Below are 142,587 nucleotides of genomic sequence, written 5' to 3'. Positions count from 1 at the left end.
CTTTAAATAGCAGCTTGTTTGTTAAACCTGGGATGCTTTGACAGATCTGTCGCAGAAGATGCAAGGACCACGCGGGCACGAGCTGTCACCCCTTTGCAGCTCCTGCCCATGCCAGGGCTGGCGGTCCCTAGGAGCCCTTGCCTTCAGCCCTGTTTTTGCCACCACACTGAGATACAACTACTCTGCAACATGCCTGGTCACCTGTGGACTCATCAGCTGCAGACAAACCTGGATTTCATACACGGGAAAGAAGTCCTCTTCATCAAGGCTGTCATGTTTGCAGAGCAGAGAGGTCACAAGTTAGGTGGGAAGCCGGGGTGGCTCTGCCAGGCAGGCCGCGCCATCGATGGCAGAAGGAAACAGGGATGAGCAAAGGTGCTGCAGATACCCATGGGGTATCGGGCACATGGGAGCCAAGCAAAATGAACACTGCTCTTTCAGCTACACCTGGGCAAGGCGCAGGCAAAGGACAGGGAAGTCAGCACGTCCAGGTCTTCAGGGACAAGGGGCTGCTCCCTAAAGAGCAGGGCAGGGTTTTGCCCCCACCAACTCCATCCTACAGGGCTCAACCCCCCGCCTCGATCAGAAGGTTACACCACAGCACAAGACACCTTCCTGATAAAGAGCTAACTCACCACCCAAGTCCGCTTTCTTTCTCCAGATTTCATTGCACAGTGCCTACTACCATCCCCTCTCCCACTTCAGAAGTGAGAATGTTAAAATAATACAGAAATACAGAGAAGTAACAAAGAATGGAAATGGCACACCTGCTCAGAGGTAGCTTGGAGGTGACGCGTGCCAGCTGCACCCACAGCTCTCTAACCTACCTCACACTAACTTCTCAACTTCTTAATCAATTATATTTCACCTCCCCCTCCACCTCCCCCATGGAAATAAAAGGTGATTCATACAAGGTGATTCATACATCAAAATAATCACCCGGGACCTCCAAAAGCCCAGGAATTCTGTCACTTTGGCTTAGGGCACTTGATAAGGAATTTTCCCAGTTTGGCATCTAGATTTGACTGTCCCCACCTCCCATTTATACTGGTCCCACAGCACAGAGGGGGCAGAGCAGGGACAGAACCTGCCCACACACTATTTTTAGGACTTCAATTAATTGACCACAAAACAAATAGAATTTTAAAACTAGAGGCATCTGAAAAATCCAGCTACACAGGGGAAGCACCTGTGGCAACAGGGATATTGCCCCTGCCCTCTCCAGTGGGTGGAGAGGTTGATTTTCCACTGAGCAAGGAAGTGCCTTTATCACATTTGGTGTAACCAGCATCACATCGGAAAGACCGACTGATGGTTAAAGACCACTACCTGGGCTCGCCTACAGAAAGAGGTCAACATGATTATAGCACCAAAAGAGACCTGCAGCAATGGATTTTCCCTTACAGGAGGGAAAGAGTGAAGCTGTGAGCTGAAAGCTCAACTCCTGCATCCCCAACAGCAAAGTATCCACATCCACACGTGGTGCAAGACCATCATCCACAGGACCTCTGACACCATTGACACAGTATGTCAATGCCACTGCCTGAACACTCGCCAGCCCTCCCTGCTCACTGCCATCAGGGTGCACAACTACCCTCCGCCAGTGCCATGTTTGCAAACACCTCCACCATTTGTGCATCTCTCACAAAATAAGAAGGTATTTGTAAGGCCATGAAGAAGCTTTCCTCCTTCCAAACTTCCCAGATCCAAAGACAGAAAGTGCAGAAAGCAAAATTACAAGGTTGGACCTCTTGCAGGCCTGTTGGCCGTATCACACCCTCCAGCCCAAGCACTGAGCACAGGCACCGTCGCTGCACAAAGAGGAGGAGGATGAAACGCTTGTTATTCACCCCAGCACCGTGTCCTGTCACTTACAGGTGGGCAGCTGGGTACAAAACCCAAAGCCATACCCTGAAAAGTATCTTCCAGCGCAGGCAGAGGTGATACAGTCATAAATCTGTCATCCCAGGCAATGCCAACAGACACAATTTCACAGTAGGGCTCTAGCTGGCTTCACCATTGGGGCTCTCCTATAAGACTACAACAGCTCAGAGTGAGAAACACAGGTTCACTGAAGCAAAGAGCTGGAAGCAACTGTTAAACCTTTAAAGCAAGAAAGAAACAAATAAAAGCCTGCAGTTTCCAGGGCATTATCACATGTCTGCTCTCCCAGAGAGAAGCTACAAACGCACACAAAACCAGAGACACATAGCAGGGCTTGGCAAACGCTCGTAACACACCACCCAGGCAGGCACCACTGCCCACCACCAACATGCTCCATTTCCCAACAAGTCCAAAAGCACACACACAAGGACAAGTTACAGTGCCCAAAAGGCCTTCTCGGAAACAGGGACACGACCTTGGAGAGATTCCTCACAAGACAAGACGAGATCCTTGCCTTTCACCCACACACCAGGCAAGTGTATACTGTTTATTGCAAAAGATGCTGGAAACTAGCAGAGATGCAAACTCAAGCTGACCAGGTTTCCCAAGTATCACCCTTGCCTCTGTCATGCCAAGGGATCAGGAAGATCACACCAATTTTTCTACCTGGCAGAGCAGCAACCCCAAAGGCTGCTCCAGATCTTCACCAATAAATGTTTTTACTTCTCTGCAGAGAAGTAAGCTCTGGCTCCCCAGAGCTTACATGTTTTCCCCGTGCTGTGCTGAGGCTAATGGGGATTGACTTTCAGACTTCTTTTTTTTCCTCCCTTCAGATTTTGAAGCAAAAGCAAAGCACTTTGATCCACTTTGAAATGGTGCAATTAAACAAATTTATGAACAATTTTCAGTTCTTTTCTATAGGAAGCATTAAGCAAACCCATGCTTTTCAGTATTTTGAATAGGGAAAAAATTCATATATTCATGTAGCCCTCAATCTATCCTCCCAAGGAGGGAAGATGAAGAGATTTACACTGACATGTAAATCCCTGTGACAGACTTCTGTAAAACCACTAAGAGGCACACCCAGAAGGCAAAGAAGTTTTTCACACCTTCTGTAAGTAGAAAGTGTGAAAAGGAAAGAGATGACAGCCGCCTCCCTCTCCCTAAATCTCAGTCATAACTCCTGCCCTATCCTGGCATTTGTGCACCCACTTCCGATGTCAATCTAGGTAATGCTGGTGCCACACACAGTGCTTTGAGGACCCCGGTTATACCAGAGATGGCAACACTCTAGAGACCAACAGCCACATCAAGGGTAGTCAGTTCATGGATGTCAACACCGATGTCTCTGCACACCACAGCGCTACATGGACCTCACAAAGCAGCCAGAGAAATTGCCAGATACAAGCGCCATACCTTCCTCCAAGTCGTTCCTCAGAGAAGCCTCCAGCAGAGCGACGCTGGCTTCAAAAGACACTTTCTTTCTGTTAACAGCATTTCTCTTCTTTTCATGCTTCCTCTTCTTATGCTGCATCTCCTTCTCATACTGTGCCCATTTCTTCAGCTGCTGAGCCCTCCGCTTCTGGGCTGCCCGCAGCCTCTCCAGCGTGGGCACCTTATCCAGCAGCTGCAGCTCCGTCAGGAGGTCCACGTGGGCATCCATCGCTTCTGCCGAGAGAGAGGGGGTGAAGGATGTCCCAGCGGGAAACGACGTCCCACCGCAGGTCCTCTGGGTCGCAGCTGCCTGCTGCTATACCAGCATCTTGAGGCCGAGCTGGGAAGGGCCCATCGCAGTGTCTGATGAGAAGATGGTGGAAAGCTGAAAGGAGGAGGAAAGTGTGAGGGATCAATCTCATCATCCCGTACAGACAAGCAACGAAGACCAGCCCATTGGAAAACGTGACCGGCAACACCTACCATCTCAAAAGGCAGCTCACTTCATTGCACTTTAATTGCTTGCTTGTTCTCACTGGCCTTTGTGATTCTGCCCTTCACTCACTCCAAACACCCAAGCAAAACCCTCTTGATTAAGCAGTAAGTTTAGTGTGCAATTCATTCATGTCCATAGTTCAAGGTAGCCCTCTCAGGAGCAGAAGTCTTGATAAGCAAAGACTTTATATAATTGATATCATGAGCACAGTATTTGATATAATTCCTCAGACAACTCAGGAGCAGTTCAAGTACTGAGACACATCCTTCCCTTCAGCTGGCCCCTTGCGGTGTAACCATCATCCCTCGTTGCAGGTGCCCCCGGACGGTGCCAGGACTGCGCTGCACCGACGCACACCAGCACCCACCTCCCTGAAGCATTTCAGTCTGAGCAGCAGAACACAGGGCAGAGGAGACCGAGACCGCAGTGGCAGAGCCCAGGGCAGCCACAGACACCAGACAAGGTCGTCCCAGCATAAATAACCCAGAAGCCAGAGACTAGAAATGCTGTGGGGGTACCCGTCCAGCACCCCGAGACCTGGTAGGTTTTCTCAGAGGAGCTCTACCCACCAGAAGCACCATCTGCGCTCTTCTACTTCATCCATCAGCCCCTTCTCACCCCAGCCCTAGCCAAGGGCAGACAGAGAGGACATGGCTCCCAGGGAGGTATTATAAACACTCAATTGCCTCAGCTACTTAAAAACACGGGGGGTTGTGTTGCTTTCTCTCTTTCTTCAGGTTTTCTTCTTCACTACACATCATCTCATTCTGGTTTTGCTGTATGGGCTCCACAAGCACAGTAACGAGAGCAGTTAAATCACAGCCCCAGTCTCTTGGTGTGACCACAACACCAGAGACCTCTGAGCAACACTACCCACACACAGAGCTGTCAGCCGGGGGACCCACGGGCAGCCGCCCAACCATCCACCACACAGGAGGAAACGAGTCCCAGATTTAAGGAGCAGTGCAACAGGGAAAGGTGTATTTGAAATAAAGCCAATGTTACCGGCAAATTGAATGAGTCCTTTGCAAGCAGACTTGTGCAAACGACATAGAATGATAAGGTGAGCGTGCCAAATCAAGGTAAGCTGCAAATCACCACATATGAGACAAGAGCTGTTATGGTTCAGCCAGCTTGGAAAGGGGAGGGGAAAAGAAGAGAAAGAGGGGAAATAAAAAAAAAAAAAAAAAAAGAAGAGATGATTGAGAAAGGAGACTGGAGAGCTTACATATTCACAGCATCTGAGAAAGCCTCAACAGGGCAGCTGAAACCCTTCCTTGCTCAACTCTCCTGCTTCAAAAGACAGGAAACATTCTCTTAAGCAATGGATGCAAAGCATCTATGGGAAAAATAGCAGCAGAATAGAGGTAGCTAGGCAGCTAGACCCAGGTGAGAAACGTGGTGAGGATACCAAACCTCATCCCATCCAGCCAAGCCAGAAAAAGCCACTGTTCATCCCTCTTCAGAGGGCAAAGCAGCCCAACTGAGGAGGGACTACTCTGAGGAGCTGCAGGGAAATGTCCATGCAATGCAGCACATCCACCACATCCCAGTGAATTTCGTAAGGCTGAGACATCCATTCCTTCCAAACACTGCTACAGACCTTCCACAGGGCTTTGACCTTACCTATAAATATCTCTGCAGACTGACAGCGAGGCACACCATTTCCTCCGCAAGATAATTGATTTGAGAACTGGAAGCAAACAAACTCAGCCAGAGCACACAGGCAGGTCCCGGGCAGTCGCTTTATCCAGTAAATGGCCACCAGAAGGCCAAGAACAGCTTCAGCAGCACCTGAAAACCTTATTTTGAGGGTTTCAGGATCGACCTGAACAAAAAGTCCCTGTTCCATCCCGTAAGAACTTAAGATTGCAAAAAAATGTCCCTGTGTGGAACTAAAGCAAACGCAAACCCTTGCAAAGTTTTTCGTAAGAGAGATACTACCTAGAAATTCAAACGTTTGCCTGAGATGGAAAATATCAAGTCACAACTGTAGCGTGCCACTGGAAAGCGAGGGAAGCACGCCACGGCTCCTCCACGGCACGAGATCCCCACGCAGCCATCCCTGACCTGTGCCCGCAGCCCCCACGAGCCAGGACTCACCACAGCCCCTAGAAATGCTGTTGACAAGACTGGAATAAATGCAGCCCACTCGTCAAAAAGCTTCTGTTTTGGGGCAGACACATTTTCCAAGCACAGGCACTTGGCTGGAAAGCTCTTCGCCACCTCTCGGTGAACTCGGCACCGCTCCTGCCCCTTGCAGGCATTCAGGGGAAGGTATCTTTTTTGGCGATCTCCGCTCCACTAACACAGGCTGCAGATCTGAAGCCCCATTTACAATACCTCGAAGGAGGGGAGATAAGGGCAGGAAATGCCTCTCGACATACCACACACGGCACTCCCACCCTGCTCTCTTCCAGGCCACTTCTGCCATTGTTTGCTGAAAGATGAACAAATATTTTCCAAAACACACCTGAAGTAGAAATGAGGACCTAATTTTGCACGTTTATTAAAGCAAATAAACCTCATTTCAGCATTTCCCTGCTTACCACAAAAAAATCAGGAAGCTTTCTTGGTGGTATTAAGACTGTACCTTGGAAAAATCATCAGGACATTGATTTATAAAGAGAGGAGGAGCGTGGCTTGCTCTGCTTGCCCACATTTCAGCTTTCCTGCATGCACCTCGTCTTCCAGCAGCTCCTATGCTCCCACAGTAGAACAAAAGGGAGATGCGAGTGGCCTACAGAGAGGAACGACTTGGAGAGGGGAGATCCACAAACACCAAAGAGACATCTTCTGGAAATACCAGTCACCAGCACCTCCTCAAACCAACCAGAAAATGAACCTCTGAAGGAGCAGAGAGGTGCCCCTGAGAGGTCATCCTGAAAGGGACACAGCTCAACTTCTCCCAGACTTAGGTACAATTCCCTTAGCACCCTCCGAGGACCCCAGAGGCTCAGAAAGACTCTGGCTCCATCACTCTGGCTGCCTGCTTTCCAACAACCTACTTTCTTCCCTGCACCAAGAAAATGGCACGTTGACTTCTCTGCACAAACTGGTCAGTCTAACTATAGCACAGTTCCAGGCCGCAGCATTTGTTTACCTGCAAAGCGACACAGAAGCTGGCTGTGTGGGTGACTGTGGCTTGCAAGGCATCGCATTTTGGTTTCTGTTTTATTTAAAGAAGAAGAAAAAAAAAAAAAAAAAAGCACTGTTCCTCGTGTTCGACCGAGCTGAGTTTCCATGAGCTCAGCAGATCTGCCTGCCGCTGTGCTGAGCACATCCTGCCAGCCACACACGGCCCCCGGCCCCACAGGGACAACAGACAACTATTTCAAGGGCCAAAAGGAAGACGAGACGCTCGCTATTGTACTGTGCTTGTGCCATCGCCATCCTCTCAGTGCTGCGGCAGAGAAAGACCCACTGAACCGTGGCACAGATCAGTCCCTACAAAGGGCTTGCAAGTGTTTGGAAAGAAAAAAAAAAAAATGCCAAAGTTTGCCAAAGTTTGCATTTCCTGTACATTTTGTCTCACCTTAGTACAAGATTCGTCTCACTAAGCTCGAAAGGACTTTCAGGGCACTGGTTACTCAGCTGCAATACAAGAAGAGATGATGATTCTGTGAATGAGAATTTAGCGAGTCAGTGGTTGCAACAAGCTGCCTACCCAGGCACCAACCCTGCCTGGAGGGGCCCTTCCCCTTCTTCCCATTTCACATTTAGAGGCTGGCACTTGCATCTTGAAAAGCAGTGTGCTTATTTTGCTGTTCTAGCACACACTCAGAGCTACCCTCCTTGATCTCTCTACAAAGGATTCAATTTGCAGACACTCTGCCATAATATTGCTGAGGTTGGAGCTGGATCCATTAAAACAGCCACATTGCTGAGTGATGCTGGAGAGCCTCCTCATCTCCCCACCAGACGATGAAGCTGGAGCGAAGACTGCAAATCCTCCATCACATCTCTGCGAGGCACTGCTTAAAGCACAGCGTGATGCTGAAGCAGAACACAAACACAAGAGTCCTTCACTTAAGTGTCATCAATTGACTTCGGTTTTATTGCACTTAAAAAAAATAAACATAAACCATAGAAGAGCAACCCTTGAATGGGACACCTTGAAATGAAATAGTTCAGCAACCAGAGAATTATTCTAAGTTATGCAACTTTCAAGCAAAGGTAAAATTCAAGACCCAGGTATGTGAGCAGCCACTTCTGACATCAAGGAGACCATTCTCATTCACTGGATTGCTTGTTTGCAGGCCCCTGCAGGATTGGGCCCTGCCGATTAGGTGAAGCATCTGTGTTTGCAGCATAAAGTCAAGTCAGTGACACAAAGAGCGACAGAAGTAACCCTCTCCACCTCACCCCAACCTCATCTTCTCTCAGCCTGGAATTGGAAACCAAGCATGAAAGCCTAGAGCAGGGATCTGAGCCACAGAGGCAGCTTGCAGAGGAGGTGGCTGATTTTTTTATTTCATTAAGAGTCAACTCCTGCACCATGGTAAAGTGAGGAATTGCCAAATTTCCTCTTTCTGCTTCCTACGAGGGCCGAGGCCAATCTGTGCTATTCATGCCCCACGAAATGCTAGATGACCAGCCCATCGCAGCCCTTTTGCTGAACCCATCCTCTGGCAACAAGCACCAGTGAAGAATTCACAGGACTTATCTTTCAGATATCACCTTCAGGATTGTCACTGCTTGGTGACACAAAGCGGCCGAAGGCACATGCTCTGCATTGCTGTTTCTGCTGTTGGCCAGGATCTCCCCAAGGTTCAGAGGGAAGCAACAAAACGGCTCTTCATCGCTTGCTCCCCGATGAGGGGAAGAGCTCACTGGCAGCTTAGCAGCGGTAACATCGTCCAGAGACAGACAGAAAGCCACCGAGAGAAGGAGGTGACAGACTGAGGGACAGGCAGGAGCAGCAGAGAAAGGCAGGCACAGGAGTTCAACTGTCCCCAAGGGAGAACAAGGCAGGGGACACAGGGGGCTGCCCAAAGCGTGGATATGCCATGGGGCTGACCACACACAAAGAGCCCAGGTCCATTCCCTCCCTCCCCGCAGCCCAGACCGGGGGTGAGAAGGGCAGCAGCGTCCCCCTCCCGCCCTCCCCAGAGGAACTCTCTCCAAGTCATTTCCTAAGCTGTGTCACCGCCGAGCACGTAACCCCGCCGGCTCTGCCAAGGCGCTCCCCACCCCACCACCAGCACGCAGGCTGCTCCCAGCAGCAACCTGCAATACCCCCGGGGCGGGGGGAAACCAAACCTCTCTTCTGGATTGCTGATGGGAACAGCAAGCCCTCTTCTGGATCAAGAGCTTTTGAGGGTTTTAAGGTTTTGTGGGTTTGGTTTTTTTTTTTTTTTAATTAGTACAGGGTGCCTCAAGACAAGAGGGCTGTGCCAGGATGACCATAGCCTCCAACCAGCGTTTCTTTCCTTATTGTAACTGTTTCTCTCACCTCCTGCCTTTTAAAAAAGCATTTAATTAGAGCATCATCAACAAGAACGCTGCATCAAGCCCAACCACCCAAATCGTTATAGTTCTATAACAGGGGACTCAGCCACTGGGTCTTCCACACGAAGACTGGACAGAGGGTCAGATACCAACAGCAACCATGCAGCAAACTGGGAATGGGAGTTCAAACCACAAGACGCATGCCTGCCCCTCCAAGGAATCACGGCCCTAAAACACTTGTTTTTGCCTGCAACGCTACAGAACAGTCATGTTTCCTACAAAGCCCAGGGGAGGAGAGAACCCGCGGTAGGAGGCTGCAGTGGTAAGCAATTCAAAACGCAGCGTTTCCCGTATCCTGAAGGGTTTCCTTTTTTTTCCTGAAACTGAAGTTTTTATTTCTCTAATATCACACCCTGCCAGACAGGTTGTACCATTTCCCCTGTCTGGATCTCTGTGCAGTGCCCGCGATGCAAGTGGGCACTGACCACCATCTCCTCCGGGACGTCAAGGCTGGGAGCACAGCTGAAGTCAGAAACCTGCTGCTGGTAACACATGCACTCTGAACACAGCCCAAGGCAGCACATTAAACAACAGCTTGACGTACCTGTAAGCCAGCACTTTCAAAATAATATGCAACAAACCCTTCTCCAGAGGTCAAGAGCATCCACTGATGAACACAGAACAAGGTCACTTGCTTGACTTCAGGCAGCAAACTCACTGCAAGAGCTACACCACACCTCAGGATTATTATTTCTAGTCCTGTGCTCCAGCCGTGGGGTACTGGTGAAACCCTGCTCATCCCTCGGTGCTACTCCAACAGCCCTGGCTATTGCTTCTGGTAGCAAATAATTCTTGCATGCACCATGTGATGCTCCCTGCACTGTGCTGCGAGCCTCACAACACCCGCAGGTCAACCACACAGAGGAGTGAAAATTATGAGAATTGTTGCTGCATGATTTAATTTCACTGGTATCTTCGAAGCAAACAGCTCCCTTCCCCACTCAGGGCTTCTGCAGCATTTTAAGCAGCAAATGCTCAGCGCTACCAAATGAATGGTTCCTCCTGAAGGAATGAAGGGGAAAGTAGCAGGAAACATCACTTAAAAAAAGAAAAAAAAAAAAAAAGGTATTTCAGTCAAGACCCCTTAGGGGACACAACTTCCTACAGTCTGCCTTGAAGTGCTGGTGAGGAAGAGCAGGTATAGAAGTCCTCTGGGTGAGAGAGCTCATCAAAAATTGGGAGTTTCAGGAGAGATTCTTGGCTTTCCCACAGGTTTCTTGTATGCAAAGTAAGTAACTTAATCTGTGCCCCAATTACCTTCTTAAAGTGAAGATACCATTTTACCCACCTGCAGCAAAGGGAGTTTCATTGCTACTTGATGGTAAGTTTGGTGGTGAAGGTACCTCAAGCAAAGTTATTTTTCGAGCTTAATGAAAAGCTCAAAATTTAAAGCTAAATTCTTCCCCAGAGAATTAAAAACATTTTGGTTTGGTCATTTATCTTTAGTTCCAGATAATCTCTCCCTCTTCAATGAGATCCATCCTAGCAGTAGGAATGAAATACAATCAAGAAGAAAAAAGCAAAACATCAAGTCAAAGATCTCTTTGGAACCAATGCTGGTAATAGAAAATTTTAAGTGCCTCGTTCTTTTCTCCTCACAGCTCTTCCACTCCCTAACAATATTGGCAGTTGTTTGAGAAAAGCCCCTCAGTATTTTCGCTGTATATTTCCTGTAAACACTCAACATGGCACAATATACATTCTTTTTCCTATCAATATTTCAACATGGGCTTCCTTAAAAAAAGGACTTTCTGTGCCAAGCAGTCCTCCCCCACCTCAGCATGCTTGGAAACACGCTGCTTCTTCTAGTGGCACCTCAGTGACAAGCAAAACAAATCTGGTGGTGGTCCCCAGGCATATATAGGCTGACCATTAAGCTCCCATCAGTGGTTGGAGAGCTGGGTCTTTGGGTTCACTGGACACAGCCAGAGCAGGCTTTGCTTTAGTAGGACACAAGCCCAAGCACAGCTTACCACACACGACATCGGAGCAAGCCAGAGCATTAAAGCCAGACCTACTCAGTGCTTCCCTCCACGTGGTTCTTGTGCAAAGCTGCTCCTTAAGCCAAATTCCCAGTGCAAGGCAGCAGGACTTGGAGGAGGTTTAGAAAACCTTAATCTAGAAGCTCCGCAGAGCAAATGATCTTTTCAATGTCTGCTGCACACAGCTCTCTGAAGGCTCCCACTTTTCTGCATTAAACTGTCCCTGCCTGGGGAGATTTTCAAATCCTAAACTTTTATGTGGATAGTTTTTATGTTCACTAGAACTCTGGGGTTTTTCCTCCCCTCTCCATTTTCACTGCCTAGCATCCAAGGGCAGCGCGGGCTCCTCCAGCCCCCGGTTTGAGGCGTAGCTCTGGTCTGGGTGCTGGGCGCCCCTCCAAGGGTGCCTTGGAGCTGCAGAAACCGCTCAGCCCCCTTTTGCTTTCCGAGGTGAAACCTCAGGTTTGCCTCCTGCTTTCAGGTCGATTGGTGAATCAGTAAAAACAGATGCCCTGGGCTCTTGGCCATCAGCTTGCCATTCAGAGAAGGGAGAGGGATATTTCAGTTAGTTTGAACTTGAAAAATCTAACTGTGATTTTGAATGGAGTTAAAAATCAGAAACTAAGTTCGGGGCTCAATTTCAAACCACACACCAAAATAAGTCATCCCCTTTTAACCTAGTGCAATAGAGAAAACTATTCAACAGCCCGTAAATCTGCAGAGAGCATGCACTAATTGTACTGATTCATTTTTTTCCTCAGATGAGGACTGTATACATCAAACCATGAGCAAAGGTCCCCCCTCTGCTCCCCGCTGACCTGTACCCGAGACAGTCACAGGCTCAAGGCAGCACACGGGACTCCAGAGAAGATGATGCTTGAACACAAGGAAATGTTATTCCTTCAAGAATTCGTTAGACACCACTCCCCTCTCCCCTTTGCTCTCCCAAAGAAAAGTATCAGCTAACAAAATTTATCTCTAGCATCAGAGGAGCAGCAGGATCCCTGCCCTTAGGCAACGAAAGAAATAAAGATCAGAACGGGATTTCTGTGCAAACATGAACAGAATCCCAACTTCCCTCAGCACGAGAGCAGCCCCATCCTCTGAGCCAGGCAGTTAAATATTGAAGGAAAGGCATGCAGCAGCTCTGATTATGTGGAACAAAAATTAATTGAGGGCATAAGTCTCCGATTCAGCTCTCCATTTATTTTTTCCACAGCAAATTATATGTGAGTGTGGGTTGCAATGCAGACACCTGCAGGGAAAGCAGACCGATCCATCTGTGACACTGATATTACCTCCTTTTATTTGTTTTTCTGGTTAAAGCTTCCGTTTTTTATCAGTCCTCCAACAGACAGATGCGTGGAGTCTTCCAAAACCACAACCCCCCCCCTTCCTGACATTTTAAACTACATTTTAGAGATCTGTAATTTGAAAAATGACAACAAATTTTTCCTCAAAACAGGCTTTAAAATAAGACATGGGAAAAACACGAAGCTAATTTCTAACACAATCTCGAAAACATCATTGCAGGAGCCCACACCCTTCCCTTCAGATACAAATTAAAGCCCTATTAGCCTGCACCCCAGTCTTTTTAACAGAAAACCTTCCATTGTTTAAAGCCACTTACACACATTTTGGCCTATGGGAAAAAAAATAAAAATAATCCCGGGAACAGCCCTATTCTGGCACAGCAACAAGCTAGATAAGTGCCTGGATTTTCCATATACAGCTCTTAAGCAGCTCAAGCCGTGCCAACATGGGATGTCACAGCGGCACAGCTTTTGCAGGTTCTCAGCTGTTGACAGGGATGTGCCTTTCCAAGGGGGTGTCCGCTGTCACCGTCACCCAGAGGCACGGAGGTGCATCACAAGAGGTGACAGTGGGAGCGGGTGTCCTACCTGCCCCCCCACAGCTACACAGCCCCTGTGACTCTGCCCTTCTGCAGCAGGCGGCTGGGGGACACAGCATCCCCCCAAGGAGTTACCATCTGATGGGACAGCATTATTTTAGTTGTTTTTTTTTTTTCTGGTTTCTTTGCTGCCAGAAGAAAGCCTTGCCTTGCTCTTCTCTTTCCAAGGCAAAGGTGTGATTCTGCCAGTTTTACGGCACCATGGTGACAACACCAGCAGCCAACAATCACACGGGCAGAAGGGACAACGCGTGTTGGATTCACACCGTGAGATGACGCTGGTATGCAAGAGAATTGTCCCTGCACATCCATACTGGAGTTTGCCACACCAACATTGACACCAAGGGATAATAACTACTTCCAAGCTGGACACCCTAGACGTAACACACAGTGCTCCAAGGTGAGGTCCAGCAGGATGCCTCAGCCCCTGCAGAAGGTAGGAGAGGTCCCAGACTACCAGGCAACAGGAGCAAATACGATGTAGCCCATCAGCACCAGGCATTTGCCCCCGGCCGTGGGACAGATGTTACCAGCTGGGCACAACCACCACCCAACTGAGATCACCCAGGTGCCAGAGCCAAACATGCCAAACAGCCCGCCGCAGCACGGCGAGAGGTTTGGAGAGACTGGCAAGCAGCACTGCTGTCAGGGTGACGTGGTGCTTTGTGGTGGGCTTGGATATGACTGACGGCATTTGAAAGTGTTTGCTACACACCTGACAGGAGGAATATTGATTTTGTGGGAGATTTAAGAAAGGATGCTCTTCCCAGCAATCTGATCTATCCTTTTTAAATAGCAGTTGTATTTAATTATTGCTAACAAAATGCTCTCAACTCTAATGCCTACAGACACTATTGAGCATATCTATAACCATTCCAATAATCCTCTAAAGATCTTAACCAAATAAGACAAAAAGCTGCCCTCTGACCCATCCTGCATCCGTCAGGGAGCCTGTGCAGCTACTCAGGCATGGCATTGTCCACCTGCCTCTGCTGTGCAGGGACCAGCAGGGTGCCCACAGGCTCTGTGGGGAGAGTAAAGAGGCGAGACATCAGGAAAAATTAATTATCCATGCTACAGTGCGGGATGTTTTGCTCCATGTGGCTCAAACATCTGGATTTGTTGTCTAAGGCACGGCCCTTATACCTTGGCAAACTCTGCAATGACTTACTTATTTCAAAGCTAAATCACTTGGGAACATGCCACCCCTCCAAAAAATTCATCCTCCTGCCCACCTAGCCTTTGCAGGTCAAGGTCATCCATCAGCATGCAAGAAGGGGGCCCTGAGGCTGCCTGACCTGACACTAACAGACCTCCAGCACAGCAGGTCAGGCTTCCCTGCAGCGTGCCGACAAGCAGCATCGTATAGCTGCTGTAGGATACCAGCGTCAGCCCGCTCACAACAGCGGCAAAGACCAGCACTGCCAGATACTGTTTCCACAGGGCAAACCAAGGCTGTTTTCCCTTGAAGCCTGCAGGAATATTATAAGTGCATCTTCTAGAAAGTTGAACCGCAATACTTCAAGAGGACAAGGCTCCTTGAAATGCATATCAGCAGAAACCCCGCATGGGAAGCGGGTTGCTGCTGGCGAGCCTTGGCTGAGGAAGAGCATCTCTGCCAACAGCCCCACCACTGCCTCTCCCTTCCACCTCTGCCCAAGCACAGCTCCAGAAGTAACTCACCTTATCTTAGATGCAAACCATCAGACTGAAACAAAATGTTTTGCTAGCAAAATGCTAACAAAATGTTAGCACAGCTTTCTGCAGTGCCAACAACACCAGTTTCAGTCTTAAATCAGACACTCAGAGCAGCTTGCTGCTGCCTTGCTTGCAAGGCAGATTTTATGTTTCTAAAGTACCTTATTTTTAGGCGCAGTTATCAAGCCGCACGTCACCATACATGCCCTACTTTCTATGTTTTCTGCATCTACTCTTGCCCACAGTCAGAGATGGTACATGGGCTTGACTTGCTCCTCTGACAACACAGTTGCTCTGATACTCAGTTTCATCAAATATTTACCACTTCTTAGTTTGGAAATACAATTTTGGATACTTTAGGTTAACTGGACTACGAACACAGTACCAGAATTGCTGGTACTGCTCTCCACCTCATCAGTCTAGTTCTTACTTTGCTTCTGCCATTTCTGGGATGACAGGTACTAAGGCTCTGCTGCCACAGGCCAACGAAAACCTCGTCCACCCATGAGCACAAGGATTTAGCCATCCTTCTCTGTTGCCTCAGTGTGCAGCCGTGCCTGGATGTGCAAACAGCCAGACCTGCCCAGGGGAGAGACTCTTCCCAAAGATGTTGGGATCTAGGGGCCAGAAGCTCAGCTGGGAAGAATGGGTGCTCTTCAGGGAGACTTTCTGGAGGGCTTCCTGGCACAGGTACCCACCCTGCCATTCAGTATGTACCTCAGCTGAATATTTGTTCTGAGAAACAGTTTTATTTGCGTGACAGAAGAATCGCTGTTCTGGTAGTGAAAGTCAAATTCGGGTAGCAAGGGCATCTTAAAGCCAGAAATCTGATCTGATCCAGCAGATGGTGGAGATGGCCCTTCCACATCCTGCTGACAGATCTACAGCACAACTCCCACCAGCTGCTTCGGTGAGGTAAGCAGGTCAACAAGCAAAGCCCACCCAGTACAAAGCCCCTCTTAATTTCACATACCAGATGAACTCTTGCTCAAGACCACAGTAATAAAAAGCCAAGCCCTACACAAATCCCCAGATCTCAGCTTAGTGCCAGAAAGCAGAGAAAACAATGGTGGGTATGTATTACTAGAAACTTCACAGCCAGCATAGGGCTCACACCTTCCTTGGTCTTTCTCCTTGGATGGATATTTGACCTTTGAGCTGCTGAGCAGGTAATCAAGCAGAATTTGTGCCTGTGAAAAGCTGCCAACATCCAATATTGCCACATGGAGTCACTGCAGAGCAATGCCTCATACGTGGGGTTTTCCCATATGCATCATTAGAGATGCCATGACTATGCCATAACATCACATGGAGCAGTTGGGACAAAATTAAGGCAACTGGCACCAGTGAGAAAAAAAAACGAGCACTTCTCCAGCCTTCCCTCCTAGGCTGTCGCCTCTCCTCTCTTCCAGAAACACCCAACCTGAAACTGCTGCCTGCTCCAGCTCAAGGGCAAAACATCAAGATCACAGCGTGCGGAGCAGCCCCTCACCTACAGAGAAGAGGCCAGAGCTAATGAGCAAACTCACAAGGGAGGTCTCTTGGCAACACAGGGTGAGAGAAAAGGAGGGGAAAATTGCTGCCAGCTTGTTTGTGTGCACTTAGGGTGGCATTTCCAACCCTGTAATTGTTGCGTAATCAATTTAGCAATGGAGTTCAAGAGCTATGATTCATTCAGGCCAAAAAAACATGAGTCAGCCCCCAAAGAATCATGAGATGTTAAAATTATATACATTTAACTTGAGCTTGACAAATCCGAAGGAGCAGTGTAACAGCAGAGTGTCTCAGCACAACTGAAAACATCATGCAAATATCTCCACTCCTCCTCCCAGCCAACGCAAGACGAGAGCAGCACGAGAGCAGCGCCTAGGTCAGCTGTTGCAAATAATTTACGCCTGCCACCTATGCCCAGCTCAGGTTATCAGCCCCAGCTCAGAAAAAGGCACCTGATGCTGCCTCTTACCTAGTGCTCACACTGAGTCACTGAGAAAGGTGATAAGGTCCCATCCAGCCTAAGAAAAGATCTTTGCGCAATCTTGCCGCGAACCTCTGGGGAGATGGAGATGAGCGCTCGGGATGCTCCTTTCACTGTGTGTGACCAGCACAAAAGCCTGACAGAGGACAGGGGAGGGGAGCAGAGGTGGTTGTGGGGAGCCGGTGGTTGGGGTGCTACAGCAACCACAGAGGTGGGGGTGGGAAAGGAGTGCAGATCTCTGCAGAGGACAGAGCAAGAAAGAGGGCAGATTTATTACAGAAAAGGACGCTTGAGTTAAGAAGTGTGCGCAGATCACTGGGAAGTGATGCAGAGTAGACCCTGGGAAAAAGAAGGTGTTTTCCTTGCTCTGTTGGGTGATCTTGCTTAAGTGACGCCCTGTATTCTGTGCTTACAGAGCTTGCATTTATGGAAAGTTATCTTGAAGTGAGATAGGGTACAAATTCAAAGCAGAACAACTATTCTGGGTTAACTCCCCAGGTGGCTTCTTGTTCTAGAGTGGCAGTACCTTTTTCTAGTTTAATTCACTTCAAAAATAGATTAGGCCAATGGTTCTGATCTGCAAGGCCATGGTAGCTGGCCTGCTGCTTTTAGAGCATGCTTAATTAGAGCCTGGATATGGGGACATGGGGAGGGCAGGGCTCCAGGATGGAAATACGGTAGTCCAAATTTGGCAGTATTGTATTAACCTAAACCAAGAAAAAAACAACTGCCTGGCAGGAGGGTCTGCGCAGAGGGGCTTGGGCAGGACCTGCTGCCCGGCAGCGATCCCTGCAGCAGGCACATGGGGACAGCCCATGCAACGCGCCCTGCCAGCCACAAACCAAACAGCACTAGATGAAACCCACAACCTGCACTTTGCACACAACCAAAAGCCTTCTTATAAAGCCATTTTTGTTTGAAGTTCATTTGAATTTACCATTTATCAAGCTGCCATTTAGCCTCATTAATCACAGCCTATCAAGCTCTTTCAAATGCAAACATAGAAAAGTACCCAGCAACTGCACTCCTCCGTTTATCCTTCTCCTGCTGGAATTACAGAAGGCTACGAAGCAGGAATGCCAACCCACCTGTCTCCTGCTTTTCAACCACTTCCCATGGGATGAAATCAGCTGACTCTTCTGGAAAAAAAAAAAAAAAAAAAAAAAAAAAAAAAAAACCACAAAACGCACTGATCTCTTTCCCCGCCAGCCAGCAACACTCAAGGATAGCAAACGTGTTGTGCAGGAGAAGGTGCATCCCTGTGAAAGTCGAGGAGACACCCGGCTCCTGGCAGCACCGGTACCGGCATCAGAGGCGGATGCTGCCTCTGGAAGCAGGGATGGCCCAGCCACCCGGCTTTGCATTTCCTACCCGCACCTCTGGAGCCAGACATCTTGCAGCTCACCTAATCCATGTCAAATGATATACCATTTGTTTGCTTTGTATAGGTATTAAGGCTTAGCCTTCCTCAAACTATTCTTTTATTTTTTTCTTGGTACCTACGTGGCTGTTAACCCCAGTATTGACACACTTCTGTGAGACCTGCAAGCAAAAGGTCCATTAGGAAGAACTGCATTACTCAAAGTAACATTTGCCCAGGCTAGCAGAGGTGTCCAGGGGTGCCACCGCATTCAGACTCACTCCAGTATCACCAGTTCTCACTGACGAACACTTTCCCACTTTGCCAGGAGACTCAGGGTGCAGCATTCATTCCTCTCACCTCCCAAAGTTTGACAGCTTTTTCCGCTGCCCTTCCCCTGTGCCCTTTGCAAGTGCAGTGCTACCCCCCAAAGCGGGAACCATCCTGATTTCAGAGCGGACGGTGCAGCCAGTGATTCACATCCACAATTACCAGTCCCCTGTGCTGCGGCCAGCAGCAAGGCAAGCTGCACTCCGTGCTGAGCCCGCTGCCCAGCGGGACCTGGCGTAGGAGCAGGCTTTGGCTTACTCAGAGCTGGAATCTGTCTGCCCCTGGGTACCGTGATTCTCCTGTACCTCCACCCCAGACAGCAAAACACCAGGCTCTGTTGTCCTTTCAGGAGTGACACCCTCAAAAAAACATTTTTTTTTTTTTTAAATAAAGTACCTCTATATATAAACAAAACCCATGCTGGACAGCAAAGTGACAGTCTACCAACGAACATGCCCGAAACAAGACTTTCACAAGAGGCACTGCTAGTGTTGACCAGCAGCAGCACAAGCAGAATGGCGCTGTGGAGATGAATGAGCAAGGGAGCACATGGAAAGGAGATGAGGAGAGACAAGTAGATTAATAGAAGACGACAGATTTCTAGTAAGATTGCAATAAGCCTCTTTAAACTTCCCTAAAGGATGAGCCAGCTGGCAAGGCCATCCTAGGAGGTGGTGTAACTCGACTAACAGCCTTGCAAAAAGCCAACAGCTGACCCCTTTCACACATCCCTGCTCACTCCTGCAGCTCTTTAAGCCAGGAGGGCTGAATGTGTGGAGCCAGAATGCTTCTACACCGGCACTCGCCTGCAATTACAGCCCTCCTTGCAGAGAGGCTGCCAGCCCTGAATTAGCTTCAACAAGCAAACAAGCAGCGAGGTCGTGCTGACCGTTAGCGCCGGCTGAGCACGTTGTCCCGCTCTCCCCGGCCCCAACTAGTCACACAGCACATTTCGCTGCCCATGCAGGGACTAAGCCTGACCTGCGACAGGCCACGAAGCTCCCAGGCACGTCTGGGGAGAGGCACATCGCTCCTGAAAAGGGCTTTGCCAAAGCAGAGACGGGGACAGCAAGGTGATGAGTGGGGTCACTGCATCATGCTTTCGCCTCCTTCCTAAATCCAGCTCTGCTGAGATCCCCGGCAGAGCCAAATCCTCCAAAAACATTACACCCCAGTGAGCAGTTTCACCCTCTGAGAAGGAAGAGGAGAGGGCTATCCACAGGGGAAGGCAAGCTTGAAATATTAAGTTTTTTATACTTTAAGGGACAATACCTTCAAAACCTGATGGAGGTGGAATGGACACCACGCACAGGTACAGCTAACAAAGAACTGACTATGTACCCTTTCCAGTGCCTCAACAAAACCCCACAAGTATTTGAAACTGGGAGTATCACCTGGGCCAGCAGAGGGTTTCAGAATGAACAGCAGCTGCCAGTTTGTTTGGTATCAGGCAAGTTTTTCTTCTTAGGCCAAATAGCTGGTGGTATAGTTTGCCCACTAAGGTCACTGAATCATCATTTAGCAGTTTCAAAGGAAGAGAAGAGGAACTGCAGGCCAATATCCCCCCACCGGCTCAATGAGTGATTCAAAATACAATTAATGATAGTGGTTCATAAATATCTGGCAGAGGATTTGAGAGGGTAATTTATTGCCCAAAAAGAGACTGACCTCTTTCACACCAAAGAAACAAAGCCTGTGAAGATGCAAGACCTGATTTTGCTGTCTTAATTCACAACCATTAAATACCCAAGAGCTGCCAAACTTGAGTAAGACATCAATAAAAGCAAAAAGGAGAAGCAGACCCAAAAACAGGTTAAGGAAGGTCACAGTTAAAACCCACTTTTTCACCAGCAGGCAATAGACTTTTTTAAGGATGGGGATAAGAAAGGAGTAACATCCCCAGAAGACTTTTAGCACAAACCCTGCATTTTCATGAGTTTATATAAGATAAAAATGAGACATCCCCTCATCCACAAAAGCTTCATTATTTGTCAACCTCAGGCTCCATAACCAGTAAATACTGGTTGATGTTTTTCTTCTTACTGGATGAAATGTGCCTAGAGGCAACAGGCATTTTATAAATTATTAAACCAAGGGAAAATAAGGTTCCAACAAAGTGGCTGCAGAAGCGATGCAGAAGCACCAAGGAGCCGGTACAATTGGTACCAGCACACTCACACAGAGTCATTTTTCCTAGAACGAGGGACTCAACAACAAGACATTGTTAGAAACGGGCAGCCTGGACACGTGGTCTTGATGGCAAAAAGAAGACGCGGTATCTCAGCATTTCATCGCATCCACCACAGATATCTGAAGTTCAACACTTTAAATCTTATTTTTCTTATGAAATAGTCACTTATGTTTTCCAGTCGGAAGGAAAATGAGCTTCTTTTTTTTAAAAAAAAACCTCATGAGAGATCTTAGCACATGAAGCAAAACCCATAATGTAATAAGAGTATTTTCAATATCATCCACAGCTTTTGGGCCAACCCACAGTGTAAAGATTAAACAAGGAAGGGAAAAACATACATGAAAAAGTATTCTTCATATTCAGGATTTAATACATTACGTCTTTCACAACAAACACAATCCCCCACCAAATTAAATTCAGTTCCAGGCAGAAAAGCCCCTCCTGCTTTCTGCTGTAACAGCACTTGGCCCTTCCATCTGTGAAAAAGCACCTAACAGTAACGGCAGGGCTGAGGGCGCCCGGGTCAAGGAAGGCTGGGTCAAGGTGAAAGCGAGGGCAGCCCGGGCAGCCGCTTCTCCCGAGCCTCCCTGAGCATTTGTTGGGCAACACAGCGAGGCTCAAACCAAGAGATTTGGACTTTTTTTTTTTTTTCTCCCCAGGTTTATGAGCCCTCTGCTTTCCCCGACAATTTGTGAGAAGCCACTTTCTCTGCTACTCCATTGTAGCAGCATCCTCCTCCTTGAGCAGTTATCACAGCGTAGAAAAGATCTTTCAATGAGAAGTAAGCAAAGATATAAACATGAACTTTTCAGCTTGTCAACCGAGTCAACTGAGAGCCTCTCTACCACCACTGACACCTCAGACCTTGGAACTGGAGAAGGGGCTGAAGTTCAGGCTGAAGTTTGCCTGGTCTGCCAGTGTCTGAAGGAGACTCTCTCCGAGAAAGACCTTCATCTCACACAGAAACCTGCACTTGCAATCCTGATGCCATTTCGGGAATTACGGTTGCTTATATTTATGCTACCTCCACTGTATTTTTTCCACACCTGAATCATGCCAAAAGGGAGAGGATTTCCAAATGCAATAAGCAAAACCCATCCACAAACAACCGCAAGAAATGCACAGCTTCAGTGTCCTGGGCTTTGCAGGACGACCCACGGCACAAACGCGTATTTAAACGCAAACGCCGGGCATTCAATGGAGTAAAAACTGCTTTCAGGGGGGAACTGCGTCCTCATCGTTAGATGCGTCCGAAATAAGGGCAGACAAATTTACAGAGGGATTACCCGGGAAGGCAGCGGACTACGCTATTTAAGTGCCTCTCGCCAGCCCGGTCTAGGGTTGCACAGGGCGGGAATTACCGAAACTCCGCGGCGTGATTGCAGCCGCTGCGGGGAACCCCGCTCCGCACCCGCGGAGCGCTCCGCGGCCCTGGCTGCGCCCCCGGGGGGGGGGGGGGGGGGGGGTCGAGGAGAGAGGGGGGACCCCGGCCCCGGCCCCGCGCCCGCAGCATCCCGCCCGCTGCCTCCCCCGCCCCAGCCCCGCACTCACCCGCGGCAGCTCCGCGCAGCTCCGCGGGCCCGGCCGCCCCGAAGGCAGGCAGGCAGGCAGGCAGGCAGGCAGGCAGGCAGGCAGGCAGGCAGCGGCGCCGCGCAGCCCCGGCCCCCGCCCGCCTCCGGCTCCGGCTGCGGCCGCAGCTCCGCCCCGAGGTGGGGCCGCGGAGGGGGCGCGGCCGCGGAGGGGGTGGAGGGGGCGCGGAGCCGGCGCGCCGCAGCGCGCCCCGGCAGGTGGAAGGCGCGGAGCGGCGGAGCATCCCCGGGGGTACCGCGAGAGCGGCCTGTGCGGGGAGCGCCGGTGGGAAACGAGGGCTCGTCCGCGTTTGGGCGGGTGGGGCTGTGTGTGTAATTAAAATAAATATTAAAAATAATAATAATAATTAATAATAAAAAAAATGTCTTCAAGTTTTGGTGGAAGGTTGCCGCCGCGCCTCGGCCTCCCCGAGGCTGCCGGGGTGGCTCTGTGTAAGGTTCGCCCTGACTTCTGGCTGGGTGCAAGAGGTGGGGTGCTGCTGCCCGCGCTGAAGTTGGGAGGCCCGGGGAGGAAATCCGGGTTAGAAACCGTTTTGCCCTTTTTTTCAGCGTAAAGAGCCGAGCCCGGCAGCAGGTTCCTGTTTGCCAGAGCGCAATGCTAGGGACGGGGTCCCACAGCAGTTTTTAGGAGAAACTCCAAGCCCACCCCCTCCGTGCAATGTATCATTCGCATCAGGCTTTTAAAGCACAGTGACTGATGCCGAAAACAAATATCATTCCTGAAGTATGCCTCATGCCCATTTTATAGACAGACAAAGAGAGGCAGATAAGAGGCTTTGCCAGGAGCCGAAGCCAGTCACCGGGGCAGGGAGCGAAGCCAAGAAGCCTCCTGGGCCAGGGAGCGGCACCCGGGAGCCCGCCCGCACCCTGCATGGGCTGGGAGCGCAGCAGAGGATTCCTCATGCCGCTGTCAGATACTGTGTCTGGGATCGGTCGCCTTTTCTGGGATGAAACTGGTTTCAGAAGGTTTGGAGGATTAATCAGCATTGGCCCTATTTCTCCTTGGGAAAGGGCCTCCGCCCAGACCTACCAGATCCGTGGGGAAACAGCTCTGACCGTCGAGCTGTGGGGTTTCCTTAAATCGTTCCAGCTCAACAAATGCCTTTGGATTTGAAATGTGACTCGTTCCTTTGAACAGGACAAAGTGTGGCTGAGTGTTCATGGGTGATAAACCCAGACCTTGGCAATTGTACATGAGTGTGGAAGCATCCAGAGTGTTTAAGTCTGATTAAGGTGGGAGTATCCTCTGATGAGTGTCTGGGAGCTCTGTCCAGATTTCATGCACTACTGCTGTAACATGCAGAACCATGTTTTAAGAGTCACCAAGAGACACTTGGAGACATGCCTCAACTATACAAACTTGTCTTATTGCTGCATTTGTACATGCAAAAATCTGGAAAACAAAGCCGATGAGAAGAAAGTACATCCATGTCCTCCTCCTTGCTGGATCCACAGAGGTGGACGTGCAGGATGGGAGGAATGGGAAAATTTGCAGCCAAGTTAAAGGTTAGTCATGGATGTGGGACTAGGCTTAGATCCTCACCAGGCAGAGACCTCGGCAGCCCTGGCTGCGCAGGGTGGAGGAGGATTTCCAAAGCGGGAGTCTGGCAGCTGGAGCCTCAGCCCAGGGCGCTGGAGAGCCGAGCAACTTTGGACCAGTCTCTGAAGTCCATAATTCAATTGTCTGTTTATTTGAAATGTGTTGTAAGCACAGCTGCTTTCTGAGGCACGTATGGTAATGATGGGGGGAGTCACATAAATAAACTGGCTCCACGCCAGACCAGTGAGTCAGCGTAAAGAGCTGAAACGCATCTTAACAGTTAGAGGATCAAAAAAAAAAAAAAAAAAAAAAACACCAAACCTCCTTTTCTGTTCAAATTTGGGTATGAGCATTGCGATTGGGAAGATAAGGACAGCTACCACGTCAGCAGGGTCTTGCAGTGCCCAGAGCCCAGGAATGGAGAAGGTGGAGATCTTCAGGGCAGTGGGAGGGATAAGAGCACCAGAGAGAGCCTGCAGGCACCCTTGTCATCCTCATTTTTTTCTGGCAAATCAAAGCTCTTGCTTTGGTTGCCAATACAAAGATTTGGAGCTAGAACAGAAATACAATTTGTTTGTTTTCTAATATAGTCAAAATTCACTGCATCAAGTTTTGGCTGTTGTTTTTTTTTTTTGGGGGGGGGGGTGCTACATATTAAAAAGATTACAAAGATCTAAGTTCAGAAAAAATATATTTCAAAAGTAAAGTTTCATAAAAAGCACTACTAAAACATCCAGCATTTTCAAAGACTCAGTTCCTAGTGTCTTCTTCCTCATCCAGCATTCAATCCAATCTCGTAGGTAGTTTTGATCCTCAAATTCCTTTCTTTAGCAAGCTCACTATTTGATGGAAAGATTTCACCCATGTCTAAGAACGGGATTTTTCTCTTGTGCTTTTATAATATATAAGTTACTCAGTGGTCAGACTAGATGCTGGCAACCAAGAAAGTCTTCTGGATTAAAAAAATGGGTAGAAAGGTGCAGTGATTGAAGGGCCCTGAGCAGACCTCGTTAACTCAGACACTCAGGAGCTGCTGGTCTTGGGCTGTGCTGGGAGTTTAAAAATATAGAAGTGAGGGAACAGTAAAGATCACATCCTCATTCTGCAGGCATACAGAGTGCCTGTGCTTGTGATTGCCGCTTCAGCGTGCGCTCGCGTGGTGACAGCTTGCCCAAATAGAAACTGCCTGAGCATAGGCAGGCTGCAGCGGGAGCCGAGTGCCGTGGAAGGAGCCGTGCCAGCGGCCCCATGCACGAGCGGAAGGTGCTGCCCCATTTTTCCCCTCTCCAATTTACACTTCCATCTCTACAGTTTTAATTCCCTGGCAAAGTTTTCTTTTCCTGCTCTTTCAAGGGCTCCTGCAGTATTTCAGTCAGCTAAGAGTTGCTGTCACTAAGGAGCAAGGCTGATGGCAAGCAAGTAGGCAATGTCTATACTTAAACTTACTATGAATGAGCACGAGCCTCTGCAAAGTAGAGGAGCAACCTACACTTTGGTGTCCCAGCACCACTGGGCAATGCTCATGGGCAACATCTGGCAGCACAGTAAGAGCTGGGAGAAGAAACAAGCCATGAGACAAGAAGTGAAGGCAGAAGTTGGTCACGGTAGGTTAACATGGGCTGCTTCAAGCACCGAGGCTTGCCCAGGCGAAGCCAGCTGGGCAGGGGAGGCACAGAGAGCACTGGGAGGGTGAAGGAGATGAGGGTGGGAGGGATGGAGACAGGGAAACAGAAAGAAATGCACAATCTTGCAGTCTTAATGGTGAGGACAAGAGGTTTTGAACAGATAGTGGGAGGAACTCGGTGCAGTGTGAGGGGAATCGTGGGGTGGTGGCAGGGAGGAGTGATTCAGCTGGGGGATGTGTGCTGTCTAGAAGGAAGCAACGAAGGACAAGAAAAATAAACAGTTCTCAAACCAGGGAGTTGCCAGTGATGAAACACTATCTTAGAGAAAGATAAGTGAGCAAAAACAATGACATTGATTATTGCCTCTAGCAAACAAACAACAAATTCAAGGGCTTGGGAAGTATTGAAATGGGCAAGAGAAGAGAGGACACAGGAGGACACCGAGGGAGACCTGAAAGTAGCAGCAGAAATGTGGAACTAAAAGAGACAGAGGGATAGATCTGGGATATTCATGCTGACTTCAGTAGAAGGCCATGAAAGGAAATCAAGGATTAGATGAAGAATAAACTGGGAGGCAAAATGAGAAGGTGCACGGATCTGGCTCCAATGTGGTACAGCAGAAAAAAAAAGTCCTGTAGCAAGAGAACTCAAAAGTAACTCATCTTTCATTCTTGAGCATCAAATCAGTAAAAAAGCAACTCTGCAAAGGCTGACAGGAGAGGCCCTGACCTTCAGGACCATTACTCCATCCACGCTAGGAAAGCCTATGCCAGTTGGGCATGATGAGCCAGTAAACTGGCACGATAACTTCCCAACAGTCCAACAAGTTATCCAAGTGTATCCTCACCACTACAGAAAAGTTAAGACTTGGGATGGTACCAATGGCAGTTTGTACCTTGTAAATATACCAAAAGAAGGAAAAGGGTTCATTGATCAACCTTCATTATTTGTACAACTCACCCTTATCAAAGGCTGCCACTTATTCCTCCTCTTTTCTGCAGGCACACAGGCCAACTCTCTATAAGCAAAATGTCCAGTACTGGCTCCAGCAGCAGCACTGACACAAAGCAATGCTGCAGTGTTAACATCCAGGACTTTCCCAGAAGAAGAGCCATTTGCAAACACAAAAGCCAGGAGCAGGTTTGGAGAGTAAACCTCTCCAAATGCATAAAGAGCCAGGACCAGATTGACCTACGAAGATTTCATGCCTTGACAGGAAAGAAATATTACAGACTGGTGGGCAAAGATCCACGGCTTGTAAATTTACGAGTTAAAATCCCTGTGGTTAGGAGCTGGCTGCCTGCCCAGTGCCAAGTGTGAAACTGTATTCCCGTTATTAACAGCGTGTTCCTCCTCATCCTCTGCCTTCGGCTGACGGAATGGGCACCTCTTGCCCCACCTCATCACCAATACCTGTACCAAGAGCTTTTGTTAGAGGCACTGACAGCGCCCTTGCATCAGGTGAGCATGCCCATTGGAGTGCTTGGCAGGAAATCCATGGGGGCTTGCTTTTGGGGGGGTGAGGGAAGGGGAGGATTGCTTTAGTGGTGGTTTCCTCCTCCCAAATCGGCACAGATGCTGCAGAGACAAGCCAGAATTACGTTGCAGCAGAGCAGAGCCCACCAGAGCAGCAGCAGACCTTCAGTAACAATGGCTTTAATCTCACAATTAATCCCTACATCTTTTCTAATGCTTAAAATGCCCTGCTGTAGTCTCCCTCCTGCTGCAGCAGAGCAGAGAAAGATGTGGGGTCTGTGCCATCCCCAGCAGTTTCTGGGGGAAGACCACCTGGACAGCACAGCATTTCTTTCTGCCTGTGGTTTGGGGGCTGAAAACCTTTTATGTTACCACAGCTCTGCATCTTGTTTCTTTGCTCCAGTCCTCGGATGTCAGTTAGTGCCTGTTAGTGCCAACTTTCTTCACAGCAGGTTGGGAGGATTAATTAGAAATACTGTCTCAAGGTGCAAACTTTGCATCTGGCTGGAAATTTGGAAGGTCAGAAATAAGGTGGTTTAACTCAGTATCTCTGTGTCTGTGAGAAGCTTTGAGGGGAAGATGTTTTAAGGGCTAGATAAAACTTACAGTCAAGACGTAAAAGCATGGCACACTTCTGGCACTGCACAAGTTCCCTGGACTAACATATTAGCAATAGATGCTGTCTTAAGGAGTTTAAAAGTGACAGCAAATCATGAGGAGGGGAACCTCAAAAAACACCCTCCAAAAGGACTTTGAACCAGAAGAAAGACCCTCTGGCTACCTGAAAACAGGGATTTCTGAACAGCCTTAGGGTCAGTGTTGAAAGCTTTTAAGAAGGAAAGATCACACTAGGCAAAGCAGGATGCTCCTTAAACATCTCGGTCCTGTAACTTTACTGAAGGATGACTTAGCTTTTAGACAAAACAATGCTATTTCATATGCAGCCATGTCCACTCCCTTCCCTTGACTGAAATAAGCTATCACTCCTGATAGTGTCCTTGAATGTCTCAGTTTCTGGCCTTGAAGAAATCATCCAGCCTGTAATTCACTTGTGAAACAGGCGTGATCCTTCACCTGTATTTCACAAAGCTGATAGAAATTTGGAAATAATTGCCGTGCTCTCGTTCTGCAGCCTGGGGTCTACACCTACAGAAACCAGAGACTTGCCCAGAAACCCAGAGCAGAGACATGCTAACAAAATGGGGTCCACACTATCCTAAGAAACACCTGCAGCACTAAACATTTCTCTAACCTGTGGTTTCTTTCATCTGTTAAAAGTAGTATATGCATGGAGAGAGTCCAGACCCGAAGATATCACAGAAATATAACAACATTATTAAGTCTGGTGGTAAATACAGAGAGCAACACTGATTTTGAAAGCACACTTCAATTTCGCAAAGGATTGTGGTGGTTAAAGGGAAGGTCTGAGCACTACCAGACATTTCTACCAACTGTCACATATTGGTCGCGTTAAAGGGCCTTCCACCCTCTGTTAGACACCCATAGATTGGCAATTAATTCAAATATCTCCTGTGCACTGCAGTTGAAAATCATCAGTGCTTTGTCATCATCTGTGAACTTTCTCCCCAGTTTAAGCAAATATTGTACAATAATCTGATTTACACAAAGTGCACAGAACATTTAGCCATAAAATCCTCTGTGGCATTCAGGTATTTGACAAGCTGAAATGTTTAAGGGTGTGCCTGGAATTTCTGTTTAGATATACAACTGTTTAACGCATTTTTGAATCCAAGCTCAGAGAAAACCTTGGCCTCAGAGCCATTTGGAACAGAGAAACTGCAAACAGGTTTCCTGAATCATAACCCCAAGCTCTTGGTTTGGGCAGGCACTTGCACCACAGAAGCCTTGAGATGAACCGGCCACGCTACATCTTGAAGCCTGCCCAGAGCCCCAGTCCTGCTGCCTGAGAAGCTTCATCTTCTGCTTTCCAGATGAGTTTATTCATGGGGAGTTTCTCTCCATCCGTTCCCATGGCTCTGGTGCTTTTACTCAAGTCCTGCTCCCCTCCTGAGAGCGACCACACACTGTTGGTTTCCTGGACCAGCACCCCAAAGAGCAGTCCATGATCAGCCAGCATCACCCCCTTGACTCCGAGCAGGTCCTTCCATCAGCATACCAGGAGCTGCACCTGGCTGGTCTGACTTCAGAGGTGCTCTGAGTTCACCAGGTCTTGACCATCTGTGAAGCAAAAGAGCACGAGGAGACTTTTAATGCTGGAGCCGCTGCTCAGAGCCCTGGGCAGCACCCGCGCCTGCCCTGGCGGAAACCGAGATCCTGCGAGTTCATGCATCTTTAATGATGCTGCTCTGCAGAGTACACATTTGATAGCTGAAGGCATAAAAGCCTCACCAGGAGCAGGAGTGTTAGAAGCCTTTGTCCATCTTTCAGGGCCAGATCTAGTTTCTACAGTTGATGAAAGTCCCCCCGTTAGTTTTAGCAGGACCGTATTCGGGGCCGGAGCACCTACATGCAAGGAGAGCTACAGCTCGGACATACAGCTGTGAGAGTCAGGGACCGGGTTATAGGGATTTAAACACAGACATTCCACATTTAGGACTTTCCCTCCATAAGAAGGGTGGCTTTACTGGTCAGTGCCCCGGTAGCGATGTTACTGCACAGACGCAAGAGGCTGTTGCAGCAGCGCTCAGATAACCAGGGTTATATCCTCAGCAGTGTCAGAGTCCAGCCCACCGCACATGTCCGATGTTTCCAAATGAGGGTACAACGCCTTTGCTCTTTAAATCCATAAGTGGACATTTAATAATCAGCAGTTAAGAGCAATGAGAAACTAAGCAACACCAACAGGCGCATCAGGAGGCGCCAGAAGCTCAGCCCTTTAACAATGTTACTTGACATTAGAAACACAGACTCAAGGTTAAGGTATCTAGCCTTAACTGTATTTTCAGTATTACACAACTCACACAGCACTAAAAGTAACACCGGGATTTCTTTTTTCCCTGAGGCTATTGAGACTTGGTTTAATGATATATCAAGACAACCTAACAGAGCAGGAGAACATATGCAGAACAAACCCCGTGCATAAACAGTTATGGAAATGCACTAGTCACTCCAGCACAAACCTGGGTTTTATTTTGCAACATCCCAGAATTTTCCTACTTTTACCGAGCTTTTAGCAAAACAGATGAATGTTTTATCCTTTCGTATTGCATTCAGCAGTCAGCCTAGGCATGGCTCTGCATCTATCGCAGGTCAAGATTTTTCTAATTGCTTTCATGTGTATTCCAGTTAACTAGCTTTGTTAATTTTACAGAATAAATGAAAGACCGTCTTTCCATTGAGATCCTAATGAGTAAACAAAAATCAAGATTACAGCTGCAACAAGAAAAGTGCTGATGACAATGTACACTGTGCTACAGTATTTACAATGAGAAAAATTGTTTCTAATCAATATTAATTGGAAATTTCCTGCTTCAAGAGGTCAAGTGTTTGTTAAGTGTCTGGTTCCCAGCTGTACTAGCTAGTCTGATGACAGACATTACCCTCTTACAGAGTTTGTCTTCTAATATGTTTTGACACAAGGGTGAAATTACAGGAAAAAAAAAGCATGCTAAGAAAAAAGGGAACAAAGAGCAAGATGATGGTTGTTTCATGGATGAGTTTTGTTCACATACTCCTCCATTTCCTAAGAAATAAACCCCCTATTTGCTAGTACCAATTAGGAGATTTGCTGTCCGATCAGGCAGACGCAGAGGGCTTCATTTCCAGTGTTTACTGACATCCCGCGTCCCCTTTTCCCTGCAGGGCATTACTGCTGCTTGTTTAACAATAACAGAATTTAACCATGCAGTTATTCAGCTGCTATAAAGGTGACTGTATGGATGAAAACTCAAACCCGAGCCTTTACCACTTGCATTACATAAATATCGGCAACATAAACGCCTATTTCAGTCTGAAAGCATTAGAGGTGTTGACTCATTAGCAAGGACATAAACAGAGCTACCATACTGCTGGTGTCCCCAGGAAAACAGAAGTGTAGAAGAGAAGATGGCATTATAGAAATATAAAATGACATTGGATAAAGTTATTATAAAGCACGAGACACTTCTAAATTTTGATAACTGCTTAGCATTTAATTTCTCTCTCTTTTTTTTTTTTTTTTTTTTAATTCCACCCACAGGCAATAGAATAAAGCCCTGATTTTTGAAATAAGTCCTCTCTTGAATGCTCTGTGCAGAATCCCAGCAGAGTTAACGGTGTAATGACTCAGTGCTGGTTACCAGCAGATCTTTAACTGGGGACTTGTGGCACTAAACACACCCCGAAGGGAAGGAGTCGGCTCGCAGCAGCACCTGGTTGCCCCCAGCACTCTGCAAGCCTAACTAAACTACTCTACACTAAAAGCATTCATTTTCTAAGGGTTTTGGAGAAGTTATTCTGGAGAGGAAGGAAAGAAGGGGGAATTTGTGATGCTTAATCTGAGTCGTCTTAATTTCTTAAGTAGTTACAATATTTTCATACTCACAAGAGAAATAAAACTCTGCAGATTCTTTACTTAAAGTTTAGGAAGAATGTGGGACTGATGTCTCCCTGGCTGGCTTGCAGCAGGTTGGAGTGTGGACAAAGTGTCCCGCAGTTTGATAAGATGCTTTGGCATCCATGTTAAATTATTCCCAAGGGGCACTTGCAGTGGTTAAAGTGGGAGACTCCTGGTCTGCCTTGTGCCAGCAGACCTCTACGTGCCGGTTTGCCAGCTTGGGATGAAGGCGCTCATAAAATGGCCACTGAAGCCTTCAGGTGTGATGGATTAAACCACCCAGCACTTCCTCAGCAGCCCCTAGTCAGCATTTTAGGACAGTAAATAACATATAAAATGCTATAGCTAAGCTTCTTTGGTAAGGTCTTAAATTTTCTTGGTGATGGTGTGTTAGAGGCACATGGAGGGGGAGGTATCAGTGAAGTCATCAGAGATACAGATTTATATCCAGTAAGTCTCACAGCTGTGGTAAGTATTCTCAGTAAAAATTATTTTCTTGGCTGTGCCTTAAATCACACCCCAAGAAATAATTGTGGTACCACACTACAGCAGTCTGATGTCAAAATATTGATATCTTGTATCAAGGAGATATTCCTACCTCTGGCCATAAAGCAGTAAAAAAAAATAATAAATCTAATCTGAAATAAAGTAGGAAGAAGTAAGACTTCCAAAAGCAATGAATATTGTTTTAAGTCAATAGTAGCCTTGTCTCATTATCAGACTGATCACTTACAGATCCCCTAGTAATGCCCAGTCCTGAAATATTAACTCTGCTAAGGCAAGGGGCAAAATCTTGCCCTTTGCTGTATGTGGTAGGTTTTATGTCCTCAGTCAGGTGTGTGTGTATACACATATGTAAACAAACATACATACACCCACAGAGCATAACAGAATTTTCAGGTTTGACTTTTTTTTTTTTTTTTTTTTTTTAAAGCAAGTCAGTTTGCAGCTCTGGTGAAGGCACAGCTATCGGGGCTCACTTTGGAAGCCAGGCTTTGGCAAACCTCCTGGCTTGGTGGCATCGTGCCCCAGCACGTGGGCAAAGCCCTGGGAGCTGCCTCACGGAGCCCAGCCCGAAGCTGGGGAGATGTTGCTGTGCTCCCAAGCAAGGAGGTGTAGGGAAGGATATAGAAAAATCCTCTCCTGCTTCTTTTAACTAATTCAAGCAGGCAGCTCTTGTTTCATTACTGAAGACAAGAACTAGAGTTAATGGGTTGCTATAAATTCCTTATTACTGGAAAGCTGATGCTGATGCTGTCGCTGTCTCTGCTCGATGTAGGCACGCAGCACTATTGGAAGAGAAAAGCTAGGGTGGTTTCCTTTGGCTTTCACACACCTACCGCAAGTAGCGCCATGGCCTGGGGGAGACCCAATTTAGAGATAACCAGGAGCTCTTGAAACAACACTGCAGAGACAGGAGACCTGCCCCTGCCTCAGGGGCCTGCAGGAACTCAGCGGGGAATCCTCAGAAATCCCAGATGAAGACACACTGGAGGTGTACCTGGTTGGCCTCAGGCTTGCCCTGGGTCACAGCCTTATTTGTCCTCTGACCATCTCAGATGGGTGCTACAGGAAACTTCTGCTTGCTGTGAATTTTAAAATAGCAAGAAAGACTCCTATTCAAGGCTCTAAGGGCTCTAGCACTGAACACAACAAAATGAAGCCTCAGCAGCCCTATATCTTCAAGAGCTCAGCCAACACCCTTCCACCTCCTCTCCACTGAGGGAATCATCTGTTTCCCCTCCTTAAAGTCCAACCAACTGATGCCTTCCACGATGTGCCAGGAAGGCCAGCAAACCAGATTTGTGAGTGTCATCGAAAACACCCGTGATCAGACACATCAGCGTAGAACAACCCAGCATCTGGAACACAGGGCATCACTAGCAGAAAAATAACTTGAATAGCTCATTTGTGTCCTCTGCAGTGTCCCCCCTTCACACGCATTCATGCGTGATGACAGTCCCTTCCCTTCAGCAGCGGTGGCTGGCACGGCCCCTGCCAGGCTGCGGCTCAGCCAGTCCCCAGCAAAACTGGCAGGACCATAAAGGAAAGTGCTCAGGTCGCTGGCGCACCTGACTAAACTTGTCCAACCTGAATACTCTGCTTCAGCCCGAGCCTTCACATACCCACACCATCACTGTCAGGTCCCTGACCTCCTTGCACCGCTTGCACCAAGCCCGTGAGAAACAGGCACTGGTTTCATCAGTGCATTTAGCAGCACTGCTGAAGCTGTTGCAATAGAGATATTAATTCTCTGTGGGGCCACCAGGCTGTTGTCCGCACTGTGACAGACATGTCAAAGCAAGGGAAAGCAAAGCTACAGCAGGTCTCTGGCTTTTTTCCTTCCATTACCCTTAACCACCTCCAGTGCTCAGCCTGGCCATGCACAGCTATGGTAATAGTGTGGGAGGGATTCTGGGGGTGAAGATCAACAATCTCAGGAGCAGAAGCAGTAGAGCATCACACAGGAGACTCCATGCTACATATTATTTTCAGCCAGTTGAGAACCAGGGAAACAGTCACTTGTTCTCATGCTGGTGATCCCCAGTGAGATGCTTCCCTCCCTTCTCTTGGGACCTCTTCTCTGAGGAGGTACAGTAGGAAACACTGTTTGAGAGTCATCATTAAGCCTTCTCTTAATTCAAGAGTCATGAGAACATTGGTTTAGACTTGTTTGCAGCTTTCTTTCCTATTGTTTTCTGTCTGGAAACATGTATCTTCTATCTAGAATGAACCTCCTCCAAATAAAGCAGAGGGAGTCTGCAACCATTGCAGCATTTCTGCAAGCAGCTCTGCTCAGCAGGAGACAGGCCAGAGACACCTGCCCAAAAGCACCTTTCAAATCCCACCTGCAGCACCTATCCATCCCATAAAGCTTAAACCAAGCAGGGATTTGAGCCAGGGCTCTAATAGGAGTTAGAGCATTCCTTGTGAGCAACTGGGGTGCAGCGCCACCGGGGTTACCCCAGCACAGAAGGAAAAGCAACAAGTGACAAAGAAGTACCTGTTTTGGATGAGGCAGATTGTTTCCTATGTCTTCAACAACAGCCATCATCAAGTACAAATCAACAGACCCAGAATTTCTGAAATTACATAGCTGAGAATAAAATCCCTGTGAGATGAAGCTGTGATTCTCAGCTGGACACCCCACACGCTCATTTTCCCCCACGCTAAAACCCCCTCCCCTAAGCTCACTGCCTGCCTTCCTGCCCACACCCCACTCACTAACTGATCCCACCACCAGGGACTCAAACCCACCAGATGAACCAAACACCCAACACAGCCAGAGCTGGGCAGAATCACTTTTATTCTGCAAGGATTAGAAATGCTCCAACCAAATGTGCCATGTAATTACTGCAGTAACGTTATAAAGCAAAGTGGAGGTGGTGGATAGTTCATACTGCTTTATTTAGTGGCAGGTGATTAGTTAAGTTGCAGGGTTTTTTTTTTCCTTCATCTTTCCCTTTGTGAAAAATTCAATTTGCCTTAAGGCAGAATTGAGAGCTGATACAGACCTAATCCCTCAGCAGCCCAGACCTGACCTGCTGCAAATTTCCATCTCTATCAAGAGCACAAAACCACATTCCTCTCCCTGACAATACAATAGCCCCTGGATCCACTTACCTTCAGGCCCTGCTTAAAACCTGGGCTGCAAAACACATTATATAATTGTGAATCAAAAGTCAAATCCGTGTGAGCCAGCAGGTGAAACTGCTATAATGCATTTTGCCTGTTTGGCAAGCAATCGTTAAATATTTTCTATAGTTCTTTCTTTAAAGGCTTACAGTTTTTCCTTCTCCTCCCTTCCCTGCTAGGGTCTTAAATCCTTTCTTCTCAGCAAACATTAATTTTCTTTAGTCCTGCTAGTGCTAAAATCGACATCTCTGTTCGTCACTCTTCCTCCCTTCCCAGTACACTTAATTGACCATTATTGCTAATAATGTCAGCAGAGTTCTGGGAGGGATACTTCATACCAAAGTACTTGTGGGGAATCAGCTCGGAAAGCAACTGCAGGCAGAAATAAGCACTTATTTCTTCTTTCAGCCCTGCAGAAACAGATAGCTTGAAGTACACTCTCCTCCCTCTACGTTCAGAAGTTTAAGCAAAAAATTTGAAGGTCGTATTCTAGTGCACAAGTTTTTTCAACACCCTCTTGATGACGCCCTGCTCAGCTGTACTGTCCTGGGGGTGAAACATGAGCATAATAGTGACCTTTTCCTCCAGAGAGGTGGACAAGTGGGTGTCAGTGTGCATCCACGTAGAGGGAAAAAAGCAGAAATCTATTACATTACACCAAAAATTGGTGATGATGGTGAAGAGCTCAGAAGTGAACTAGTGATGTGCAGACAAGGCTATGGCGTATCATATCTGGCTGCAGATGAAACATGTTCCAGCTGCGTAATTCTGCTCCTGCTGAAGACGTTAGTGCTGAATTTCCACTGGGAGAAGATAAATACTCCCGGGCTGAAGGACCTGATGGCAGAAAATGTGCTGTATGGGAGATAAAGGGATGGGGCATCATCGCCGGGATTGAGAACCCCGTGGGATTTAGCAGGGCATTGCAGGGACGGGCAGTGGTGCAGCTGCATGGGTCGCTCCACCCGCAGGCAGGGCGGCCGGCGTGCAGGAGCTCCCTGGTTTGTGCAAGTGCAAATTATAAAGATGCACCAGTGCACCTTTCCAGAGCATCCCTGATTTAGGTGGTGACGTTTCTGTGCTTGAGGCTGATGTGCAAGTACTTGGAGGTGGGTGCAAATGCCCCCGAGAGCTCCAGCTCCCCCGGTTCAGAAGCCTTCGCCAAGATGGTGCATGTGAACCAGCTATGAGCTGCTCTGGAAAGAACATCCCGAGGGGCTGGGCAGGACAGCAAGGTCATTTCTGCTTCTCTACAAATTTTCTGCTTCCCAAAATGGTTAGTAAATGTAGCTTAGGCAAAAATGGGGGAGAGTAGTGAAAAATGGAGCATTTCTTCTGGAGAACTCAAACAACCAAAGGCTTTTCATTCTGTTCTCCATGAAATGGTGCTGGGAGGAGGAAAAGGGATGACCTGGGAAAATCACACTGCTCCCCTTGCACCTCGTCTGCAGCTGGGGGAGGGGGATGCTGCAGGCACAAAACAAGGCTCCTTGGGATTCTCTCTCCACATCTCAAGAAAGGCGTTTTGCATTTTATAACCTGCTTCAATCCTAACAGCTAAGACTTCTTTATCCAAAAGATAAATTATTTAAAAAATATTTCCATTTAGTCATTTGAGGAAACTCTATTTTCTCTGGAGAAATTATTCTATCTTTATGTTCAGTAAGGAAGAAATTAAAGATGATCGCATTAATTATGGTTCCTCATTTAACATAAAACTATAATCAAATGACTTATATGTCTAAACAGTTGTGGCAGCGGTATTAAGAAATTATGACATTAAAGGCTTGCACTTAAGTTCAAAATGTTTAAATTATACCTCTCAGAAGAAACTGATGCCACATTTAAAGAGCTACAACCTTTTATTTTCAAGTAGAGACATGAAGGAGCATAACACTTTCAAAATATACATTTTTGCTTTAATTTCAAGAAAGTCCTTAGGATTCCTGGATGCCTATGAAACAAAACTAGAACTTTTTTTTTCTCCTGGATTTAAACCATGGTGCCTTCTTTAAAAAGGAAGGGGCAGCCTGGTTGAGCATCTTCTGACAAAGCCCATGAAGCAAAAATGTGCTGAGGACATGAAGTCTGCAAAGCCGGAGCAATGGAAATTGTCACTTCTGGCAGTACTTGACTCGCTGGGTTTCTACCAGCCTGGTAAGGACTTCTGGTGTCTGTGGCTCCAAAGAAGACAGCCTCAGACTTGAGGACTGATTTCCTTAGCCAGAAAACCCTGAAGCATTTCTGTCTGCATTTCAGGAAAAGACTTCCTTCAATTCAGGAGCTGGAGCTGCTCAAACACCCTTCTAGAAGGAAGAGAAATAGGAAATGGTCAGTGTAGCTGCTCAGAACAAGTCATGGGGGGGGTTCCTTCTATGGGAAATACCAAATTGCTATTTTGGGTTCAAAATCCAAACAACGGGGTTTTGGGGGGGGTATTTTTTTGTTTGTTTTCTTAATATCTGCTTTTTGCAGAATAGGGATGCTCACACGTGAACCAGCTCCACTTCCACATGGCTCTGTGTAACTCCATCCCTCTGCTGCCAGCCCATGCAGCAGGGCATTGGAGAGTACTTGAAAGTTAAAGTTCTCCTTGAAATGATGACCGTCTACTTAAACTTTCCCCATAGGGCCTGGAGCTTGAGATAAAACCCCCTCTTGATGAGCCCCACTTCCCAGATTGTAAGGGTGTACTTTGATACCTGATAAAATCAATTGTTCATGACTGCTGGCTCCCGTGATTGAAATGACAACTGATTGTGAAAATTGCTACCTGTAGCTTGCTAAATTTGCCATTAGTCTCATTTCCAATCTCTCTGTAAGGCATAGAGCACAACCAGTGCTTATATGTATTTCAGATCTCAGCATGTAAAATAGCAGAGTAGGTTGAAGGTGATATAATATTTTAAAGTGCATTCTGAGTTGGGTAAACACGCTCAAGGAGTTTATGGCTCCTGGGAACTGTCATCTTTGCTGCCTGGGGAATCTGTTGTGTTATGAAAAACTGTATTCAGTGGGAGTTTTAAAATGCATTCAAGAGACTGGATTCATGGGTAGTATAAATATGAATTATCCCCTCCATTTTTGCATCATTACAGAAGTTGTTTTCATTCAATACCCAGACAAATGAATCTGAGCAGTGAGGGGCAGAAACAAAGCCTCCTGTGAACAAGAACTATCGCAAAAGGTAGGGATGTGTAAGTTTTACAGCACATTGGGAAGTACAGCCCTTGGGAGCTGGGGAAATCATCCCTTCCAGGCTCAGTTCAGCCCTGATGAGAGGGATCAGTGGAATGGCCGGTGCACCCCCAGGACGCTGCAGACAGGAGGCCTGAACAAAGCTCCCCCAGATCACCCGTGCTGGGCATCTCCCAGCTCTTCCAGGCATGAATCTGCAGCCTGAACCCAGCACAAAAGCTCTGCAACCTCCTAGTTTTTCCCTTCCTAGAAAAACACATCAAATTCCCATAAATGCCAGATTCCTCCCTGCATCTTCTCCACTTGCTAGCAGTGCAGGACCATCAGTGTCTTCTGCCTGAACAAGAGCTATCAGCCACATCTGCTGCCAGCATGGGACGATGCTGTGACCAAGGAGGGCAGATGCTGGACACAAGCCATCAACTTGGGGACAGTCCATAATAGTATGTGGCTCGTTTGTCTTCCCCAGGTGATGGAAAGGTCCATCGCTGCATGGTGCCACCACGGCAGGGCACCAGCCCTCCTTCCCGGGCTCAACTCTTCCTGTTCCCAGGCTGGAGGACACTCCTGGAGCTGAATATCAAAGGCCTGCTGCAAACAATGTCAGCCAAAGAGCATAAACAAAACCTAAACAGAGGTCACAGCAATTCCCACAACAAGAAGCTACCAGCAGTTAACAAAGGATAAAAGCGGAATTAAAAAAAAAAAAAAAAAAAAAAAGCCCTGGCCCCCAGTTCCTTCCATCTGCACCACCCCTGAGCAGGAGGGTGTCCATCACTGGTGAAATCAAAGCTTTCCTCTCCATTGTTTCCTCGGCAGCAAGAACAGCCCATGGCCCTCTGCCACCGTGGAGCTGGATGAAAGCAACCCGGGCCCCCCCCCTCCCAACGGGGCCCAGGGCTCTTGCTGCTGTTGCATCTGCCCCGTGGAGCTGCAGTAAAGCCCCTCTCCCGGAGCAGGAGGCAGAGACGCAGCGTCCTGCCCCAGCCCTTCGCCGCTGGAGCGTGGCTTGGGGCTACCACAGCAGCTTCGCTGCAGGCTCAGGAGCACCCACAACACAGCAAAGTGCCTCTGGAGCGGATGTCCACAGTCCAGTGTGGCGTTGCTACTCCAAACCCCATATCCTTGCAGAGCTCTGTAATTTGGATACCTTAACCTGTCCTTTCAACGCATGTAAGAGGGCAGAGCCCTGCAAGAGTGATGGATCCTGCGTAAAGACAGCCTCCAGAAGCACTGTGTTCACATGCCTCCCTGGCTACGTAGTATTAACCAGCTGTAATTATTTATAATCATCTTCTTGCTTTACAGACATACCACTACTGCTCTTATCCTTATATCCTGACATCTCCTGGAGGTCACTACCAGGACCAGGCTTGAGGAACCTTTGATCCAATGCAGCTTTATGTTTCTTAAGGTAAATTAATGACTGAGCCTGAGAGAAAACTATTTTGACTGAACAACCTTTATGTTGTGTCTATATGAAGAGTTTGTCCACATTGCAGTGACTGGTAAATCTTCAAGTGCCAACAGCCCAGGAGTTCCACTAGTGTCCCTGCCTTCATTTGCAAGGATGCAAGTCTCCTCTGCTTCATCCACAACACCAGGAGCTTGCTCGAACACGGTCTCTATCAATGGCAATACTTACAACAAGGCCAAAACAAAAAGTAGCTATTGAACAAGGAACTAAAAACTCTGTTCACCATTACCAGCAAAAGCAAGGTTTGCCATCCAGGGACAATCTTTCAGGGAGATTTGTACCCTAAATGGGTCTTTTCATGAGAAATCCACTTAGTATTCCTCTAAAATTCCAGGAGGGTGAAATCCCCCACTCCTTCATCTCATTAAGGATGAAGGAATGCCAGGTATGTGGCAGGAATCTGGGGTGAGAGGAGGAGTGGGGTATATTTTAACCGAGCTGTAGTGTGTGGGGAAAAAAAAAGTGATGTAAGGATCAGGATTTGAAATGTATTTCCCAGCGCTGATAAGCAATGCCAGCCAGAAGCATCATGCTAATGCACATGCTTAGCCCAAGGGACATAAACCTGAGTTTAAAGATAACAAAAAAAACCAAAGCTGCCACATTCAGAAATCAGAGGTGCTTTTCCTAATAATAGAGAAGCTATGCAAGGTGTTATGCAAGAAGCTTTCTAATAGCTCAAACCCATCATTAGCAGGTGGCATCCACCTTGTGACAACCCTCCTTGTGCGCATGGTGGAATCCCAGGGGCATGTCATCATGGATGCAGCTCAGAACACAGTTTGGGACCTTCTTAAGGCATTTTGCCTCTGGAGCACTGACAGTGTATTATAGTTCGTGGCTTCTAGATCCAGTGGCATTATCTAAGCGCAGCAGATGAACTGCTGGAAGGCAGCTGGTGCTCCAGGTGAGAGGGGTAAGGGGGGAGGTCACCCCCGAATAACAGGGGCCCATGTGCCCCAGGGGACTTCTGGTCATTCTAGCAGCGACTGAAGTTATTTCTCAAATTGTGTGGAGGAGCCCTGTGAAAGTCCTGGGAAGTCCCTGCCAGCCCTCAGAGCAGTGCAGGAAGATGACACCAACGGGACTATTTCTTATCTGGACACAGTTGGGCTGCTGTTCAAATGCAGAAACAAGAGTCCATGAGGCATGCTAGTTTTTCTTATTTATCACTATACTCCTTTGAAGGAGCAAGAACACCCTGAAGAACAAAATCTCCACATCAAAATCTTTAGTGAAAACATAAGACTACCCAAAACCTGTTTGCACAGATTCAAATGCATCTCCAAGCAAGCTCCAGACAAGGCAGCGAGCCCCCAGCCTCATATGCTCGTACAGGATAGTTTTCCCACTGGGCATACCGAGCCATGTAGGAGCATGGAGGATGCCCCAGGAAGAGGTGCAGAAATGGGATGATAGTTCAGAGAGGAGGAAAATCAGCCTCAGCTGCAGCCAACAGCCTCCCACCCCTCCTGAGCATCATCCCTGTGTGCCACCACAGCAGCTATGAGGCTTTTGGAGCTGCAGGTTGCCATCACCCCTGAAAACTTCCCCCACGCAGACATCCACCATGCACCCTTGCCTTTCATCTCAAAAGGGAGGCACTCGGTACACCACGGTCTTCCTGCTATCCGATTCTCTATCATCTGCCATTTTCCAAAGTAGTTCAAACATGAGCTTAGATGCTTTCCAGAGGCATCTCTCCTCTGGAATTAATTTGATACAGGCTTGAATAAAGTCACACTTTTTCCTGGCATGCTGTAAAGCTCATTTGTCCAGCCAGACCTGCCAAGAGCAGCACACCGTCCCTGGGGACGGGCTTCCTCTAGATGTAACAGCCTGTCTATGGCTACTGAAGTGCAAGAACCTGGATGCCTTCACTGGCAACATAAAAGATGTTTTCCCTATCAGCACAGCACATCTATTTCCCAACAGACAAAGGGAGAAGCTGCTTCCCACTTCACCTCAGTCCGGAAATAAATAAAAAGCTAAAAGAATACGGTCCTGACTAAACCCAGGAATTTTAAAGGCATAAAAGCTTCTGAGTCAGAACATAAATCCAGCTTACATCAGATTCTCACTGACAGTGGTCAATAGCAATTGCTTAAGAGCATACCTTCATGGGGTGATTCTTACCACAGCACATACTTCTTCCAGCTTCAGGCAATGAGTAGTTTGAAGACCTTCTACGTGGCCCATTGTGCATTAAGCACAGATGGACCTATTCTTCACAATTTTATTTGACCTCTCCTCCTTCCCCACAAAGCCCTTTCCAGCCTTCCCACTGCCCTTACTGTCTCCTACAGTAATTCTACAGCGAAGCCCTCTGAGAGCACCCTTCTTGGGTTAGCTTTGCTGTTACAGATGCTGAGGCACAGAACTGAGGTCAGAGCCAACAGCCACAGCTAGTCCCGAGTAAACACACACAAAGGCGTGCAGGTCTCCTGACTCCCAGCGCAGCACTCTCATCACTGCTGCATTAGGAAATGGAAGCCAAGCCCAGTGCTCAAACAGAGGAAGAAAAGGTCCCTAAGGATGTAAAATCCACAGTACAATTAAAAAAAAAAGAAACTTGAAACTATGGTAGTTTGCTGCCCTAAGAGGTGGGGCTGGGCTCCTGTGAGGAACAAGGTGTTTGTCAACTAAATATAGGAAACTGAGCACTTGAGAAGCAGGAGTGAAAGGAGCCTGAAGAACTCTTGGCAAACCATGCTGGGGGTTTGAGCCATTTAAAACTGAGAAGTTCTGTTGAAGCTGATGCTCAGGGACCGGCTTGCTATCTGCACAAAGCAGTGGGAGTGAGCAATGGGAATCAGCACAGCTGCTCCGTGCTTGACGTATCCAACTGGGGTGGAAATCCCACCATATGACTTTGGGGATAATGTTAAATCCATTACAGCATTCTCCCCTCCCCTGCTCATCCCACACAAGCTTCAAAACTTCTGGTTTATGACTGGCTGCTAGAGGATCATTGCAGGCTGTCTCTGGAGGGATAATCCTAAATTTTAAGTGACAGTTCATGGGCATCTTTCTTCTGAAATGCTGTCTTACACAGCACATTAAGTATTTCGGAGATTAATAACTGGAGCAAAGAGTTCTAAGCTTGGTGTCCTAGCGGAGATTTAGCAAAGAACGCTCAGTGTTTGAAGTTGCTATGGCACAGGAAACATAAGAAGCCTTGAAGACCAAAAGCAAGGCTCGTGTGCAGCTCAAACGGAAATCTGGGACATTAAACACGTGATCTATGTTTAGTCTCCCGGGCTTCGCACTGACGTGGTGTTTCCACTCGGAGCAGGTCTTAGGGACCCTGCGAAAGGTGGAACCCAGTTTGAGCTCTCTTTTAGATTAAGTAGACCAAGCTCACCACACCCGTTAAATTGCAACTTGTACTTTTGTATTCTTTGACCTGAATTAGGTAGTAACTGAATTGTATAATAAGGTTACAGGTTGCTTTGAACTTAATACACAGAGGACCAAATGGGAACCACTTGACCATCTCTGAACTGGCAACTGCACTTGGCCAGCTCGCAGGAGACCCGCCAGGATAAACACCCTACAGGATTTGGAGGCTGCTGGCACAGCAGCTCACTCAACAGCAGCCCTATGTTCACTTGGCAAAGGTCCTCACAGGTTCGTTTCCTGTCCACAGAATGTTTGTTTTTTGTTTTTTGTTTTTTTCCCTTCAGTAAACAGTTTTCTAATTGTAACAATTCCTCCTTACACAACCAGAAGTTCCATTAAAAAGGAGCCAAGCAGGTGCCGATAGGCCTGCTCCCCTCTCAGGTACAAGAAGCTAATGCACAGAAGAAATTGTGCAAGCCCCTTCTGGGTTTGGTGAGCCCTGTGCCAATCATTTGGAAAACAACCAAAATCTTTACGTGGGTATAAGAACACCTTGTCCCAAGCATCACAATGGTGGAGCTCCACAAGGACTCTTGACCAACACTACTGTCAAAAATGCCATTACATCCTCCTGCCCTCAGCACCACACACACCTTCCATTTTGCTCCTGCCAGCACCAATGCTCACATAGCACCACAGTAAATCCTATCAGAGAACTGAATTTAAATGGTAAAATAATCTCATTTTGCAACATTCACGTGTTTCATGTTGCTACCCAAGCAACTGAATGCCCACCAGTGTATTCAGAACAGCCTGTGACTGTGATCATGTTGTCCAAGTTCATTAGTTACTCCAGCTATTGTAGGGATAAAGTAACAAATTAATGGCTAACATTGAGATTATAAAATTATGCTTCTCTGAAGCTATTTAAGCAGCTGATCTGGCATCTCTATACAGAATTAGACAGCTCTGCTTTGAATTAATGCAAGTGAAGTGGTTGGCACAATTTGGACAAACATTTAAAAGTAATATAATCATCCACTACAGATACCCTTTCAGGCCTTCATTCTGGAGCAGTTTTATGCACAACACCCTCTTACCTGTTTAGCAACCAACACCAAGCATCAGAACAAATTTTTGCATCTAGAGTACCCGGTCTGCAGTGCTATCTAAAGATGAGTCAGAAAGGGGTCAGATAGCAATGGGACATCATATACTGTACTCCAGGTCACTGATAGGAACTGAGATCAGAAGAGACACTTGGTTGGGGTGTGACTTTGCCATGTTTCAGCACAGCATGTTTTTCCACATTCTTTACCACCTATAGGATTGCCTTAATGGTCCTGCAAATTAGCAGGCCTCCAGGCAGCTAGGGGTAGGATCAATAGTTCAACCTGACCTTACCTGAAGGCAGCAAGCTCCCTTCTCCTCCTCCTCCCCTGCCCAAGAGCCTGTTAGGACCCCGCCAAAGGTCCACCAAGACCTGTAACCCACCTGAGAGCCACCAGCGCTGGGCGCCGCAGGAACCATGTGAGAGCAGGTCTGAAACAACACTTCCCTCATACTCTTGCCGAGGATTACACGACTGCAGGAGCTCTTCTGCACAGGGGAGACTTCCATGTTCGATAGCAGATTTTTCTTCTTTTAAATTGTACATCTGGGCAATATTTTGAATCCAGAAATGTTGCTATCCTGTGGCAACAAACTCCTCACTTCAGCACCAAACAATCACCTCATGTCCTTCATTATGAATCTGCTAGATGACAACTTACCTTGATGCTCTGTGGCCCTTGGGGACAGTAAGCCACCTCTTCACCTTCTTTATACCTGTTATGGTCTGGATGTTTTCCCCATAGTCTTACCTTTTCCAGCCTAATAGTTTACAGCTTTTGCCAAAGTGATGGAGTCTGCTTAGGTTTCAGTTCAGCATTCAGTATTGATTATTATTTTGGGAAAGCAATAGCAGGTTGTTCAGCGCGACAACTGAATTCCCAGTGAGATTTAAGCTGGAGTATGTTGTGCAGCAGGACAGGGGCCTGGCTGCAAATCTGCATTTTTCAGCAAGACACAACCAATCTAATACATCCTTATTGCTGCACTCGCTAAAGACATCAAATCACTGAAACACATAAGTTAGTGGGAAAGCAAAAAGTTTGCTTTATTGCTAAAACAACTTTAGATAAAAAAGTCCTACCAGTCAAGAGCTGCCTTGATCAGCCACACTCTTGAAAAACCACTTAAGGACTGCACAAGATTTGGCAGTCCTTCTGGATTGTGTGTTATGGGAGGTTCTGTCTTTACAGCTCTACAGCACTTTATGTGACCAGGTCTCCTGCTTCGACCAAGAAATCAAGATACCTGACATAAATGAAGTCAAAAATTATCTGAAATCCTACCGCTTGCTCACTCTGTGACACTTTAGCTGGAAACATGTAGCAGGAAGGAAATCAAATGAGACAGGAGTGCAGGAGGCCTGGGAAGGAAAGGCAGAGAGCAGCCCCGCCGGCCTGACTGACATGTCCGGACAGACGCCGGCTGCGACGAGCAAGGGAGACGCCTGCTGGCCTGACTCGCCTGATACATGCCTTGGTCCAGCTTCTGGATCGTGCAAGAAGTATAAAACCAGTACTTTTTAACTAAATGAAAAAAAAAGTTGTAAAACATATACCCTCAAAAAACCCCTGAGTCTTATTATGAAAGTTTATAAGACGGTATTTTTCTCTGGAATGCACTTCTGTTGTGCTGCTCCTTGCTGGTGCACACCCCTGTGCCGTGCAGGAGCAGCACTAAGTGCTGTGAGCGCTACAGCACGGCAGCGGCCGCCCCAGCGCGGCTCGTCCTCCTGGATGAGACGCTTTGTGCCCTCCAAGCAGCCAGCAAGGCTAGGCTCCATCCACCAGCAACTCTTCTTTCCTCTGCACTGTTCCCCCCAGCCAAAGGTCTGTGACAAAGGCACGGTGCTATGCCTGCTCACAAGGATTGCCTGTGCTGGATGTCAGCACTCTGCTAGGGGCTAATGCCTCTGTTGTCCGTGGCGCCTGCTTTGGAAGGCGAATGGGGACATAGACATTTGAAGCGCAGTGTTCCTTGAGGTATTCTCCCCCTTTTTCTTCATAGTCTTTTCTGGTTATCCAGCCTTCCTCACGGGTCATGTATTCCACTGCCCAATCCCTAGCCCCGTACCAGGCATCTAAAACAGGACTGGAAGCAAGGTGAACCTGGATGGAAGGAAAATAGAACAATGTCAATTCAACACAGGAGAGAAAAGCCTGTTTTACCCTTATTACAGTGGTACATGACACAAAGCACTGAATTTCAGAAGTCTGAGCTGATTATTCAGTGCCTCTGGGGAAAATTAATGTTAGGACTGGGCTTGAAATGTGTTTTCACCTTAAGATCAGTTCTTCACCAGCCTGCTTTGTTTCTACAGGTTGAGAAAACACATGGGTGTGTCACATTCATAACCAAGAGCCCTCAGAGCTGGAAGCCAGTGCTGGGAGAGGTCGTGGTAAGGCAAAACAAGTATCAAGTGCTCCAGTGAAACTTCCTCCCTGCTTGAAGTAGCAGGGAGGAATACTGCAGGTTAAGAAATGGCAGTATGCAGTAAAGGATTTCACATACTCTTTCCACTGGTGTAGATTCATACTTCCATTTAAACTACTCCTATGACTGTAGCATGAACTGCTTTCCTGGTTCAGCTCTGGGCTTGCCAGACTAGACACAATGTAAATCCCATGTGCAGTATCTGTGAAGTAACAGAGTTCTGACACATTTTAATGGAAAGAAGGAAGCAGTGACATTAAAAGCAGATGAAAACACACTCATTTTCTTCCCATACACTCAAGTTACACACTCAAAAGTTAGCAAACAATACCCTTCCTGAAACTACCAAGTATATGGCTGTAACTAAGTTCCTGTTCGTCACGCCCAGTTCAGAGCTACATACAATAACTGTACAAAACAAATTATTATATTTGCACTGATTCTTCTTCTCTATCCAGTTTATAACCTGATTTTCTATTCAAGAAGATGGTAGATTTGAGGAGACAAGGTGGTTTCAAAACAGCAAGGGAGACTCTTGCAAGTCTCATTACAAAATGGATGGCAAACTCTGGGACCTGCCCAGCTTGTACTGTGCTTGCTACTTAAAAAGTTGCAAAGATCAGAGGTTCGCAAGATACTGAATCTCTTTTGCTGCTGTCCCAGACACTCATTACATGTAACAAAGTGAACAGTAACTTAGTTTTGAAGCAAAGACAGTTTTTCCACCAAATTACTAACAGAGGTCATTTGTTCCAGATAGTAACCATCCCAATCTTAAGAAATCAATCTGCAAATTTCCAGCCAAATATGCTGGTGAGTGCACAGTCTTTTAGCTGAAGCAAGTTTTCCTCTTCTAAGTCATCTACCCTACTCTAATGTCTTCAGAAAGAGCAACTGTATCTTTGCTTAACTTTCATCTTCTCAAGTCAAAAAAAGCTATTTGCATTGTCTTGTCATAAAACACCCTCCATTCCCACGCCTTAAGTACACCCACTCTGGACCTTTCCCAACCCAAATTACTTTTGATCACAGACAAACAGACTGTTCATGCAAACATCATGTCAATACATGTACCTGAAAAGATGACTGGAACGGCCTCATTTCGAGGAGTTCCTTCTGGACTCTGGCTTTCAATCCAGGGTACATTGTATTTCCACCAGTAAGAAAAACATTCTGGACAAGGATATCTTGTTGTTCCTTTGGATACCTACAAGGAACAAAAACCAACTTCAGTCTTCCTCAAGGACTTCTCTCCTATGAACTGAACAACTATGAGGAATACTGATACCTTGTCTTCAGGATTCACTTTGAGAAACTTCCTTCACTTTCCTAGCATGAAAACCTGAGTTCATTTTTCTGAAAATTCAGGGGGTGGCAGACAAAAATCCTTAAGGCACTCTGTGCGCTGTACCCCGTAAATCAACAGCTCAGTAGAGCTGGAATTCCTACATTTCAGAAAATACAATCTCATAAGTTCATACAGTTCAGGAGGGACATTTTGTTAATACTAAGTTGTCTGGAAGTAGATGTCCAGCAAGTGTGCCTATATCACAACTTAAAAATGTCATCCCTGATTTTGGTCCTGCAAAAACAGAGACTGCCAGCTCATTGTTTCATGGGACAGATATTTACAATGGTTTGTTGTTTCTCCCTATAACAAGTTGGACCATGGGTCTCCAAAGTGGGGTGTGTGCAAGACAATCCATTGGGGTGCAGGAAGAAGCTATTTTTTGTACCATTAATAAACAAATACATTAGAATAGTGTTTATTTCACCTTTCATCCTTTAAAAATGTATATTTTTCTGCACATTTTAAAATGTACACAATATAGGAGTTCAGTAGTATCAGTATGTAATTTATAAATATACTGGAGGCATGTGCTCAAAAATTTTTTACTGAGGTAATTGATCAAAAAACTTTAGAGACCACTGATTTAAGACAGGGAGAGTTACATATGGTTTTCAGAACAGGAAGACATGTCTAACCTGCTATGCTCAACCCCACCAAAAAAAACCTACTCAAACATATTTTCTCAAATTATTAAGTAACCAGTATTGCAAAAGCTGATATCAAAACAAGACTAGCTTGTTTGAAGTAAGTGCCAAGCAGCTTTGTAAACTCACCTCTCGAGGACATATTGCATGGTTTCTGCTATACCAGCCTGGTCTTCTCCTATCAGGGAGGGCTGGAAGACAATCTCTGGAGCCCTGATTCTTTCGGTGCCAAGGAAAAGCTGGTGGTACTCTGCCAGGTTAAACACGGGCTTTAAAAAGATGAGATTGAAAAGCAGTGGGAAATTATGTTGAACAGTAACGTCCTACAATACGCAAAGTTTCCAAACAATTCTGTACAAAAAATAGGTCGCAATGCTCTCAGAGAGAAAGGGCCATGCTGTAAAAGCTTCCAAAAGGCCAAGGAAGCTGGACTCTTCCTATACGTTATTCTGTGTGGTACTGCTCAGTCCTAAGGCTCAAACTCACAAGTTGAAAACTGTGTCCACTGGGATGTGATATCGGGCTACGGATCAAACAGGAAAAAACACTCAAGGAAGACTTTTTTTTCCCCTAATAACATGGCACTGCTACAGCAGGTACTGCCTGCAGTGAGCCAAGTGGGTATAATCATGTTCTAAACCACCAGCTAAGATAGCAAAGACTTCTCCCAATGTCCTGTTCAGACAGTTTGAGCACCTCTTCCAAGAATGGGCGAACAATGTTTGCATGTGGAGAAATGTTAGCAGACTAGCTGGACAACCGGAAGGCAGCAACCTCTGGCACAAGGTGTAGATACAGAAATCAAACCTGCACTGCAGCAACAGGCTTCTCAACTTCAGGCTGTTCCTCAGCAAATAAAGGTTCAAACTCATTAATACTTTCCACATCCTCCAGTGACTGTTCACTGCCCAATGGATCCAAATCGGGAGTCTGGAAACACAGAAGGTATATTATGGTGGGTTACTTCAGGTGTGCTAGGCACATATATGACTTCAATTCTGGTGACACATTTGGAAAATTCAACACCCATTTCCTCAAATCTCAACTTTTTAACAAGCTTGAAACCAAATATGCTGTTCTCCAGCACTGAAAATAAAAATTAAAATGGTGAACAACCCAGAAAACAGAAGACAGCCATTCACTCGAAGCATAAAAATCAAACACGTTCAATAAATTTATCATGATGCCAGCTCAGAAATTAAAGGTCCTCGTCAACAGTCTAACTGCCAGGATCCTAGCGAGCCATGTCCTAAGCATAATAACATACTAAAACTTACTAAAATAGCTTTTTATATTGCTTAAAACTTGGTTCACTCCCAGCACCTTTAACTGCTCTATAATCACCAATAAATTCCCTGCCTTGCTTGTGTGGGAGTGGAAAACAAATATTTGCTAGCTATAAAGCCACTACAATTTTTGACAGTTTCAGCCCCCTAGCATTTGCACATGGGATATCCCAAAAGCCCTTCTATTTTACACAGATGTGAAGGTGTTCCCAAAGTTCCTTCCTCATGAAAAGCATCACTCAAAATCCTAGAGTCCTTCACTGTTGTGAAGTAGGAGCAGCTTTTTAATGATCTCCTTTATTTTTATGTTACAATGCTACCTTTTCAATTTTGGTGCTAAAGACTTGGTTTTGTTATTTTAAACTTGAAACATTTGTTGTAACATCTAGCAAGCAATACCAGGATGAGATAAACCTAGATGATTTAAACATTCTTAAGTATCTAGCTTATGCCCCCTTAAAACCCAAACAATTACTCAAACTGAAATTGAAGCAGTGTTCATTGTTACAGCAAACAAATCATAGTCACCTGAAGTTATCAACAACACTTCCACTTTGTTAAATCCATTTCTTTTTATGTCTTTAAAAAAAAACAAACAAAAAAACCCACCAAAACAAAACAGCAACAGAAAGAAACACAGAGCTCGGTTGAAGACTTGGCCCAGACACTATCACAACATAATTAGCTTTGGACTTCTTTACAGGGCCACAGAGGGATGGCCTATGTTCACAATGGATTTGGTAATAATTATAGGTGATCCCACAACACCTAGACCAAACAAAATGTTTGCAGACTCATTCCAAGGTCTGAGACTACACCTAGTAAAGAGGAGTGTGGGATCCAAGATGGACATGTTGGAACTTGGGCACAACCACTGAGCAAAATTACAAGAAGCTGACAGTCTTTCACCTATCTTTTTTCTAGAACAATTTATTTTGACAGAGGGTGGAAAGATTCTTTACAATGGTAAGCCCATCATCTACTTCAGTTTTGCTCAAACGTAGTCATTCTGATTCTTACACAAACTTTACTGATAAGGACAGGTAAAATATAACATCCAAAAGGTACTGGCTCACCTGATAGTTTTGGCTACATCCCAAGTTTCATCCTTGACATAAGAACCCCTATACCTGGCACCACTCTCCTCTATGCTTCAATTTTCTGTTTTTCCCTCTACATTGTCCTGAGCAAAGACTGATATAACTAAATAAGCTCAATCTTATGTGACTTGCAAGGCAATTACAAGTAAATGCACAAACAGCCTTAGACCATCTCTTAGAAGCAGCTGCTACATGCTGGGCCTGTATTAGTCTGGCAAAGCAGACAAATATGCTTCTCATCTTCATGACAACCCCAAGTGTAGCAATTACTCTTTCCTTGTTAAGTAAACAAAATAGAACATGCTGCTTAAATGCACCAAAAAAAGATAGCCAGAGTGAAGGCAAAGGGTTAGTTGTTTATTATCATAAAGTTCTCTGCACCTGAAAGGGAAAAACAGAAAGGAAAACAAATACTGTTTTTAACAAAAAGCTTGATAGGCTCTTCTAAATCTTTAATAGAAGGCTACTGACATTTAAGGATGGTAGAATTATAACCACTTGAGGTTTAAGTGCTTAAAACTCCATGTCATTTAATTGTCAGACACCAAGAAAAAAAAAGAAAAAAAGAGAAATCTTTAACATACCATGCTCACTTATTTCACCAAAACTGATGCAAAAGTAGAGTTAGAGGTTGGTTTAAAGTATTAGCAAAATCACTATGTTAGCAGCTGCATTTACAACCTCTAAGCAAATCGAACTTAGTTAAGGCCAGTGGCTGGCATACACTGCCACAAGTACAAAGGGAAGCAGTGGTATCTGCAGTGGTACCTTCTCTGATCCACTAGTGCTACTTTTTTCTCCAACTTCTTAAATATGTGCAAGAAATTTTTAAGGAAACTTACTGATTTCATACAAGTGTACTTCAACTACAGTCAGGAAGCCTAGACATTACGCTTAGAACGATATGGAATCAGACTATAAACTATGTCCCAGAGCACAGTGCTGGACAGCACGAGAAGGGTTAATGATTTCAGGCATACTCTGTAAAACCAAAACTGTCACTTTCTGTAGCTGCACAGGCAAGTTGTAAAAGAGAGAAGCAGCTGCCAAATTAACAATGAGTTGCAATGCGTTAAATCAAAAACTTAGTTCATCAGTAGAAGTCTGAAGGGGCACATTCTCAAGCACAGAAATTTAATTCTCTCAGAGATAAGAAAAGGATTAACTTGTTGAAAACATCCTACCTCTGGCTTGCTGTCCACAACATCAACTTCAATACTGACTTCTGCTTGTAGAATTTTCTGCTTCGTTTGTTCAACAGACAGACTCAATTTGTTGATGTAAGACTGAAGTTCTTCTGCAGAGTCCATGTTCAGCTCCACCAAAGCTTTGTGGAATTGATCCATATGACCATCTTCTAAAAGTTCCTAGACAGACCAAAGTCAGCTGTGATGAACAATAGCAGGTAATCAACTGCCTGTCAACTGGGCATGTACAGACACTTTGCCTTCATTGCTAGAGATTATGATGGGCATGCTTCAACAGCATTAAAAATATTACACAAAAGTACTGATCAGAATCTGAAAGCATCCTTTGCATCAATAATCTCTCCCTTTTATCTTGCAAGTAACCTTAACAATCTCCTCTCAGAAAGCACACAGGATCGTTGTAGCTTCTTTACAGTGATCCATGACCTTCTGATAAAGCTCTGAGGGCAGGCCATCCTCCTCCCAAAAGATCACACAGAAAACTTTGCCTTGATTACCTGTACGTATAGTAGCCTGTCCAGCCTCTCCTGGTCAAGTTGCAGCTTCTCTTCTCGACGACGTGCATTGAGTTCTTGAAGTCGACGTAATTGCTGCTGCCGCCTCTCCTGCTTTTCCTCAGATGTCAGCGTGCTTCCCAGTAGTTTGTTAGAGAAAGGCAGCTGCATCTTGTGCATGTTGTTCTCGTAGTATTCTGGGGACCGCCACTTCTGCAGCTCTGAATGTTTTGAAAGCAAAATAACTGTTTTGCCAGGCTAAAACCGGTGATTCTTATATTGTACACACTCCCTGCTAAGTTCAGACTTAAAAGAAAGAAGGCAACAAGGGTCTAGCCTAAGATTCTGTCACCCCTTGGCAGCAGTTCCCATACTTAGCTACCCCCTCAGAGCACCAGCTTCCAGTCACATACTCAGTGCACATGGATCCTAATGCTCTGATCTCCCGCATGCAGGAAACACAAAGTACTAAGGAGTGGGAAGTGCACACTAATGCCTCTCTTCTCTTTCCAAGGTAAGGGAGAGTTCTCACACAGTTACAAGGTCTCCTGCTGGCTCTTTCATAAGCAATAAATTTAAGAAAATGCTTTTCTTCAGCCACTATGTAAGATGACGTTTGCCACGGAAATTTAAAAACTTCTTTAATTCACAAAAAGTTACAAGAAGTGTCCTCTGCAATTTTGGAAACCTTAAAGCAGATAAGAAACGTGGCTAATGCAGAAATCATCCTAACCAATTTAATGTTTTGTTGGAAGTATAAAGTAATCAATAAAATAAACTAATTTTAAATTCTTTTCCTCTGAAATAATCCCAATCTTTATTCACAGAGAAATCTGAACTAATGCAGAATTTTTTTTTTGTAATTTGACTTTGTTTCTATCTTAATGTTGAAATTTGGAACTGTTGTCAAGCATTTCCCATGAGGTAGACTACCAAAGACAGCTATAAAGAACACAAAAAAGTAGTAGGGTATTTCTGCCAGAATCCCAGACAACTTGAGAACAAGGGATGCCTAGGACAAAATTAAGTCTGGATGAGGATGAACACTATCTAGTGGTAAATTACAGTTGGTTTTACCTTCTATATAGTCCTCTGCAATGTAGCTATGCTCATGCAGTATTTCCTCCATGCGACTGAGAGTGATGGCAGCAAAATGTCCTGGGTATTTCAGCTGAAGGAGGCGCTGCAGATATACAGCTGCTTGACACCCTCCAAGATTAATACGTTTGCAGTTTTTAGCATCCAAACTAAAGATGCAAAGAGACACAACTGAGATTGGAGAGATCCACAAGTTCAGTGTAAAGCAGACCTCCTACTGTCCCCAGTATTATTTAATTTCTGATATGGTCAAGTAGACAGATGAATATTCACAGATTAGTATTTCATGATTCAGTTAGATTCAGAAAATCTAACACACCTTTTCTCAAACAACAAGCATAATCACTGCTTTGTTTACTGCAGATACTTCCTGAAAGGCTCTGTTGTGCTTTAAAAACCCCATACATTGAGTAATTTTTACTACAGCAAGAAAATGTTCTATTTTAAGAAGGGAAGTGATGGTTTGTGGAGCTAAAAGTAGTTCCTTTAACCTTTGTAACATTTCACAGTTGGTCAGGTGTAACCCTCAAAAATGGTAAGCATCTACTAGACAAAAGGCCATTTCCTACAGAAATTAAAAAAAAAAAAAAAAAAGAAAAAAAAAGAAAAAAAAAAGGAGTAGAGCAACATAGCAGCATAATCAGAATGACAGAAGCCTCAGGAACTGCAGGAATCTCAGAGAACACTTTCTTTTGTCCCAAGGCTGCTTTAAAACCTATGTTTTTTAATGCTTGATCTTACTTGGGGCAGATATTCCCTTCTACTTTTGAAAGTACAGATCTATGCATGAATAGTAACTAAAAATACAAGATGTACAAGGACAGCACTGCTTCTTCAATTCAAAATTCAACAGAACTTAGCAAAATCTGCAGACCTAGTTTTAACTCTGTATAAATTAAGACCCAATAAGAGCTGATACTGCAGGAGCTGGAATACTGAATGCTAGAGGAATGGGCATTTGCATCACTAAAAAGTCAATGACTGACAAAGAGAGGTTGCACCACACTTAACAAGAACTCACCTGCCTTCTAAGACTGGCAAAATGTGTGTACACTGATAACCTGAAGATATTACCAAGCCACTGCAGGGCCAGTTCTGCCTCCTGTTGTGGTAAAAACTGTACAAGCTATCGACACCATAGGACACTTTTGGCACTTGATAACATTCGAAGAGAAGCTCTGACATCATTTGTCTCGAATACAGAGGATTGCACACAGCTTCTGTCAAAACAATTGGATGATCAACACAACCCTGTAAGAGACAAGAGAAAAGAAAAATAATAAAATTAGAAAGGGAAAATCCAGGGATACTGATCCTTGCTTCTTCTTTTGAACATCAGCAAGAACTCCTCCAAAACAGAACTGAGAAGGCACTTCATGTGCAGGCTATTAGTCACATAAGCTAAATTATATCTAGCGCTTATGGGGGTAAAAAATAAGTCTTGTTTACAGCAGGGCTTCCAATGTTAGTTCAACCAAAGAATTAAACTCCTAAGAATGGAGGAGAATGGATTTTTAAAAGCATATACAAAATATTAAAAGTCCAAATAATCAAAATCTATGCAATGAAGACGTGAAACGAGAGTGAAAACTGCTAGAAGTTTAGTTAGGCATTAGGTAAAGCTTTCAAACTGGTGGTGTCACACAGGCAAAAGGCTTCATGGCCTGAGAAGCAACTCTCAACTCAGCTGAATGTTTAATGTCCTGCTCAAAAACTGATCCTGAACGCTGGCACTTGGCAACAGCCTGCTAAAATGCCGCAGTCCAAACCTCTAGCCCTGCAGCTTCATCCTCCTACTTTCGCTTCACCACACAACCATTTAGAAATTAAGAGAATAACGGGGTTCAAATGACACCCCTGGGGAGCCCCTGGCCCTGCCCGGGTCGACACAGCAAGTTGCTCAGGGCCTGTCCACCACGCCGAGGGGGACAACACGATGTCCTGGAACAACGCAAGGCGACGCTGCGGCCGCCCCATTCCCGCTTCGCACCCAGGCACAGCCCCCCTTGCCCCCCCCACCCCTGCGGGGCCGGGCCTGGTTTCCCCGGCGGCTTCAGGGCCTCACGCCGTCCCCGCCCGGCAGTACCTGCGAGGCGACGCCGAGGCGCTGGAAGACGTGGTCGAGGAGCAGCTCCTGTAGCTCCAGCTGGACGGGCACGTTGCGGTCGAAGGGCGAGCGGAGCAGCCAGCGCAGCGGCTCGGGGCTCCCCAGGTCGTTGCCCACCTGCGTCTCGGCGCCGGCCCCGCCGCGGGCGCCGCGGCTGCGCGCCGCCAGCGAGCGGAACCGCAGCAGGGGCTCGGCGGGGACGGCGGGGTCGGGGGAGGCCCAGCCCGCCCGCGTCTGGAAGGAGCCGTTGTCGATCACCAGCGGCACCGGCTGCGGCGTCCGCACGGCCGCGCTCGGCTCCAGCACCGGGTCGGGGGCCCAGCGAGCGTCGCGGAAGGCGAACACCCGCCCCGCCGCCGCCGCCATTTTGCGCCCGCCCCGGCTCCCTCCGGGCGGGAACGCGGGCACCGAGTCGCTGTTCCGGGCCGAGCCGCGGCGGCCCGCCCGCCCCCTTCCCTGCAGGTGCCCCCTCACGCAGGTGTTACCGGGAGGCGGTAGTTAGTTCACTCTCTCAGACGCAATTTCGCAGTTTTAGAAAGCAGGCATTCTTTGTTACGGCACCGGACACACAGGGGATATAGCTCCTCCTAATGTGTGTGTGAGGACAAAATCAACGAGTATGTATACTACCTTAAACATACATATTCGTTACGTTTTTACTATACTGTTTTTATCATACTCATAACTTTTCCGGGAATTCATTAGCATACATTAATGTCTCTTGCGCATGTCTGTTGGAGTCTTCAGGTGGTTGTCAGGGGTCTTTAGATGAAGGCTCATAGTCTTCACTTTGCCCACCAGTTGACCCTTCTGCGCAAACTCAGCCCTGGGGTTACATAGATCTTGTCCTTCAAGGCTGGCCTGGTCTGGTTTTGTTGCTAATTTGCAGTTTCCTTATCTTTACGTTTCTTTGCACCTACTAATACGAGGCCGAACTGTCTCAAGTAAGATTATTTATGAGTTCCTTATCCTGCAGTTATTCTAACTATTCCTCAAAAGATTAGTATTTGTTCTGCAGCACAATGGTTAAATGGTTAAAACAGCTTAAATTGATCTTAATAATTCTATTCCACAAATATCTCTTTTCTAATCATCTTAGTTCACAGGTACCACAGGGACACCCGTGCCCTCTGCCTCTCAGACTTAAACTTGGGATCTTGAAGCCTCCCCAGTGTCAGTGACCCCCGTGGAAGTAAAAACCCACGGCCCCGGCCTGTGTCGGACCGTCCCGGCAGGTCACAGACACGGCGTGTGCTTCCCCGCAGCCTTGTCAGTGTTCGGGGTGCACATCTCCCTGCCGAAAAAGAGGGGTGCGAGCCATGGCTGTGACGTCCTCGCCTATTCCACGGGCACCCATCGGATCCGTGCCCTGCACTGTGGAGATGGGCACGCAGGTGGGAGCCGTCCTGCCACGGCTGCTCCCCAAACCTAGCCGCCAGCCCAGCTCGGCGGAGAGCCAGGGTGGGCCCCGAGAGGTCTCAGCGACTGAGAAACACTTTACCATTAAAACTGAAGAGGTCACAGCTTCTGGATTCTGCTTGGTCACTCCTGTCACTGCATTTGTAGACAAACCACCAACAGTCTGATTTTCAGAAATGCCACCAACCTGCAACCCCTGCTGTGTGAAATGGGGCTGCAAACATTTAGCATCCTTGAAGCTCAGGTCATTAATGGCTTTTCTTACTTGCTTACCCAATGCACAAAGTAGGGATAATAGCTTTCTTTTATCACACAGGGGTGTTATTAACGTGAATTAATAAGAAATTGCAAAGTTCATTTAGATCTTGGGATTAAAAGGATCATTTCAAGGGGCTGTTACTACATAAACACATGCACATAAGCAAGAATGTTCATGCAATTGTTCATAATGTGCACTTACATAGCTGCTCTCTTCTAAGGTTTACTGAGAGGTATATGAACACTTAATTTAACCAAACAACCCCCTGTGAGGGAAGCAGTAGATAATGTTTTTGTTTTATTGAAGGAGAAACACACAGTGTGATGAATATCAAGTTACCGAAGTCACATATCCATTCCTACTTTGATCACTACTGAACTCCTTTACTATTAAGAAATACATTTAGACACACATCCTATTGAACATGCTATCTTGCCTTTCTTGGAGGGGAGGTAGAAAGGCAATTAAAATACAAAGGTTTATTTTACTAATGGATTAACTAACAGATGGAAACATAGACAGTAGGCTAACAGTAGAGTCCCTGTTAATATGGAACATACTTGTGCTCCATGTCAAATCGGAGAGCCTGGTAGAAGTAATTTTTAGCTAATCATCCTCTATACATCTCTGCAGGGTTGATTCTGTTTTACAGATTTCTCAAAAGCAACTTTGGCTACCTAGCTTCAAAGTGGCTGAAGTGCTAGGTTATCTCCCCTATAGAAGACATATACATACCTTTAACTACTATTTTAACATAAGCTTTGAAAGCTTCCTGACTTGTATTTATGCTTTAAATAACAGCTAAAGGAAAGACAATCAAATCAGATGTTTTCTCAGTTGTTCTTATCCCGTATTTAATCCTTATTACTCCCTCCCTACAAGCACTGGGCTGTCCCTTTTGCTAACCATTCTGAGCATATCAGCTGTCTTGTGATTAACAGTGATGCAACAAGAGTTATTAAAAGGTAGTTAGCAAAGCAGAGCAGGCAAGCTGTTCTAAACTTAGTGTAACCTGAAGCAAGCAATGAAGTATCCTCTGGTTCCTTTGGTGAATGATCTGACCTTTCCTCTTCTTTTCTTCTGGTTTTGTTTGCCATTTGTAATGCTGTTGATCATACTGATTATCTGGCTACAGCTTCTACTTAATGAAGGTAAGTTATGCAGTTGATGAGATAAAATGCTCCTGCATAAAGGCTTTATCTTTAAAGCACTCTGCTAGCTATTTTAGGCTAATGCCACTTGTCACAGAAGGAAACTAAAGGAGATTTTAGTACTGTTGGTAGCATATGGAAAACTAAACCTAAATTATTATGCTTTTCTGTTAAATATGCTTATAAGATGTCAAGCTGCTGCCTGCTGTTCTTCTTTACCCCCTTCCTTTTTCTCAGAGGTAATTTATTTAGGAAAGGCAAAGGACAGGTAATTTTTGTAAATTTTTATTTAAAAATCCCTCAGAAAGCAAACCTAACCCTCTAATTCTGTACACCTTCAAACTCCAGTATTATAGTTCTTTTACACTTTCTTTTGAGGGGTGGTGGTGGTGTTACAGGGTGAGCTGCTAAGGAATTCTTTTATCAATGCTGAGGCTGACAGAAAATTTTTGAAGGAACAGGACGTGCATTTTCGTTTATTTGTGTATTTTGCTCCTCTTTCAAATCCATCTCTGATTGCTATTTCTAACATGTCAGTACCTGACAACAGGCTTTGGTTTAGGCTAATAATAGGCTTGTTGATCTACTCCTGAGGATAAAGCCTTGCTAGTTTGCTGTAATGCTGGAGCATAAGCAATCCCGGCTGAAGAATCAATCGTAAGTTCAAAAGCAGTAATTCTGCCTTTGCAGAACAGCTGTAGGAAAGAAAATAAGAACAAAATTTTACTGCAGCAAGCTTTTACTTCTGTTTGGTGCCCTCAGTTCTCACCTAATATTGTGGTTGCCAGTCCTATAATCGATCCCATAGGAATAACAACGAGACAATACCCACAGAGGGCAAAGGAGCAGGAGATACTTACCACAGCACACGCTTGCATTTCCCCCTCCTTTCCCGTCCTGCACATGTGTGCACACTGAATTTTTAACTTTCAGCTCCCATTGTGCATTCTTGGCACACAGCTAAGCTCATAACAGCCTCTGCATGCTTCAGTAGTACAGTATCTTCCCTCCGCACACTCAAGTGCGCTCTTGTGGGTAACAGCACAGTAATTACGAAGAGCAGGTTGTAACAATTACACAAGCCACCCTGAGAAGCATAGGCACAGCTTACTGCTGCAGTCTGAAAACCAGAATAAAAAAGGTATTTTGCATAGGTAAAAGGTAGCTGTGCCACATACCCTGAGTGTCAGCTTTTTGCCTGAAGAGATTACCTATGGAATCTCTTGATGCTTTGAATGAGATTTTCAGGTTATGCTTATTTCATTTACCTTCACAATTTCCAGCCCTATAATGACTGTTATCAGCACCAGGCCTTTAACAATATCTACAAATGCTCTAAATTTCCTTTTAATGAGTAAGACTAGACACATTACTAAATTTTTACATACTAGTGTGTTTATAGGATTAGGACATCAAAGTGTTTCTCAAACTCTTAAGAGGAAAAAAAAATTTTAACTAGCTCTTTTAAACAACTTCCTAACTAATTTAGTCACATCCCCATATTTTAGGCTAGTTTACAGTAGGCACAGGTAAAAAATAGTGTGTGTTTCAGCTCCTCCTTTAATATAGTCGTTGATTAAGAGCTAATTGGTTAAAATCAAACACTTGTGCAGGCCTCTTATTGCCTACTTGGGTTTGGAAATCCTTTATTTCAGCTAAAAAAGATTCAGAAGAACCTTATCTAGCTCCTAGATGGAACATGCAAGGCTTGTAGCTAGGGAGAAGTAATCATGTATGGGTATTTTACATGTTCTTTTAAAACTTCTTTCTAGCACAGATGACCAGTGCAGAAGAAATAACAAAACAACCTTCTGATGACCCTGATTCTGACTCTAAATTTGAGGATGAACCAACAGAGGAAGAAAAACAGTCCAGGACAAAAATACAAGAGGAGATGGAATCCAATGGATCTATGGGAAAACTAAGGCCCAAGCCAGTTTATCTGCGTCCAAATCCAAAAAGTCAAAACCAAAGTCTTTTTGCTGTAATCTCAGACAGCTGGTTGCGGAGCCAGAAGATAAAATACTCCCATGCTGAGCAGAGTGATTTCTTTAACATCACGATGGTGAGTAGTGTGACCAGATTACCTCTTTGCATATCTACTGCTTTTGTGCCTAAGACCTGGGTTTTTTTTAGTCATCTCTGCCTGACTCTCTGCCTCTTGGGTAAGAGAAAGCTGCAAGATTGGTTTCTGCTTGGTTAATGACTAACAAAAGATATTTTTCTGTGTTTCTTATTTGGAGTGACTCCTGTTGTAGACAAGGTAAAGGTAACACAAAATTGTACAGAATAGCTATCACGTATGTGTACTGTATAAATGTGTGTGTGTGTATATATATAAAGGTAGGTATACATGTTTTAGAAGTCCTTGATAATTGCATGTGAAACAATAGAAATTTCTAACTATTCCTCCAAGATAAGAAGTTTATCTCAAATGTATATAGAAACTCTCCTGGTAGGTATGGTTGATATTTTTCAAAAAGCTGCTTCAGATTTCCTATAGTGGAGTATGCGACTAAAAATTAAACGTATTTCACTTGCTTGATAAGAGCTGAAGCCAGAAGTCGCTTTGCAAGCACGGCAGTCCCAATCCTTTTAGGCTTTATACAAATCCCAAAAGATATATTCCAAAGCAGGGGAAGAGCTTAGTATCTTGTGTGTCTTCTCTTTCCCTGTGCCTTGACTGTATGTTCCTTTGCAGACGGGGCTCAGAAGGGAAAGCTGGTCTGTGCTTCCACTGGCACTATTCACAGTCCTGTCTGTTCACTCATTTACATTGCTGGGAGTTTTGAACTGCAGCAGCTGAGGTACTCACATTTGCCTCCACTAGTTTTGCTGTAGCCAGTAACCTTTGTTAGGCTAGAATGGCTAACTACTAGTATCATCTGAAATTGCTGTAGTTGTTTGACTAGCACACCCTGAAGCTGAGCTTTAACGTGGAAATAGTAATACCTCAAATCAAAGCATTTTTGACATTGTTAACACCACCAGGTCAGTGTAGTAATTTTTTTTTTTTTTTTAATTGTTGTTGTTCAAAGGCTAGAGAAACAGTGCTAAGAATCAGCTTGGACTTGTCTAAGGTACCATTTGGCTCTCCTAGAGCTCTTATACAAGTATTGATTTGAACACAGCAGTTTGAAGAACTGGGGTTTAAACCTGTCTCTTCTAGGACTTAATACTCATACTGAAAGGCTTGCTAGTTGTGTTAGATGGATGAGAGAGGAGAACAAGCACTCATAGTCTCAAATCATTTATAACCTACTGAAAATTGAAACTCTTTTGAAAACACGATTGCCATGACAATTCTGTTCTTCCTTTTCTTCATCAGCTGTTGTGCACCATTCTTTCTTCTCTCACCTGGAACTTTGCCTGCCAGTTGCTCCAGATCTCTAATGTCCTGAGGATTCAACTGCTGCTATCCTGTCTGATTATCTACATGCCTCAGCTGTTTGTCTTGCTGAGTGAAAAAGTTGTGAAAATCCTGGGCTCCCTGAAGCTTGAAGAGCAGAGGTCTGTTGGCTTCAGTCTTGGGGAGGAAACTGGAAAAGAGTGGTGAAGCTCAGAGAACCACCTCACGGTGAAATAAAGCAGGTAGCCCCACAACCATCAGCAGCAATACTGCTCAGCATTGGTGAGAGCTACTGCAGCATGGCAGAGACGTTAATTCTCTGAAAAGGAAACTTACTCAAGCCTAAGTCAATGTGCAGTCGGGTCACAGCAGCTACTTTCAGAGTGAACTGTATCGACTGGCTAGGTATTATTTAGATGACAGCAGCCAGCCTCTTGTCTGGCACTTGGGTACCACCTACTCTGCTCCCCTCCCACTTTACAGAGGGATGAGTTTCTTTTTTATAAGGATCAAGCACCACACTGGCACCAGTGATACTCTCTGTTCACCACTACTGCTCTGATTTCAAACAAATAAGATCAAGGCAATAGCTCTCAGTAATGCTTCTTACTGGAGCTTAAATGCAGTATAGCCTGGTGATTATTTTGCCCATACTGCAACTAGCACCCTTCTGATCTCCCACTTGTCAGTTGTCAGTGTAGGAAACAATCCCACCTCCCATTAACAAGCAATAATTAACCCCTCAGCAGATCTTGAGTATACATTTCCTTAATTTGTGTTCAGGATGCGCTTTTTCAGCACAGCTGCCAGGCTGATACAAGGTTAGATTATGGTCCAAAGTGGCCAGCTGGTGAGACTGGGATGAGACATAATTTTGTGGCCTAAGGGTTTATCCGATTGTCAGGCTATGAGCAGAACAGCTGTTTGCTCCTAGTGTTGATGCACACATTCAACAAACTCCTTTTTAAGAGGACCTGAATTAGGAAGTCCCATCCCAAAGAGCACATTGCTGCTTGTGGAAAAGGTTTGTCTCTGCTCCTCGTGGGAAGTAGCTGTGTCTTGTACGTGCATGCTGCGGAACATTTGCCACCAGCCTTCACTAATTATGAACCATGCCTTGTTTATGTTGTTTTTCCTCCTCAACCCCTGAACTCCACATGTCTAAATATTTGTCCAGAGCAGTATGCTCTTAAATAAAACTTGTTTGTCCACGCCTTTATTTTTGCAGGTTCTTTACTTAGAAAAAATATATTTGCCGTTCCTCAGCTGTTTGCAGAGCGAAAACTCCATCTCCCCTTTCCCCCCCCGCCCCGAGGGTGACGCGGGGCTGGGGCGCTTCTCCCGGGGGGCCCCTTTGGGCCTGTTCCCCGCCTGCCAGCGGGGGTGAGGTGCTGAGGGACCGCGCACGGCGGCTGCTGTTGGCGGGGGGGGGGCAGCGGTCCCGCGTGGGGCCCGCCCGGCCCCGCCTCTCCCGGAGCCCGCGCAGGGGCCGGGCCGAGCCCCGGGGCTGCCCCCGCCTGCGCGGCGCGGAGGGCCGCGGGCACTGCGCCTCGGCTCGGCGCGGAGCCAGGCCCGCGGGCTGGCGGGCGGCCGTCGGGAGAGGCCCCGCCTGCCCTCCGCGGCTCGGGCGGTGCTGAGGGCCGCGCAGGTAGGCTGGTGCTCGGGGGGTTGGGCGGGGAGGAGGGCGGCTCGGCCGTGGGCTTGCTGTCGCTTCAGCTGCCCTAACGGGGTTCAGCGCTAAACTGCTGCTTTCCCGGCAGATTCTGGCTTCTCCACCGGGGAGCGGGGTTATTGTTTCAGCTGCAGCCCCCTCGCTCACATCTCAAAGCTGCCTTCCCTGAGCCACCGAGAAGAATGTTTTCTGGTAGTCGTAAGGTTTTTCTCTTTTCCACCTCCTCTATGTGCACTTAAAAACACGTTGGCGAGAAGGACTTAATCTTGCAGCTGAGTTGCCGAGGATGCCTCCCGTCTCTGTGGGATTTCACTTGTTTAGGCTACTTGAATATGTTGGGCTCTCTGTTAATCTCAGTTCACTAAGAAACCATATTATCTTGAGGCAGTTGCCAAAATGCTATAATTCAAGTTAAAAATGTTTTACTGGGATCGTCACTGCAAAGAAGTAGATGAACTGAGGTGGGTAGGTGAACTGTCTAAAGGTCTACTAGATTATTGCTGCTTCTTGTGGTGCCTCGTGATGTTTTAAAGCCTGGTAATACTAAAGTATATGCTTTGAGTGGTTTTTAGTCTATGTAAATATGCTCGGAATAGATTTAGCTTGGCTGGGCTGGCTGTTGCTTGCAATGTCACTGGAATAGCAGGGGGGTTGGTGCCAGCATGCAAAACCTGCTTGAGAAACCTACTCTGAGGATTACTAGGTCCTGCGGAGTTCCCCAGTGCCACAGCTATGCTGATGGCAGTAGTGGTTTATACCTGGTTTTCCTGTCTCTGAGCTACGACAAATAACGCACGACTAAATATTTGTCTGTTAAGAATAAAACTTTTATGTGTGGATTTGGCTAAAAACAGTATGGAAAGGCCATTTGGGCTCTGCTGTGGGTCTGTGCTTCTTGCAAGAGGTTGGTGATGTGTGAACCTGACGTGGAGAATGTGCCCAGACCTACAGACGTGGGGGGGACTCATTTTGAATCCTGTAGACTTCATGTTGTGCTCCGTCTTTGTTAAAATAATTTTTTTCCTGAATCTAGCTGTAATGCCTGCTGCCGTGCCTATCTCTGTGGAGCATTTGAAGTTCGCATTGTGAAAGTAGCACGGCCTCTCCGCTGCCTTGTAGTCTGCAAGCACTTGAATAGCATCAGTGAATTTGTGGTTTAATTTCCCATTTGCTGTTGTGTGCAAAAGCAGTTTTCTGGGCATCAGCAAGAGTATTAGAGCTTGCAGACTTGGATATTGTAGTAGAACTCCTTCCAATGTGATTGTTTGCAGTGATTGCAAATAGATTTTTTTTTTTTTAATGAAGGTTTTTCTGCAGTTTTGGATTTAATTCACCAACACGGTCTCTTGTTCACCTGGGGCAAAGCATCATTCCTCGTATGCACCTCCATCCCAGGGTGCTTCTATATTGTAGCAAGCATATAGTTTTCTTAGCTGCAAAAGTTTGATACTAAAACCTGGACTGAACACTTTGGACCACAGCATTAGTGGTAGTTTCTTTTGGCTGAGGTTAAGCCTCCTGAGAGACAGAAGCCTGCACTTCTGTGTACCAAACTGTACCGTAGATGTTTTATGACCTTTTTGCACATCACTTAATCTCTCTTTTTTTTCCCCTGACTTATTTGTAAAGCATTCACTTTGCAGGCATGTTACAGGGGTGGGGTTTGTTAAACATTTGAGAAATGTAGATAACTGGTTTCTTTCTCCTCTGAGCTCAGAACTCTGGAAGAAATTCGTAAAAGACCCAAACTCTAGTGTAAACTCAAGTGACCTAATGTGTTTTGATGGATTTAAGTGATGAACATGTCTGAAAGAAGTATGTAACAGCATTTCGGGATAAAGTCTTGCAGCATGTTGGGATCTCTAACTTGTTAGCGGGGCCTCTTTTGGTAATAGCTGGGTGAGCTGGGGCTGTTTACATCCTTCTCCTGGAGGAGTCATGGGATGATTTAACTTGGCCAACATCTGTTTTTAGTAAAGAGGAATCGGGGTTCTTGGGTCCAGCTGCACGTAGAAAAATAATGCTGAAGATTTGGCTCACGGTCCCTTGTGCCCCAAGAGGGCGCAATGGCAGCAGCACAGCTCTTGGTTTAATCAAGACATGGTTTTTGAGATGGTGTTTTTGATGTTTAAAGGAAGAACCTGTAAATGTTGTTTTCCAGTTCACAGCATCTTTGATTAGTTGGATGGAGAATCATGTCACTTGCCAAAGCTTTGTAAATTGAAACAGGTGAGGGTCCAGCTTGACTTAAGGAAAACATCACTCCCTGCAAGTACAGAGGACTGTTGAAATGGGGGCCCACAGAGGTTGTGGCACCTCAGCCCTTTACAAGACCCAACTGGCCGAAGCCCTCAGCACCCATTTGGGTTCTGTTTTGAGCCAGCTTTAAGCAGGAGGTTGAGTGAGGTGGTGACCTGAGGAGCCTTTCACATGTGCTCATGAAGGTGTGTGTAAACTGCTCTGGGGAGAAGTGCCCCTCTCTGTCTGTAGGGATCAAAGAACCCCCCTGCCCCCTTAATGCCTCATTAAAAATCACTGTGAGACTTGCACTGGAGTCTTCTGCTTTAGCTGGGTGAGGAGGGCACTAAAGGTTACAAGAGTATGTGCTATACACTCTTAGGCTCTTTTTATCCCTTAAAAGTTAGAGGCCACAATGCATGACCTGGAATAAAGTATATTCTAGCTTTGCATGTCTTTTAGGCTCTGAGTTCAGCAAAATGTTTGCTTAATTGGGGATGTTATGGCCAATATGCATCTATTCCAAGCAGTTTAAGTGCTTTCAGTTGGAGACATAAAAATGTCTTAGTTGTGACATGGTGTTTGAGCCTTCCTGCTGCAGATGTAAAATCCATATGGCAGTGTCTTAATTGAAACCTGCTGGAGTTATTTTTCTCCTGCATCACATTATATGAAATATTCTTTATGCAGCTGGCTTGAAAGGACTACCTTTAATTAGATATTTCTAATCAATTAGTGCTATTCCTTTCTGTAGTCCTGTTCCTTTCTAAGAAACATGATTTTGAATTATATAAGGCACTTCAATTTGACATTCTGCATATCACCTTATATGGCCTGTATGATGTATTCATTATTTTATGCCATGAATTTTATGCACAAGTCATTCACCGCAGCATTGTTAATCATGTGGGTAAGTCTTTCCAGGTGTGTTGCAGAGTGAAAAGCTTGTCTGAAATCAACTTGTTAGCTAAAAAGTTAGGTCTCTAAATGATTTTAGATTCAGATGTCTGTAATACTTTCCGGTATTTGTTGCTGTTTGGTAAGACCGTTAGGTCAGTTAGCAGGGGAGTATGTTTTGTGATTGCAAAGATGTCTGGAGAAAGAAATACAAAAGCTGATGTAGCTTAAAGCATATTCCCCAAAGTAGATTACTCCAAGAGTCTGGAATGTGTCGGTGGGAGGCTTCAGTTTTAGCGAGATGTTGCTCCATGCATGCAGGAGTCCTTCCACCCCTAAATAATTGTTTCCATCTGCATAGCTTATTCCATCAGCCCCAGGGCTTCTAGTGCCTGGATCGCTGAGCTGTCTGCAGAATTTGTGTCTTTTGTAAAAATGAGGATCTTTCTCACTAAATCTGCTGTGCTAGCTATGTATGAAGGGAACTTTGCTGTTGTTATACAGAAAAATAATAGGGAACCCCCACTGGGGAATCTTTTAAAATAAACAATATTCTGGTCCTTCTTTTGTGTCCTTTTAAATTTTTAGAGGGAGAAGTTTCAGGACCCTTGAATCTTCTTGCTTAATGTCTGGCAAACCTATTGTTAATTCACTAGTTGTTTGAGAGTTTTTTAGGTTTTATATAATATGAAATTTTGTCACCTATGATAACTTGCAATGTCCCTGGCTACTTGAATTGAATACCGTGGCTTACGGTCTGTGAGATGTCCATGTGAACATACACGCTGTCTTCATGTGGTGGAGGCTGAGTGTAGGAGACGACACCAAGTGCAACATACAGCTGAGAGCTCAGCGTTCCAGTACACAGCTTGGCTGAGACCCAAGCACACTTGCAGTGTGTGAATTCCTGTTTGTTGATTTTGCAGCACTAATGTATTTATCTCTTTGTCCTGTTTTGCCCTTTTGTAGAAGGTTCCTTCTAGGATGATGGACTTTGTTAGCAGTGGAGGTTGGTGACAGCACATGTTGCTGTTGTGTCTGTTGGGAAGGGGCTGCCAGGGAGGTGGTGAGGGCAGGGGCAAGAGCCTGCCTGACTGTTACATGCTGACGGATCGGTGGTAGCTTAGCAGGCAGGCTGTGCACTGATGAAGCAGTGTCAGCAGGCTCCTGACCAAGAGTTATCATTTTATACTTCTCAGTTATCTCTGCTTGGGTCACGTAATGAAGCATGAGAGAGACATCATTGGGGGATGTCACAAATGCAGAGTACTCTTCACTCCTTTGCCCCTGCACTCTTCTCCCTGAAAGGTCTCGTTTCTGAACTAGTTGAGGTCAGTTGAGTGCCTCTTTCCTGGAGGAGCTGGCATAACAGATATGTTCTTCCTTAATCTTCAGTTCTTAGTGGACCTTCCCTGGGTTTAGCCTGCGGTGGATGTGGAGAGCACACAGACGAGGCAAGGCAGTCTGCATGTTGGGGTGCTGGGGCGCTTGAAGGGCTGTTCGTAGCACTGCTGGCTTGGGAAGATGGCTTTTGCGTGATGGCTGTGCAGTGTGTGTGAGGCTGTCTTGCTGGTGGTGGTTGCCATTCTGCTCTCAAAACCTTTTTACCGCTCCTGCCAAATTAACAGTTATTCTGGCATCCCGGGAGCTCAGATTTCTCAGTGTCGTATGTACACAGCTGATCATGCGGCCAGTGCTTGAACCCCCATTTCTCCTGTGATCTCTGTTAATCACATTCCTGACAACCCTAACCAAGTGACCAACACTGGAAATAAAAGCGGTATTTCTTGCCTTGAGGGTATCTGTAATCTCCTGAGTGAATAGGAGCATGTAATTCTTGCAAGGTCTGTAGCAGGTGGCCAATATATAATGGAACTGGAAGGATATCCTCTTTAGGCAACGAATAAATAGAGTTTTGCTGATGAAAGTTGTTTTTCTCGGTCAAGGTAAAGCTCAGACAATGTTAATGTTTGAAAACAGCAGGGCTGACACAGTGGAAGGAAATCCTTGCATGCCTCATAGCGGAAGGTAGACATGAGGCTGCAATATATACATCCCTGCAGCTGATCTGAGATACCCTTGTTTTGGTCAAATATTCCAGAATCCTGGACTCACTCCAATTTGTGCATAAGAACGGCGAAGTAGATAAAGGTAACAGCTGTATTTAAATGCAGTATTTCCTTTGACTGATGGGAGAGGAAGGATACCTCCCAGGAGCAGTCCTTCTAATGATATCCCTAATCCAAGAGTTTCAGAGTTCATTCACTTCGTGCTTCCTACGCGCTCTTGGCCAGCGCGAAGCAGGCGTGAAACTGGCGGATGTTTGCAGGCCAGGAGGAGTTTGGAGCAAGCAGAGAGCTGCCAGGTCAGTTAGGGGAATTCAAGGCTTTATTAAATACCAGCATGCGTTGTGGGGAAAGCTTTTGGAAGAATGGCTTTCTGCGAAGCTTATTCTAGATGCAATAATGTGTTAGCTGGAAGAAAACTTAACCAGGGGGCAAATCTGTAAGTAAGACCAAGGAATTGCTTCTTAAAGGCTTTCCCGTGAACTCTGCTAGTCAGGTCTGTGCAATTTCGTAATGGATTAGCATTACCTCGTTGTCAGTGTCAACAAAACAGATGGCAAAAACAAACTAGTCTTTGTAAAGGTCAAGAAGCTGCTGCTTGGTTACTAGCTAGGAATCTATGAATATCATTTAACCCTGTATGAGTACTTTTTCAAACAATAGTACTGTGTCCAACTGTCACGGTTCATTTGGACGTCTCAAGGTTACAGGAGGACATACCCTGTGAATTCAGCTCTATTACATGAGCTCATTAGGTAAAAATCAAACAAGGTCTCAGTCTCCTTTCAATGGGCTGGTGTTACTTGTTAGTTCTCGAATTTGTTAATTCACAAATTCACTAGCTCACATGCTTATGAGGAAGCCACTTTCCCAGCTGATGGTGGGAGTGCTCATCCTTCCTCCTCTGTCATGGCACAGGTGTCCCAGTCCCACAGTGGGAAGCCTGGGAGCCTCAGCAGTGCAGTGCTGGTGGGTCAGCTTGAAAGCTCTTTGGGCAAGCTGATGTACTTACACCTTCTGTCACAGAAGTTTGGTTTCTACCATTCCTGTAGGTGGTTCCAGTTCTGAAAATTTTCAGTCTTATCAGAAGCTGCCCAACAATCGCTTTTGCGCAGCTGCAAGGACAGCAGGTCCTATCTCCTCCTCTCCTTTATATCTGGCATACATGTAGCTCTTGCTTTAGCCCAGTGGTGCTGCTCCCAGTGTGAGCTGTGTGTTGGGCTAAAACTTGAGCAGGAGTCAAGTCAGCAGCTACTGACCGTGGTGATGGCTGTGGCAGAAAGTGTCCACTGTACAGAAGTTTGGTTGCTTAGACCAGCCCAGTTAAAGCAGATAGTCCTGAATGTCAGTTTGGTTATAAGGGTTCATCAAACTTACAGAGCTGTGAGGTAAAATATAGTTGCTATAGTTCATCTGCTTGTGTATATGTTTTTAGATTTACTTTTATGAAATCTTTGTAGTTTTCAACTCACCTGCGAGTCTGAATTGAATTTCTGCTTGTTTTGCTTGCATGCACTGTGCTTATTCAGTGGATGATCTGTGTGCTGTCTGCTTTTTGCCTTTGCAATCACACTGTGTTACTCTGAACTTGCACACCGGGCGTAAACTGAAGAATAAAAATCTGTCTTGCAACATCACTTGACATTGGTACATGAGACTTCACATGTCTGATCTCCTTTTTGACCCTGCAGTTAGAGCAGTGGGGTTTTATACAAGAGTAAATAGCATGTGGGGATTTACAGGCACTACTTTAGTCTCTGACGAACCTTTGAGATGGGCTTGCACCGCTAACCTCAACTGCCTTGTGTTCTTCCTTTAATTCCCCTACTAAAAAGCTATTTGGAAGTGTTTGTAGCCAGCTCTTCCATCCCCTCATTGGCCCTTAAGTCCCAAGTCATGCCTGCAATCTTCCAATCCTGGTTTTCATAAAGACTTGTGTAATTAAACTTTGTCATGAATATTTTGGAAAAACAAGTCCTCTCCTAACGAGTTAACAAACTCTTGACTACTAATAGCTCTGTAAGAGCTGTGAGCTGTATTGTGCAATCAGGTTCAGCATCTCAAGCAGTTTTGTTCCAGCTGTTGAATCGTTTATAGATGAAACTAGTACAAACAAGCTGTGTGTGGTGACTTCAGAGCAGGTTGCCAGCATAGCAAAAATAGTGACAGCTGACACTTTTTTTTAAAAAAAAAAAAACACCCAACTTCTGAGCCTTTAAAGCAGCAGCCCAGTTCTGTTTCTGTTCTTGCTCTCTTCTAGAGGACAAATGAGAATACCCATAAATATAAATTACAGGCCACTTGTAATCGCTCCACACACAGAAGTTTGGATTCCTCCTGATGGACCTGTTACTGCTAAAGAGATGACAAAGTAGAACAGAAGCCTGTTAGGATAAATGACGGCACTTTTGAGTACAAGCACAACTGTTGCTTATGAGTGGAATAATTAGCACTTACTATTGATTGACTGCTAAATAAGAACTTCTGATACTAGGCTGTATTAAATTTTCTTTTTATTTTGGAATTAACTAATTGAGCAATTGGGATCTGTAAAAATCCTGCTCCCTTTGAGAGGGGGGTGTTCTGTTCCCCTGCTCAGAGGCTGAGGGATGTCCTGTGCACAAATGAGCACAGTGGCATTTCATTCCCAAGTAAATGCCCTATATCCGTGTGTGTGGGGACCTATTTGATAATATTTTTCTCTGGATCTTGAATTTGGTGTATTTTGGTAAGTGGACTTGGTTTTTATTGTAATCATTCAACAAGACAAGCTTCAGTAACACAGAGGGAGTTCCCCCCTAATCTCTGAAGTAGTTTCAGCTAGACTGACCCAATATAAAAACTTCTGGGGATATTTTTAAAACCATAAGGTATGAAAATCTATCCAAAAATCCCCAAATGAGACATTGCTTTGAAAACTGCATTTGTACTTAGTCCACACTCTGGTCTTTAGGTGTTTCACTTACCTTAATAAAAAACTTAGTTGTGTAGCTATGATCAGGTCGCTCCTACTTTTCTCCTGCCCTTGTTTTACCATCCTTGCTAAAACTCTAGCTTATCTGAGTCAAGCTATCAGTAGCTATTGTTTAGCTGTCTCATAACCTTGGTAGTTCCAAACCATGTGCTCTGCACTGATTGTGGGGCCGTGCCATGTGCATGAGTTCTCTTCTTTCAGGAGTGGATGTTTGTCATTCTTTGGGCAGTAACTCCTATGGGATGCCCGAAAACGCATTGACTCAGGGTGAGTTCAACCCGTGGAGCCCATCCTGCTGCTTGTGATTGTGGTGCAGGAAATAAACAAGATGACAACCTAATCTATCACGGCTTTGGGCTGAGAACTGGGGCAGCACATTAAAACAGTCCATTTCTGACACTCTTCCTATTTGTAGCTCTGTTGCCCCATCTATTTTCCAGAAAACAATAGAAGATCCAACTTGCAAAAATCAAAATGAGGTTTGTGAAATGGGCTGGGACGAGAGCTTGGGAATTTGAGCTTTTGCGTATTCTTTCTCTATGAAAAATAAGGAGGTGCAAAGCGGTCCGTGAGGGTGGTGCTGGGGACGAGCTCTGCAGCGTGGACTCCGGTTCCATCTGAGCCCGACTGACGCAGCCGGGCTGGCAGGAGGTGGTGGCTCCTCATGGCAGCCTGAGAGGGACCTGCCTGCTGATCCTTCGCCCCATCTGCCTCCCTTCTGTCACACCTTAGAAGTGACGTGTCGTGCTTTGTCAGCTGGCTGCAGTGATAATAGGTACCTGTGTTTGAAGGAAGTGAATAGGCAGCTTGGTGTTTATTACCCTGGTACCTGTCACTTCTTTCTGCTGTTAGTGTCCAGCAAGAAAGATACGGTTTTTGCAAGGCACAGCACCCCGTAGATGCAGGGACGTGTTTGAATAGGGAGGTAAACAAGGTCATCCTCAGAACCCCGCTAAGACTTCTAATTTTATACAGTCTGAAAATGCCCAGGAGGCAGAAACATACTCAGTTTAAATTAGTAAGTCTTGGTTATTCATCAGAATAAGTGGTTTTGAGTATCAAGAATAGCAACTGTGTCTTAGTGCTTCCTCCTATTGTTATAGCTCTTCCTTGCGCAGTGGAAATGTTTTGGGTAGTTTAAATTACATTTACAGTAGTAATTAGGTTTAAGCAACTTTGTAGTTCACTTATCTAAATATACATCTGTGTCTGAAGAGTGTATGAGTATTATTTCCACCCTCCGCTTCCCCCCCTTCACTCCCCCAAGCCATGACAGTATTGAACCCGGTGGGCAGTGGGAGGCAGTCATGTACCCAACCCCTGGCCTGTGTCTGGTGGAGATCTCTGCTCGGAGCTGCTGCTCCTGGTAGTAACCTGATGAAGTGGCTCTGACTGACTGCCAGCCAGCTAGTCCTGCTCTACTACAGCATCGCATCCCAGGAGTTCCTCTTTTGCCCAGTGTTTTTTTCTTTTTCTTAAATGTGAGATTAATAGCCATCTGCCTACAAACAATCTCAGTTTAGGAAGCATCTGTTGCTGTTTGTCCGCTGCCTGAAGTCTTAATCCTCCGTTTGTTACAACTCCTGGGTGCAGTAAAGCAGATTATGTGCTCTGACATACAGCTTGTGGCTGCAGGCAGGTTGGGTTTTACAGTAATCAAGGTCTGACAGTTCATCGTGGGGTCTGAGGCACCCTAAGTGTGGGTAGAGCAGGGGGGGTTGAAGGGGTGATGCTGGGCAGTCGGGGAAGGTGATGCTTTACTTCTCCACATGCACTGGCGTTGATACCCCAGCTCCTGTGGGCATGCCTGTATCTCTCCCAGTAGGATGACAAATTAAGTCTTGTCTCATGAAATAAAGTCACAGGTGGAAGCACTTTGTAGGGTCTGAGTGTTGCTGTGGCTGTTTCTTGACAGTGGTTGAGCTGAGAGATGCTTGTTTGATCTCCCAGCTCCGGGCAGAGCAGGGCCAGCCGGCGTTGCGGGGCCGGCTGCTGGGCGCGGGCGCCTGTTGCCCAGACCTGATTGCAAGTTAGTGCTTGGCCCCAGGCCGCAGCCTGGGTGCTGCCTCCCCGGCAGACTGGGAACAAGCTGGGACTTGGATAATCTCACCGCCTGGGTGACTCCAGAAACTGTAATAATCCCTTCCTCTTAATGGGTCCACGTGATGGATAGGTAACGCTACCTGCGGATTTTCTTGATGTGTGATGAGGTGGAGTGGGGATAAATGATTTTCAGGCTTTCCTAATATCATGTACTCTGTAAAAATAAACCTGCTGGAGAACAAATAATTGCATATTAGGGATTTTGTCTATGTTCAGGTTTTTCCACTCTACATTACAGTGCCTTTCACTTTCATTTGATTTTCATGGTAACAGATTGTTTTAAAGATGCTTGAAAAAATGTAATACTGCACTGATGCTGAGCTCTGTCAGGCAGTGTTCAGAGGCAGGTTCCCCAGCTGTTGGGGTCCCTGTGGGCTGGCATAGGATTCCTGTAGGTTTTAGGTCTCCAGCCTGCATGTGCTTTTCCCAGCTGAAATTCCCAATTTTCCATAAGCATGTTGGATGTTTTTGCCCCTCTCTTTTGGTCCTGAAAAAATCAGGTTTACTGAGTGAGCAAAGTCGTATCAGTTTGGCAGGGCATGTAGATATCTTCAGAAATAACTCATGCACTGAAGCTGTGACAGTAACAGTGCTGGGTCTGTACCAGTAATTCATTTGAACTAATTGGCTGCTGAGAGCATTGGTATGTCTCTTTGTCTCCATATTTGAGTAAGATTCAGCTCCTGTGATCCAGATGATCTTGTCCTAGTGAGCCTGACCCACCTCTAATGACATCAGGAAGACTGTCCTGGAGCATGAAACATGCTGGAGAGCTCAAAACTGGAGTTGGAACATTTATCCTGATTCATTCCATCCAAAAATGTAGACTCAGCTGGCCTCATATCCTATTTCTCCATCTCTTCTCATAAGCTAGGAAACAAACTTGCTGATTGTTCCTCTCAAATGCCATGAATAACCGAAGTGCAGACAGGAGTGAATACATGAAAGGCTGTAGATGGTAGTGCAGCTGTTATTATCCGCCAAGATCTTAAACTTTCAGTAATGCTTGTGTACTGCTTTATATGAGTAATCAAAGGTGAATGTACTATTAAAGAATTTTGTTTTCATTCTGGACACTTTAAATTCACCTCAGTTGTGCAATAAGCCTGGCTGAATTATTACTGCTGCGTTAGAAACCTGCCGTGATGAAGCTCGCTTGTATGAGTGACTGGCAGCCTGTCTGAAAATCTGTTGGTCAAAAAGGACAAGCAGCTGGCTGAAGTTAGTAAAAGAAATGTAATCAGAAGGAACACAGCGGAGGGGTAGAAGAAATGTCGTTGTGGGCTGTTGTGTCCATCTACTTGCAGTACTGGCAGTTTAGACGTGCTTTTGCATAAGGGAGAAGGAATGCCCTGAAGCCCAACCACTTGTTTCAGGGCAAGATGGGCTTGGTGGGAAGTCTTTCAGAAAGTGTGGGTGCTCCCAGGAGAGAAATAATGCTTTCCTGAGTTCCTAAAAACAGCAAAGCTTAGAGCAGCCACATCTCTCATGGATGTTTTTGTTGTTGTCCCTCCTTGCTCTCCCCTCCGGTGTCTCAGACCCTGGGCAGTTTGTGTGACCATATACAATGCTGTATGCTTCTGTCTGATGTATCTTTGTAGCAACCGTTGTCTGTGTACCTGAATTGTTTTGATTTGCTTTTTAAGTGTTGCTAAGGTCTTTACTGTTGGATGAATTTTTCTGATTAGATATAATGAAGAAATCCTTCCCTGTGCGGGGGGTGAGGCGCTGGCCCAGGGTGCCCAGAGCAGCTGTGGGTGCCCCCTCCCTGGAAGGGTTCAAGGCCGGGTTGGACGGGGCTGGGAGCACCCTGGGCTGGGGGAAGGGGGCCCTGCCCGGGGCAGGGGGGGGCACTGGGGGGGCTTTAAGGTCCCTTCCAACCCAAACCGTTCTATGATAATATGCTGCCTATGTACAACATAGTGCTGTTGTAAAAGCTGTGGCTCATGGATGGGCTTTGGTTAGAACTGTGAATTGGGGGTAAGGAGAGAAAGTTTTTTGGGGGAAATTCCCATGAATATTTTTGCATACTTTGCATGAGGAGTTCTAAGTGTCCCAGACCAAATACCCTCCCTCTGCCCTGGTCGGTGGGGGGGCTGGCATTTGGTCAGCGTTTGTTCCTTCTGTGGCAGATCAGCTGCATTTTCGCAAGGTGGGGTGAAAGTGGCTGGATTGAAGCACTGGCTGGAAAAATAGCTGTGCTGATGGGGAAGGAACAAAACAGGGGTGGCCTCATTGAATGCTTTTGTGAGGAGTTGTCTCTAGAATAGCTGCTGTTGCCCTTTAAGCCGTCGCAGGCTGAGCCATAGATCCAGTCTTACTGGGAATATTGGCAATAAAGAGCAGGGTTATTACCTATGCTGGAGAAGCTTTGCATGTGTTTGTTAAGGAAACTTCAAATAAATGACTTGTTTGTGCCTTTACCTTCAGGATTATGGGAGTAAATGTTAGAGGAAATGGAAGTTGCAGAAATGCTGTGAAAGGAGGTTTGGTGGAGAAAATAACAAGGAAAGGACAAAACCTGTTATGATGCCTCCAGGAAATCGGGTTGCTTTAACCCTTTGCTAGCTTGTGTGTAGCTCGTTGAGATTTTAAAGAAGGATCTGAATCTTGCCAAATATTCTCTGTGGGTGTTATGGGTTTACTCTGCTCTTTCAACACCAGTGTCTTACATCCAGCTGGGATTTACTCACTGCTCAGCTCTGGCAGGAAATGCTGAATTTGCTTTTTTAATAAGAGCTCGGGGTTTTTGCTGTCCCCTCCCCTTGAGTCCCCAGGGAGATATTTTGTGCTTTTCTTGATGTTCTCTTACTTCAGAGAAATGCAATTTTGAAGAGCAAATACACTGCTTGACTCCTCCTTCCCAGCACTGCTTTTGGGAGTTCCTTTTTCCCCGTGGCTGAGGCTTGAGTTAATGTTTAGCAAGCCTTAGCTTCAGCCCAGGCTCGGAAATAACTCCTTGCTATTTTCTGCTTGCTCTGAGCGCTGGATGCTGGCTGTGGGCCGTGTCCTTCAGCCCGCGTCCCCGGCGTGGGCGGCTCAGCCGCGGGCACCGCTGCCCTGGAAGGTGCGGGTGGATTTACAGTCACTTCTGCGGGGTGCGCCGGAGCGGGTGGGTGCGGAGGATGCTCAGGGCCACCCAGCCGGCACCTGGTGGGTGCTGAGCAGCGGCTGGTCGTCACCGCTCCTCGACTCGACGGCGGGGGGCACGGGTGGACTGACGGCCGCTCGCCGCCCCGGCTGGACATGGACAAGCGTGGCGCAGGGGTGGCCAGGAGCGGGGTCCCCAGGCCCCCGGGGGTGCTGGCGCCCGGCCGTCTCGGCAGGTACGGGGTGCGGTGTGGGGGGTACGGTGGTGTGGGGTGACCCCCGAGGCACGGCAGGACTGGGGCAGGACAGCTAGAAATAAGGTAGATTCTTAGAGGTGTAATACGCTCTTTAAATCTGTGCCTTCACTGCCTTGATCCTGAAATGAAACCTATTAACACACACACACCCCCCTGTTTTTTGATTTGTTTTGTTTTGTATTAACTCTAGTTGGGATGAGTGCAGCAAGCTGTGGAAGTGAGACCTGGGGGGTGCGTGCATGGCTGGGGGGCTAAACTGCAGGCTGTGTCTTTCCTTGTGACTGAGTAGTAACTTTGCCCTGGCAGCTTGTGGGCTTTGAGGGCTGTTCAGTGATTTGTAGAATCGTATGAAGGTAAGAACTCAAGATTTATAAATATCGTGCAAAGCACATGTAATGAAGGATACAACTGAAAATTGAGCTACTTTGCTTGACAAACACTGTATTGTTTGTGTGCTTAAATGATATTAAATGACTTAGGACTTTAGCTAATGTGTATTTACATCAGCTTAGAAGTTGCATCAAGTTTCAGAACTCCCTGCTGCGCTGATCGAAACCTGTGGGTTTTGTCTGAATGTACTCAAGTGATTTTATTTCTAACCATAGTTCATGTTTTCATGTTTCTGACTTATTTTTCATAGTCTGCTTCTTTGACCTTGTATGTAGAAGCAAGAAAGAAAATCTTTAAAAGATCCCAGGCAAAATTTGAGATTAAAAAAAAAATAGTGGGAGTGACAGAGGATTAATATATTAAATTATTTTAAAATCACCCATGTGTAAGAGAACTAGACTAGCACCTTGAGTATTGCAGGGTTTCTTTGATAAAAATCAAAATATTCAGTACCAGCTTAGGTTTTTTGCCAAACAAGTTAGTTGAGTTCCAGTGTCTGTACCGGTGCCAGAACACCTCTGTGGTCAGGTCTGAAGAGGTGCTACAGCAGGAACCCCAAATTTGCTCACTAACTTTGACTACAACATTTAACTTGTAGCAAGTGGCAATCCACATTTCTTCATTCAGGCCTTCACCAGTGGGTGAAACACATCCCATATGTATGTGTGTAACTAAGTCTCTCTGTGAAGATTGACTTAAAACATGCCTATACCATAAGGTGATGATACACCAGCCATCCTGGTCTTCTAATTAATTGACTTTAATGACTGTTTATTTTTGCAGCAGTACCTGTGGCATGCTCGTTGGGTTCCCATTAAGACACCCAAGGGTTTACCCGGCAGTGGTAGTGTGGTGCCTCCGAAGCAGTGCTGAGGAAAAGCCACTGCTGAGCCGGCTCTCCCTCCCTCGTGCTCCTCCTCTCGGTGTTGTAAAGCTTGTGGTACCTGAGGTGGCTCGTGGCTGGGGTCGGTGGCCCTGGGCTTTCAGGTGGCACTCCAGTTATTAGTTACAGAATTAGTTATAAATCTCAACCAAGGGTAGGCTTCTCATGGCAATGTAACAGGCAAGCACTTTGTCTTATGTGTAATAAGTCTTACATGAGAAATCCAAGCAAGGAGCTCATGACTGTCCTTCCTGCCTTCATGCACCCCTGAACCTCTCATGCGTGAAGCATAGCTTGGTTCCAGCACATCTCTCAACCCCTCCTTTCTTGGTGCTGGTCAGCAGGTTACTCTTGTGACTTGATCAGAGTCTCTTGCCTGTTCCTGTACATCTGAGCAACAACTTACAATTACTGATTCTTTGCTGTGATGTCGGTACATCTGGTAGAATGGGATACAAAAAGAAATGAGCATGAGCTCTATCATTTCTGATTTACTCTAAGTTCATAATTAAAGAACTTGTAGGATGAATATTCAGTGTGTGTGAGTCTGTACTTTTGTAAAAAGCCTTTGCATTAATGAACGATCACACAAAAAAATAAATCCACAGCAACTTTGTAAAGGATTCAAACACACTAGCAGCCTTCCCTCTGAAAGCCATGTGGTCCCTCACCCTCTTGACCCCAAGCTGGGCTGTAGAGAGGTTTAACATCTCACCTAAAGTCACAGCAATGATGGAACTAAAATAAGGGTGTCTCATCTGACATAACGGTAGCGTGTTTGGAGGACGCGTTTAGTAACTGGGAGGTATTGACTCATTCTGGCCTCGGCAAAATCCCTGGCAGTGTGTGCTACGGGGCTGTGACAGCCAAGTCACTGAAGGGCTGCGAGTCCGTGCCAGCCGCTCGGTGGGGATCCCCAGGGCAGGCTCAGCCTCGTGTCAACTGGGGTGCGGTGGGGACCCGGGCAGCTCCCCCGCTAAGGAGGGGTTGGGGGTAGGACAAGGAGGTAAGTATGTGGGAGCTCCTGTCTAGCCAGTACTACTGGTCTGTGGGGTTTGCAACCCCCTGCTAACTGCTCTGTGGGTTTCTGCAGCCTGGTGGTGTGCTGAAAGGTGGAACTTGAATGGCAGACTGGATCTTTGTGGCTGCTGGACAAAGATGCTTGTGTGTTTAGATGAACGTGGATTCAGTGGAGTATGTGAGGATGGAAATAGGGATGCAAGTGCTACCTTTTAATTAAGGATTCTCGTGTAATCATCCAGTAGATCAGGCTTGTCAATTCACAATTGCATTAAAGATCACAGTACTCCTAAAGCTTTGTTTTGGCCCGGTACCCCTTTCTTGCAGCCGGATTTCCATGTCGATGAAAGCCCTTTCCTGTTTGGCTTACCATGCTAGCACAGGGAAAGTGAACAACGGGCTGGTCTGCAGTAACCTTACAGTGGAACAAGAGACACATAAGGAGAGCATGGCTTATGTCTTCAGAGACCAAAGCAAACTCCGTCATGATGGAACAGATGCTCAGCTAATAGACTAAACTAAACATGGCTTTGAATATTTTTAATTTGGCTGTATCTGCATGGGCTTATCAATCTTGTGTTCTGCTCTGAGACACCTCCAGGCAGAGCTGTAATTACAGGCAAATTTTGCTATTCCTTAGCTTGCTTACTTAGACCCTTACTAGACAGAGTGGAGACGAGTCTATTCCAGGTAAAAGCCTGAGACAGATGTTGAGATGGAGTTTCTTTGCCCTTAAATACTTTTGCCCTTAAACACTTATTGTCAGGTAAGTTATAACCTGACAGTATAAGTTGTTTAAATATAAGTTTATTTAAATATAACCTGACAATATAAGGTATTTAAAACTCCCAGCGCTGCAGTGGAGGTGATCTCTGGAGTTTGGGTCCAGCACAGAAAACGATGGAGGTGCTTAGCTAATGCAGCATGGTACACAAAAGCATCAGGATTCATCTTTCACTCCACATAGCACTGGGCAAAGGATTGCTGTTTTGTCTTTCTGGTGTCACTAGGGATGCCAGGACAGGAGTTGGGGAGTGCCTTGTTGTTGTTGGAGTCGGAGAAAGCTGGAGCTGGTGTGAATTACTCCACACATGCAGAGCTATCTGGCACGTCCTCTATCGCTTGCAGAACAGGCTTCTTCAAAACAGCCTGAAATGACGCTGCTCCCGGAGCTGCTTGCATAATGGGAGATCTTGATGAGCTGATTGCTGTGTTACTGAAAACAAGCTGTAATCTTATTAGCAAATTGTAGTAGTGACATCTTAGCTATTCTTGCTGGTGCTGTAAAGACAGACCTTCAAATGTGCTGTTCCATGGGTGCGAAGTCCTTGATAAAGTGCCTTAATGTGAATATAAGTGGTGGCTGGCAGCAGTGAGGTATAAAATATGCTGGGCTAAAGGCACTGTAACTTCTTGTAGAGGGTGCTCTCAGTGAAACTAGTAGGTAAATGAGCAAATCCCCTGTGGTTAGAGAGATGCAAAGGACATATGTCAGCAGCGGCAGCCTGCTTCTGAGACTGCTTTAATTCTGGCTCTTTAGTTGCTTTGGTTTAGGTAAACCAGGGAAAGTAAAGCATGGTAAAGAGTGTATTGGGTAAGTTACTGTTCATTGCTGCCGCAGGAATTTGATAATTAGTCCGTCTTTCCTTTATGGTGTGGTGCAAGGAATTTGAACCAGCCACGTGCTTTTCATTTTCTCCTAAGAGTAAACTTTAGTAGTGCTTTTTTGCTTCTTGTTGTGGGGAGAAGGGAGGAACTGGTAGTCTGTGGTGTTTGTTTACAAAATCTGGGGGATTGTAAGGCTAACAAAATCAGGCTTTAGAGGTTTGAAGTAGAGCTTTCTTTCGGTTTAGGCGTTTGGTAGAAAAGTCGTGGAGCTTTTGTTCACAAGGCATCTCCTGGATAAATTTTCTATCTGTGTTGGGAATAAAGTTTTGTGTCATTCTGTGTGTCTGAATGAAATAGCTTAGTATGTATATTTCATCTAAGATTTTGATAAGTAGATTGACTTCTTCCATTCAGGGACCTGTTCTTATATTAACATGGGTATTTTTGAAAGACTGAGATGTAAATTTCCAGTACTTTCAGTAAGAAAAAGAAAATTGATGCACTATAGTTACGTGACTTACTGCTTCAGAATTTTCTTCAGCTTTTCAGATATTCCTATCTGTTGTTTTTGGATGCTTTTATCCTTCTACATTATTTTAAACAAGAAAACCTATGATGTTGTAAACTGTGGTGGGCTGATCTTTAGGTGATTCTTTCTCTTCAGAATTAACTACACGGGTCTTTGTTAGGGTTTAAACTGCATGCCTAGTACAGGAACTTGGAAGCAATGTGAAGAGGGACGTTTTTCTGCATGGACTTTCTTTATTTGTTTCTTTTAATCTTGTGCTTTTGTACTCATCAATTGGTTTTGACCTTTAAGTAAATTGAATGCCATAAGATGTGTGTTGTGACGCTAATATAGTTCTGTTCTCTGACTTAGTGTCAAAATACTGCAACCAATTGATAGAATAATTTCTCACTTATTTTTATTTTTATTTTTATTTTTATTTCTTTCAAAAGACCTTGTGTTTCATGGTAGTGGTCTGAATTGCTATGATGCTGTGACTTGGTGTGCTGCTCCTAACTTGCTCTTGAGATTAATTCAGGCTCCTTCCATCTGTTTCTTTGTTTCATGTGTGCCTTTGTGCTTGCTCCAGATCTTTGGAAATGCCTTTAAATCTAGGTGCTTGTGTGGAAGGAGTGCCTTGTATAACTTAATTCTTCTGGTTTTGTTGCCTTTTTATCATCTTAGTTTTTCTGGAAACAGTATTAAAGGAATTACATTTTCTTGGCTTACACTTGTCACCTCCTGTTCTATTTGAAATGCTTGAGAAGAAACCTCTTTATTTATTCATCTGCTAGAGAGGTATTTCAATGAGGAAAGGACGTTGAGCAAGCAGTGAAGTAGGCTAGGCAGCTACAGATCGTTTGAGAAGCTCTCTGGTGGGAGTGATTCAAGCCTGGAATGAACAAATGCATAGCAACAGTGTTTATTTTATTTTGATATTTGAGAGGGCCAAGAGTTGCGTGTTTGTAGTTTAGTTGCTGGCTGTACCTAGGAACAGGTCAAAACCTACTCTGCGACTGCGTATTCTAGCCCAGGATCGGTGAGCCACCGTCACAGTCAGCTCTGTGCAGGTCTTGCTAAGGGCTGCCAGTGCTCTACTCGGAGGGGATTTGTAGGAGAAATAACAAGAAAAGGAACTCTATATGCCAGTCGAATTTCTCATAACTCTGTTATTAATACTGTTAAGTCAGGGTTAGGCTGAAGGTGTTAGGCAAGTCAGCTGGATGAATCTCAAGCCCCGTTAAAACTGGCTCTGCTCCTAAAAGAGAAGGTCGCATTAGGATGGTCAGTCTTTCCAGAGTCATCCACTTACGGTTGTACTTAACTAGATCTTTCTTCTTTCTGCTGGGTTAATTTTTAAAACTTTATAATCTTAAATTTTTTCTTACACTGACAGTGGAACTGAGTGAACTTGATTATTCTGCCTACTCTTTGCCCAGTTACAACTGAGTGATTAACATTTGAAGCCAACAATCTACACTTTCAATCTAAACTGTTGCTATGTTTATATGTCACTGATTGCCCTCCATTGACTTGGGAATGCAATGAGGAAGAACAATCTCTTAGGTGCACTGAATCTAAAACTAACCTTCCACCTGGGTAGTTGGATTTGTAAAGCACTGTGCACTGTGTTCAAGAAAAAAAATATTTAGACCAGAAAATAAAACATTTGCTATATTTAAAGGCCTGACTTTGCTTTGGTGTTGTCCTGTGAGACAGGAACAACAGCCCTAGTTTAGGACTTGTAGAGCTGGGCTTTGGATTCTACTACTGCTTTGTAGAGCTGCTGTGTGACATTGACATCTTGAACCTTGGTGAAATAGAGTTTAGTGCATCGGTCCATGGGGCTGTTGAGAAAAAAAGTCAGGATAGCTTTTGGGCTGTTTGATGCACAAGTAGTGCAAATATGGCTCTCCTGGAGCAGGCATATAGTGTGACTGGTGGTGGAGCTTTTTGGTGCAAGCACTACTAGATCATCTGTATTTCCAGCTGTGGAAGGAAGCAAAATAACTGTGGGTGGTATGGAAGCATGAGTCAGAGTAGGATAGGGGTGCAGCAGTTCGCTGTTGTCTGGTAAAACCATATGCTTGCACCAGTATGCTGTTGTCTTGGTATGGACTGAAGGTGCTGGTAGATCAAAAATAGCTGCTGGCAAGGCTCTAGCATGAGACCTGGACTGTAAAGATGTTGTGACCCTTCTCAGATGTGTACCAGGAATATGCCCTAATGCCTTAGGTAAGTATTACTGCACTTGATTGTAGTATCTCCTGGACTGAAACTTGCATTCAGGATCTGGTATCTGGGTAAGTCATGCAGAACATTTAAGTCAAGAGTCACCCATTTGAAAGAGCTCGACTGTATTTACATTGGCTTAATTTTTTTTTTATTTTTATTTTTATTTTTTTTATTTTTTCGTTTTTTCCAGGCAGGCCTGTGGCAGGTGTGGGGAAGGGATTGTCATACCTGTGTGTGTCGCAGGCTTGCCACAGAGCACATGGGCTCACAGCAAGCTGCTCCCTGGGTCTAGGGTAGGTTCTGCTGGATCTGCAAGCCTAAATTCTGTTTCAGTGTGAATCCATGGAGATTTCTGGGCTGTTAGATGAGCTGGCTCTAAACCAAGCTGAACATGAAGAAAAGGTGCGTTGCAGAGCTGCTCTGAGCTGAACCTAGATCCCACGGTAGTATAGGGAAGTAACTTAGGGCAACAAGAGTAGTTGTGTACCTGCTGAGTGCCTTTAGCCGAGCAAGCAGGAGAGCTTGTAAGATGGTTCCTTAGCCTGTGTAGTGTTGTGCACTGGGAGACTGTTCTGGAGTGCAAGTTTGGCTGCCAGTGTTTCCGGCACTGACATGTCCAAAACCAAGTCCCTCAAGATAATCTAAAATCCTCCTAGTTTCATGTGCCAGGTGATGATATCTGTTGACTGGCATGTAATAAAATTTTAGTGAGATACCATGGCAAGGTATTAAACAGTCTTTGGTGCTAGCAAGGTGGCTTTGTTGAAATCTAATTGTCTTCGAGAAGTCTGTCAGCAAATGTGAGGAAATAGCGAGGGCTCCTAAAGATGAAGAGTTAATGTGAGGCATGTGATCTAAATTTTTAACTCCTAATGAGTAAACTTACAAGTAAAAGTTGAAAGGAGAAATAATGATTTGGGATGGTAGCTGTAATATAGCCAAGAGAGATGGACACGAACTATGAGGGTACAAAACCCCCTTAGATTGACTATTTAAGTACTCTACCAGTCTATAGGTGGCATCTCAGCTGCAGGCCTGGTTTTTGGGTATCCAAGAGTGGGAAAGTCGAGGATGGGTACTAAACAAGCGGATCACCTCTGCCCTTGCCAGAGGTGGTCTGGGTAGTGTAACAGTTCTTTTCAATCTTTCACTTTGGTGTTCCTGTAAAACAAACAAACACCTTATTTTTCTTCTCAATGCTGTTGCTGGCTCCAGATGTTCCTGGAATTATGGTTATTGCTTTATTTCTGACCTTTAGAATAGAAGAGCTGCCTATGAGAATGTTAGAAAAAGGTATGAGCATAATATGCATGCACACGTGTAAATATAAAGGCAGAATACCCTACAACACAGGCCTCTTGGTAGATCTTCAAATTTAGTCTTTTATGACTTGAAATCCTTCATATAACAGAAGTAAGTTAATGCCAGAACTGCTAATAATGATTTTCTGGAATGAAAGGAACTAAAGCTTTCCAGGTATTTTGCCATCTGTAACTTTCTAAGTCCTTCCAGAGTTGAGAGGCTAAATTGCATTTGGTGGTTGTTTTGTTGTCATGGTTTTCAAGGCACAAGACTTGATCTGCTTTTTTTTTGTTGTTGTGAGACAGGAAAGCAATTCCAGTCTGTGTTTGGTGGTGGTGGCTGTTTACAAGTGTTTTTCAAACCATCCAGAGCATGCAGTCTCTTTAATTTTGTATTCATAAGTTGAACCATTGAGGTGTTTTCACAAGTAGCTTCCACTTATCCTTTATTTTTTTAAAAGTCTTTGAAAAATATATACAGCTGGGTTTAAATGGCTTGCAACCCTTTGAAGTGAATTAAAATTCATTTAGGAGAGGCATTATTTTATGAGCTGATGAGAACCTTATGACTTTCTGCACAGAGGTTGAAAGCTGAACAAGGTCAGTCCGGGACTTCAGCCTTCCCTGAATTAATCAACAGGTTGGTAAGAAAATTCTGTACGTTTGGGTTTCCCAGGACACTTATGCTGTTTCACAGTTGAAAAGCCTGGTCTGGGCAGGAAACAGGGCTTGGACATCGGAGTTGTTTATTGCCTGTGCTGAAGTTCAGGAGACGGAACTGGACCAGTTTTTGCATAAGGAGAACAAGCCTACAGGGCTCAGTCTGCTGCAGCAGGGAGCTGTCGGGCTTGCTGTGCATGCTGGCTAATCAGAGCACATCTGCACCAGACCCGAAACGTCTTGGTTGTCTGAATGTAGAGGGTATCTGTGCAAGTTTGCAGGGGAGCCTTGGAAGCAAGTGTGGGAGTGGTAGGTGGTGTCTCAGAGGTCAGTGGAAGGACAGCACTGGAAAATCTGTGTTGATCCTGTGTCCTCTCGCATGTTTGGACAGTATTTTTTCCCCTACTCTAGGGGGTTTGACTCCAACCTTGTCTGTTATTGCTAAACACTAACCAAAGGAAGTCTAGCACTTACCTCTGTTTGGCTTTTATTGCAGTCATTAATCAATGAAGGCCAATGCATGCCGTATCTGAATACGTGTAGCTTAATCTCTCTCTATCTCTTCCCCTCTCAGTACCAGAAATTGCCCTTGCAGAATGAGCCAGCTTCCTCCGAAGAGTCCTTTGCCATCCCCGGTGTCAGAGGGCACGAATTCCAGGGTAGAGTCTTTGGACAACTTGTCAATGGACAGTTTTTGGCTGGAAGTAGAGAACATTAAACAGAGCGCTGAAGCCGAACAAGAGGAATGCAGCCTTGCAGATGTCAAAACACAAGAGGGTAGGTTGCCAAAAACGTTGGGAAGAAGATTAACATTTTAGAGAGAAGATTTGCTTATGCACCTGAATGATTTAGAAGCATGTTGGAATATGGTTGGAATATTACCAGTCAAATCAGAGATATATACATTTTTTTCATTAGGTGGTAGATAACACCCTGCAGAAGGGGAGTGCTGGACTGGCCTGGTTTCAGCTTCTGAAACAAAGCTGACTTTAAAGGTCAGTCAGGAATATGTTCAAGGCTCCAGATTTTTTCAAACAGCCTCCACTAAATGTGGGGGCCCTCACTGCCTGTGCAGGTGGCTGTATGGTAAACACGCTGTGATAGCTGAGGGTGTTTTGGAAGGCTTGTTTGTGTATGTGGTTCTGAGACTTCATCACAGTGTCTTTTATGAGAGCTGCTTTTGTGGAAGGCAGACCTTTCTCCCTCTGATTCACTCTTCAAGAAACCATAATAAACATCCAGAATGACATGAGTCCATCCACACAAGGTTTTTCTTATATACCCTGTTTTCTTTCTCTCTCTTTCTTTTTCTTTTGAAAACTACTTCATGTACATGGGGTGTTTCTAATGGGCTTTCTGTAGCACTGATGTTATCCACTATTTTGGAATAACTGGAACCTGGACTGATTGTCTTTTGACATGACAGGTACAGCATCCAGGGCTGTTGGAAGGATGGTAAACTGTGATAAGCACCCAGTGATCCCATAGATTGGGATCACCCATTTCCCAGGTCCATTTTGAATCGTGTGATTTAGTCGGCAGTACGTCCTCTTGAATGGTGGCGTTTGCAGCCTGTACAGCCTACAGCTGTTGTGCTGGCCTGATATTGAGAGGGATCCATGTGTGTAACGGGGAAGTGTTCGAGTGAAAGTCCCAGTGTGCTTGGGAAGGGTAAATAACTGTCCTGGGTGCATAGAGGGGGCTGTGGAGAGCAGGGTGGGAAGATCAGCATCCGTGCCTGCTGTGGCCGGCAAGACATGGTAAAAACTAAGGTCTGCTATTAGTGTCCCTACATAATGGACATAAGTTTGTTTTTTAGAACTGGAAGAGATGTAAAAGTGACTCAGGAAACAAGTGCACCAGGAAGGAGTCTCTGGAAAAGAGGCTTTGCCCTGAGATGAAAGGCTGTCTGGGATATCCTAAAGACTGATATACTGGAGGCAGTTTGATTACTGCGTAAGCAGGGACACAAGGAAAAGTGTCTTTTAATGCTGTATATTAATCTAGCAGGCAAGAGCTGACTGCTTAATTGGCCATTGAAACCAGACAAACTTGAAATAGAACTCCGAGTATCGAAGCCTTCCCGGCAGGCTGGGGAAGGAGGAGCGGCACGCTCGGCCTCCTGGTGCCTTCTGCGAAGGAGTTTAGTCAAACCAGCCTTGAGCTGGAAGCGTTAGCGGCGAGGGGAGGCTTCACGCAGTGTGGGTGCAGGATTTGGCTGGTGCCTCTTGGCTTTCATGTCTCTGCAGTTTGTGGTCAGAGCACTGCGAGGTGGCAGTGCGGCACAGGGGCTTCAGGGCCCCCCAGGGCCAAAGGGACCACTGCTCTGCATCAAGCCGGAGGAGTTGTGCTTGGGCAGCGGCCGACAGCTCTGTCAGACAGCCTGGCTCAACCTGACACATAACCGATGATAATCGCAGTACGGGGACAGCGTGGAGGCCATGAGCAGATAAGGCCTTGCAAAAACACTGACCCAGTTGGAGAACGCCGGTCTCCTGCGCAAGCCTTTTGTTAAGGGGTGGTGTAATGGGGAGCTGTTTGTGACCTGGTGTTAGTGGGAGGCCAGCGTGTAACTGCAGAACAACTGGGTCAGCTGAAAGGTGCTGATGATTCTTGTGGCCTCACTAACAGTTGAAGGGAGCAGAAAGTAGCTTTTTCCTGAAATATGAGCAGCTTTCCTTGCTTCTCCTTTCCTTGCTGCCAGCTCTTTATCCAGCTCTCTCCAAAGTTTGATGGTACAGCAGGCTGATAACGTATGCGCTCTGTGTGGTAGTGCCACTAAAATATCCAGTAGCAACATCCTTATAGCATGTAATCATGACTGAGAAGTGTCTGCAGAGAGTGATTCTTCTCCACTTTTGAAAACTATATAGGAAGTTCTGCTTAACGTTTAGTCTGAAATTCTAGGATGCTATAGCTGTCCTTTAAATTTTGAAGACTAAATGATTTATTATGAATGCTATTTTTGGCTAGCTTATGTTTCAAGTAAGATTTTGGAACTGGTGTTCTTTAGTTTTGCAAATTTATTCCTAATTGCTCCCCCCTGAAATGCTGCTTGTCTGGAACTCACAAGGCAAATCCCAGCAGCTCCCCCGGCTTAAACCTGCAGCTCAGCTTCTGTGGACCTCTCCATTTTGACCTGTTTCTCTCTAATTTCCCCTTTCTCTCCATAAATAATCTATTTTACTGGTTTCCTTTTGCGTTACTGGCAAACATAACTGGCCCAAAAATATTAATTAGAGGAATTAAAATCTGGTGCTTTGGCATCAGATGGGGCAGTAGGCTCACACGGATGTCCGATTTAGGGCCTGCTGTTTAGTATTGTGTATTAGATTAGTTTCCTGTTATGACTGGAATTGGGTATTTTCAAAATTTGCAAGCAATACACTTAACTTCCTTTAGTTCCCCAAGACAAAATAAACCAGAAGTTTTTTTGCTGCTGTGCTGTTGTGAAATGACGGATGTAGGACAAATGGCTGTACGGCGAGGGGTCGTGGACGGGATCACGGGTGCGTGGGCAGCTGTGGCCAGGTGAGCAGCACCGGGGGGATGCTTCTGTAGAACCAGACAGGGGAAAAGACCAAAACTTAAGCCCATGTAGGAAGGCTAGCCAATTTGCTAGAAGATTTGTTAAAGGAACTATTTGACTTCAGGTCCAGCTCTATTTATTGTGGTGTGATGCTGAAAAAAGTTCTGATTTATTACAACACCTAAGAACACAGAGAGCATGCTCTGAAGGCTGAAAAGAGTTTTAATGGAGTCGCAATATGGTTTTGCAAGTTGCATGAACACTGAAGTTTCCCCAGAAAAATTAGATTATTCAATCTCTCAGGAATAGCTGCATGGCTTTTTTATTATTGATGCAGCAATAATAAAAATTTGCCTGAGCAGCTGCGATAGCTGCAGATACGAGTTTGCATAGGAAAGGAGGAATGGGAATGAACTGTTCTGTTTCAGTCAGTTCAGTTGTGATTTTTATTTATCCCAGTATAACTTTCGGTAGAGCTATGCTGGTGCTGCCTGCAGTGAATGAATTTGGTACATATAATTGAAAAGATAAAGGCGTTGTGGTGATTGCTGTATTACAGTTGAAGCTACCTGCTAAATTGCTTCTTTTATCCTTGGATTTCAAGTAGTTGCCTTGCTCAGGCCACTTTCTCACTTCCACAAAGGGTGCATCCCATAAGGAAAAATTGTTTTCTCTGTTTGAAGCACAACTTCATATGTTGAAGAATGAATTGGAATCGAGCTTGTTTAAGTAATGCTGTTGTACTGTCTCCAGGCTTCTCACACTTCATTCTGGAGCTGGAATGGTCTTTAATTTTAGTGATGTTTTGAACAGGCACAGACATAAAGTGAATGCACAGAGCAAGAATAATGTTTTTGCTTTTGTTGAATGACTGTATGGATACCAATCTGCTTAAAAAGGTAAAGAATAGGGATGGTGCATACAAGTATTTCTGCAAGTATATTAAATAAAACACATTTGAATCTACCAGATCAGTGTCTGGATATTAAAAAAAAAAAAAATGTTGATACAGAAACATGCATATAGATAAATAATTTTTTTTAGAATAGCTAAATAACTGGGAAGAGTACAAAGCCAAATGTGCAGTGTTGTATGCTGCGGCTTCTCACAGACCTTTTGTCCATTCTCAAAGCTGTCGGAGGATCAGGTGTGTTCCAGGGAGGCACTGCCATTCATTCAGAGTTTGCTGTGTACAGTTACCTGCTGCCAGAGCTCCCCTTTGCACAGGCAGCCCGTGTAACGGTGGATTTAAGCAAGTGCATCTGACTTACCTCCCATGTCCCATGAAAGCCCCCAGTGGCTTCAGTTTCTGTTGCAGTCCTTGTGCTAAACACCATGCAGAGTCCCACTTGTGCCCCACTTTCAGAGGGAGCTTGCTCTCCTGGGAATATCTGTGCCTCCACAGTTTTTTCTTCTCCTTTTTTCCTTACATAGGGTGAGGAGAAAGGAGTATGTGGGCAGTTATAGCTGCCTAAAGTGCTGTCTCCCCTCTGGTTTTACCCTGATATCCAGCTGTGTACCTGGGAATAGGGCTAAGATTTTGAGAATAGCTGTGGCTTCCTAACAAAGATGTGGCTCCCTCCCAGCAATGTCCCAGTGCCGCCTCAGGAAGAGGATGGCTCAGGCTTCTGCTTTTCTGTCTCTGAAGTGTTGCAAGCACTCAAATTGCTGTTATCCTTTCTCTCCTCATCCCTTGCCTCGCAGAGGGAGAAGCTGAAGCTGAGTGGCTGCAGGATGCAGGTCTGTCCAATCTCCTTGGGGACGGTGCCTCTGAGAACGACAACATCGTGCTGCTCTCCACCCTGACCAAGACCCAGGCTGCTGCCGTGCAGCGGCGGTTGGACACCTACTCCCGATCTCGGAGGAGGAAAAACAAGCATCCTGTGCGTGATGTCCGAGACATTTTTGGAGTGGTCAGCTCTGAGGTATGTTGATTTAGTGGGATCCCCTGAAAGACTTTGTGTGTGGTAGCTGACTTGGCTTTCTGGGCTACTCTCATTTCCAAAAAGATGACTTCATCTCTTGAACTGAAATGAAGATGAGATTGTGGAAATTCTGCATCCAGGTTGCAGCATTGAGAAGTTGCTACAAAACCTGCATATCCATAAGCTTCCCAGAGACTGCTGGAAGATTTCTGTGTAGTGCCTGCAGCACGGCAGCCTCATGGAGCACGGGCATTGTTTGGAGCCCTCTTGTGTTTCCTTTATTCCAGTGACATGTTAAATCATTATTAACCAAAAAAAAGAGAGGACTTACTAAGTTCAGTCCTGACAAACTGACCTAGTACAGCTGATAATCCTGGAGAAAGACTAGCTATTGCCTTTTCCCCTCCCCCCCACCAGAGAGTACATAACCATTAGCTTTTCAGCTGCTTTCCTGATCTTTTGGTTGTGTCAACAACACAGAGTATCTTTATTTTTTCCAGGGGCTGCTGGAAAGTATCCCAGTCAGGGCTCCTTGTGACTTTCTCTACTCAGTCAAGTGTCTAGTCGGAAGGTATTGAGCTTGACCAAGGTCTACCTTTTTCAGTAGCATGGGACCCTTGCTCTCTACCAGAACTGATTACTCCTTTTCCTCAGCCTGACCCTCTTTGAAACTTCTTTTACTATAATGAGATGAATTACACATAAATAATCCCTTGAATGTCTTAAGGGAATATAATTAGCAGTCTGCAACATCACTGGAAACTTCTGTGGTTGTGTTTTTGTAATGGCCCAGTGTTGAGGTACAGATTGCTTCCTTACTGTGAATTGCACTGAGACAGTCATGGCTTTTCTCTTTTGCAGAGTGCTACTTGTATTCCTTCTTGAATGGGTGACGGATGACATTTCTGGAAGCAATAATGCCGCAAAGTTGACTTAAATGTCTCAACTGAAATTCAGCAAGTTTTAAAACTTGCAAATTAAATAGAACCCTGTTATATCTCTTAAAATAATTTTACTCTCTATTGTATAGGAACAGAGATTTTTGAGCTCTGAATCTTATATGTCACTAGGTCACCAATATTTGCATTTGATAAGCAACTGAGATCCAATCTGATGTTTTAAAATGACATCTTGGTGTAATGAGGTCATATACAAGATGCTAAAGTTGTAGTTTAAAATAGCCTTAGTTTGATTAGACATGAAACATTTTGTCTCACTTATTACTTTGAGCAAGATCACAGGACTCTTTTTCCAGTAACTCTGTTGGAATTATTCATATTTTCTTTGGCTCAGAATTTTTTTTAAGCTTTGCAGTTGCCTCTGAGTTCTACAGGTTTTAAGGGAGGTCACTGAAGCAAGAAACGGTGTTCCCCCCCCTTTATAATTAAAGGTAGTAAGAAAATGTATTTTAAATGAGTCTGTTTATTCCTTCTTTGTCTTTTATATCACCAAGGGGTGGTGTTTGCCCTCTTTATTTCCTGTGAAGTGACAGATGCTCAGTTTGGGCAAATGAAAAGTGACTTCTATGTAAAATGGTAAATTTTTGAGATGTTAGGATATGACACTGGATGTAGGTACTGAGCAGAAGTAGTCCTTTACCTTTGGGTAATTCCTGGAGCAATCCCAGAGAGAAGGAGGCTTTTTGGTTAATTTTCCATATTGGTTTGCTGTGTCATCACAGGTCCAATTGGGGGCTCTGAAGGACATATTCAGGAACCGTATGCCCAAACATGCCTGGTATTGCTATAACACTTGTTCAAGACGTAGCAAAAATCCCTTATTGCACAAAAGGATATTTGAAATCTCTACTTTGTAAGCAAGGAAACAAAAATGCAGAAATTCCCCACAGTCTCATAAATTCCTGATTTGGAACCCAGGTCCTGTGCTCAGTCAGGTTTTGGATGCTTCCCACTACTGACTGCTCTGTTGGTACACTGGGAACAAAATGTTTGGATGGGCTCTATCTGTGGAAAATACGATGTTCAGCAAAATGAGCTTAAAGCTAATTCAGTTCAGCTGTGACTTTAGTGGAAGCAGTTCAGGCTGCAAGAATGCAGGCAGTGATTTGTCAGTCACTTGGATTTTTATTTCCATCAGTGTTTCAGGAAGGATTTGCAGTTTGCCTCCTGTCCACCTTTGTCACAAGCTACTCTCGGGCATCAAAGCTGTTGGCTCTTCTATCAGAACCTTTCTACATATTTCCCCTGTGTTACTGTTCAATATGGCCTGTTTACACAGCAGCTGGATCTGAAGGGGCTCTGGCACTATTCATTGTGTGATCTGTGATTTAGCTGGAGATGCTAAATGAATTGGTTGTTTTCATGGCAAGCCCATCAGTTGTGCACCTTCTTTAAAGATATAGTACATCTTCTGTGCATATTAACTGTTTTGTCCATTGGCACTGACTTTGCAGAGGTTCCTTTTAACTTTCAGTCCTCAGCCCACAACTCTGTGTCATAAGCAGCTTCTCAGGATTTCTATTAGCAAAAGTTAGCTACTAAGCTTTCCTATGTTCTGACTAGTTCTAGCAAAAGTAAGGTTCTTATTAACAGGATTGCCTGCCAAATGCCTCCTTACACTTTGAAAGATCAGCTTCTCACTCTAGATGTGAAGAGGTAGGTTACTATGAAGCCCATGGAGGTTTTTATGAAGGCCATGAAGGCTTTTAGGTGCTGATGTCTACTCAGCATGTTCTTTCTCATGAAAGATCTTTTGATCACAGGCAATGGGTAGATCCCATGCAGCTTGGTCAGTCCACTGTTTGTTAGCCCCTCAGTGCATGAACTGAAAGGGGGAAATTGGCTAATGATTGTGTGAAAGAAAGAACTGGCTTAATGATGTGCAAATTTATCACAAATACTGTCTATGAGATAATCTGTTTTCCAACTGTCTGCCAAATCCTCTAATTATGATTCTTCATTTCAGAAGAGTCATGTAGCCCTGAGCTTGAGCAGCATTTTCTTAGACTAGCAGACAATGTCAGGGGTGTGTGTTTTCTGCCAAAATTATGTTCTTATAATAACTTCTGTTTTGTGTAGGTAAATATGTTCTGGTCTGTTTTTCAGGAGACAGCAGCAGAGAAAGAGGAATCCAGCCCAGATCAGTTGTGGCACAATCTACAGACGTCAAATGTACAGAGAAGTAAGAATGAAGTTTTAAAATGTAGAGTAGGATTGAATGGGGAGTAGGATCTGAAGTAGGACTGAAACTGGAAGTTATACTAATCTGCACTCTGAAACATTGGTCTTGTTTGTGGTTTGTTGTGGTTTTGTTTTTTTAATACGTGGTTATCCACAGTTGTGGATTTAGTAAACTTTTCCAGGCTCTAGTGTTCTTAGCAGTTGCCACTCAAACTGATAACTGTAACTCTTCAAGAAAACAACTGGAAGATGAAAATAACATCAGTCTAGCAAAGATCATATGGTGAAATCCTACAAACACCATATTCGATTTGTGTAAAGAGAAGTTAGCCATAGGTATGTCCTTTAATTTAAGGCCATGCTTATGTTTTATCAGTGGTCTGGTGATTGTAGCCGTAATGTTATGGCTTTAAGCTAATCTTACCCTATTGATCAGTCTCAGGACTGTGCTATGAGAACACTTTCCGAATGTTAATGTAGGATTTCTTAAAAGCAATGCTACCCAAATCTGTCTCAAACTGCTTTCTTATCACACTTGTTTTCTACGCTTCACCCTTCTGACTTTCTGAAATTTAAGACGATTTCTCCTCTGTAGCAGAAACTCAGGATTACTCCTGCACAGTTCGAAACCCTGGAAGAGAGGAGGTGTTCAACATGGATGTTGCCTACTCGGAGCAAGCGGCTGTTCTGCTCAAGGGATCATTCCTGTCTGAATCTAGGAAGTCAAAGGAGGGAAATGCCCTAACTGTAAGCACTGAAGGATCTTCTCCTGTTAGAACTTGTTAGTCAGTTCTTGTTGGGGGGGGTAGAAGACACTTGATTCAGTTGTATGATCAGCTCTTGAAAACGTTTTCTATGGACAGTGTTGCAGTGGGTCTATTTTAGGTAGGTATTTTCGGACAGGTAGTGTTGTTATTCTTGCAGTGCTGGGCAAGGATAACGTCTATTAGAGGGTCAAAAGAGGTAGGGCTTATGTGTGAAACCAGCCATTTTGATACAGATCTGTGTCATTTCCACTGGAAATTGAATGACTGGGCTTTCTTACTCATAATTCTAACATTTTCTTCTCTGCAAATGTACTGGACTACTTCCAAGGCTCAAGTAGATTAGTGTGGGTATCAGGCTGACTTTAATTTAGACCAGTTGGGATATTCAGTATGATTAAAGAGCAGTACTGAAAAGGGAAAATATTTATTCAGCTGTGGGTTAGGTAGAAGTAGTAGTTTTGGGCATCTGGTGTTGAAAACAGCAGAATGAATAGATGCCTGGTGCTGGTAAGGAATGATAAAAATGCAGCAAAACTTGATAACTAGAGGGCTTAGTAGTGATAACGTGCACTGAACCTTTTGAGTGTGTGTGTTTTTGCTTAGAAATTTAAGATCCCTAAGGGCAGACTAGGAGTGACCAGGATTGGAGATTTATCTGCTCAGGACATGAAGAAGATCCCCACATTGGCCCTTATTGAACTAACAGCACTCTGTGATATTCTGGGCTTTGAGCTGAAGAGAAACAAAGCAGCAAAACTGAAAACAACAGGTTAGTTGTATGTCATCTTAACAATTTTTTTGGTGCCTTTTTTTTTTTTTAAAACTGATCTTCACATAGGTTTGTGTTTCAAATGGTAGAACAGAGATGGTCTTTAAAAAACCTCATGACAGGTGTGTTTTCCTTGATCAGAATTTCTCCTGGAAGTCACTGGATCATGACATCAAGACCTAGCACCACATTTATGTCTGACTATCAAATGCACTCATTCTGTTTAACTATTCCTCTTTATCCAGTCTTGACACTTACAAAATGTGCCATCTCAATCTGCAGTGGGGGTTATAGCCCTTACACCTGTATTAGTGGTGATACAGATTATAACATGTTGTTTCCATTGTAGAGAAAAGACTCTTTGGAGTTTCACTCAACACTCTGTTGGAAAACGATCAAAAACTGCTCCCCAACACCAAGGTCCCTCTGTTACTCCAGGCAGTAAGTTCTTTTCTGGTTTCATGCACACCTCTGATCCTCAGTGTCATGAAGCATTTGAGGCCTCTGATAAGGAAGGGCTGACGACTTATCCTCTGTGCCTAAGAGCTTTTCTTTTTTCCCCTCTTTAATAGCTGCTCTCCTGCTTGGAAAAGAGAGGACTTGAAACAGAAGGCATTTTGAGAGTTTCTGGATCCCAGACCAGAATCAAGGTATGAGCTCTTTAGTAGTGTTTGAAAGTGTCAGAGATGATCAGGGAGCATGTTACTGAAGCAAGTATCTAACCTGAATTGTCTGGTCTCCTTTCCCAGTACAACTAGAAATGTCCATTGCTGGGAAATTTGGGAGTGTCTGCTGTAAGGGTCTCCGCACTCTTTTAACTTGATGGGTTGCACTCCTAGTGCTCTGCTACAGAATTTCTCTTGTGTTTGCTTATTAAAGCATGTTACAAATTCCATCTTTTTAATAGAGTCTGGAACAGAAGCTAGAAAGGGACTTCTATACTGGCCTTTTCCGCTGGGATGAAGTCCACCAGAATGATGTATCTGGGCTGCTGAAAAGATTCATAAGAGAGCTGCCAGCCCCGCTGCTGACAGCAGAGTACCTCCCTGCTTTTGCTGCTGTACAAAGTGAGTCCCTGCTTTGGCTGTTTAGCATTAGTTTGCCAGTTGTGCTTTTCTTGCAAAGTTCACTGGTCTTGGGCTTTCCTGCCAGGTGTGTTGAAACCTGTGGAGTCGGTGGGAATACAGAGCACGGTATGAACTGTAGTCAAACTGCGTGTGCTGGGTGCTGTATGTACTGTTATGAATCAGCCTGAGAGTCATAGTCACAGGGGCTTGGTTGGGTACGTTTTTGTGTAGGGAACACTGTCCTGGGGTCTTAAATCATCTTGTTTTACTCAAGGCTGCAACGTTGTTACCATGAATTAGAACAACTTGATAAATGCAGACATGCAGGATGAGCTGTGGCAGCTGGCCAGGGTGCATGGTCTTGGCTTGTCTGCAGCTAATGCAATGTTCTGTAAGCACCTTATTTTGAGGTTTTGTGCCTCAATAGATGCTTTGCATGTGTTAAGCTAGCTGTTTAAGTGCACAACTTTTTTTGTTCAATAAATGGGGAATAACAAAGTCTTTTGTTGCGTTTCATGGGCATCAGATTTGCTGGTAGACTGTACTAAGAAAATCAGCCCGTCTTCTAAAACATAGGTAGTTCACTTCATTAGGGCAGCATGAGCTTGATTTAATTCTGTAAAACAAGGTCTCAAATCCTAGATTTGAGACAAACACTACAATAACTCATTGTCTTATTTGTTGGGGCATTCCCATGCTCAGAAAGAACAGTGTCAGAAGCCTGAATCCTGTTTTTGTGTCGTTCTCCCTCTCTAGATATTCCAGACCTGAAGCAAAGATTGCAAGCTCTAAACCTCCTGATCCTGATCCTGCCAGAGCCCAACAGAAACACTCTAAAGGTAACTACCTATTCTGGATTTAACTGGAGAAACATGATCTCATTCCAGGTTTTTATTCACAAAAACTCTTATCAGCTTTTATAAATTACATACATCATGCTGTTTGGTTTTATTTCACTGACTTGAGAATGGAAACCCATGATGGGGAGAACAGGCAAATCTCAAGGCTGTGCAGTGATTGTAAACTGTAAGCACAGCCTGCCTTTTGGGTACAAACATAAGAGCAGTAGGAATCCATATGGTTTTGGAGCGTCCTGTTTAGAAACATGCTCTTCCTCTTCAGTGTGTTAAAGCACTTCACTATGGAGTGAAGGTCTTACATTGTCTGTGGGCATGCTAAGGTACAGGGAGAGAAACTCAGCCTTTTGATTCATGGTTTGTGGTATTGTCATTATCTATGAAAGATAGTTTCAATTTAAAAAAAAAGAAAAAAACAACAAACATTTAAAAAAGCTACTAAGCTTATAACTTCCTACCCTTTTCTGATCAGAAATAATTTCAAATCCTTTCACCTACTACTTTTTGAAAGAATAAATGCTGATGGGATCAACTTTGCAGGCAGCGCACAACCTCTGCCTTTCTGTGCTTTATAAGAACTGTGGTGGTTGCTGCTGCTGCTGTTTTTCTTCTGAGTAGTTCAGCTTCCAGGTGATAAAGGCAAGGCTGATTTAGCACCCTGCAAACTTTGTTTAGAGTGCTGGAATACATAATTCAGCCGAAGATGTTCTGTCACATGTCATGGCTTTGGTGGAGGTGTGAACCAGAAGAGATGATCCAAAAAGGTTTATTTTTCCACATCTGGGAATGGCTTTGAGGGGATAGTGGGGGAAGGGAAGGGTAATCTTTGGATTCTGTAATTTTTGCAACTGGACTTTGTAAATTGTCACCTGCCAAGGAGTAAGAGCTCATCTACTTCCCACACAGACCGTCTCTCTTGATTCATGAATGCTGAACAAATTATCTCTCTGCTTGGTATGGTTATTTGTTGCTATTCTAATATTAGAAATTGGTCACTGAACTTCCTGACTGGACAAATAGGATTAGCTCATTGATATCAAGAAAAAATGCTAATTAAATGATCTCACCAGCAATTACCACAGTAGTTTCTTGAGCATTATTAGTAATGGCTGTCTTAAGTCTCTTACCCTCTCTTTAGGCTCTACTTGAGTTTCTCAGCAAAGTGGTTGCCAGGGAGAACAACAACAAAATGAACCTTTGGAACGTTTCCACAGTCATGGCCCCGAACCTCTTCATGCACAAGGGGCTGCCAAACAAGATCCCCGAAGGGAAGGAGAAACAGCTGGCAGAGGGGGCGGCCGACGTTGTGCGGATGATGATCCATTACCAGGATTTGCTCTGGACAGTGAGTTGCACGGGTGTTTTGTGGTATGGTGTACCAGTGTCTTGGTTGGTTAGAATTGGAATAGGGGAAGGGAGAGTCTTGGAAATTCTAGAGGAGTTAAATGTCTCTGGTTGAATTCCAAGACTACCTGTTTTCAAGGTATGTAAGGATTGTGTCTGTTTATGGAGCTTCATAAAGTGATGGTTAGGTTCTTAAACAGCATCCTCATCTCTGTTTGATTTCTTTTAATTCCTGTTTTCCCCCTTCTCCCCTGCCCAGGTCTCCTCTTTTCTGGTAGCTCAAGTGAGAAAGCTGAATGAGAGCAATAGCAAAAGGTACCAGTTCTGCGACAAGCGAATTAAAAATTTGTTGCGGAAGATTCATGCTGATAAAGACAAAGTGGAAAAGAACCAGGCAGAGGTGAGTTCGGGCTTATAGAAACTGAGCCCTTTAGTAACAGTGCCAAATGCTTTCATGAGAGCTTGGAAAGCGGTGAAGAGTGATACCCTTTAAAGAGCAAGAGGGATTAAAATCTGCAGAATGATGCAAAACAGTTTCCCTGACCCTTTTGGACAGGTTGTGGCAAAAACTGATCCCAAGAGGAAGAGTACTAAATAAATTTCAGTCTACAAAACACTCGGTTAAGATGCTGCATGGTTACAGGTGAGGGGGGAAGAGACCAGGAGCAGAAATGCTGGTCTTTACCTCACATGAAGAGAAGAATTCATATGGCTCTAGGTGTCCCATGTGATAGTCAGACTTATTTTCATGAACTTAAAGCAAAAATTTAGGCTATTACAGCAGTATAACAGTATCCAATTTTCTTTTTTGCCCCATAATGCTGCTGATCTGTATGGGAGGGTTTGAGAATGAGGTTCTTGCCACTTAAAAGGAGAGAAGTAAGCTCCCTCATACATGAAATGGCTCTACTCCTTCTTGTGTTCATGCAGACTGATTTTTAAACAGATGTTACAACCAGATCTATTTAAGTATCATAGTTGGGAAAAGGTTCTCGGAGTCATTCTGCCTTTTGTTTTTTTTTTTGGTTGTCACTGTTAGTTGCATTGGTATAGGTCTGTAGGAGCTGGGTTGCATCATGCAGTGCTGGATTTTAAGTGTTGGATAGCAGTGGTGTGCAGTGGGGATGCTCTAAGGACATGAGCTAGGTAGGAATAATAGATTGAAAGCTTAAATCTGCGTACCTGAGGAAGAGTTTGTGTTCTCACAAACGAGTACACCTCCCACCTTTCTATATGAGCTGTGATACTGTGATGACATCTGCCTAAAATTTGGCTTGTTAAGGTGGCATGTCACTGTTGAAGGCGCTGTCATTTCAGAGAGGGAAAATTCTGTTTAGGCAGACGAACAGATGATCCGATGATTAGGAAGTACTGTTAGCACTGTCCCAACGGTCTCTGTGTTCTGTGCTGTTTCTGCAGACAATTTGGGATTGCAAAATTAACTTGCTGCAACTCAGACCCCTTTAGAACAGTTCAATGTTCTCCATAAAAGTTCTGAGAAGTTACTTTATAAAAGAGTTGATAAAAACAGTCTTGAGAAAATAGCACTGGAACTCTGCCCTGAGATGGCTCAGTGCTTCCTTTTCTTTGAACCTACCTTTCTGAAATTAAGACGTTTGCAACTCAACTGTCCACACTCCTTTTTCAGCAATTTAATGAATTCCAGAGAAGTCTATCGGACCTGTGCAAAACAGTTTGTCAGAATTTATTCTGACAAATCCTGTTTTCATCAACACTTGTGTCATTTCTAGTGCCGGTGCTATATTTGAACAGCAGAGAGCACCAGCGCACACGGATTGAGAAGGGGACTTTTCTCCCCAGCTATGGCCCTGAAGTGCTGATGATTTGTTTCTTATGCTCACCTTGATGCTTCTGTGAGCTTCCAGCCTGTAGTGTGTGTGGAATAAGGAACAAACTTAAATTTTCTGAACAGCTGGCTGGATAGGTTTAATTCTTCACGCTCTCTGATCTATTTTGAAACTTGATGTTTTAGCTGATAATAAAGTCTTTCTTTAAGCACTTACTTCTTTTTGCCTGCCTTGTTCAGCCTTCCAAGATTGTGAAAGTCCATGCTTCGCTTCTCCTGAAGGATTCACTGGAGGTGCATTTGAACAATGCAACCAGAGTTGCTGATGTCTTGAGGCAGTTTCAAAAGAACCTGTGCCAGAATGGCTGGAATATTGTTAATGCTGTCAACCTCCTCAAGTGGTAAATGGCTTTTTCTCTGCTTTAAGAAAAAAGAAAACAAAAGTACTAGGTAGTCTAGTTGCTGTTTTCTGTCTTCTGGCAGAGCTGATGTGGCATCACAGCAAGCCAAGTTCTCCTCTATTCTAAAATTTGGCAATAGTGTGTCGGATAGAGCAAGCAAATGTTAGTTCAACTGAGTGATGCCATCACTGTGCTCAGGCTCTCCAGAGGTCAGTAGTCCCCTCTAGGCTGCTAGATGGCAAGTGAACTTTAGCAGCCTTGCTGACGGGAAGGGAAAGTGGAATAACATTGACCCTGCAAAACAAACTCTTGCTAGCTCTCCTGGAGAAAGCATCACCTGTGCAAATTACTTGCCTGGAGTAGTACTTCTAGCATGCATATGTTAATATAGGGATTTCTTAAAATAATTCCCTCCTATGCTCCAGTGGTGAATTGGTGAAATAATCTAAAAAAAAAAACAGAAGAATTCTTGCCTCCCTCTGTCACCCTGCCTGTAGACCATCTTTAGTAGGTAAAGTGTTTGGCCTCTCCTGACTGTGTGCCTGGGCAGGAGATGTCTAGACAAGGAGGGTAGATGGGAAGTTGGCTGAATATGGGTCAGCTGGTGTATCACAAACACGCTGCTGCAGCTGCCACAATGTTCCTGCAGATGAGCTTCTCTTGAACAGGCCATCAGTACTAGAGGAATGCTGCCAATGAGCTTTGGTATTCATGCCTCTTATCTTCCTATTGACAAGTTAGTTTTTGCATATAGTGTGCTGCTTGCTACCAGCAAGAAATATCTGCCTTGTTTTCTTTTTTCCGATTTTGGGTGTCCTTTTCAGCAGCTGCACTGTTCAGGAGGATCGGCAGGGTCTGTGTAATATGGCCTGTAGTGTCCTTGACCATTGCTGGCCTCTGAACCATAAGCAATTCTTTTTGAAGAAATATTGCTAAACTACCTAGCCTGCCTTTTGCAGCTCTTAATGTCAATATGTTTTTCTTTCTGCAGTAACAACTCAACGGAGTGCACAAACTTGCTCCTGTATGAAGTGGGAGGCAATATTGGTAAGCCTGAATGGTAACTGCAAATAAGGACTGTGATATCCAGTTTTTATGTTTAACTTGTCTTAGGAGGGAGTTATAAAAAGGATGAGATTTGGAGGGGACTCCAAAAGTCAGAAGACAAATGAACAAGCGTGGGTTAACCTCACCCACAGCAAACAGCACCTGTCAAAGCTCTTGGGTTGGTAGTTCACTGCAAAGCCGTTATAGTGCAACTCTGTGGGAAGGTTGAAGCCTGGGCTTCCAAAATTACTTAATACTAATGGATCTTATTCAGAAGCTGCTTGTCAAGAAAAGGGGTAACTCAAGAGTCCAGAAGTCCTGAGGACAGAGACTTGCATAACTTTGTCCATCTTAAAAACAAGCAAACCTCCCATTCTCTTAAACATACCATGTTAAACTCCCTCTCCCCTCAACGATAAAGGTTCATGTTCGGAATTAAGTGTAGAACTTAAAACTATAAACTGAATTCATCTAAGTGAGGGGAAACTTCATCCCATGCCACTAGTTTTTTATTTGTGTGCTTCTCATCTGGGCTTTCATTAAGTGTGGTAGGCTGGCCCATGGCATCTGTACTGCCTGCTCTGTGTGTGATTTCTGTCTGACAGAAGTACCCATACTAACTTGGGTGGAAGTTTCTCAAACCATGTAGTTAAATGTGTTAATGATGTTCATTAGTCAACAATTTCCACCTGTCAATAGGATGTCATCAACTGGAGAGAAGACTTAAATAATATGATTGCAGCAGTAGATTAGGGGTGTCTGAAAATGGAAAGGAATTTTTATGTCCTGCTGCAGCTGCTTCTGGAGGCTGTGGTTACCGGAGTGCTTTGGCTGCCTCTTAGTATTTCTCTTAGTAGCATCTGTAGAAGAAAACCTCTGTCCTTGGAAAAAATTCAGTTTCTGGATTTGATCCCTAACATATTTTATGATGGTTTTCAAGTGCTATAATTACTGGGTATTAGAGTACCTTTCCACAAAGGTCAAAGCTTGGGCTTAGTATAGTTTTAAGAAACATACATTAATTTTGGAATAAATAACCTAGAACTTTTCCAGTTTTGTGGAAACACTTCTAAATGGTTGTGATATTGAAATTAATGTGAACAAATACCAGTTTATAGGAAAAAATAAATGAAAAAAACAAACAAACATAAAAAAAAAAAAAAAAAAGAAAAAAAAGACCCACAAAATGTAGCAACTATAGGACTAAGGATATAAGAAATGACTTTTTTCTGAATCTTTTGTTTTGATAGGTGAACACTGCCTGGACCCAGACACTTACCTCTTAGACTTGTACCACATCAATCCCCATGCTGAGTGGATAATTAAGCAAAACCCATCTTATCCTCGGGTGTTCTAAGGAAAACCTGAGCAAAATGAAGCATTTCATTGAAGTTTTTGGAAAGCATGGAAAAGCTATAGAGATTTTGCTAGCGTAGTCACAGACTGGACAGTACTTGTGTCTTTGAAGGAGAAACAGCTTTATGTACAACTTCCATGACAGCTGGCTGTGGGCACACACTAGCCTACATGCTAAGAGGAATGTTGATAACAACCAGTAATTATCATTATGTAGCAGAATTTGCAGGGGGTATGATTATTCTTAGATAAAATAGCCCCCCAAAGCAAACCCTGCAAACAAAGCTACAGTGATTGTGCAGTAAAGAAGGAATGTAAGAGAAGAAACGTCTTATTGAAGAAGGTAGAAGACATCAGTTTCTTCTGGATTTCCTCTTTCATTTGATCGCATCCACATTTTGGAGGAGTCAAATGCTGCAGTGGTACTTAATGACACCCCCTTCCTAAGGTCCACTCCTGACTGTTGCATATCACCAGAAGTTGTTGTGATCCTGGGTTTCACTAATAAGATACTGTTACATTCTTTGGAGAATTAAAAGGGATGCTTCCAAAAAGGCCAGATGGGTTGTGAAGCCAACATCCTCTATTTAGTGTCTACAGTTAAATATATATATGCAACACAAGAAAATAGCTTTCCTTGGAAAAAAGTATGGAATGGAGGGCAGCCTTTCAAATATACAGCATGCTAGGAGAGATACCTGTCCCACACAGCTCTGCTGGTAATTCAAAACCAAATGTACAAGTTGCCATTGACGAGGGTAGAACCTGCATTTATTTTGCCGGACAACGTTTATATCAATGGATAACCAAGGAAACATTCTGAAGTTAATTTGAAGTTAATAATCTGACCTGGCCACGTGAACTAAACTTCTTTTTTGGAAGACTCTATGTGAACATGTCTGTTTAAAAAAAAAAAACCAAAAACCCCTGAAGATGTGCAGTGGCTGAAGTAAGAGGTCTGTGCCTGTGTCTGGTCGCACGGTGGGTACTGAACTGAGCCTGTACTGCTCTGGCTGCACGCTTTCGTCCTGCACAGCACAGTGTGGCTGCTGCGTTCTGGAGACCCGAGGGTGGAGCAGAACACTTGCACCTCGCGTCACTGCCTAACCGTCCTCCAACCTCAGCTCAAGATAGATTGCACTTGTGGAAGCGGAGTGCAGAAGTATTGTTTTCCTTCGTGGTGATGCTGGAATACCTCATGTGAGGGAACCTACTATGCAGTTAGCGGGGATGGAACATCCACCATTTCTGAAAATCTTGACATCTTTTTTTTATATACTGTTTTTAAACACCGTTGGATATTTATTCATGTGGCAGAAGCCGGGCTGCCCTGCAAGTGTATACGCAAAGTATTTAATTTGCCAAATCCTAGCTGCACTATTGACAATCTCCAGTATTATTTCTTTTGTTAAATGAATTTATTTCCATTGTAGTCTGAACTTTCCTTCCTCTGCTTTTTTCCCCGTGCTGATGTATAGGTATCCCTATTCATTATCTCAAAGTCCTAATTTCTATTGTAAGGGCACTTCATTCCGTGGTTTGTCTGCCTGTGTGGTTAAATTCTCTTGGTGGTTAAGATCCTTGAGGAACAGGTGAGCCATAGTCCATATTCTTTCTAACTCACTGTGGATACTGCGTGAGTGGTGCTGATGTCATGTGTCATGAAATGATGCATATGTTAGAGAGTCTGTCTACTTTTTTTTGGTTGAAATGATGCAGAAGCATTGATTGGAGGGATCATCTTCATAGCTGTCTTTTGAATAACCTGTAATAGAAACTTGTGAAAAACCCACCTCCCAACCCTGACCCAGAACCCCAATGCCAAGACTTCCTGAGGTGCCTCTGTTTTATAGGGCTTAAATTGTGCCTAAAAGGCTCTGATTCTTGTCCTTGACAATGGGTGATTTGTGTCTCTTCAAAGATCAAGCTGCTTTAAAATTGGGCATTAAAAATCAATGGTACCTAATCACTCAGCACTTCTGAAAAATCTTTGTTGCAGTGGTGGAGATGAGCAAAGAGCAAATGCCAGAGATGTGATACTCTAAGAAATACCTAACACATAAAGGTATCAGTGGGAAAGAGAGAAGACCCTGTTCCTGCTCAAAGATGCTTTGTAAGCTAAATTGCATCTTTGCAAATCACGTAACACTGCATTTTTTTCCACCCCTCATATGCTGGATGTTCTATTAAACATACTTGCTTCCATACGTATGAGGGGGAAACTCTACATCACTACTTCGGTAAACAACAAGTGAGTGGGGTTCTTTTGAACACCAAACAATGTGAATCAGTGATGTGAAAAACAAAGTTGGTGGGAGATTCTCATGAGACACAAATATCAGTTCTCAAATACGAAAGGAAATGTAAAAACAAACAAAACCATAAACAAAACATCTCTTTCCAGATGATGGATGTGCTTTTTAAATTTTTCTTTCCTATCTTTGTACCAAAAAGTAAGGATGAATTTTTCACTCACTGATGTGCAACCTACTTCTGAATGCTGGCTTTTAATAACTTTTTTTACAAATTTTTAATTCTGTATTTAAAATTCATTTATTCAATTAATAAAAGTATAGTAATATCTCTTGGCTCCAGTTTCATTAGTGGCTGAGAATAAGCCAGCACGGTAAATGGCACCACGTCTGTGAATGCCAGTGGGATTTGCCTCATCCCTGAAGAGGGATGTACCTGGGGTCTAAGTCAGCTTGACAGGAGTTTCACGCTACAGCTTCAGGAGAAGTTCCTCTTCAGAGGATCCTGTGTGGTAGCTGCAAAAGAACGATCCGGGAGGAGGCAGAGGAGGTCAGTGCTGGTAATAGAAAGACCAGAGGAAGGTTGACAGGGGGCTGAAGGTCTACACCAAGAGTTACTGACTTCTGAAGGAAGAAGAGCTGCTGTTAAAGATCTGAGTTTGCGGAAGGATGCCCTTATCCCATGAGAAGGCCCCTTCCCGCCCCCTCAGTCCCTTCTCCACTGAGCCGCGCTCAGTGACGGGCGTGCTGGGAGGACTGGCCAAGTTGGCCAAGAATAATAGGACTCCAGTCTGAATCTCTGGTTACATTATAACTAGTATTTTAACGTTCAATAGTCAGTGATGAAATGTGGCATAAATCCACTGCTACTTGTTTAAAAACAGTAACAGCAACAGCCTGTCCAGTATTGCTGAGAGAAAAGCAGGACTTGCTATCCTATCCAGAAACAAAAGGAAAGGGAGGAGGAGGATCCAAACGGCTTTAGAAAGCTTTCAGAGCAATTATCTGAGGAAAACACCAGCTTATCAAACTCATTTTACCCATTCATCTTCAGTAGTATCAAAGTGCTAATCTCTCCTATCCCCAAGGGCTTTTTTTGATTGATCATTCACAGCTATCTCCCCTGCTCAGAACAAAAGCCCAGTATTTATTCTGTGTGCAACTTGGAGTTGGGTGTGCTGAGATAACAGGACATAGCATAAAAGAATCTTGCAAATGCTGGTTAAACATATTTGTGGACTAAGTGGAACTGAAATACCACACATTAAAAAATAAGTAATTTGCTTCAGGAAAAAAATATTTTCAGAAATACAGGGTCTTCACAGGAACAAATGAAGCCTCAACTCTTGGAGGGAAATGCCATAGGAAGATGACTAGATGCGCTTCATGGAGCAAAGTAAGGAAATGGCAGCAAATACTGTCGTAGACAAAATGGAGTTGCCTTTGATTAAATCTGTTTCTTTTCCCTAGTGCACTCCCAAGTGTTGAAAACAAGACAAATTATATTTGTGTTTTTACGTGCTGAGAGAATGAAACTTTAAAGTTCTCTCCAAATCATCTGGTCTCGATTGCACACAATGGTTGCATGTCTTCAACATGGGGAAAAAAAATTAGAGGCCATAGTTAAATGAGTTATTAGAAGAGAAAATTCGCAGCTGTACTGACTGACCAGCTAGGAAATGGCTGTGGCAGGATCAATACCTATAGCCTTCTCCAGTCGTCTCTGCTCCCTACAAACTCAAGCTCACATGCTTTTTTTGGGTGTGGTGACAAACACTTTCAGTCTCCACGGGGCTCTGCACTGGCTGTCCCCCAGCTCCTTCCCTAGGGGGTCCAGGCAGCTCCCCTGCCAGGGAGCTTCTCCCCAGCACTTGGACCTGGCAGGATCCACCCAACTCAGGGGCTTGAAATGTTTTTTCCCCCACACTATGTTCTGTTTATCTAGCTCTATCCCCCGGCTGGCCTAAAGAATGGGGAGGGGAGGAAATCCCTTTTATCCTTACCCCGTGGAAGGGAACTCGAAGTGGTGATGTTTTTGCCTCTCTGGCCCTCTTGGCTGTCCCTACTTCCCTGGCTGGTGAATTTGAAGGAGTAATTAGCTTAGGAGATAAAGGAAGAAAAGAGGAAGAAAACCAAAAGACATTGAAGGTGTAGGTGTACCTGTGCGGATTGTTTGGGTTTTTTGTTTGTTTTTGCAGGGTTTGGAAGAGGTGCAGATCTAGATGAGCTCTGCTGTCCTCTCCTTGCTCATCCCAACCCTTGTTCTTGGCAGGCTGCAGTAGAAACCTGCTCCAGTGGTTCCCCATCCTTTTCAGACTGAATGGTTTCCTTTACCTTCAGCTTTCCCTGGCCAGCCCTTTCCTGGCTGAGAGGGTGAAATGCACCTTCGGTACTGAATATACTTCATGCTGCTCCGAGCTGTGCGTGGACTGATCGTGACTTGTGTCGAAACTGAATTTTTTGATCCTTACGTAGAGCTTTAAAAGGCCCGAGGAGCATGGTTATATCCGTGTTACCTCCTATCTTAGCTTTTTGTATGTGCCTAGCCAGTGCAGGTGGAGAAAGTTGTTTTTATCTGTGCTGATGACTGTAGTAAACCTTCTCTGGACACAAGAGGCAGTCAGAAAGTGGAATAATTGCCTTTTACTTATAACAAACCAGCAGAGCTGGCTCAGGGTTTCAAGAGAGACAATTAAAGATATTGCATTGTTTTCTTTAAAAGGAGAAATAGACCTGGGGGTTCCCTAATAGCTCTCCTGATTCTGTGCTGCTCTCTCAGAGCCCGTTGTTGTGGGTTGCATTTATTATGAGCCACTTATTATCCCTAATTATTTAGCAGGGGGGAGGTCTCTTACTAACAGGCGAATTTGTGACTTGATGAACACTCAGCTGTCTGTATTTAAGATAAAATTACTGTAATTAACAAATCGATCAACCCTACTTTCACTTTGCCTGGCTGGGACAGAACAAATAGGCTAAATGAGACCTATTTAGTACAGAGGTAGAGAAAGGGGTTTGCAGACCTCAGGCTACACAGGCTTAAAGCTTTTTTTTTCCCCCACACACTGCTTTTAATGGTATTGTCACACAATTGTCTCTTGTTAGATAATTTTGTCTCCAAGAAAAAGCACTCACGCTGCGCTTTCTTCAGCTCAGCCCAGCAAGGCAGAGTCACGGCGGGTGAGTGCCCAGGTGGGTGGGTTTGTTACAACCTAAACCTCGAGCAGGGGTGGGTTGGATTCCCTGGGTGCTATGCTCTCTTGTGACTCTTATCTGGGAGTTTGCAGAGCTTAGGTCTCTGAGAGCAAGATTAATTCCTCAAGTTGTCTTATGGTTGCAGATGTTGCCTGCTCTGACTCCCCGGCTGCTGCTCCTGCTCCCGCTTTGCTGGCCGAGGGCGTACGCGCTCGTAGCCCTGGCCGATCCTCCCAGCTCTCTGGCGTGGGAAGAACTTGTTCCCAGCTCTTCTTCTGGGTAATTGATACCTGCTGGCCATAGCTCACATAGGAAAGGAATTTAAGTAACTGTTCTGTAGCTGCAGGTTTGCCCTGGATTTCTGGACATGCACTCGCCTTACGCTGACACCTCTCAGGCTGCAGTTAGCCTGTCCTGAGTGTGTTGAAATAGCGCAGGGTGTGGAATAGTCACTGGGCTTTGAATTTGTGCCCTGACTTAGTTCATGGTAGTTTCCTAATGAAAACAATGCTTGGAGCCATGTGCCATCTAGAAAGCATTCGGCTACAGGAATTTGTCCCTGTTGAAGCTTTTGAGGTATGTCTGTGCGCTCTGGCAAGCTCGCACTGTATGTGTTATCAGCCCATCCTCACTGCCTTGTCACTCCAGGATTGTGTGGCATCCACACATATATTTAAGGTGATCCTGCAAAGGAGACAAGATACTGGAGGGCCAAGGAGATGCACTCCATCTCACTGTGTTCTGCTCTCCCATGAAACCAAGTGGTAGAAGGTAGATCTGCTATAGCAGAGCAAACCAGCTCTGGCCATCAGTATGAAAATGGAGAGGGTGACTAAGTGCCTTCTCTGAGAAATGGGGCTGTCCCTGTGACTGACTGTATGAAGGGCAGATCTGGCAGTGATGGAGGGAGAGACTGTCCCAGTTACAGGATGGGAGTGCTTCAGCATCAGCTGGTTGCTCTTACAGGAAGACAGAGGTGTCCACAGCAGAAGCCAGCGCACCTTGCCAGTGATGGTGGTTCTTGCTACGCCTACTCATCTAGCAGAAGAGGGGCTTGCTTACACACGCTCTGTCAGAAAATCACATTGGAATTTATTTCAACTGATTGTTAAAAAAACCACTCTGCAAGTGCTTCAAAGGACTGGAACTGCTTAACCTGGACACTTGTCTTCGTTGTGTCCCTTTTTGCATATGCTGGGGGGGGGGGGTTATCCTTGCTGTACCCATACCCACAGGCAGGCAGCAGCTGCGGTGTGATAAGGGTTTTGTATCTGATGGGTAAATGGGTACCAGAGGATATCTGGCTTGGTCTGTAACGCTGATAGCTCAGTGGTTCAGCGGGTCTCATCATCGGCACCTTGCTTTGTGGCGTTCATGGCTTCTCTCCATTTTGGAGGCTGGTTGTGTCTGTCGGGTGTTTTGCTGCTCTCCGATCCTGTCCATCGCTCTCCATTGGGCGTTTCTTCCGTCCAGCTCCGGAGACATCCCTGGCTGGAGGGGACGGCGAGTTGCTGCTGTAACTGTCACATACATGCAAGGAAAACCCGTGTTGAACCGTCAAAGGCAGAGCCAAGAGCATTTGAAAGCTTCATTAGCCAGGCTTTGTTCTGACGGCGCAGTCAGGCGGGGAAATAATGCCATGAGTGTTATCAGCCATGTGCAGGAGGTGGTTGCGTAGCAACCCCGATTGGGGTACCGTGCTGCTTTTCTGAGAGGAAAAAGAAATACCCATTTTCTTCAATTTAGAGGCATTGCAAACAGGAATTCATTATTGACAAAGGATTCACTTAGGTTTTACATCCCGTAAAGAGATGGCAGGCAGTGTTGGCCGCGTTTTGGCATCATGTAGGTGCAGACTCACAAGTCAAATGAACCTGGGACAATCTAGGTTTTGTTTGTGTTTTGAGCTGCTGTTTTTCATCCCTTTGTCCTTCTGGGGCTCAAAATGGGATGAAGACTGGAAATTTCATTGCTCCTTTCAGACCTGATGTAAAGGCATCTCCAGGGAACCCTCCTTGGTATCACGTTGATTATTGTAAGTGAGAAGGGTGGCCGTGTTCCCTCTTCCCTCCAAGCCCTGTTTAGAGAGTAAAGTGCAGAAGAGGGGTTGTTCTGCTATTGCATCTCCATGTCAGGCTGGAAAAGTGGTCAGGCTTCAGAGCCCCTTCAAATCTGCAATAGCCACGAGGCTGTTAAGGAGCATTGGATGTATGGATAGGAAATAGATTCACCAACCTGCTTCTTGTCTGGCGTTCTAGATGGTGGGACTGAGGTAAAGGGAGACAGTCCGGGTTTGTTTTGAAGAGTAGCATGAGTACGTGGCACGAGTAAGAAACGAGTCCCAGCACTGAAGAGTGGGATTGCCAAGTGCACAGGTAGGACAGGGCGTCCTGTTACCTCCCTGTCCTGCAGCTCTAGCTGTCTCACACAGAAGGGGCACAAAGGCCTTTTTCAAACTTCAGCTTTGGTGTATTTTGTGTAATAACAGCTGTGGGGTAGAGGCAGTCTGCCCTGAAAGAGGAACTGGCTTGCTGAGACATCCTGTGGGCATCCCTAATAAATCTGCCAGGATTTAATGACCTGATACAAGGAAGCATGCTACCCGTGTGCCGTTCATCTCGACAGTGTATCTGATTTCCCAAACAAACTTGCATGGGCTGGAGCACCTATCCTTGTATGCTCCTCTCTGGGTGCCTAAGACAGCGCTAGCACAGAAAGAGCATGCCTGAGTGCTACCAAGGGAAGATATTAAAGAGGAAATTAACAGCTACAGAATATTTATTGTGCTTCTGCAGCTCTGTACAGTAATGTGGAAATCACTGTTTTATTTTTTGTTCCCCTGTTAATATCTATATTGCCAGGCTGTGCAGATAACAGCAGAATGGTGCTGGTATTGGCAGTGAGATGTTGGGATTCGTGACAGAGGAGACCTGAAATGAATGTCCTCTACACGGTCTCACCTACTGAGAAAGCAGAGGCATTTTCTTGCACTGATTAGCCTGTGCATCAAGTGACAGAAAGTAGAAAGAATATTATTTGTATATTGTGAAACTCCTTTCTTTGCTCTGTCCTCTAACTTCAGTCTTTCAATATTGAACAATAATACATCTTCCCTTCTCATTATCAATTCAGTTTGCAGACTGATTCAGATTAACTTTGACTCTCACTGTATTAAACACTTTAAGAAAGAAAGCATAGGGGCTCAGGATGTTTATGAAAAGCAATTTCCTCTATGCCAGGCAGTTTAATAACTTTACAGCCATGGCATTCAGGCTCATTTATTTTAAGCTATGTTTCCAAACTGTGACGGGTCAATAATAAATAAGGCACTGTGGCAGATTTTGCATGGAAGAAAGCTCATTTCAAAGAAAAGAACACAGTTAGGTTCAGTTGGGAGTGCAGAGAATAATGTAGCTCTTAGGTCTGCCAAATTAAAGGCTCATTTGAGAAACCGAACCTCATAATCAATATTTTCCTGCTGAACTATTGGCAGCAAGTGAAAATTTGGAGATGTATATAGTAAAAATGGAGGAAATTCTGCTCCCCTCTCATCCAAGCACTTCTGTTTCTTGTAGCAGTAAAATTGTTCTATATATCAGTCTGGATTTTTCCTTTAATCAAGTTCATGGTGGAGTGGCATGTAGCCCCAGGCAGCCTTTTGCACCTGAGACCTCAGACCTATTCAAGCAATAAATACACACATCACAGTGTGTTTCAAAGGACTTGTTAAAAATATTGGAAATCAGTATCTTGTAGGAAACAAAATGAGTTAATACTATTTGTTGAAAACACCTTTTACAAACCATGTGGGACACTGAGCAGGTCAACTGGAATGTGTAACAACATTCACCTATCTCCCGATTCCCTCTATGGATATTCAAGCAGAGATGTTGGTGGGTTTAGGTTTTATTATCTCCCTTTGAAGCACAGAGCTTGCTGAAGAACCAAGCTGGATTGCTTTGCTTTGTGTCCTGCTCCACTTAAGGAAACTTCGGGCTCTCCAGCTCGGGAAGGTCTTTTCTTCTGCATCCACTGTGTTCAGGGTAGCAGGTTCAAAATGTAAATAAGCTTTAAAAGGTTGGAATATCCAGATTGTCAGTAATATACAGGGACTGGGAAATCTGCTTCTGTTGGTGAAGTTTCCTTTCAGATTACTCCCTGGTAGAAGGATACCCCCTTCTTTTCTCTGTGGAGTGTGAAGTGTTGTGGATTGTTCTGTGCTAATCAAAATATTGAGCTTGATTAAAGTGTTATCTAACTCACTAATACTTAAGACATATCTGTTGGATAACTTCTGTGAATAATTGAGTAGGTAGGTTGTCCCTGCTGTTTGTTATGAACCCAGCTGGGAGGTTTTGCTGTGGCTGGCCAGGGAGGTGAGCTGTCTCTGCTTTTATTTTGGTTGAACAGTAGATTTATAAACCAGGTGCTCAGCATGAATGTTTATTTAAGAGTCCTAACTTTTTCATAATGTTCCTGAGTGCTCACTTATTAGAAGCTCACACTGTGAATCCCCAGGAATTCATGAGATGTTTTAGGTATCTGTGTGTTTTAAATAGAGCTCACAAGTGCAGGCTGCAGGACCTGGGTAGATGTACTGGTTTTGAACAGGCTTCCCCCACTTTCTTTTCCAAGTATAGGTGGCCCGTCCACCTGGGTCAAAATTGGTAAAAATTTAGTCAAGTCCAATTATTAACGTCGATTTTGGTTTTAAAGATGCATCATAAAAAGAACAAGTCCCCACCTACTATGTTATATTTCCAGTACTCTGATCGTTTTCCCACCTGATCTAACCCCACTACAATCCTTCTCCAGCTCAGCAGAAAGAGCTGCACCAAAATCTTGGGGTCTTTTGCCTGTTGATGAACTTAGATGTCAGGTTTCTTATTTGAAGCAAGGGCTTCAATGGTGGTCGGGGTGACCCTGGAGCTATGAGTGACACTGTCTCCAGTGGTTGTGTGGATAATGGTATGAACAAATCCAGAAACGAGTCCATAGGAGCTAGTGAGGAAATCTAGTTAGGTTCATCACTACCTGTTCGTGACTTTAGTCAGTGTTATGTCAAATAATGTTGTGGGTTTTTTTATACTGGACACTGAGATGCCTGTGACAATGTGTCATTACCCTACAAACATGGGTACCTACAAATGCTATCTCTGTGCTGTAGCATTTCAGGAAGACTCCTTCTGAGATCAAGACCTGGATCTTTCAAGAAACAAACCCCCAACTTCTGACCTTCTAAGAAAGGTCAGGCATAAAAATATCTTCACCCCCACTTTCTTCCTCCCCTCTGTCCTAAAGCCCGTGATCTCTATGACCCAATGAATCAGGACTCTTGGCAGGTATCTCTACTGTCAGAGTGCTACAGCTGGCAGGCTGATGAGACAGAAATACAATCTATCTTGAACTCACGTCCCCTCCACCCCTCCTGCTCAGTGCACACAGTTCATCCTGTGCTGCCTGCGCTGTCCTGGGCATGGGCGTAGGCACAAGTAAATACCTACAGCCGGGTGCAGGTGCAATACACGGGGACAAATACTGCTTCTGTGGTGGTTAAAGGATTTCCTTGTTTTAAAGCTACCATAATAAATTGAGTCCTATGGCCTGCTTACACTGGCAAGGATTAAAGGGAGAGGATGTGTTACGCCTCATCCTCCCGCAGTCCTATCCGCAAGGATGTCTCTGCTCTCAAAGCCATTTCTGAGGCACCGCTTGCCGAGCTGGGCTGAGGGGCACTGACCGAGGCCCCGGCGCAGCCCCAGGGTGGCGTTGCTCTGTGTGCCAGGGGATGGATGCCCGCTGTTCCATCAGGGGACCGGCAGCCTGCATTGCCGGCTGCTTCTTGGATGCTTTTTTTGCTCCTTTGATTTAAAGGCATTCTGCCAGTGTGTGGGGATTCATTTTGCTTAGATACACTAACTTAAAGTCGTAGAGAGCAAGAACTGTCATCTAAATTGTAATATTTTCAGGCATAGTCTCCAGTTGTGGATACTTATGTTTTTCTTTTCTGTTTGTGTTTTGGCTCACAGGTGCTTTGCTTTCTATCTAGATTTGGAGGGATATGACTTCTCTGTCTGATTTTCCCTCCCAAATACCCTGTCTACTGCATACTGAAGGCTGAGGAAAACTCCTGTCTGAAAAATTGTACCTGATTTAAGGCTTTCCTGTCTTAATCTCTGGTCCGGTAGCTGGAAGCGTATATAGAAATGACACAGAAAGGAGATAGTCTGCCAGTTTTAACACTGTTCAGCTCTGGTGGAGGCGTCCCAGCTGCTTCCAATCTTCACCTTGCTAGAGAACCCATTTCCATGATGATAATCATTTGACAGCTTTTAATCTTCCAGTGCAGATGTGACAAAGTAGTTTCATAATCCGCTTCTGTGCATTAGGCTGCTCACTTCTATTCCTGGAGATCTGTGGCTGACTAATGTATAGATTTGTCCGATGGTATGTGACACAGCCATGCTGGCTTGCACTGCTTAAGTCAAAGGGCTGTCGTGTTACAACAAATGCCTCCAGAAAGTGGGTGTGTTGTAAATGCATCAGTGTGCTTTTTAGTGTGAGTTGGAAACTTGAAGCAAAAAGCCGTGGCTAGCACCCTGAAAAACCTTTGTATTAATAATGGTAGATAGAAGTCATTGAGTTTGTGTAGTAACCAGGGAAAGAGCGGAGTGATGTCCCTTGTGCTGTCCATCTGCAACGTGGCTTTCTCAGAAGTGTTTGAGGGACCTGTGGGCTTCAGGCCAAAAATAGGAAACAGTGAGTCACTCCTGCTCCGGAGGGGTGCAGAACAGCGGGCAATAGCGTGCTCCATCGCAGAGGATGCCAGTTATTCAAGTAATCCCCAGAAACGTTTCTGTGAGTCATTTGTGGGAGGTGAAAGTACAGGGATGATGGGGAACAATTTGAGCATCATGTCATCTGAGGTGTGCTTTGCTACAAAACTTGTGGGAAGGGGATAAAGCATTGAAATCTAACAAAGCTGCATCAAAAGGAGTGTGGGGGAACATCTGATTATACGTCTGATTATTTCATTATAACTTGCACATGTGGTCATTTGACTCTATGTGCATATCTATTTACACTAATAGTACACAAATTTGATCTCATTAAAGCTGAATGAAAGAATGGTCAGACACTTATCGCGAGTGTCTACATGTTCATTTGTTCCTAGATGACCAAGTGTGTTTAATTAAAAAAATAATTAAAATTTCAATAAGTCTCAATGCATAGACATCTTAAAATGAAGATGAAACATGGTTGAAATATAATCAATATCTTGCTCAGTCCTTGAATTTATTTCTAGGAAGTAGCAGTGAGCCATACAGGGGGAAAAATGACAAAAGACCACCTTCTTTTGAGACCATATACGATTAAACAAGAAAGTTGGTTCAAGAAAAAAGCAATTTCCAATTGTGCCTAATGAATCTACTAAAAAGCCTGTGAGAATGTGTGCATGTAAGGTGTTGGCAAAGAATCCAGCATTTGTTTTACTAATAATAGTAATACTTAGATATAGGTAAAGATGGAAACTAGTCTAAAGCTGAATCTGGGTGTAAATCCTATCATTTATCATCTGTGTTCTTTTAGAAACAAGAAATGACTGACATACATGCTTAATTCAAACTAAATAGCCTATAAAACAAGTTCCCCAAGGCCAATAATAATAATATCAGGAGAAATTAATATAAGGATGATTGAATACAGGATACACTGAAGAGTGAATATATAATATAGATACATATCGTGCTGGCAAGAACGGGCTGGTGTTTATGGTATGCTCGAAAGTCCAATCCATCATCTGACCAGAGAATGTAATGCAGTTAGAATCAAAAAAGATGCCTCTGTTTGAAGCAATACATGGACATTATAAACCAGCAAATGCAAATAATCAATCAAAAGCAGCAAGCGGGCAAAAGTGGGATATTATCAAGCAATAATTCAGATCACAGCTGTGATTATGAGAAATAAGCTTAAATCTGCTATTTAATTAATATTAAGCTTCTGACACCTTCTACCATGGGGCATGCAAACCTCAGGCTAATACGAAAGAGAAAATGTAAGAGAAAATGTTATGTTCCTTAGATATTTCAGAAAGTGAATTAACCATTCATTGAAGGATCTCAGATCTGTGTGTAGAACCAATGTTCTCTTCACCCAAATGCTGCTCAGGCAGCGGCTGGTTTCCTGGGATCAAGCAGCCCTTGGCAGAGACCCCAGTTCACCCGGGGGCAAGAGAGCAGGCTCAGCCCCCCTGGTCACCTTGGGGGTCCCTCTTTTGGTACTGACCCACGGCTGCGGTGTAGCCTGGTCTTTTCTGCTCCCCAGGGAAGAAGAGAGATCACCCGCATGACCCTCCTGAGCAAGACTGCCTGCGGCAGCTCCTTGTCCCAGGCTGGTGACTGAAGGTTGCTTGCCTTAGTGTAGGGTGAGGGTGCCCACCTCCAGCACCCAGCTTCAGAAGAGATACTCTAATATCCTCAGTAACCAAATATACATGTAGAGAAGCGGCTCATACATGCTCCCACAGCCTGGGTGTACATGTGCATGCAGATCCAAGGAATGGAGCTTTTTGGAAGTGAGTGCACTGGCTGCAGATAGATACATCTTCGCAGTAAGATTGTGGGTTTGCATCATTAATGGAGCGACTGTGATTCCCATGTCTGGGAACCAAGCAGCTTCCATCACCTTCCCCTGTTTTGTGGGAGTGTGCGTGTGTGGTATGACCTTTGAAATGAAAATATTAACAGAAAAGGAAAACATGATTGTAATTTATAAAATGTTAGCCCAGATGCCTCTAGGGGGGAATAGACCTTTCAGTCTTGCAAGCTAATACATGGCCGGGGTGCTTGCATTGACACAGGTGCATTTAAAGAGTCAATTAAGGGGAAACTGTGTATTTACACAGCCTGGATTAATTTCATGTTTTGGCAACTTTCTTTTTAAACAGTTGAGACTACTGATGCCACTTAAAGAGGTTGCTTGTTTAGAAAGTACTGGAGAAGGTACCAGAGGAAAGAGGTGAAGAACAGACCTCTGGTGACAAAGCATTTGGGTGGACACTCCACTCTGGGAGAGCATCAGACTGAAGAGCCACTGCACATGCTGGAGCAAACCCTGATGGCAGGATTTGGGCTCTTGGATGAAAATGATGTTGGCAAATGGCTGCAAATAATTGTCAAATTTCCAGGGATGTTATCTGAAGGGGAACAAAGAAAGTGGGCACTCTCCTAGCAGTTGCTTATTGCTATTCAATTTTCTGGGTAAAAGCCCTGAGTTTCTGTCTTCATTACTGCCTTCCGCATAGGGCTATAAAAACCTTAAAAGACTCTCTTTGAACTTTGAGGCAGATCAATGCAAAATGGAATGGGGGAAATTGTTTATTGCTGAGGAAAATACAGCGCTATGAATAATACGGAAGAAAATGCAGCTGAGGGCTCAAATTGAATCTCTATTATACCTGTGATTAAAGATAATGTGCTAGGAAGAGGGGATTACAGAAGGGTTTCTGTGCTAGGTTGGATGGCTAAAAACATGGTGATTGTGGCTGCTGAGCCCTCATTGGCCTGGGCTTGGTATCTAAATTATAGGGCTATTACACAGAAATTAGCTTGATGCTCTGTCTGAAATGCAGAGCCCCTCCGCTGCCTGGCTGGCTGGGGGAGACCGATCCTGCTTGAGGCTTGGGAACTCTTTGTCTCTTTATTTTCTTTGACAGCTGAGGGTTTGTAGCACGCTGCATAACCATGGAGCTGGTAGGGCTCCTTCTTCGTCCCTTTGCCCGTGGTGAACGGGAGATGAGCTCGTTTGATGCAGGGGAGCAGTCGCTTCCCCGGCGCTGATCAAACCCCGTCCCGAGTTACCCGTCTCTCCCGAGTCTGTGGCGCCGAGCTGGTGCCTTTGCTCTGAAGCTCCCTGTGGGATTAGGACGTGAATTACCTGAATTGTTGCTTTCCTTGAAAAGATCAGAAATACCAAGTCAAAGGAAGGGGAAGAAACTTGAACCTGACATAGCTCAGACCGACGGGACCCTCCCCCAGCAGGACCAGTGAGCCCAGCAAGGGGTGGAGAGCTGTCTGCTGAGTGAATGGGGTGAGGCTGATGAGCTGCAAGGGCTGGACTTCATTTTGTTTATTATAACGTTGTTACAACCTTGAGCACACCACTGGCCCTCTCAGCATCTCTGGTGCTGTGTATAGAATAGGATAATAATATTCCTTTGGTGTATTTTGGTCTGTGCAGATTACAAGATCTTTTGCAGGAAAATGTATGTATATAAAGAGGCATCAGATTTGGTTAAACTTTCTAGAGTGTAATAAAATACAGTAACGTGTACAGCGTCCTTAAAACGAAACACAAAAAGCGATACAGACCTCTCCACCGTCATCTGGAAACTATCAGCATGTACTCTGCACACCTCTACAGTGGTATGGGTCTACAAATTGCTTAATTTTCTCAACTTCACACTAACGCTTTTTTTTTTAAGGAGACTAAAAAAAATCCAATACGTATAGGTTGTTACAGTCACCTACACTCCCATGTAAACCTCCAGACACTTCATGAGTGACTACTTTGTTTTAAAACTGGGGTTTTTTGTTGTTTTGATGAAGTCTGTGTCCCTTTATTGATGAGGGTAATGTATGGGCAGGTGGTGCAAGATTTACAATGTTTTCAAGAATAAACTTGCATGTTTTTAGTTAGGTTTGTAAGTGATGGCTGAGGAGCTTCTATTTGGCAAACAATTACATTTGAAATGTATCTGGGCTTGAATTTGGGAGATACTGCTTTCTGTTTAAAACAGAATTGTATTCTGGGATAAGTAGATTTCAGTGACATGTTTTTATTTAGTAGGCTTAAGGCATTTTTCACAAACTTCAGAACCACTCAGCATCACAAATCGTTGTCTCCAGGAAATCTTTCCTGCTCCACATCCTCAGCCCCTACAAGCCTTGATCTGGGAATTGCTGCTATCAGCTGCCTGCAGTGTTCTGCTCCCAGCTTATCTTCTCCTGACACAGAAAGGACACTGTCAACTGCTAATCAACCTCGAGCACACAGATCTTCCAGAAACATCAACAGTATTTGCATTGTCCTCTTCTTTTTTTCCTTCTTATTGGAGGGGCATCCTTTGTTGTCTGCAGTTTCCCTAAGCTTAAAAATTGAAGCACAATTTCTTACACTCATTGAGTTGCTGCATCGACACTTAGCTGAACCTTATTTTTAAACACAGATCTACTTAAATTTGGTGTTATGGAGCACACAGTTATCCACTTAGTCTTCCAATGTTACGGGCAGATCTCCCTCTGGCACCAGTAACACCAGCATCTGTACCAGGGTGCTGAAGCACTACTTCCACCCTGGTTTTGTCACCTCTTTAAGGGATCTGTTGCAAATCCTGTTCCCTTGGAGCCCCAGACTGGCCGTTGGCTGCTTGGTGTTACCTCTGGGTCACCCTCCCCGTTAGTGGGGAGCACTTACTTGGTGACTGGGTTCTGGGGTGTGGGTGCCCTGCAGAGCTCGGTCAGCACCTCTGCAGGTGCCAAGGGCCTGGCGTGACAAACTAGGTCCTCAGCAAGGGACAGGAGTAAAGATGCTGCAGCGAGAACTACACCTTCTGCAGGAGGACAGGCCAAATTGTAGTTTAGTCCATCACCCACACAGGTTTTTTGAACTGGAGTATCTAACCCACGCTAAGCGCACCCTTTCAAGCCTCTGTTGACCTTGATGCTCCTTGGATTATTTAGTTAAAAAACCACACAAACAAAACTCAGTTTTTCTTTCAGTATTCCTGTCACCACTCCTATTTCTTTTGCTGTTCTGACTGCCTATGCCTGGGACATTAACATCACAGTTGTCATCCTGTGCCACGATGTGGCAGGAATAGCAAGTGTTTCTGCAGAAGAGGACTTGGGGTCCTGGGGACTGGCAGTGTCTGGGGAGAGTTTGGCTGATGAACTTAAGCATGTGTTTGGTGTTTCTGTGATTTTACTGAAAAATCAGGTAATACGTGCAGGGTAAACCTCCAGCTCTAAGTTCTGTGCAATTTTAACTGCCTTTAAAGGAGAAAAAATTATTTGAAGTCAGAAGGTGCAGCCTGTGGTATTGGGCTGTAAAGGCTGCAGTCACTGGTGAGCAATGCAGCACTGGAAGCCCGCAGTTGGGTGATGCTCAGCTCCATAGTGAGGACAAGGCAGCAAAACTGCTTTGTTTTATGGGTCTTGTATGACTGGTTCCTAGGAATTTTCCAATATGCCTTTGTGGCTAATGAAAACCAGTGTGTGCCCATGGTGAGGTTTAGCCTGGCTGTGCTGGACCCCAGCCTCTACCTTTCTGTGTTTTGCTGTTTAATGGGAGGCAACAAGGCCAAAGGTACAGTAACTCCCCCCTCTTTCTTTCACAATCCTTCTGCTGTAATTTTTTTAAGAGCCAGTCATGTGTGAGATCAAGCAAAGGTTAAATTGTAAGGCTTTCTTAGCCAAGGAAATATTTGACTCCTAGCCTGAGGCAGGGGCATCTAACCTGAGCTGTTACATTGCTTGTTAGGTTCTGTTTTTTCATAGACAAAACATATTGGCAGCATAACCTCACTATCCTTGTTTGCTGTGAGGAGTGATGGATTTTAGTCAATCTGTGTAAACCTGATCTAACACATCCTGGTAACATGTTATCCATAACCTGTCCATCTTTGGGCTGCCAAAACATGGGTGGCATTGTACTTTTACTGACTTATACCAGGAAGAAGTGACTTGTTTCTCTCCATCTAGTATCTGGTGAGTGGGAACTGGGAATTATTAGATGCCTTTTTGGATTTATACCACTGCTGATGAACAAGGCTTGTGTTTCTTGTGTGTGTATCCCGTGCACAGAGCTGACTTGTGCCATGGCCATGACTGCTGACTGATTGCCTCTGCTTCGTAAGGGAATTGAGAAAATTTAACTTCCATTATATAAGTTCACCCGCATTGAAATTTATACAAAGGCAACCTGAAGGCATATTGCTGCAAGCACCTTAGGTGACAGGTCTGCCTGGCTGTGCTGATGGACTGACAGGGAACCTGTGACTGAATAACATCACAGACTTTGCTGGTCCTGACAAACCTTTATATGGCTTTTCATATAAAAAGAAAATGAAGTTGCAGCACAGTAAACTGCATTAAAATTGCAGTGTAGGACCATCCGTATGGACCATCTGGCAGACCCAACTGATTCTCTGAGCCTGCAGGGCTCCGTGTCCAGTGACACGCAGAGGGGAACCATGCGTAAACAAAAGCATTGCTCATTTTATCAGCAGGAACAGTGCCTAAATATGACACATGATTTTATAGTGACAATCATCTTCTATGAAATCTATTGTAGTTAACTTTTCTTCATGGTGATAGAGGCAAACCTTGCTTTTACAACATGCTGTATTTTTCTTGACCGTGCAGAGATGCTGCTGTACTCCGTTTTCTGGTCCCTTGTCTCATGATGAAATTAGTGGTTTCTCTACCAGATCCTTCCAGATTTCTTGAATGTAGATTAGGTTTGTAACCAAGGAGGAAGATTGCAAGTCCAACAATGTTGCTTAAGTCTCAAATATTATTTGAGATATGGCTCAACAGATGTGACTGTTTTCTTTCTGCCTATTCCTTCTAGGCATCCCTGTTTAACTAATGTACCAACAAAAGAGATGTTTTGGTAATCAGTCCCCGCATACTGTTACAGAATAGCTCCAAGCTTCTTTAAAAAGCCATAAACCCCATTTTTGTGACGAGTGTCCTGGTGGAAGTGCAGGCTGTGGTACAGCCACAGCGGGTGGGGGTGAAAGCCTGTCCCTGTTTCAGCTGAGGCTGAAACATTGATAGCCACCTTGCAGGTAACTTACTGACTTCTGGTTTTCAAATTAAAATATTTGGGAGCCTAAAGAAGCCAGAATTTAAGGCATATTAAAGCTGTGAGAATCTAAGGTGAATTTTGGAAGAAAGTATAGTTGACCTTCTTCCCTTACGTGGACTGCTTATTTCTCGGGTGTCTGTATAACATAGGCCCCTGCAGACAAAAAACAATCTTTGCTTTCACATTGGGATTCAGATAAACAAAGGCATCATCAGCTACCCCCAGAGAGGCTGGGCTGTAATTGAGGTTATTAGCTATTTTTCAGCGTGCGGAGCAGGCTGGCAAGAAGCCAACCCCTCCCTGCGCCGCCAGCATCTCCGCTGCTCCTGCAGTCGCTGTGCTAAACGCCTCCCGCATCCCGACCGGCCCCCGCCGCCCCTGCTCTCTCTTCCCCAGACTGCCAATCCCCTTCTCACCAGGGAGCTTTTGAAATGGCAGCGTGTCTGGTTAAAAGTAAAATGCAATTTTAATGACTGCAAAGTATCTCCCCTTTCCACCTAATTGCCCTCTGGACGAAGGGGAGGGTTGGGAAGTTGGGGAATGTTCAAGAGCTGGCGCAGGGGTGAAATGCCTCTCACCTGCTTTACTGGGGTGCGTGGTGGTAGGAAGGAGAAAAGAAATACAACAGATATTTTAATTAAAAATTTGTTTATTTATTTATTACTTTTTAGTGTCAGAGATGGAGAAAAGTGGCTAGGGAATCATTTGTTTGACTGGGTAGTGGCATACACAGTCAACTGACTCTGTTCATACAGTTGTGGTGCAACTGGTGCCTGAACACAGAACGTGTTCTGGGGCCCTGATCAGCACTTCCAAATCCACCCAAGCTTGGGCACTTTGGGAGAGCCAGACTGGCAGAAACCCTTGAGCCCCCAGCACTGACCCTCGGAGCTCCCTGGTGGAGTCCTGTCGGGGCGCACGGGCAGAGCTGCCGCACTGGCATCCCTGGGCCCTGCGACTGGTTTTCTGAAGGAGCTCGGTGCTGAGGTAGCCAGCAGAATCTGGTCAACCAGTCTGCTTGGTGTGCTCGGTCTAGATTAAATTTGTCACTTTTCTCTAATTTTGCCGTTGGGAAAACGCTGTGTTATAACACTTGGTGTCTGTGCTCACTTAACCACGGTGCTGAACTGCTGCGTTGCTTCCTCCGCCGCGCCGCAGACCGCTGTGCTCTAACACCTCCCAGCCTTTCTCCTGATGACCTATTTAATCATTGATAAAATATATGATTTGGAGACATTTGATCAAACTGTAAATTGATAGTAAGGCAAAATGTCTTACCAAGATGGGAACCAGGACGCAAAATAACCAGGTAGGGTTTACTACTGGAAGAAGTTATCTCTGCAGCAGAGCTCTGCAGTGACCTTCCATGTGTGAAATCCTCCTGGGGATTTGCAAACTCCCAACACTTTCTGCTCAGGGTTGATAAAAGGCCTTGCCCTGCCTGTAAATCCTTTCTCCCAAGGCTGTAGAAAGACTCGAATCTGGAGCATCTGCCCCCAGGGAAGGCTCACCCAGCCAGAGCGGCAGTGCCCAGGGCCGGGTGGCCAGGGGTGAATTGTGATGAGTCGCCTCAAGAACTGAATCCATCACACAGCGTCTCATCGTGCCTGGGGAAGGCACAGGGAATCCCAAAGGTTACCCAGCCTCTGTGGCTGCTCCTCTGCCAGGTACGTGCTGGCACATTTCACAGGGTGCAGGTCAGCACGAGCCCCAGCCCTGCAGGGGACAGCAATCACATCACCTGGGAGGGATTCCCCTCCTTTCTCGGCAAAAAACCCATCATCAGCAATCATTTTTTCATGCTGCGCTTGCTCACAATCAGAAAAGACAAAGTCACAGTCCTTATTTTTATGTGCTCTGTGACTTTACAGATTAATGTGACGTTTCTGAATGCTGTAATTTTATGAGGAAAACAAGGTATTGGCGCCTAGAAATTAGTGATGGGTGCTTTACAAATGTCTGGATATCTAAAAATAGCCACGGAAGACAGTGCTGCTAGTACATTTTAAGCACGAGAACGAGCAATGAAAGCTTTCCCAGAACTGCTCGAGGGAATAGCAGACTTTAAGGCTGTATTATTTAATTGGCTAATCTGATTAAATATATAGGTTATGTGAGGACCTGATGCAATCCCCTTTAGAAACTGCTGCTTGTACGTGAAAATGGGATAACAACCAATTGTATGCAAGGGGGAGTTACGATAAATGCTATTCTTGACGCAATTGCTCTGGAGAAATTGGTGGCAGATGCATTGTGCTGCTATTTGGATAAAAGGGCTGTTTTCTCCCAGATGAATCAGTTTATGAACCGCACTGAATTGTTCTTTGCCAAAATAATTTATTAAGTCTGAGCCATTGAAACTGGGTATTTTGTTTGATTTTCCTTGTTTTATTTATCCTGTGCTCAATTTACATATATATATATATGCCAAATGTACATACTCTTGCAATGGCTCTGCTGCGTGAATAGATGCATGTGAAAGCTGCTGCAGCTACTATTAGATCCCTGTGGTTTTGGTAGCAGTTGCACCCGTCCTGTGAGTTGGGTAAGCCAAATATATTTAATTCAGTGCTCTTCCTGTGTCTGAGGAAGGGATTTGCCATACCCTGCAGTGGGCTGTTTATTAGCATAACTTAATGGCTGGCTATAAATAGAAATAAAGGGAGGTACAGACAGAAACCTGCCTTCCTAAGCTATCTCTTGTGTTGTTGCCTGTGATCTTTTTTTTTTTTTTTTTTTTTTTCCCCCTTTTCCACACTGATAAATAGTTAAAAGGCAATTACAATGTTAATTTGTTGTGTTAATGTGCTACAGCAGGAAGCCAAAGGGAACAGGGGGGAGAGCCAGTCGGTTCCCATTAACCATCCAGGCTGCCGGGGGAGTCCTCCGCCACAGAAAAACGCAGAAACACAATCAGCATCTTATCAAGTCTGACACTGAAAATGATGCAATCACATTCAAGTATCCCAGAAGGACCAGAGCACTGAATAAAGATAAAGCCACTCAGCCCTGCCTTTCTTCACTGGGGTCACCGGGAAGGGAAGGATGTTATTAACCAAGCAATAAATCTCACTCCTGAGGCTTCTAGTTTTGGTTTTCCCCCCTGCAGCTCCTCAGTTATGCAAGGAAGGGGATGGCACCCAGCAGAACCCCTCGTCCCTGCCTGGAGGGTCCTCACCGGGCAGCACCATGGCCTCGAGACGCTGAGCGCAGCAGCCGTGCGCTGAGCACGGGTGGGAGCGGTGTGTCACATCGTCCCTCCGTGGTCAGTCTCTTCCAGCTTTGCCGGTGCCTCTACCTGTGCTCGGCTATTGCTGGAGTGCTGCCCTTTTGGGGACATGGAGACCAGAAAGCCAAACTTCTTGTCTCATCCCGTTCTTGCTGGCAGTGAGCCACAGCGTGCCTGGGAGGGAGCTTTGGTGCTTTGAGTGGACCACCTTTGGCCAAGGGGGGGTTCTAGTGGGGGACAGTCCTGGGCTTCATGGGCTCCAGCACAGGTTATCATCCTTCCCTTGGGTCTCTCCTTTTCTTCTGCTTCTGCTGATGTGCTATCAAGGGTTTCAGCTGCCCCTCACAGTGCTCTTCATGGCTCTTCTGTGCTCCACCAGCAGCTGAAAGCTGTCCAGACCTCCCAGCAGTATTCGGTGTACTCTTTCCTTAAGGACAGCAGGTTTTTCCTCTCCTCCCCATTTACTCAGTGTTCAAGGTTCCCTCTTAAGGAAGGTGGCAAGAGGCAGAAGTGTCATCTTTTCTGTTCTTGAAACTGGGAAAATTTCTCTTGCCCTGGGGATCCTTTTCTATAAAGGGTGAGGGTGAGGTTAGAGGAGAATAACCCTCTCCAGACTAGGGGGAGGAAACCAGAGAAATAATTTATTATCCTCTGGCTGGAGTATGGCTGAACAGAGCTGCATAATTCCTCCAAGCAATAGTACTACCTTTTTATTCTGGGGCAGAACAGTAAGTAATTTGGAATGGCTATAAGATCTCCATGGAAAAAGCAGCAGTTAATGGCCTCTGTTGTGTGTATCAGGAATCCCTTTGCCTAACTAAATGTTGGTGGGGACATTACTTTTTCTGGATTCATATGTTAAGCAATAAAGAATGGGACTGTCCAACTTCTAAATGTTCAGATTATTAAATTAAATTAGAAGAGGACTGTATGCCTTGTCCCCCTGAGATTGCCTTCTCTAGTGGTCCCTTATCTTGTGCGATGTCGATTGGAATAATTTGCAGCAGAAGCTTGACTGAGCTGGATATTCATGTGAGATTTGCAAACCATGGGCAGACATGGTAAAGCTCAGGTAAAGATCACAAGTTGTGTATTGGAATCTGAAATATTTTTCTTGGCTTTAGTGTGGGAGCAAGACCTAGCTGCTGCTGTTCTTGTAGTTCCTAAGCCACTCTGTGGGTTTTTTAGTTCTCTGAGCGTATAAAAGTTGCTTATATACCGGAGTGCTGGTAAGAATGCTCAAATTTTGGCCTTCAGCTAATGTATTTATTCCATTCCACTTATCCTTTCTTTTGAATGTTTACAAAGTAAAACCTGTTCCAGAAGTACTCCTTATAATTTTTTGAATCACAAAACACAGCCTTAATCAAATGCTTTTTGGTCAGGACATACATAAGTAAGCCAGGTCACCTGCTAGTAATAGATAAATCCCTTTTTATTGAAGTACCTGACCTTCTAAGGAATTAAAACTCATTAGCCTCTTCCCATTTAGAAAAAAAGTAGGCTTTTAAACATCAATTTAGAATCCATTTGCAAGCTCTCTCGAGGCCTTGTATTACCACTTGGATCCAGTGAGATGTCTTCCTAATAAACAGCTGAAAAGTGCAGAAAAACAGTAGGGAAACTGGAATTCCTGAAATATTTTCTTTTTTTTTTTTGTACTAGAAGAAATAATCGATTACTAAATTAACAGATTAAAAAAACAACCAGACAAAAAAAAAAACACAAAACAAAACAAACAACAAACTTCTGTGGCTTTTGTAAAGAGAAGAAAATTAGAAATTCAGTGCCAAAATATGCAAGCGATGTAAAGTTCAAAGGGGACAAATGGCACATTCCTGCTCATCAAAGCCCTGGTCTGGCTGGGTGCTGAGTGCTTCCACTGTCTGTTCCTCAGAGAGGATGAACAAAAGAAATTGGCATTAAAATAAATGTTATCAAGCTAAATAATATATATTTTTCATAACAACATATTAAAGAACACATGCAGGGCTACGTATCACAACTTGATACTCTGAAACCTGATTTATCAGTAGTCCAACTCATCCAGTCTGCAATTAAAGCCAACAGGGTTTGGATTCTGAGGACACCAGTTGCTGAAGAACATTAAATTTCATTGGAAAAAATGACATCCTGTGTGTTTCAAGTTGACTATACAATTAAGCACTGTACTTCATAGGTAAGATGAGAGTAATGCTGCTGTGTCCTGTGAAATTGTTGTGCAGATATATTTATTAGTGCTTGAAAAATCTGGTTGCTCCATTGGCCAAGAAAAATGGCCTGTGGGGAAACAATCAGTCATACATTCAGAATAATATCTACCCCTATGCAATGAATGAAGCTTGTGGCCACAGAGTGAACAGTGAAAATAAATGAAAATGTTGTCATTTATTCTCTCAGGGAGCGTTGCCTTTTCCATGTGCGATGTGAAGCAAGACCCATGAAGAAGTGTGTTGGTTGTAAGGCTGAATTTTGGATCTGCTTAAAGGTGCTAAATTGAGGTTGTAGGAGTAAGTTCAACTCTGCAGCTTTTGGTCTCCTGCGTGCTCTGTTTTGCTGTGGTCACCAGCTTCTGTGGAAGCGGTCTGTGTGTACTTCCCTGCCTTTAGAGAGAAAATTGTAGTGGACTTCATTCGCCATCCCTTGTGAAAGCCAACGAGCAGTGTGTTGGTGTGTTTATTCGTGAGGCAGCACAGCTACTATTTAATAATCCTAATGCTGTGTGAGATCTTGGCTCTATATAACTTAGATATGGTGCAGTTTTTTAAAAAGCATTTCTACTTTAAAAAGTAGCATGAATGCTGTAGGTCTGGTGAACACATCGTTGACCCTTGGGATAACAGATGAAGATGCTGCAGAGAGGTTTTCTGCTTCCTCGCTTCAATCCTCCTGGTACACGGGAGCCAACAGGAGTTGGGATTAGATGCTATTGCAACCCACGGTATCCCGTGCTAGCTGCGTCGCCTCTAAATGCTGTGTGCTGTGCTCAGGTGATGCAGGTGGCTGGTGAGGACAACGGAGCACAGAAACAGCCCTGCTAAGGTAACCCTTGCCATGGGAGAGGAGAGGGTGTGTGGCAGCTTTCCAGGGCAGGGAGATAAAATGAAGTTAAAAACCGAGATTGAATATTTAAATATGGCAGCTAGTGTTTAAAAACGACTAGTAAGGACTATCTGTGTCTCACTGACATCTGCAGAAGTATGATTTGTTCCTCATAAAGTAGCCTGAAAAGAGGGTTGATGTGAATACATCAGCACATTCCTGATGTACAAAGATGATGTCTTGAGATAACTCCACGTGTCTGCTCTTTCCCATTGTTGCACCTCAGTTTCAGACCTTGGGTCCTGTTCCCTCTATTATCATCACATTAACAAGCTTGTGCTGCTTGTGCTCTCACAGTGTCCAAAGGCATCTTGTACACAAGAGCTAAAGAACAGGAGGTTAAAAAGTCCCATCTCATTAGTGAACTTAATGAAATCGGTGATTGCTAATGCAGTGTTAGTGCTTTCCTACAAACTGAGGTGTTCACAGCGCGAGTCGGAGCTGAAGTGCTGGCGATGGGAGGGAGCTGTTGCCTGTGTCTCTTCTTGTATCTGGCTGAGTGTTGGCTGCATGTGCATAACTCAGCAGAACAAATGCAACACCAGGTCTGCCATTTTTCTAGGATATATAATGATAAACAGTTGGCTGACTCCAATATGGCACAACACAGCATTTAGGATGAAGGTAGATGTGACTTTTTAATTCTGGTTTAGCTTGGATAGACAAAGAAAAAAAAGAGTCAAACTACAATGTATTTCATATAGATCTTTGCCATAAAATCCTGTTTAATGGTAGTACATCAGCATAGTAGAAGAGCAAGTTATATCACTTGACAGTTATTTCTAAAGAGCATTTTTCTCTTCATGTAGATTTAAACACTTTGCCATATTTGCCAAAAGAAACAGATTGTTAAAGGCCAGAGAAACCCTCTCCCTCTTGGCACTATGCAGGGCCACACAGCTGGTGTGAATTTTAATATTATCATCTTCAATTTAAAAAAAAAAAAAAACAAAACGCTAAATTTAGGGGAAAAAAAAAAAAAGTCAGGATTTTCCACTAAGTCTAGCTCATCCTCCCTGCCCTTTAAAATGTTATAAATAGAAAAACATCATCAACAAACTCCTTCACTGTGCAAGAGCCTAATTTCTTCCTCTCCACTGGGATCTGGTGTGTTTTTCAGACTCTGTCATTAATTGTGCTGTATTGTGTGCATTTTCTGCTTCACTAGTTAGTCAGATAGGCAGCAAATGGAGTCAGCTCTAGGTCAGAGAACACAAAAAGCCAACTCCTGCTGCCTCCCAATCAGGTAGAGATATTGAATTGGGCTTCACGTAATTGAAAACATTAGCAGGCTAGAAAATAAGCCAATTCTTAAACACACAATCCTGAAATGCAGAAAAGAGACAAGGTCTGAAATTCCCGATGGGCCTGATCCACCTCCCCCTGAAAGCAATAGGAATTCTCCCACCTCTTGCAATGGGATCAGAGTAGGGTACATGGAAAGAAATACTAAGGGCACAGTGGCTTAAAGGTAGAGATCAAAATATTTAACAAACAAATGATCCTTCCCCAAAACCTATGAATAAAATAAGGTTTAATGTTGCCATTTTCTTGAATAGGCATGCTGAGACATAGAAAAAGATGTAGGGTGTTGTGCCATGTTTTTCTGAAGTGAATGAATATGGACTCTTTCTTGTCTATGAATAGATAAAATAGGCACATCTTATTTGTCCAGAGCTTTTCCTTTCCTGATTTGATGTCTAGAAGTTGTTTTTAGTCTGTTTCCAACAAAGAGGAGAGTTTTGAAAGGCAGGAAATATCCCACTGTTACATGGTGTGCGTTTCCTCAGCCATCATCTCTTATTTAAATGAGACCTGGACATCTAACTTTCCATAATATTGTCATGTTTTCACTCTGGGCTCCTCTTAACAAAGGAAACACAAAAGCTGATGCTTCAGACGCTGATGTAAATTGTTTGCTAACTAGGAGCTTCAGCCCGAGAAGAGCCACACTTGTGAATCAGACGTTGGCCATTAAGCGAGCTGATGGAAACTTCTTTGCTAGTCGTTCTCTTTTCCAGCTGAGGAGATGCACACAGCAGGCTGGCCCTATTTTTTCCTGGATATTCCATAGATGAGTGCAAAAAAGGGCCTCTTAGAAATACAGATCCTGACTGGTGCAAGACAGACATCTCCACTGGGTACAGTCATAATTTGCACTCGCTGAGTGTCCCTCCATAGGGCACAGGAGATCCCCTGTAGCAGGGGGTATTTTGATGGGCTTTGGCAGGCAAATATCCCTGGGTAAGTAAGTAAATATTTCCATGCACATATATGTATAGGGTAAGGTTTCCGTATGTCCATAACTATAAATATTTGACCTTCCTTTCCTTAGCTTGCTTTTTTCATTTTGATATCTGAGTCAGTGGTGGTGGAGATCACCTTGGCCATAGGAATGTGCAGGAGAAGAAGTTACAGTACCTTAAAATGTTCTGCTTTTTATTTACAGTATAATCCAATTGCAGGAGGAAACTGGAGGCTCCAGCTCAGACTGGGGGTGTGTGGCAGGTAGGGCAGGAGAACGGTGCACTCAGGGACAGGCTGCTCTGTATGGAGTATCTCAAAATGCCAACATTAAGTCTCACTTCTGCTGTTAAAATATGGGCAAGGGAGAGACAGGGAGGGAAATGTGCACCACACCTTTTTGTGCAGACAATTTTTTCTGGGGTAATTATCATATTGCTTCCCACCAAATATAATGGCATTCAGCATAAATTTACATGTTACACTGTAACATACAAGCTATCAGGCCTTCAGGTCCGGTCTCCACTGTGAATGCTGTGACACCAGCAGCCAATATATGCATTTTAATCAGTGTTAGCTGCATGTGTTTTCTTCCGTATCTCCTTACATCTAAAAAATGCAGAATAACAGTTGTGGCTATGCAAAGTGTGTAGGGAAAGAAACTGTGCAAATGTACGTGATGGAGTTTCCCTTATCAGGTGAGCAGCCCGGGCAGATATGTCCTTCTGGGACCTGCCAGATTGGGGAATGGCAGAAATGATGACGTATGCTGAACGAAGGAGATAAGGCAAGGAATAATTTCCCATTGACTCCTGGTGCTTCGGGCCTCCTATCTACATCATCGCAGCCCCGTGGTCTGTGTACACCGAGCATTTGGTGGTCCATCACAACAATACCCACGCAGCGTATCAGCAGCACAACCAAATGTTCTGGGTGCATTGCTCTGAATCCCCTCAGCTCAGCTGTTTTGAAAGGCGTGAGTCGGAGCTGGCTGATCCTCTGTTGTTGGCCCCCAAAGAGCAACGTAATTCCCTGAAGGGGCAACTGGAATAAGTATGGATGGATGTTGATGAGTCGCTGTACCTCCGGTATGTGTCCAGTAACCTACAGAAAAGTGCCCTAGACAGAATCTAAGGGCTTAAGACAAATGAACCAAATCACACCCTACTGTATCTCCATGGGAAAAAAGATGACCTATGTAGCCACTGTATTCATATATATAGCGGTTATTCTATGTACAGGGCATACCCGTATATTTTGTCACCTCCACATTTAAAAAGACAATTTTATTATAGCTTAGGCAATAAACTTCCTTTTATAACACAGTGCTCTGTTTCAGGGTGTGTGCCCATTCAGAAATGCCTCTTTACAACCGCAGGCGTTTTTTTTTGCTGATGCAAATCACACGTTAGAGGCACAGCACAGCAGCTCCCCAGTCTCATCGCGGGCATAGGGAAGTGCTCCAGTTGTGCAGCTGGATGCAAACCACAACTCACGGCACGTCTGTTCAAGCACAGGAAATGTACAGTGGTTGTAAATTCAAAGCTGATGAAATCTGTGTGAGGTGTTGAATGTTCAAACAGCAAAACACATTTTAGCTTTGAATTTTTTTCAGTATCACTCTACAGAGCACCTCAGAGCTGTATTCTAGTTTCTGATAGCAGACTGCTGGGGAGGGGAAGGGGGAAGTACCGTTATTATGCAGGTAAATATATTAATGCTGTTGATGACACAAGCGGAAATCCCTTGGACACAGTGATGGAAAGGGGAGTTGGGAACATGTGAAAGTATCTTCTTGGGATGCTGCTGCTGTCTGCGCACTTTCCTGCTGCTGTACCAGTGATTATACAGCCACTTGGTTTGTGAGGATCACAGAAAAACAACTGTTTGCAAGTAACATGGACATACAGGTCACCTTCACTAAGCTTCAGAGCACACGCCGCATGGGGATGAAGAAGGCAGTTCGCAGTGCTCAAAGAATAGTGAAAGAGATTACTTCTAGGCTTTGCAATGACTTCAGAAAGGTGAAAATGAATCTCCACCTCGACCCAGCTGTGTGCTGTAAGCCAACACCTTTAACAATGTGCTTTTACTCCTGGTGTTGTTGCAGCTGAGGCCCCTCCACGGCTCCCTGCGCGTGGTGTCTGTGCTCCAGTCCACGTGGGAGGGCGGTTGCCACCTCAGTGAAATGAGATGGCTTTCCCGGGCATGCTGGCAGGGGAGCCAGCCTTGCGCTTTTACAGGCGGCGTAAATTCGGTGACGGCCCTGAGCAGAAGCAAGAAGAGGATCTCTGCCTTCTTTCCAGTAGCAGATTTTACCTCGTGGCTGGTAAACCCTCCCTCCATCCTTCCCCAGTGTGTTTCACAGCAGTGCCATTGAGGCCGACCAGAAATTCGCCCTCATCCACAAGTGAGCATCACGGAACGCCGGTGGGTGGAAGAGGCCGAGCTCAGCGCTGAGGACAAGGCACGCAAGACGAAAAAGCCCTTTTGCAGTTATCAGTGTGAGTGTGGGCTGTACGGAGTGGCTTGAAGGTGCCTGCAGGTGCTTTTGAACCATCAGGTCTCCAGAAGTGATGTTGGAAGCCAACAAACTTTGCTGCACAATGGGAAGAGGCTAGGGCTATCTACACAGCTGACTGCTGAGATTTAGGAGGCTCGTGGTAACTTACTCCGCTGTAGTAACCCATTTACTGTCATCGTCTGCCCACAGCCTGGCTACTTCTTCACTCTGACCTGACACCCCTCACTCCTCGTTTGTAACGTTGCAGTCCTCTTGTCTTGTACTCGTGCACCACGGGGTATCTATGTAAATACTGCTGCTTAAGCAGGTTTGCTTCTATTTCAGACCATAAAGCTATGAATAGGGCCCAAATCTTAGGCTGATGCTGACAGCCAGAAATAGTAGGTTAAAACAATGCTTTTCTGTACTATCATTGAGACAGATTTAGAGCCTGGCAAGGTTTTATGTGTGCTTGTGTGCTGACAAAAAGGCACTGGTGCTAACTGAAAATGAAAGGAAATGGTTCCAGAGTAACAAGGAACCAGAAAAAATATAGAGAGAGATACAGATTTTGATCATAAAATAAAACTTTAATTCTTATAAAGCCCTGAATGAGACACAGGGAGGGCAAACATTTGTTCTGCTGCTGACCTTCTCAGGCAAATAGCGCGCCAGGCCCTGCGGGGCTGGAGGCATCACGCTGCGGGGAAGTGAGAAATCATCGAAAGCGAAAGGGCTGTAGAGCAGCAGCTGATTACTCAGGGGAGCCACGATGAATTCCCCAAATTCCAGCGCAGTGAGAAGCCCTTATGTGGATGAACGTGCCCCGGTAACCCCTTTGGATTTTGAGAGCAAAGTCTGTCCAAAGCAGCGCCCCCCCTCTCCCCACCTGGTGCTGGCCGTGGGAGGGGAGGTACCGGTGCAGGTTCGGGGCACCATCAGGAGCAGTTTTGGGCAGCCACACGATACCGGAGTGTCCCCCAGTCCCCAGCCCTTGGGGGTAGCTCTTCCTTATCAAATTGCCTTAAATCTGGATCACAATTACTGAGGAAATGCTTAAACATTGACTTAGCAGTTAGGGAAGAGCAGCATAGTTGAAAATCGTCAGGCAAATACATAACTCTTGGAGAATAAGAAACTCTTTTGCTCAATTAACAAAACAATTGCTCTTACTTGGATTTACTCTAAACTTTATAAAGCTTAGAATGGAAGCATCCCCCTGGGTTAATAGATTTTCTTGCAGTAGGAAAATGGTTTTATTTTTGCAGTTACTCATTGCTGCTGAAGAGAGAGGAATTAATTTCCAGTGTGACTCTAGAGCTGAAATTCAAGCATATTTTCAGCATATGTTTAATTTTCTGCATGCAAGTGGTCCTTCTGTCTTGGCTACAGAATAGTTTTTAGTATTTTGAGCTGAAAAATTACTTTTAGCAGATTTTGGTAGAATTCATTGTTTCATTGCACTAAGAAGCTGATCTTGGTGATGTCTATGCCTCCAAGGGCGCGGCACTGCTGTCACTTTGGGGAAAGGCGCTCACCTGAGCTGGGCATGGTGCAGAATCAGCCACTTATTTTACCTACAGCTCCAAAAAGTGATTTATTTTTTTTGCTCCTACCTGGAGTGCGTGGCCGTGGGGGTGACACCAACCACTAAATCAGTGGTGGCTCTGTGGCTGTGATCTCTGCTCAATCTGGAGGTTGGGACAGGTTTAAAATGAAAAGGAGAAAGACTACCCAGGAGAGGAGCTACAAATATTAATACCTGGCTGGTGAGTTAGCAGGGTGTGCATTACTCGTGGCTCCTGGTCTGATAAAGAGCATCACAGCCCTTCTCGTCCTGAGAGCACCCCTTAGTTGAGCCAGTGTCTTTATTGTGGGCAGCTGATCATTTCCATAATGATGCTATTTGTGACTAATCTTCCAGGATTAAAAATGAACTGTAGCTGCTGCAGCTTCCACCTTTGCCGCATAGCAACGAGAGCAGAAAGTCAATTAATTACCTTCTCGCTGGAATCCAGGGGCCCTTTCGTCCTCAGCTCAGTCGAGTGTGTAATGGAAAAGGGAGTGAGGCAGGCTGCGGCTGGCCAGCTGGGAATTGCATGACAAAGTGAAAGATGAACTCTTCGAAAAGAGGAGAGGGAGGGTGCTGGGGGGAAATCCTCATCCTACAGGTTCATTAAAAAAAAAAGTAAGATGCCACTGATTACACAATTATTGACCAATTTCCTTGCTTTCAGCCCTAGTGATGGTTCTGCAGTCACCCTCGTCTCCTTGCAGGCCACCACCTGAGCTCCTGGGGATGTGGGGATCATCTGCTTTGAACCCCTGCCTGCTTTGGAACTGTGCTTTCAAGAAGTTTCTTTCAGTAACAGTCACTTTTTGGCTGCCAGAGCCTTTCACATTGCCCCAGAGAGACGTCACATCGCCACTGTTTGGTTGCCCTGAGAACTGGTTTCAAAGGTGACTGTTTTACTGCTCTTTCAAGTGGCTTGCTATGGTGAAGCTTAAAGGGAAAATCATTTTAAAGATGGAATTGCCTCCGAAATATATGAATGATGATTACAAACACAACTGAGAAACCACAGGTGATGATCTGAACAGATATTAAGTTTGACTCAGAGCAAGAGGAGGTGCTATTTCTAGCAGCTTCTCTGAGATACAGGGACTTACAAGGTCATCCTCAGCCCTCCCAGACTGGGACTCGGTGAGCCATGTTCTGAGTGAAACTGGAAAAATTAAAGAAGACAAGGAATATTTTACTATCCCTTTATCAGCTTCAGACCCCTCAGTAATTGCCCATTAATGAGAGCAAGTCAACGGAACCTTTGGCCCCTCTGGTTTAACAGTGTCACTGAGGTCACCTCGCATGGGTTAAGAGCGAGGATGTCATGAATGACACCTGGGGCAGACAGTGGAAGGGGGGAGGATTAACTGGGATGTGCACAAGACTCCAGCATGGCTGGTGGCTGAGCCAGGCAGAGCCACTGGGTGAGGAGGCGATCCCTGCATAAGGTTCTGTTGGGATGGCAGCCAGCGAGGTGTCAGAGGGAATACCAGAGGGAAACTTAGCATCAGATGACCAGAAGGACACCCTGGTTTGTATGAAGAGTTAAATCTAAAGAGCATGGGAAGTGAGACCCTGTAGTTTAACTTTACCTCCAGGCACTTCTGTCCCCTTATCAACCAGGCTCAAATGATTTATCTACAGTGACAAAGTTTCAGCGGCTGAAATGGGAACAAGAAAGTTTAATCTCTGCTTTCCTGCACAAGATGGTAAAGTCTGGGATCCCAGGTTGCCCCTTCCCCATCAGGGGTTTGTGCTGTGTAAAGGAGTTTTTGGCAAAACAAAGCCTCCAGATTTGTCAGCCAAAAACCTCTGACACCAGAAGAAGGATGTCAGCTCCTCCTGAAAAGATTGAGTAGGTGCTGTGCTCAGTTTAGTAAGTTCAATGACTCTTGCAAATCTTGAGGAACAAGTCCTGAGGATCTTCTACCCAGTGCAATCACAAAAACATGTTTAATCAATAAGTTTATCCTAAAATTAGGTGTTTTAGTATCAGAAGAGAGTCACAGTCCTGCTGTCTGACTGCACAGCCCTCTCCTTTTCCAGGTTTGCAGTCTTTTTTTGCTCAGTTTTCTGACATGCTCCATGGAGAATCAGTAACTTTAAGCCTTATTATTAATTTATCTCAGCCACAGTTTACATGTGTGCAGGGGGAGGTAATCACAGAGCTACCTTCCCTGCTGTTCTTTTCCTGAGGTTTTACACTCTCCAAATTTCTTTTTGTCATAATCCAAATTAACTGAATTGCTGAAGAAGTACTTTTCTATTAAAAGAAGATAGTGTTATGATGCCAAAAGGTTTATTATGAGAACTGTCTGTTCAATGGTAATACTTTGGGTTTACGGGCTGCTTTCTTCTCTTCAAAGTTTAAAGGCTTTGAGCATGCTTAAGACTCCCCTGTGAAATTAATATTTTGGTATGCATTTACAGAGGTCTAAACTGAGGTATGAATGGATGAAAAATTACAAAGGTGGCTAAAACATTGGTTACTGTATTTGCTGAAGACCTTGGATCCCTGTGCAGTGCAGGAGTGGTACCTGGAATCTTGGTGGACATTCATTGCCAGGACAATTAACAGTTCAGATCAAATCAAATGCAGCTTTAATTTAGGTGTTTACACAGCAGGATTTCAATGTTAGCCCAGAACAACACCTAACCAGACGTGGTTCTCTGGTAGTTTGATGTGGTTTGACCACAATGGCAAACACTGGTAAGGCAAAGGTCTGGGTTTTGGACTTAAGGTTTTGGATCTTTAGTACTTTGGGATATTTGCCCTTTGTTCTGTTTTATGATGGTGATTTCATTTAAGATGCTGGAGAGATGGAGTGGTCAATAAATTCCTAGACCTCCTTCCCTTCGGGGTTTCCAGCAGAACTGGAGGCTTGAAAGGGCTGGGAAATTGTTTCTCCCTCTAGGGACTGAGCCAAGGAAATCACATAAGCCAGTCTGGTCACCTGGGTATTAGCAGCGTTCAAATAAACTCCGAGTGCTGGACCCTATGGTCCTCTAAAATATGCTCTCAGAGTGAAACTGGGTCCCGTGTAGCCTTCAGGCTCGGTGGTCACTGGGAGGCGAGGAGCCTGCTGCTCCGGGCTGCTGTCGATGTTAAGCAGCCAGGCAGCCATAGCCAGTCCCAAACTGGTTTCCCAGCCACGTGGACATGCACAAGGTCGTGGTCCCGACCAGTTCTGGAGAGCTCCCGAGCCACAGACACAGCGAGCCCGGCTGGTGCGTTCCTGGACTCTTTCACGGGACACAACGACGCGCGTCACAAGACGGCGCATCCCCTTGGTCCCTTAGGAGCTGCCTCGGGTGGGAGGGAACGGCCAACCGGCGCAGCGAGATCCCCCAGCACTTGAGCTCCCAGCGTGGGGCAAGGTGGAAGAGCAGCAGCACAGGGGGGTAAAGCGCCCTCCAAAACCTATGGCGTGTCCCCAACAGGTGCTCTGAGCCTCAGGCAGCTGCCTCGGGCTGCCGCCCTCTGCTCGCTAGCAGGGATGGAGAGAGCGAGCAGAAATGTGGCTTTAGTGCACAGAAAGTACTCCAGAGCCCTGTGCGATCGCTCCTTCGGGGAGCTGTTTGCTGTGATGGGTTTTTAAATCTAAAAAGGGTCAATATAATAAAAATAAAATGAAAAATAAAACAAAACCAGAAACAAAACAAAACAAACAAACAAACAAAACAAAACCAAACAAACCAAACCAATTTTTTTTTTTTTTTTTTTTTTTGTAAAGACTGTTTTTCAGGCTGGAACAGCAGAACATATAAAAAGCAATTGGAGCCAATGGCTAAAGCATAAAGTGGATGCTCCTGTGAGAAAGGCACAGGCGTGGGATTCAGATGTTATTAGTGTGATGTCTGGCATCAGGAAAATTTTTCTATTTGTACTAGTAATTTAGGCCAAAACACATATGCGTAATGAAACGCTTAACTGCAATTTTCTGCAGGGGGTAATGTGGGCGTTAGATGTGTATGTAGCCATTGTACCTGTTTCTTCATGCCTCCATTTATTGTCTCTGAAAGGCAGAATAATAGTGCTTCCCACCCATGCGGCAGAGCCAGGAGCACGATGCAGCCATCCCTGTGACAAGCCCGGGCACTGCTGGGGTGGTGGCCATAAAAACACCTCTGGGCAGATCGAGCCCGGGACGGGGACCAGGGACCTGGATTCATCATCCCCTGGGGGTCAGTTCTTGGTTTCTCAGCTTTCCCAATGTGGATGCATATTTTTATTTATATATATATATATATATATATATATATATATATGCATTTGTGGTATTTTTTTACATGGAGGGAAACGTGCCAACCACTATTATTTGTAACTATTTTTTTAACCCTGTTTGCCTTCCCCTCTTAATTCAAAGGCTTAAGCTAAATTCATGGAAAGGCACCCAACAGCAAACCTCCCGTGGGGATTTCAGCAGCGGTAACAGGTGAAATTTCTATTTTGCTGCAATATTTGCTGTGGGTCAATGAGAGCTGCAGAGCTGAAGTGTATGCTGCTGCGTCACAAAATATACCTCTTCTGCTACAGCTGAGATTCCCAGCTCATGGGTTGTGCCCTTCTTATTGTCTTTTGGCAAGCGATAATTTCAGTCGTGTCCCAATATCTGCTTTCTTTCTGTATGTTACACTAGATGAAAGGAGAAAAGCTGCTCTGCAATGTCCTGGTCTTCCTTCCATGAGGTCGATGCCGAGACCCCCTGGGGCTGGCAGGACTCCTTCGGTGTCCCTGGCCAGGGAGCTGCTCCGGCAGCTTGGCTCGCTGCTCGCCTGCTCGCGAGGACGATAAGTATTACCCCATCCCAGATTTCCCGATCCGAAGTGCTGATAGGAAAGCTTTCCAGCTCAAGGTATTCGATGAACTATATAGAAATGTTACACTGAGCCAGTAATGAAGATGTGCTGTCCCCGTGCCGGGATCCGGAGTCAGCACGCGGGAGCAGTCTGCAGCTCCCGGTGATCTGCCGCCCCGGTGTAGCGAGGGCCGGGCCCTGGGCACAGGCAGGATGCGACAGCGAGTGAAGACAGATTGGCTGATCTCTCTGAGCCATTTAAGATGTAAGCAGGTTCTCTACTGCTTGCATTAGACGTGGGTTACCATACTTCTTTGCGTTTGCTCTCAGTTACGCCGTTGGCCCCGGGAAGGCCGGTTCTGCCCAGTGCTGAATCCCATTTTGGCTGCAGCAAGCCCGGTGCTCTCCTCCTCCTCCTCGGGCTGCAGCATGTTCTCCCAGCACTGTGCATTGCAGTGCTCACACGGGTGCGGGTGGGGTGAAAGAGAACAACGTGTGGAGCCTTTCTGCAGAAAAGAGGCTTTTTCTTTCTTTCTTTTTTTTTTTTTTTTTTTAAGGGGAGGGCTCTGCCCACACTGCAGAGCAAAGGAAGCCGAGCTGAGCGCAGCATCCAGTCCTCACCCACAAGCACCAGTACCTTGGTAGACTCACAAACACCAGCACGAGGTGAGGTTTTCTGTCTCACCCTCCCCAGCAGCAGATGCAGTGGCACTGGAAGTGTTGGTGTGGGCTGAGCTGCCTTTCCCTTTGGATCGAGCAGTGATGTACCTCGCTTTGCCCTTTGGTTTTCCTTACAACACAGCAACAGGTTCCTGTGGTGTTTTTCTTGGCTCGGATTTTGACTGTATCCTTTACGTGGCTTTTACTTTTGGTCTTTGGCAAAAAATAAAAAAAAAAAAAAACAAAACAAACCACCATCAAACTAATTGATGATACCAGCACACAGAGGGTGCACAACCAAATCCTGCCTCTGGAAATAGCCTCTGTACCTGCAACTCCACAAAGAGATGCGGGGGCCGAGTTCAGAGACCCAACCACAATTTTGCTGGGAGCAGCAGTCCCTGGCTTAGATGTATCCTGTTTTTGATTCTCCAAAGTACTGAGCAAGGGCCTGTTAAAGGAAGATACACGAGCCTGTGCCTGCTGCCTTCCCTTGCCTGGGCTGAATTGCCAGGAATGAATATCACAGTGGGAGCCAGGCTTTCCCAGTGTGCTGGTCTTGGCTTTTGGATGGGGCTGGGAGATGTCTGTAAGAGACGTGAGTAACTGTCTGTGTTGTCGACCTGCCTTTATCAGAAATGGCCACAAAATGGAGAAGGAAAATGGACAGATGGGGGATGGAGCTGGCTGAGATTGAGCCCTCCTGACAAGAAACACCCCAAAGGCAAGCTGGCTGCCAGCGCCGTCCCTTTGCTCTGAGAAGCCCTTCCTCACAGCCTGCACAGATTAAATAAATTTAATAAAAAATTATAATAAAAAAAAAAAAAAAGAGAAGAAACAAGAAAAAAAAAAAATGTATAAAAGCTCTTCAGTACTGGGGCATCATCTGGCCACAGGCTGCTTAGGGAGAAATTTCCTGTGCGTTCCAGCCACTGTTCATTACAGCAGCTTTTATTCCGTGCTTTGAAACCTCATTTACTGCCCAGGTGTGGGAGCAGGGGGGCGCGGGGCGGATCCAGGCAGCGGTTGCTGGGTGCGGAGGCTGCTGGGCGAGGAGCTGAGCTCCCCGCGG

The 142,587-nt window shown here is 45.1% G+C and overlaps 3 protein-coding genes and 1 pseudogene across 7 annotated transcripts; 2 read left to right on the top strand and 2 right to left on the bottom strand.

Moving 5' to 3' along the window:
- Positions 1-22,411, bottom strand: part of LOC122154162 — a 60,085-nt pseudogene extending 37,674 nt beyond the window's left edge.
- A 23,297-nt stretch (positions 22,412-45,708) lies between these two features.
- LOC104366410 (actin related protein 5) lies at positions 45,709-56,418 on the bottom strand. Its single transcript, XM_033003607.2, has 9 exons — positions 55,983-56,418; positions 54,918-55,147; positions 53,876-54,045; positions 52,802-53,019; positions 52,281-52,463; positions 49,518-49,640; positions 48,840-48,979; positions 47,790-47,922; positions 45,709-46,390 (listed from the first exon to the last, which is right to left on the bottom strand). The coding sequence occupies exons 1-9, from the start codon at positions 56,367-56,369 to the stop codon at positions 46,133-46,135; spliced, it is 1,842 nt and encodes a 613-aa protein (XP_032859498.2). The 5' UTR covers positions 56,370-56,418; the 3' UTR covers positions 45,709-46,132.
- A 2,190-nt stretch (positions 56,419-58,608) lies between these two features.
- LOC122152425 lies at positions 58,609-62,388 on the top strand. The gene is made up of 3 exons (XM_042800742.1): positions 58,609-58,832; positions 60,605-60,897; positions 62,161-62,388. Exons 1-3 carry the CDS (start codon positions 58,706-58,708, stop codon positions 62,386-62,388), a joined length of 648 nt encoding a protein of 215 aa, XP_042656676.1. The 5' UTR covers positions 58,609-58,705.
- A 1,332-nt stretch (positions 62,389-63,720) lies between these two features.
- ARHGAP40 (Rho GTPase activating protein 40) lies at positions 63,721-106,673 on the top strand. 5 transcript variants are annotated; one of them, XM_042801054.1, is made up of 15 exons: positions 63,721-63,829; positions 86,658-86,860; positions 91,317-91,537; positions 94,603-94,678; positions 95,273-95,424; positions 96,048-96,213; positions 96,563-96,654; positions 96,786-96,863; positions 97,121-97,280; positions 98,037-98,119; positions 99,276-99,482; positions 99,741-99,881; positions 101,529-101,689; positions 102,681-102,736; positions 103,987-106,673. In XM_042801054.1, exons 2-15 carry the CDS (start codon positions 86,680-86,682, stop codon positions 104,091-104,093), a joined length of 1,881 nt encoding a protein of 626 aa, XP_042656988.1. In that variant the 5' UTR covers positions 63,721-63,829; positions 86,658-86,679; the 3' UTR covers positions 104,094-106,673. The 5 variants fall into 5 exon arrangements, with proteins under 5 accessions (XP_042656988.1, XP_032859495.1, XP_032859494.1 ...); XM_033003606.2 differs by lacking the exon at positions 63,721-63,829 and adding an exon at positions 77,274-77,457 and having other exon boundaries at positions 95,276-95,424; XM_033003605.2 differs by lacking the exon at positions 63,721-63,829 and adding an exon at positions 77,274-77,457.
- Positions 106,674-142,587: the final 35,914 nt, after the last annotated feature.

The sequence above is a fragment of the Tyto alba genome, unplaced genomic scaffold (assembly GCF_018691265.1).
Source record: "Tyto alba isolate M040663 unplaced genomic scaffold, T.alba_DEE_v4.0 Super-Scaffold_33, whole genome shotgun sequence".
Taxonomy (NCBI): Eukaryota; Metazoa; Chordata; class Aves; order Strigiformes; family Tytonidae; genus Tyto; species Tyto alba.
This window is presented reverse-complemented; position numbering and strand designations above follow the sequence as displayed.

What these genes read in the sequence shown, in the direction of transcription:
- LOC104366410 (XM_033003607.2), bottom strand. Translation starts at nt 56,369, where the DNA reads ATGGCGGCGGCGGCGGGGCGGGTGTTCGCCTTCCGCGACGCTCGCTGG. An exon ending in TTGCCAGTCTTAGAAGGCAG is followed by an intron (nt 54,046 to 54,917) that starts GTGAGTTCTTGT and finishes TTGCATCTTTAG; the next exon opens with TTTGGATGCTAAAAACTGCA. An exon ending in TTGTGGACAGCAAGCCAGAG is followed by an intron (nt 49,641 to 52,280) that starts GTAGGATGTTTT and finishes CTGTGTTTCCAG; the next exon opens with ACTCCCGATTTGGATCCATT.
- LOC122152425 (XM_042800742.1), top strand. Translation starts at nt 58,706, where the DNA reads ATGAAGTATCCTCTGGTTCCTTTGGTGAATGATCTGACCTTTCCTCTT. An exon ending in ACAGCTTCTACTTAATGAAG is followed by an intron (nt 58,833 to 60,604) that starts GTAAGTTATGCA and finishes ACTTCTTTCTAG; the next exon opens with CACAGATGACCAGTGCAGAA. An exon ending in ATTTCTTTAACATCACGATG is followed by an intron (nt 60,898 to 62,160) that starts GTGAGTAGTGTG and finishes TTTCTTCATCAG; the next exon opens with CTGTTGTGCACCATTCTTTC.
- ARHGAP40 (XM_033003603.2), top strand. Translation starts at nt 77,121, where the DNA reads ATGCTGGCTGTGGGCCGTGTCCTTCAGCCCGCGTCCCCGGCGTGGGCG. An exon ending in AGGAGGGAAATGCCCTAACT is followed by an intron (nt 95,425 to 96,047) that starts GTAAGCACTGAA and finishes GTTTTTGCTTAG; the next exon opens with AAATTTAAGATCCCTAAGGG. An exon ending in TGAAGTGGGAGGCAATATTG is followed by an intron (nt 102,737 to 103,986) that starts GTAAGCCTGAAT and finishes TTGTTTTGATAG; the next exon opens with GTGAACACTGCCTGGACCCA.